The sequence below is a fragment of the Rhinichthys klamathensis genome, unplaced genomic scaffold, assembly GCF_029890125.1.
Source record: "Rhinichthys klamathensis goyatoka isolate OS25496 unplaced genomic scaffold, OSU_Roscu_1.1 h1tg000064l_1, whole genome shotgun sequence".
NCBI classification, from domain to species: Eukaryota; Metazoa; Chordata; class Actinopteri; order Cypriniformes; family Leuciscidae; genus Rhinichthys; species Rhinichthys klamathensis.
The window spans coordinates 287835-432013 of NW_026606607.1; the positions used below are offsets into that span (position 1 = coordinate 287835).

Sequence of the window (144179 nt, forward strand, 5' to 3'; positions counted from 1 at the left end):
ATGAAATTTAAGTTCATTTTCACTGAATGTCAGCAGTTCTCAAATCTTATTCTCCATTCTGCACATTCAAACTGGTCACATTTGTGTGGGTTCGATTTGAAAGTTTCAGTGGAAATGAAGCTTTTCACTTAATAACATCATAATTGTTGATCTGTTCCCAAAGGTATCAAATGGTTTCAGAAGACTCGACAAATTCTTGGATTCAAAAACACTATAATATGACAGTACAATAGGATGAAATAAAACACAGGTGTGTAGAGATGTTTTTTGAAAGTTTAAAACTATGAACTGTTGTATGCAAAAGAGCTATGGCAAGATTCTTCCAAATATCCACAGAATAAATGTGTTAAAAAAAGTGTTCCACAGAAACATTTATGTAATTCTCAATATTAGTCTTTTTTTTCATTCTTTGCATACTTTTTCGGTGCTAACTTAACATTAACTGTTTTAAGTGACTATGAGAAAACTGTGGAATTTTTTTTTAGTTTAGTTCAGAGAACTGGAGAGATTGTTTTACTTTACTGTTTTTTATCTCTCTCCCAAACACAACTCTTCCCCACCGTCTCTCTTTCTCACACCATGAGTCCCTGCTCAAGCTTTTATGGCCTGTGCAGCCTCACAGAGCCGCTGGATGAATTGTTTGATAGCCCAGGGCAAGACGAAGAGAGAGAGGCCATAAATAGGATTGAAGTTTAAATGGAATAATATGACCGGGGAAAACAGAGGGATATGGAGAGAGAGAGAGAGAGAGAGAGAGAGAGAGAGAGAGAGAGAGAGAGAGAGAGAGAGAGAGAGAGAGAGAGAGAGAGAGAGAGAGAGAGAGAGAGAGAGAGAGAGAGAGAGAGAGAGAGAGAGAGAGAGAGAGAGAGAGAGAGTCTAGGATGAAGAGGTAAGAATGAGGTGAGAAGTTCGTGCAGAAAGCTGCTCTCTCATTTACAATGAGTTTAGATCAGTATAACTATTATGAAATCTAGTTTGCTCTGGATGCAAAAGCTGAAAATGAGATTCAGTTCAGTCTGATTCCTATATGGTTAAACTGAAAACTTTAACATTAAGTTAGCCTGCGGTCACATTGTGAGTTAGCCTTTTGTCCAAATTCCTAAAGGAATGCTAATGGAAATTCTGTCATAAATCAGGATTCCCAATCCTAATGAGGAACAAGAATGGACCTATTAATTTTTTCTTTCCGAACTGCAGTTTATCCAGCAGGATCTTGTTTGATTATATATTGTCAAGGGTGAGTGGATGTGAATGTGATCTCACATTAAGAACAGTTCTGTCTCATTGATTTGTCTTGCACAGAGTGACACCTCACGCTGAAGATTAATCGACGGGACTGAGCACGTCACACCAGCAGCGCTGACTGTCCTTGTCACAGCACTGATCAACTGAAAGTCATTGAAACTAGAATATATGTAGATATCTGCATTTACTAAAAAAGATATGAAAATAAACATCTGGATTATTTTACCTCAAACTAATTCAATATAACTAAAATACACATTTGCAAGGTATATGGTGCTTATTTGCTGACTGCTTGAGATTATAATAGAGTCAGAAAAAAGGCACTCTTGCTTGAGTGATATTGTTTAAATGGCAGATTCCAACTTTTGCTATTACTTTTACTATTGTTTATTAATATAGATTTTTTTCTAAACACATCAATTAACTAATTTAAATCTTTTTTTTCTTTCTCTCCCACTCTTTGTTTCCAACTTCACTATATTATTAAATATGCAAAATCATCAATTATTGATACAGAGGTAGAGAGTAAAGACAACATGTTTTATTTCCATGTTATTTTATATTTAAGATTACTTTAAAATATCAACCCTGTAGCTATGATTTTGTATATTAAAGAGCTGTTAATTGAAAATTATCAGTGTAAAATTTGGCATAATATTCTCTTTATAAGAAGCACCTTACTGTAATTGGCTTGTGACATAAACTGTAAAACTGTCCTGTTACTGTAAACTCTATACTTTTCATATTTGTCTCGCAATAAAAAAAATGTATCTGATAAAAAATATTTATCTGGAAAAAAAATCAAACTGGAAAAGGCAGTTTAATAAATGTTGAGAAATTTATGTTTAAAGGCTTATTCACACAAATAACAATAACTATAAAGATAACTACAACGATAGCTACATTAGTCATCAACGCACGATATCGTTCTGTTTTTTCTGCCTGCTGCTTTAAATGCTCAAGCTCTTTAAAAGCAGGAAGGATTTTGATTGGCTGTCAATGTTTTTATCATTTATCTGCTGGGAAAAAAAAAAGTTAGTTGTGGTGTGGACGATTTTTAGAACTTGATCATCATCGTTATTACTATCATCCATGGTGTGCACGGGTCTTAAGACAAGTTTTTTCTGGAAAACCAGACAAAGATGCTCTGATCACACAGACCGTGTCCCATATTCCAGTTGCACCCAAATGAACCTCATTACACAGGGGCGCGTCCTTTGCTTTTTGGCCAATTAAGCTCATTCTTCTGAATAACCTTGTAGGTATGTGCTGGACCAAAGCACATTTTTAACATCACTGATCTCCCATCTTCCCTGCTATTAATAAAGCATTCCGTGGATCTTGTAAGCATCATTAGGGAAGTCCCCAAACATCTCCAACCTCAGATAAACTTCACAGTAAATTAGCCACAATTAGCAAACACGACATCAGTGCTACGGCCCTCTAATGCCATTACAAACCCACCCAATCATAACTTACAGTCTACTGGATCATTTCTCAAATCAATGATCTTAGTAAGTACTTGTAAGAGGGCCCTATTGCCAAATCAGCTGGATACGTCCAATTAAAAAGGAATGGAGGAGAGGGAGGCAGCCCAGCGTTGATTAGCACTTAGCTTCAGGGCACCAGTGTTATTATGCAGAGAATGCAGCTCCGCTAGAGTCAGGTTAAATGCTTTTAATTCACAAAACCTCCCACTGACTCTCAAAAAGGCTTGAGTGATAATGATCACCGTAGGTATAACAGCCACAAGACATCTAGTGTGTCAGTTTCTTCTGGTAATTCGCCCAAATGTCTTATGTATTTTTTACTAAGTTGTTATTACTGTGAATCAGATCGGGGGGCTCTTTCAAAAGCATCAATCTTTCACCAAAATACAGAGTGGAACCATTGTTCTTAGCATAATTGTGCATACTCTTACAAAGTATTACACAAATAATAATACTTTAAAAGAATATACTTAAGTGTGAACTAAATGTAATGTTTCTGATCATTGCATGTCATTTACAATTAAATGAAAAGGTATACTGTAGTTCAAATGTATAATTAAATCCACAATTAAATGCAATTAGTTCAACATAAGAGGGCTTTTTTGACCCACTTTAGTACATCTTGTTTAATTTAATAATTTTGTTGTCTTTGAAAGCATTTATATTCTAATGTCATCACTATTGGAGCCTGTATGTGTTTAAGTAGCCTATATTTGGCCTTTACATATTCGTAATGAAATTTAGAACATTTAAAATATATTAACTTGAAATGTAATATCAAATAGCACACTACAGTTAAAATTAATTAAAATGTGCTGTAGTATGTTAGTAAACACATAAAAATTAGCGAACTTCTTTAAAGCATGCAAAAGATTATTAAAACACAATGATTTAAAATGCACTTCATGGTAAAATGTTTAATTTGACATTATTACAAAGTGCACTTTTTAAAAGTGTGTTAAGAAACAGTTATGAAAGTGTTCTCTCTTTAAGTACACTTAAAGGTGCAGTGTGTAAAATTTATGAGTATCTATTTTCAGAAATCCATTATAATATACATATGTTTTGAGTGGTGTATAAAGACCTTACAAAATGAACCGTTAAGTTTTTATTACCTTACCTCGCCATTTTGCACCGCCATGTTTCTACAGTAGCCCTAAACGGACAAACTTCTTTACAGAGCACGTTTCGTCACTCTGTTGTTTTTGTTTCTTCTTCGTTGGTGTTTTTAGAGGCATTTTGCACCATCACTATGTTGAATACGCACAAAGAAGAAGTAGTAGTAATAACGAAGTACGATTGAAAGTAGTGAAATTTGAACAAATGGAGGATCACACATATCATTTTGCACAAGAGCCGACAGAGCGGCAATCTTCTTCGGCAAAGAAGAGAAAACACGATGCAGCCAGGTGAAGTCGGGACATTTCCCATGTTATCTGTCGGTGGCCAAAATCATACTTGCACTAGATGTGATAGTTTTTGAGATGTTCTTCATTTACTTTGGTATTTTAGTTCAAATGAGCCAACATTCATTACTCTCTGCTATCTCAGACTACGACATGTTTGTCCTGTTTTGGCCACCGTAGCTTTTTCGAAAGGGAGGGGTGTACCTTTAAGTTGCCTTTTATTTCAATAATATTGTCTTAGAGTTAATCAATTAAACACACTTCTTCTTTACAAGGGAATTTAAAAGGAAATATAGAAAATATTGTAAAACATCACTGCATTTAAACTGTCAAACTGTCATTTCCGATTCTTTCACAAATATTTGTATTGTTACATAATTCAGTTTGGGCAGTGTTCAAATATAGTTATAAATCTGACATATCTATGTGATTTTCAGCTTATAAAATTGGAAATGTCCTACTTCCCATTTCTGAAGTTGTGATTACGAACTTGTCGCATTCAAGTGCTTTATTGTCAGAATGAACAGGAATCATGGAGGACACCAGGTTTATTCCTGCCTATTTACTTGGAAAATTGTACTAAAGCCATAATCATATAGAATCCCATTCATTGACAACCATATTTTAACAATGTTAAAGGCTCAGGTAAGAGACGAAACCACAAAACAAAAGTAAAGCAGCAGCCCCTCACGGAGTACCACATGAATTAAAACAAAACAACACCATAAAATCCAGGCCTGGTCCTCTCTCGTCTTGCAATATTGTCGCTCCTCCTTTTATCCTTTCGGAGCTCCTCCGTGAGACTCGAGACTGGTGTGGCCCGCAGGTCAAGTCAAGTCACCTTCATTTATACAGCGCTTTTAACAATATCGATTGTTAAACAGGTTAAACACTCATTTGCACTCGCGGAACCAGCCTCGCTCCTTTCCCACAGCTCTCAGCCTCGACCAGCTTGCCACACTTACATTCACTTACATCGGCTTGCTGACAATTCTGGACTTTTGGTCAAATACAGGCTATTTTCGCTGTGTATAAAACATACAATACGCTTCAAATGATTAATCATATATGTAAATATGCACTACTTTAACTTTAAAGACAAGGCGATGTAGCTGTTGTGTAAAAAAAAACAAATTAAGAATACCAGTCACAGCAGCATTCGTTCTCCTTTCCGCCATGTTAAAAGTTTATGGCACGCCCAACTTGGGAAGTTGGGTATCGAAATTATCCCCAAACTCATGTCCAATTTTTATAATATGTATTTACGATAATTCCAAAAGCACGTGAAGGCAGCATCCAATGCTGTTACATCGTTGAAAAACAGCATCATCTGGAAACCTAATTGAGTTCAAACATAATAAACAACTGAAAAGTACAGATACATTATATATGTTGGAATCATCTGAGGAAACATGATATCTGTTTTTAACCTGTTTTGTTATTGTGTGGTGCTAATGAATTTTTTTATTTATCTGCATTCTAATTCAGTAAATTCCTCTTCCTGTCTATTCATCATCCTGTTGTGTGTGGCTATAGTTCATGAGTTGAAAGACAGACACTTTTTAAATAGCATACTGTTAGAAACTGAGAGTTTACTCCCACAACTCATGCTGTAGGGCATCTTTTATTCATTGTGGGTATTTTTTAAAGCCTATTGGTAATCTAAATATGAGAGCCCTTGAGTGTTTCATTGTTTAAAGTAGACCAAAGATCCGTGACGCCGCTCCGTACCTGCACTGCAGTACGATGCACTAACAGCGGTATCGTATAAACCTATAATGGAATCTCACTGTTATCACACACTCTCATTATGCATGTAGACAGAGCGTCTCAACGCACATGACTGGTTCTCCACAGGCCCACGGCCTCACGGGGGATTTAATACATGTCGTAGTCTCCGCTCCACCACCCCACCGCAGCACCAGGTAGCCGCTCTGCACCTCCATGAAATTAAGCAGAAAACACAGATTAGCTTTCAAAAAGCAAACTAATGTAGCATGAAATGCTGCAGCCATGCTCTAGCAATCAGATGTTCCTCTCCATGACCTATTTTTACATCGCTCTCCTCTCTCGTGTGCATGGCTTTTATCCCCAATCCATTCCCATCTCAACATCTGGATACTGGGAACATTTAGCTGGTAATTGGTTTGGGCTTTTTATTATTCTAGTAGTGCTGTGAATTGGAGGGGGGATTGGAGGGATGAGCGACACATCGATGATACTGGAGAATATCATGATTTAGAATGACAAAGAAATCATTCAGAGACAGACAAATAGAATGAATACAGTGTAGGGGTTGGCGGTCTGACCAGATTATCATTTTATATATCACAATAGTTCAAAGGAAAATGGTTTATGTTAGGGTTTTCAATCAATTAATGATATTCATCAAATTAATTACATGACATGCCAATTAATTAATCAAATTAATCACAACTGAGAAAAATTAGGATTTTTTTTAATGGCTGAATATGTCCATATGCAGACTAAAGTATATGGTGGTTGCATCAGGTCACTGTTTTTCAGCCTCTCGTGCTATGTGACGCAGTGTAAAATTATATTCCATTGCTCTTGAACGTAAGAACATGTCTTACATGAACAACTATTCATTCTCAATAACATTCTCAATAACATAAAGGTGTGGAAGGAAAATCCATCATCATGAAATGTCGGGTAATGTCTATTTTTGTATAATCCAGTAATTTCAATGAAAGATACTTCATCACATTTAATAATTTCTCTTGTTTTGGAACATGATGGATGAAAACTAAAAGAAAAGATTATTCATGAAAAAGTCTGGCATCAGTGGAAAAAAACTTCACATTATGCAACTCGAATAACTCAAAACAGTGAAACTAATATTAAAAAGACGGATACACACACACACCTGTGACTGCAGTTGAATTTGCATTAATCATGCTAAACTCCACTAAAGTTGTGATGTTGCTTAGCAACAGTAAACAACTAAATTCTGTTTCGCGTTAATGCTAACAACCTCTTAATGGCAAGTCCTTCCTCATTTTGACTTGTTTGGGAAACATATCCTGCTTTGTTTCACTCTCACATATATAATGTGAAGCAGCCCTGTCCACTGAACACCGAACACCTAACATGGTATAAATGATAAAGAAAAATGTCTAATTTTACCAATTTACACATTTCTACCACTGCACGATGAATACGGTAAAACCCATCCCTAATGTATAATGTGCACAGTAGGCTATGAAAATTTGATGGATGATTGGAATACCCAGATGATTTGCAGTTGCTAAAATGTGAAGCATTCAAACAGAACACATACTGCATGAGATATCGCATCTCATAATGCAACACACATGACTTGACCTTTCATTTCCAGTGTGGCCTGTGATGATTGGACAGCAAATAATTAAAATTGTAATTTAAGAATGTCTTTCTTGACTCATTATTTGATCAGACTACCAAGACATTTATGAAAAAATTATTTAAACTGGAAAAAGCATTCTACAGTTTGAAACATGAATGTCAGATGACGCAATGACGTAATCAATTCGGTAACACTTTACTTGAAGGGGTGTACATAAGACTGACATGACACCTTCATAACCATGACATGACATATGTCATGAATATGAAGTAGGGTTTATGCATGTTTATGACAACTGTCATTAAGTGTCTTTCGCTCAATAATGACATTTTGAATGCAAATATGACATTGTTTAAGATGTCTTTGTTATGACATCTTGACATAAAACATAACATCATAACCTGTCAGTGTCTTTGTCATGACAACTTGACATTAAATTAAGTTAAACTGTCATGTGGTTGGTTTTGACATTGGTCAAAACCAACCACATGACATGTGCGTTGAGACACCATGACACCACCTGACAGTTTAATGTAATGTTAACCAATAAAGCTAAGTGGTTCCTTAAGTTTGATAATTAATCTGCTATGTCATGTTTATGACATGTTGTGTTGTCTTAGTTATGTCAAGTTGTCATGACAAAGACACTGACAGGTTATGATGTATTGGTTTATGTCAAGGTGTCATAACAAAGACATCTCAAACAATGTCATATTTGCATTAAAAATGTCATAATTGAGCGAATGACACTTAATGACAGTTGTCATAAACATGCATAAAACTTCCTTCATATTCATAACATGTGTCATGTCATGATTATGAAGGTGTCATGTTAGTCTTATGCACACCCCTTCAAGTAAAGTGTTACCATCAATTCTATAAATGACACCTGCGCTAGAGCATCACCATCTTCTTGTCTTCAGAAGCTGCTTGGTATTCACTGCGTGTGCAAATCGGTCTGTCTGTCTTAGGACAAGAGGAAAAAAGAAAAGAAAAATCATGTCGAAGTTTAGGAGATGTGTATCGCTGTGCCCCCATTCAATTCCCACAAAAATGTCTTGGTAGTCTGATCAAATAATGAGATACATTACATTACCATTTAGCTGACGCTTTTATCCAAAGCGACTTACAATTGCTATATATGTCAAAGGTTGCACGCCTCTGGAGCAACTAGGGGTTAAGTGTCTTGCTCAGGGACACATTGGATTCGAACCCGGGTCTCTCACACCAAAGGCATGTGTCTTATACACTGCGCCATCACCACCCCATTCAGAATGTCCTTCTTAATGAGTCAATGACCCTTGTTAATCATTCTGAAAATCACAATTTTAATTACAGTTCATTCGCCACAGGTCACACTGGAAACTGGAGATGAAAGGTCAAGTCATGCGTGTTGCATTATGAGATACGGTATCTCGCGCAGTGTTGAACACTACACATTTTAGCAACTGCAGGAAGTCATTTGGGCAATCCCCTCCCACCTACTACAGGAGATCTCACCAATATTACTACCCGCTCTCACTCACATCATGAACACGTCCCTATCAACTGGAAAATTTCCCCCCACTTTCAAGCAGGCTCGGTTAACTACTCCTCAAAAAGCCAACACAACCCCAGAGCAGTTGAAAAGACAGACACAGCAGGGGAGAAAATTATGAAGAAGCCCAGCTAACATTACTAATATGAGATTAATTTATTTCACCTTTGCCCAAATCCACAACACTATAATTTATCTAATTGATAAGAACTGTCATAATACCCACATTAAGGCCACAGCTTACCTTATAACTTTATTTCCCGGTGGTCACCGCAGAAAAATGCTGTGAGAAAAGAGAGAACCCTGTTAGAGTAACTAAGAAAAGCATTGAGCAAAGCTAAAGTGAAATTTTCGACGATGTAGCTAACATGAAATCCCAGTTACTAACTTAATACGGTACAATTAACACTACAACCAATGTCTGTTCATTGAAATTGAGACACGAGTCTGCTCCAGCTAAGTTACAAAAACATGACACCAGTCAACAGAACCTACAACTAATGCTAATTTGGTTCATACTTTTAAATAACATGCACTATCATATAAAAAACAGTCATCAAAGTTTGACATTTAAACACTTACTGCTGAATCCATCGAATGAGACCACGGAGGAGATCAGAGAGCTCAGATGACGCAGTTGCAGCACGAAAAAGACGGAATTCACAGTAGTTTCTTGTAATAGCCCCGCCTGCATTATTTTCTCAGTAAAATTCTAAATACGGTATTATATTGTGAAATATCACAGTTAACGCCTGTGAAGTGGTAATAATGTAATTTACTGTGAAATATTACAGTTATATCTTGTGAAATCCTGGAAATATTTTACACTATAAGTTGTATGAAGAACTGCTAGAGGTTTTTACTCGTGCAGTGGCTACATTAAATATCGAGTCGCCACACAAACGTAACCACCCCTTCTTTACTGATCTTTATAATGAGATCTCGAAGTCATGGAAAGCCCAGTATTCCACCTGTGTTCATAACCCACTTTCGTCTGATTATTCGACTATCGTTGGGTTCACTAAGCATTTTGGTAGCACCATTCTGGCTGGCCCGAGTATGGTTTTCGGACCTGGTATCTCTCCTGTAAGGCTCTCTATGGGAGATTCTGACCAGGAGGGACCTTCTGTCCCAGGCTCAGGGAAAAGTCTTTCACCCCCGACCAGAGATTTGGAAACTGTTTGTCTGACCTCTGAGGGGTACCAGTTTATAAATTATTGTCTCTCAACTGACGTTATTGATACCATTCTTACCACTGGGGTTCCCTCTTCTGTAAAGCTGTATGCTCAATGCTATCTTTTCTCATCATTGTGTGAGCAACGCCATCTTAACCCAGCTGAATGTGCAGGTAAGTCTACTTCTAGTAGGATGGACCTGCTCTCTCAGGCAGGGTGCTCAATATTTCACCTCCGTCCAGAGCTGTGGAAACTTTGGGTCTGGCCCCTAAGGGGGTCCAGTACCTAAAAGCTGGCTTGTTGGCGGGAGAGGCCGAGACCTTACTTAGTTCCAGAGCTCCATCCACAAGAAAATGGTACGGCTTAAAATGGAACGTTTTCACCAGTTGGTGTAGAGAGCATGGTGTGGACCCAGTTAACTGCCCAGTGGCTTCAGTGCTGGAGTTCCTCCAAGATCGCTTTTCTGCTGGTCTTACCCCATTTACTCTTAAGGTGTATGTGGCTGCCATTGCGGCTTTCCACACTCCTCTATGTGATGGGCCTTTGGGAAGGCATCAGCTGGCTGTACGATTCCTCTGTGGCGCATGGAGGATGAGGCCTGCGACTCGCGTTAGAATCCCCACCTGGGATCTAGCTGTGGTTCTCGAAGGACTGTCCCTGGCCCCCTTCGAACCCCTGGACTCGGCCTCAGATAAAAATCTGATGCTCAAGATGGCTTTTCTCCTTTCTATCACTTCTCTCATGAGAGTGGGGGACCTCCAGGCCCTTTCTATATCTCCTTCATGCCTAGAGTTTGCCCCCAGGAGAGTTAAAGCCATCTTGCACCCTAGACCTGGCTATGTGCCCAAGGTGCCTTGGGCACATAGCCAGGGGACCTCCAGGGGACCTCCAGGCCCTTTCTATATCTCCTTCATGCCTAGAGTTTGCCCCCGGGAGAGTTAAAGCCATCTTGCACCCTAGACCTGGCTATGTGCCCAAGGTGCCTTCTGCTATGGCAAGGCATACAGCCTCATGTGTCGGCGGAAGAAGAGAGGCGTCATCTGCTCTGTCACCCAAGAGGGGGCTCCCCGCCTCTAAGCAAACGGTCAGCAATTGCGTGGCCGGCCTTCACCTGTGAACTTGAGGGCTCATTCTACGAGAAGCATGGCATCTTCTAGAGCCCTCCTACTCAGGGGCAACCATTCAGGAGATCTATGATGCGGCTGGTTGGGTTACCCCGCATACCTTCACTAGGTTCTACAGTTTACAGCTTCCTTCTACGCATAAATGCTCTTGTCCTAAGTTGTGCATGTTGCAGCTTCACACTTGGACATGGTTCAATGTGGCATAGTGGGTATTTGTTCCTCAAAGTGTCATTACCGACGCAGTGCGAGTTCCCTCGAAAGGGAATATCTCGGGTTACGACTTTGACCCTTGTTCCCTGAGAAGGGAACGAGACACTGCATCCCTTTGCCACACCTCCCTATACCTGGGAGCGACTTGCTTCATCGCAGAAGCGAACTCTATTGTGTGAACTCATCGCAGAAGCGAACTCATCGCAGAAGCGAAATCTGCTGTTGTGTCCCTTTGTAGCTTCCGGGTATGCCGTCACATGCTACATCATGACCCAGTGCCAATCAGGATTGGATTAGTTTCATTCATACTTCAGACGTGTTACGCTAAAGGGCATTCCCAAAGTGTCGTTACCGATGCAGTGTCTCGTTCCTTTGTCAGGGAACAAGGGTTACAGTTGTGACCCGAGACGTTTTCTATGGTTGGAAAATAATTAACGTGTAATTAAATGAGTTGCAGTCATATTCTGGGCTCATCTGCTTTTCTGTAGTATGGTTTATCAATAAGGTTTTTACTGAATTTGGTAAATCTTAATAGGCTACATTAAGCCACGTTAAGCATTTTCTTTATAAGGGTTTTCTATGCAAGGAAATGCTTAATGTGTAATTAAACGCGTTGCATTCATATTCTGGGCTCATCTGCTTTTCTGTAAGTATGCTTTAAGTATGTAAATAGGGAACGACGAACAATAAATATGTAGATGGACCTTGAGGATCTTCAACACTCCAGCCCCAGAGTCACAAACAACCAAACATTAGGGTTACAAAGATGGCATGTCTGCCTTTTATTTTTACGTTAAGCAGGGGTTCAAAAGTAACCAAGAAAATATTGAATAATTACGAGTAAACGTAAAATACAAAGAAAAACATTACCTCGGGAGGAGGACCCAAACAAAAGAAAATCAAAATATCTCTAACTTAAGGGGATAACATTAACTTACCTAAACATAACATAAAGAAAAATAAACAACATGTATCTTCCCTCACTCCCTAACTATCCATTAAACAGGTGAAAAGATATAGGTATCCTCCACCCTACGTTACCCAAAAGTTTTAACTTATCACTAATGTCATTAACTCAACTGAACGATATGACGCACACATTCGCTAACTCGTCTGGGACTGGAGAGCGGAACGACCTCAACGCTGTGTTTGTCTCGTTCCTTCCTCCACGCTATATTAGCTGCTTTATAGGGAAATCCTCAAAACACGCACCAATCAGCGCGTGGCCAGCGCTCAGATCGACGAATGAGCACAGGTGGTAGTAATTTACCTATCAAGAAAGCAAATACAGGAAGAGAGAAAGACAGAGAAAGAGAAAGAAATATACACTCCAACACTCCTTGTATAAACAACAATAACAGTTTGAATACGTCCTTGGACGTAACACTGAGTTTGGTATTTTAATAGCACTGTCTTTGTGCATTAAGCCAAATTAAGCTTTTTAGAATGTCCTCTTATTGCTGTTGGCTGAGTAGAAGTCAAATGTTAATTTCATTACCCTTTTTAAGAAATGTAACAGGTTAAAGGGTTAGTTCGCCCATTGAAGACATGAAGTTGTATGCAATCCTTACCAGCACTATAGTGCATACACACTGACCCACTCTGTTGTCACCTCCCTGGTCAGAGTTCTGGCCGCTGGAAGTTTTTCAATAAAGTACTCCCGGTTATTTTCCGGGGCCACAAAACTGTGCGTTTTTACGTGAAAAAATGATTTGCGTTTCAAAGCTTGATTAATTTACCACACAAAAAACACGCCGGTCAAAATTCATACCTCAGTTTTAATCGGCACTATTTTCTATCCATTTCTATCAATCCGCGCTGCTGCTGTCAACGTCAATCTGCTGTAGTGTTTACACAATCGATTGACAACGACGTAAAAAGTATTAAATTAACAATTTAAAGTGCGAACTTGTAAATTCCCAGGCTGTGAACACAAGGATGTGCCGGGATCAAAGTTCAGATTCCATCGTTTTCCTGTTTCGAATATAACTAGAGACAGCTTACCGAGCATAATCTCCATCTGCTGTTAGTCGATCTCACCAGCAGGGGGTGCAAGCGCTTGTTGTTGGCTGGTTGCCATCGGCTACTCTGCGGGAGCTAAAATATCCAGAATAAAGGATTTTCGTGTGCGTAGTGCTCACTTCAGCGAAGACGATTACATCCCCAACCGGGAGGAAAAGGAAAATTAAAGAGTTTTGCTGTACCAGTAACACGGGTAAGCTCTATTTACTAACTTTATTATCCCATGTCTAAACTGTACGGTAAACGTCTCGGTTACATATGGTAACCCTCGTTCCCTGAGGGAGGGAACGGAGACGTAGGTCAGACTGACCAATAGGAATCTCGCTAGAGAGGCCAATCTACTTCGAGTGAAACTAAAACAAGCCAATGCACATTGGCATGCAATCATTTGCATCAGCTGCGCGTCCTCGTCAGCGCGGGTATTTAACAGCAGCTGTTATGATTGCACGCTAGTTTTTTGCTGAGGAGCCAAACCTGAAAAAGCTGGCCGCCCCAGCGGGCGGCAGCAGATGTGGCGACGGGACCTACGTCTCCGTTCCCTCCCTCAGGGAACGAGGGTTACCATATGTAACCGAGACGTTCCCTATCGGTCAGTCACTACAACGTAGGTCAGACTGACCAATAGGAATCCCTACCAAAGCGCCACAGCTGCTGCACCCCATCCAGCGCCCCATGCAAGCCTCTACACCTTCTTGCCTAGAAGGACGATAGGAGGAGGCTACACACAGAGTGTATCTGTCACTGTTGTTCCGTAATAACCCATACAGTGAGATTATTGGATAACACTGGGAAAGCGTGCCCCTCAGTTAGGAAGGAGGACGCTGCGGAAGCCACTTACTTCAAGGAGTTATGTGGGGAATACATATGGACTAGCCCGAAGGCTGTACTACATATGAGATAGTGGGTGACTTAGCCCAAGGGAAAGACACGGGCTTCCGTTAGGAGCAGCCGTGGAAAATATACACATATGGGATCCCCGTAGGGTCACACATATGGAACCCAGCCCAGATCCGGTTCTCAAGGATTCAGCGGATAAAGGCCTGGCACCTGGACGCTCCGCCATGTCCGGGCCGAGGGGTTTTTGGAGGACTCAACAGGTTTTTCACTCTGGAGCAATAAGGGTGCACAGTAGGGTGCAGCAAGCCGACAGAGCCGGGCCTCTCGGTGCTTCTACCCGTTTAGGGTGAGAACACGGGAGGAGACCGGCTCTACACGTAGGCTATAATATCTAGCGAACGTGTTAGGTGTCGCCCAGCCCGCAGCTCTACAGATATCTGTTAGCGAGGAGCCACGTGCCAGCGCCCAGGAGGATGCAACGCCTCTCGTGGAGTGTGCATGCAACCTGAGCGGGCAGGGCACGCCTTGAGCTTGGTAAGCCAAGGCGATGGCATCCACTATCCAGTGGGCCATCCTCTGCTTGGAGACAGCCTTTCCCCTCTGCTGGCCTCCGTAACAGACAAAGAGCTGGTCTGAGGTCCTGATGCTTTGAGTTCTGTCCACGTACATACGCAGAGCGCGAACGGGACAGAGCAAAGCCAGGGCTGGGTCTGCCTCCTCCAAAGGCAGCGCTTGCAGGTTCACTACCTGGTCTTTGAAGGGAGTGGTAGGAACCTTGGGCACATAGCCAGGCCGGGGTCTTAGTACCACATGGTTGTCACCCGGCCCGAACTCTAGGCACGATTCGTCGACCGAAAATGCGTGCAGGTCTCCTACCCTCTTGACAGAGGCCAGTGCAACCAGTAGCAAAGTCTTCATGGAAAGAAGCTTTAAGTCTACTGACTGCAGAGGCTCAAAGGGAACATCCTGAAGTGCTCGAAGCACCAGGGAAAGATCCCAAGAGGGTATGGAGGGGGGTCGAGGAGGATTTAATCGTCTCGCCCCCCTAAGAAACCTGACGACCAGGTCGTGCTTCCCCACTGTTTTGCCATCTATGTGGTCGTGATAAGCTGAAATAGCGGCAGCATGTACTTTGAGGGTGGAGGGAGACAGCCTTCGCTCCAACCCTTGCTGCAAGAAGGAAAGCACAGACCCTATCGAACATCTCCGGGGGTCTTCTCGGCGAGAAGAACACCACTCGACGAACAGGTTCCACTTCAGGGCGTAAACACGTCTCGTGGACGGCGCCCGTGCTGAAGTGATGGTGTTAAGTACCTCAGGGGGTAAGTCACCTAGAACCTCCGCGTCCCGTCCAGGGACCAGACATGGAGTTTCCAGAGGTCTGGACGCGGGTGCCATAGGGTGCCCCGTCTCTGAGTCAGAAGATCCTTCCTCAGAGGAATGGGCCAGGGAGGGACTGTCCCAAGGAGCATGAGTTCTGGGAACCAAGTCCAGGTGGGCCAATAGGGAGCCACCAGAAGGACCTGCTCCTCGTCCTCCCTGACTTTGCACAGTGTCTGTGCAAGTAGGCTCACTGGGGGAAACGCATATTTGCGTAGGCCCCGGGGCCAGCTGTGTGCCAGTGCGTCCGTGCCGAGTGTTCCCTCGGTCAGGGAGTAAAACAGCTGGCAGTGGGAGGTCTCTGAAGAGGCAAACAGGTCTACCTGAGCCTCTCCGAACTCTCTCCAGATCAGCTGAACCACCTGGGGGTGGAGTCGCCATTCTCCCGGAAGCACAGCTCGTGATAGCTCGTCGGCCACACGGTTGAGCACGCCAGGGACATACATGGCTCGAAGCGACCTCAGACGCTTCTGACTCCAGAGGAGGAGATGGCGGGCGAGTTGCGACATGCGACGGGAGCGTAGACCACCTTGTCGGTTGATGTACGCCACGGTCGCAGTGTTGTCCGTACGGACCAGCACGTCCCTGCCCCGTAGCGGCCTTTTCAGGCGGCTCAGAGCGAGATGTACTGCTAGCAACTCGAGGCAATTGATGTGCCAATGCAGTTGGGGAGCCGTCCACACCCCTGACACTGCATGCCCGTTGTACGTGGCACCCCAGCCGGTGGCAGAGGCATCTGTGAAAACCACAGCATGCCTGGAGACCTGTTCCAAGGGGACTCCTGCCCGAAGGAACGAGAGGTCTGACCACGGGCTGAAGGTCTGGCGGCAGGCCGGTGTGATTGCCACCCGGTGAGTGCCATGATGCCACGCCCATCTCGGGACTCGGCCGTGAAGCCAGTGCTGAAGCGGTCTCATATGAAGCAAGCCGAGCGGAGTTACCGCTGCTGCCGCTGCCATATGCCCCAGGAGCCTCTGAAAAAATTTCAGTGGGACCGCTGTCCTGCCTTTGAACGTGTTCAAGCAGTTCAGCACCGACTGAGCGCGCTGCTCTGTGAGGCGCGCTGTCTGTGCGACCGAATCCAACTCCATACCGAGAAAAGAGATCCTCTGCACAGGGGCGAGTTTGCTCTTTTCCCAGTTGACCTGAAGGCCCAACTGGCTGAGGTGCGTGAGCACGAGGTCCCTGTGTTCGCATAACTGATCTCGAGAGTGTGCTAGTATAAGCCAGTCGTCGAGATAGTTGAGGAGGCGAACGCCCTGTTCTCTCATGGGAACAAGGGCCCCCTCCGTGACTTTCGTGAAGACACGGGGAGACAGGGACAGCCCGAAGGGCAGGACCTTGTACTGATATGCTCGACCCTCGAACGCAAAGCGCAGAAACGGCCTGTGTCGAGGAAGAATCGAGACATGAAAGTACGCGTCCTTCAGGTCGATCGCTGCAAACCAATCTTGGGGACGGATGCATCCGAAAATGCGTCTCTGCGTGAGCATTTTGAACGGTAGCTTGTGGAGGCTCCGATTCAAAACTCGCAGATCCAAGATCGGTCGTAACCCACCACCTTTCTTGGGTACAATGAAGTAGGGACTGTAGTGCCCTGACCTCATATCGGCTGGAGGGACCGGCTCTATCGCGTCCTTCGCCAGTAGGACTGCGATCTCCGCACGCAAGACATGGGCATCGGCTGCTCTCACTGTAGTGGAGTGGATGGCCCGAAACTTGGGGGGACGCCGGGCGAACTGAATCGCATAGCCGAGCCTGATGGTCCGAATGAGCCAGCGAGACGGACTGGGGAGCGCTAACCAGGCTCTCAGAGACCGTGCAAGCGGGACCAAAGGGACTGTAGGCGTACCCGGAGTGGGGCAGCGAGGTGGAACACAGGGACGTGGCTCGGGAGGCTCTCTCTGGGAGGCGGCCCGTAGCAGGGTCTGTGTGTGCTGTGCAGCACTTACCTGGTTCCACGGGGCAGGAGGTGCAGGAGGCGGCTCGGTGGCGTTCTCGAACTGCACACTGCTGCTCACTGGCGACAGAGGAGGCGGATGAGAGTGGTGAGGATTCTGTCCTCCCACTGCTCTCCGGGTCCTCTTCGGACCCAGAGATGGTAGAAACTGCTCTTTTATTGAAAATTTGGGTACCGCTGGTTTTGAGGCCAGCGGCGGAACACAAACAAAACGAAACACAGGATTTTCCACCCGGCCCTCTTCCGGGGGAGGGAGCGATGCAGTCATCGTCTCCTGGAGAGCAGTCCCTTCCATCTCCGGGTCGCCCGTCCTAGGGCCGCTTACCCCTGGCTTTGCCGCCCCTCTTGGCGGGGGCCTGGACGGGCGGGGCGCCCTGCCTGCGACTGGCTCCACGGCGCCGCTTAGGTGGAGGCTGCTGCTGTGGCACGGGAGCAGGGGCAGACGCAGGCGGACGCCCTCGGCGACGAGCAGACTGAGGTGCCGCGGGCGGCGGGGTGGAGGCAGCAGCTGGCCGCCGCGGCAGGATGTGTTTGATGGCCTCCGTCTGCTTTTGTACAGCCGAGAACTGCTGGGCGAAGTTCTCGACCGCGTCGCCGAAGAGGCCGGTCTGGGACACAGGGGAGTTGAGAAACCGGAGTTTGTCAGACTCCCTCATGTCAGCCAGACACAGCCAGAGATGGCGTTCCTGGACCACCATGGTGGACATCGCACGACCCACCGACCGCGCGGTCACCTTCGTCGCACGAAGCGCGAGGTCCGTCGCGATGCGAAGTTCCTGAAGAACTTGGGGATCATGACCACCCTCGTGCAGGTCCTTCAGTGCCTTGGCCTGATGGACCTGCAGCAACGCCATGGCGTGCATGGCAGAGGCAGCTTCCCCACAGGCCTTGTAAGCCTTGCCGGTTAAATCCGACGAGTACTTACAGGCCCGGGAAGGGAGACACGGTTCTCCACGCCAAGTGGAGTTAGGGCACAGTTGCATAGCAACGGCCCGTTCCACTGGCGGGATGCGCGTGTATCCCTTAGCTGCCCCGCCATCAAGGGTGGTGAGGGAGGAGGAGCCACCGGAACGGTTTCTGGCAGTAAAAGGTGCCGTCCACGTTCCCGTAAGCTCCTCATGCACTTCCGGGAAGAAAGGCACTGGGGTGGGTTGCTGAGAACCAGCGCGCGCCACCCCGAGATACCAATCATCCAACCTCGAGGGTTCGGGACACGGTGGAGGATTCCACACGAGCCCGACCCCGTTGGCGGCCCGGGAGAGCATGGCCATCATCTCCGGGTCCGTCTCAGGCACCGCTGGCACCCCCGAAGGAGGCAGCGGTGCCGAGTCGTCGTCCGCAGAGAAGTCTGACCCACCCTCCGATGCAGCGATCGACATCTGGTCACTGGGAGCCCCAAAGGAGACAACCGGTACACACCTCGAGGATGGTCCAGCTTTCTCCAATGGAAGCTCAACTGGCTGCGGAGCATGAGAGGGGTGAGGGCTCCTAGGGGGTTGGTTCCCCGAAGGAGACGCGCTCACCGTGATCCTCAGGTCACCCGCGCCCCCGCCCGAAGCAACCCTCTGAGGAGGATTGGAACGAGGCAGAGGCACGGGGACTCCGCCCCTTTGCAGGAACAGGAGTCTCGACCGTAGCTCCGCGATGGTCATCTTCCCACAATGGGTACATGACTCATCCACAAACGCTGCCTCAGCGTGTTCAATGCCCAGACACACGAGGCAGCGTTTGTGACCATCCTGTGAGCCCAGGTAACGACCGCATCCAGAAACACACAAATAGAAAGTCATCTTTTTCTTTTTAAAAGACGCTCTCTATTTGTGTAAGCTCTTTTAGGGACTGCTCTCACTGGTGCTGAAACACGCAGGGGAACAGTCACTGCGAACACAGACAGGAATGTGCACCTGTCTGTGCGCGATCTCTCTCTCTCTCTCTCGCTGTCTTACCAGCTGTGAAAACAGCTTTTGAGCGCTCGTACGGCGCACCTTACCAGCTGTTACAACAGCTTTTTGGTTTGCTCAATACCACAGACAGGAGAGAGAAAAAGACGACTGTTCGCGCTGCCGTGCTGTAACGCCCGCACCGGGAAGGAGAGGTCCAAAGAAGAGGCTCGCTTAGTAACACTCTGTAGGTTTAACATGAAGCGTTTGGCTCCGAAGCAAAAAGCTAGCGTGCAATCATAACAGCTGCTGTTAAATACCCGCGCTGACGAGGACGCGCAGCTGATGCAAATGATTGCATGCCAATGTGCATTGGCTTGTTTTAGTTTCACTCGAAGTAGATTGGCCTCTCTAGCGAGATTCCTATTGGTCAGTCTGACCTACGTTGTAGTGACTGACCGATAGGGAACAAGCTGATGTTTAGACTCCATTATAAAACACGTGAAAAGATGTCTAATATAAAAACAGTATATAGGGATATTGGTACAATTTGCTGAGAAAACTATTTGATTGAACACACACACAATTGAGGTTTTGTGTTGCAATCAATAACATTGTCGTTGTGGTAAAATTACTTTAATCATCTGATCCGTCTGACATTGTGCTAAAATTGGTTTCATCATCAGAAGTTTCCAAGTTTCGCAGTCAGACATGTTGTCAGCGAGTCGCACTATCAACAGCTGATCGGAACGTGCGCACTGTTGACGTTGACAGCCGCGCGGATTGATAGAAATGGATAGAAAATAGTGCAGATTAAAACTGAGGTATGAATTTTGACCGGCGTGTTTTTTGTGTGGTAAATTAATCAAGCTTTGAAACGCAAATCATTTTTTCACGTAAAAACGCACAGTTTTGTGGCCCCGGAAAATAACCGGGAGTACTTTATTGAAAAACTTCCAGCGGCCAGAACTCTGACCAGGGAGGTGACTACAGAGTGGGTCAGTGTGTATGCACTATAGTGCTGGTAAGGATTGCATACAACTTCATGTCTTAAATGGGCGAACTAACCCTTTAAATTAGAAAACATGTAATTATGTGAAAAGAGCATTACTATGTGGGAAATGCTGCTGCACATTGAAATATAGACACCGAATGATATTTATTTAATATGTCAAATGTTTTTTTAAAGTCATCTAGCCTACACCTATGAAACTTTTATGCTTAAAGCTTTACCTGATTGAATTATGTTTTAATTATGTTGGGTGCTGTTGCCATGATGAATCGTAATTTCGGAGATCCATTGATAAAAATTTTTTCATAGTCGTGGTGCACACGCTAACTAACTCAATTCAGCTGTTCTGAAACGGGAAACTTAGTTTTCGATCTCAGGGTAAGTCAGCTCAGAGTTCAGGTTTTAACTCAGAGTTGGTTGAACCTCCTTATTGAAAGGGCCCCAGTTCCCATCCATTCTCTCCCTGTTTGTCACTATGGTTTCTAATTGGTTGTTAGTTCTACCAGAAAGACTCGGGAGACAGAATAATGTACAAAGCATTAAGTTATTGACAGCCCAGCGAGCAATTATTTATAAAGTTCTTTGGCGTTGGCCCCGTCCGTAGTGCATAATCCGAGGGTAGCGGATCTGCATTTTTTGCCTGAAGACGAAGGCAGGGGCGCAGCCGACCCCCCGGGAGGTATGGACAGGACCATCCTGGTGGTGGTGGGGAGGATGGGGTTAATTGTTGTGTCAGCATCTGTGAACTCAAACATGTGAATGCCGATCTTTTATACAGCAAGTATTAGTACATGATTGGATAGATGTGAAGGTAATAAGTAACGTAGTAATTAAGTCTTCCTCGCAGAACTTATGCTAAAGCTTTAATTTCTGTTCAGGTATCTTGTTAATCAGCTCCTCAGTTCTCATTTAAGCCCTGTGTTTTGTCCTGTTCAGTTGTCTGTTGTTGTTGCGTATTTGCTTAGTTGTTCTGTTCTTGCAAAGAGTCTGTGCATAAGTGTTTTGTTTCTTCTATGTTCTTGAAAATAAAAGCTAAGCTGCTGTAACTAGATCCTCACCTCATCTCTGCAGCCCAGTTGTGACAAGTTTAATATACTTTGAAAAAAAAAAAGGATTTCTCCTTCCTTTGCTTATTGGTGCCTTTACATCAGACTTTTATAACACTTTTTCCAGTAGGACCATTTGCCGAACTGATCCCCCCTCTTTCTCATATAGAAGGCCTGGTTTTAAGTAGTCGGAATGATTATAAAGTATTTTTCACTTTATTAAAAAAAAAGTGTTATTAACTTTTTTGAATGTGCACTTGTAGTGTACTTCTGATACATACTTGCACATGATATAATTTAATAATACTATGGCAGGTAAGTGTACTTAGAGAGTACACTTTCATGACTGTTTCTTAACACACTTGAATACAAATTACAAGTTTTACTTTAACACATCTTAAAACGTGTTTTAAAATGCTTTAAAGAAGTACACCTATTTTGGATGAGTTCATTAACATACAAAAGCACATGTAAAGAACTTGATGAAAAAGTGGAATGTTGTCTGTTATTCAATAAATGTAACATATTTTAAAGCTACTAAATTGCAACTTCATCATTGCGAATGTGTAATTACAAATATATTTAACTACATTAAATACAAGTTTCAATAGAGATTGCGGTTGCACTTTATTTTAGGATGTTCACTTATGTGTACTTACAGTGTACTTACCTGAGAAAATACTGGGTAAAAAGGTAACAACATGGGTTAAGGTTAGGTTCAGGGTTAGTTATTACCTAGTTATTGCAATTACTATAATGAATACATAGTAAGAACATGGGCAACAGGACTGTAAAACAAAGTGCTAATGAAATTACAATAGAAAGTGTATTTTAGTTTACCAAAAATGCTTGTCAATACATTCGTCAGTACACTTCAATTATGAAATGACTTAAAGATAAGTACACAAGTCCTACTCAAGTGGGTCAAAAAGCCCTTCAAAGTTCAGCTAATTGAATTTAATATAAATTTGAACTATAACACATTTTCATTTAATTGCAATTGACGTGCACTTAAGCGTCCGAAAACATTACATTCAGTTCACACTTAAGTATCCATTCTTTAGAGTATATTATTTCCATAAAAAGCACTTTTAAAAAAAATAATGCTAATTCTTTTCCACAATCCAGTTAGCGACTGTATGCGACTACCTCAATGTTTAAAGGTGTTTTGGCGTTAGTAGACACCATGAAGTTTAGCTGTTATGACACTAAACGCCAGCGGCTGTCTCTGGTTAAAAAGGTCAAAGAGTAACGGGGCATCAGCCACAGGGATTCCTTGAAATCCTGGATAATTTACTACTTTAAAAGTGAATACACAAACCATGAAAGATGCTTGTTCTCTGTCTTGTATCACTGTTTTGCAAGGATTGTAATAAGAAGGCAAAATATGTGTGTGTGGCACTGCTTCTGTTTATTCCCATCTCGATCAGCAGACGGCCGTACACTGTCTCCCGTCACATGCGTAGAAAGGGACACAGCTCAGCGAGAGCAAACGATTTGAGGCATATGTCAAGATCTTACAGACTCTAAACAAAGGCGTGTCATGATGGCGGGCAGCAGAGAGCTCGGGAACAGAGAGCCATCCGCTCCAATCGCAGCCTGCAGAATGCGGCGCGTACTGCGCTCTGAAAGGCTCAGGGATGTTTGCCTGCGAGCGAAATAGGGTCCAGGAAGCTGCGAGACGCAGTCCACTTCTATTATGCAGACAGAGACAGAGCCCAGGAGAGAAATGCAGAGAGATAAAGGAAAATGATGAAAGATACACCTATATGTAACAAAGCATATCTAAATGTATGCTTATTTATACATGAAGGCAGGAACATCTGAAAGATGATAGCATTCAAAGCTTTTAAATTATATGTCTATATTATATGTATATGCCACTTACTGGTTAATTCACCACATATCTCATTAAAGTGAAAACAGTAAACATAAAAATAAACAAAATGCTGTAACGTGTACTTTCCAGGTGAAACATCTCAACAAACAACATGTTCATACATCTCTTAACTTCCCGGTTGAAAAAGAAGTGTGCTTAATTGTATTGAAGTATATCTTAAAAGTAAATTTCTTATTAAAATTCACTTACTGTAATATAATACTAATGAAATAAAAGGTCACTTACGTGGAGAGAGTAAAGTTTTATAACTATTACTTTTAAAGCGTGCACTTTGCAATACGTTTTTACTTAAAAATACATTTCAAAACATTGTTTTTCTCTTTTGTTGTGCTTTAAAGAATTACACTTATTTTGATGTGCTGACTAATGTGCTAAAGTACATGCAAATAACTTTATCATTTTAACTGTAGTCTGTTATTCAATATTACATTTAAGGTTATAAATGTACTAAATTGCCACTTCGTCATTACAAATGTGTAATTACAAATAAATGTAAATACTTGACAAACAGGCTTCAATAGAAAGTACATTAAAGTATATTTTAGTTTGCCATAAATGTTTGTCAGTACAGTTGTACACTTGAACTATATTTCAAAGACAATAGAAATAAATAATCATGAAATTAAATTAGTGCTGTCAAATAATAATAATATAATATATTATTTTTAATATAAGCATGTAGGCTAAGTGTCTGATAACAGTACTTTTAATTAGCATTTATGTTCTTTTAAACTGTATTATTATTATTAAGTATATTATTATTTAAATTAAACTTTAAATAAATAAATAAAATTCTAAATAAGATGTGTTCAATCACATGTATTTAAGGTTTATGACAAATTGTTAATTTGTACTTGATGGTTAAAGCATGACATTTCAGAGACATAAATTGAAACCTTTCTTGAACATTTATGAAGATATTTAAAAACATATAAACCAACACAACAGATGTTTTTTTTTTTTTTACATATAACAATAAACCAACACAACAGATGTTTTTTTTTAAATAATTTGGGTAACACTTTATTTCAAGTCCACTTTAGACAATCTACTAACTGTAAGTAACTTTGCAACTACATATCAACCTACTGTCATTTGAGTATTAACCCTCTGGGGTCCTTTGGCCCAAATGGACCGAAGCATTTAATTATTATTATTTTTTTAATCATAGCTTTATTGGAATGGTCCGAAATGTGGTGACTTTGTTGGTACTTGGTATATTAACACCCAAAAAAATTGGGGACAGGATTTGAATAGTATAAGTAGTTGTAAAAAAAATGGTCACACTCAGGACCTTCGGGTCCAAATGGACCCGCATAGGAAATGAATGGGAAATTGGCAAAAATGTGAAAATACAGAGTTTTTTTGTGCGTACAATCTACAAATCAGCCACGATCCAGAAAAAAAGCACACAACAGTGAAGGGGTGAATCTATAAAACATCAAGAGTGCAAAACAGACACATCCACACACACAGACACACAAAAACACACTTTTATACACATACACACTAATAAATTCAGATTACATATGGGTTTTGAATTTTTAAAATGCTCAGTTTGTCCACCAGATGGCATCCATCTCATTTCAAAAATTGCTTTCATGAGGCCTAGGCTTGACTCTAAAATGAAATACAGCTTTAAAAAAAAAAAAACTTCTATTATATTCAATGGGGAAAAAATGGGTCATAATTATTGCATTAATATTAATTATAAATCATTTTTATTTTTGAAATTATCTCAAAACACCAAAAAAGAAAAGAAAAAATATTATAAAAAACAAGTAAAAAACAAGTAAAAAAAAAAAAAGATGATTTTTTAAAAATAAATATTAGTCCCACCCTTCCGGCCCATTTGGACCCGAAGGTCCTGAGTGTGACTCTGAAATGAAGGACCCCAGAGGGTTAATAGACTGTCTGCTTGTTATCTGCTAACTCTTTATTTTGATGCTCCCCAACAGACATTCTACTGGCTATAAATAACTTGGCAGCTACAAGTCAACTTATTGTACTAACCCAAACCCTAACACCTAACCAAAACCTAACAGACTGCAATCTACTAATACTCTAATGCAGTTAGTTGACATGTAGTTGAAAAGTTACTTATAGTTAGTAGAATGTCTAAAATGGACTATCAAAATAAAGTGTAACCAGAATTTATAATAAACAAAATGTTCTGTTTAGGTTCACAGGGAAAATAATATGACAACATTTTCAATTTTCACAACTATTTAAACAATTCCTATAAACATTAACAAGTAATGTATTGTCTTCATGTGAATGCCAGTGAAATTAATTCCAGTGCTGTTTTATGGAAATAGCAGAATGGGGGTGTAGTACTGTCTAGTACATCTGTTATTAAGAGTCTGATACATGGCTAGTCTGTCTATGTGGCAAACAAAATAGTTAAATAAGATTTATATGTAGTTTGCTCCAGGGCAGTGTTAGACTCTGGGGTTTGCCCTCTATGTAGTTTTCTGGCCTCAATAATCATAATCCAATATTACAAATATTAGGACTCTGTAAAGTAAGCCAGGGATATTAGCCTTGTTTATTTCCCATCTGGATACATTTACTTCTTGCACAACAATATTGGCTAGATATTTACTAGACAGGAATTTGAAGCATCATCCCAACTGTAATTAAGTTTGTGTTCTTAATCCGTTAACTAATAGGAAATGATCTGCAGAGTTCTATTAAAGACAATGGAAATAATGTAACATGGCATTTTTTTTTTTTTTTTTTTTTTTTTTAGAAACCGCATTATTCTCAGAATCACTGACCCTTATTGTAGGCCAAATAATGCAATTAAATAAAACAACAACAACAATATTTGGTTCATTCCAGTTCTCCACTACATTTTGAACTTTTGCACTTTAACACAGAAAGTTAAAGTTAAACTTTAGTTATAACTTGATTATTACACAATGACAAGAAAACGATGTGATTCCAAATAGGATGTTCAGTTGTTACTCAGTGAGAGGCTGATAGTTAGCTTATGTAAGGATGTCAATTAAAGTTATTTTGTAAATATTTTTAAAGTGCCCCTATTATGCAATTTTAAAGGTTCTTAATTTTGTTTTGGAGGTCTCCTACAATAAGTTGACATGCATCCAAATCTGAAAACGTTTTTTTCAGTGAAAACAGCGTCTTATCGACATGTGGACAACACAAACTAAACTCTTCCAGGCTTCAGCTACAACTACAGTGTTTGAGGGCGGGATATATACATTGTTCGTGGGCAGCCAATGCCAATGCAGACCATAGGCTGCATTATGCAAATCTGTTGCATTGTTACATGCAGAAAGTAAGACTGGATTTGCTGACAACTCGTTTCAGCAGTTCAGAATCAATTATTTATTTTAGGAGACAATAACTTTATTTGTCATACACTTTGATCTTTAAAACTTTCCAGACCTTTACATTCACAAACAGCTATATTTCACTCTGAATGAAAGGTAATATTCGAAAAAGCATAAAAGGGGCACTTTGATAGAAAGAAAATCATTTTGGAACATATTGAGGGCAAGTAAATGCTGACAGAATGTGCATTTTTGGGTGAACTCTCCTTAAATAAATCTGATTTATTTCAATTTAAATTACTTTCAAATTTCAAATAACATTTCTTTTTTTATTGTTATTGTTATAATGCATTCAAAGTAGATATTTCTCATTAAAGTTGCATGCATTGGTTTACTATTAAGGGACGTTTTATTTTTATTTATATCTTTTTTTTTTTTTTACGTGGACTTCATAAGGTGCCGGATCTTCGACACAACTGCTTTAATCGCATTTCAATGCAAATGATGCTAAAGAGCGTAAACAGCCTCTAACGTTTCTCTCCGCAGGCTGTCGTAAACTTTCCCAAATGCTATTGCTTTCTCCTTTATAAACAGACCACACTAATGATGTTCTTCCACAAGCTACCAGTTTGTAGGTCCGATGATAAATGGGATGAGTTGGGCAGTACGCCGGGGTTTCTGATAGAGCACAGTCGAGTCACTTTAAGTCAGTCTGGGGCACTCAAATGACATCCACTGCAAATAATGATGATAAACACTTTATTTTTCTCGACCGGCGACTGCACATTACCTAATGATGTTCAATGGCTGGGCTAAGTGGTAAAGACAACAAATACATTACAGCCATGCATTGTAAATGGGAGTCCCCAAGGAAAGTGATCTGAATTTTAAATGTTGTCGCCATCCACATTTTTCATATGGAAAACCATGTGGCGAGGCTCACTTCAAACAACTGTGTTCTTAATGTGCAGTTTTCTAAATTCTTGATGCAGTCACTTAGGTGTATATGTATTTATTCTTATAAAATATGCAATCGAGCACACATGAGCCATGGTTAATATCAGTGTGGGGAAGCTACAAGCTACTTGTAATTTAAAGTATAGTTAAACAACTGTCAAGCTCCCCTTTTGAAAAAGTAGTTATGACACCAAAGATACTGGGGACACTATCTTTTAAATAATTCTTATCATTACATATAAATATATTTCTGAAAAGAAATCATCTTTCTGCTGCAAAACTAAAATAACAAGTAAAATAAATTATTACAGAATTTATGTACGGGTCAATGGAAGGATTAATTGAGGTCATTTTTTATTGCATTTTATATATATTTCTAGGTAGAAAATGTGGGTTTCAATTAAGCCTGACAACATTAAAATTGAACACATACTTAATGTATTTTCTTTAGACACAAACCAAAATGTTACTTAATGCAGGTCAGCATAACATTTTGGCTTTTTTTTTATCTTTTCTTCACCATAAGCTAAATATTAAAGTAGAATTTTCATATTTTGTCTGCCAATGTTTAATTAAATTTACTTAAAAAAAAGACAGGAATACTCTCTTTAAAAGACCTTCGTGTTTATTGTAATGTATTTTTTAAAATGTATTTTTTTTTCTATTATGTACTAACAAACAAACAACAATGTTTAATACTGGTATGTTTAAAACAGAGATGCATTTGGTTCTACTACTCCACTACACATTTGGAAAAGTAGGTTAGTGGAAATGCTATGTTATTTTGAAAACACCTGTCATGCTACAAATGTAGCAAAAAGTGACACGTTTTTTTTTAAACGGTAAAGACACCATGTAAAATTAAAAGTCACCCGACCTTGAAAACATGTCTAGATGTTGTTGTATTCTGTTGTGCTCCTTCTAGCTGTTTTGAAACAATTTGAGAATTTGAGAACTCATCCTTCATTTTCTGCTGTGAGCAAGTGTAATTTGTCGAGGCCTGTTGTAAAAGCTTGGGCTGACTGCAAACTCGAACTTCAAAAAAAAAAAAAAAAAAAAAATAGAACTTCGAGATGGACTTCAAGCTTGAATTGCTATTATATTAGGAAAATCCCTTATGGAATTTTTGTGTCGGGAGAGGATTACTTTCATTTTTATTATTTGTATATGCTTCATTACAAAAAATAACACATTCAATTGACAGCCCTAATTAAAACAAATGAATTTACAATGAAATGGTACTGAAATGTGCTATTTCATTTGGACTTGAAGGTAAACCTGTCTATTCAGAGGACAACAAGGGTTCTTTCATTATGCAGAGAGACGGCCATTAGGGTACAACGTTTGCGAACCCTGATCCTCTTTATGAAAGAATAGCTGGCACTGGCAAAGAGAAGCAGTGGAAAGAAATGAAGAACTATTTAAGGTCACGTTTATGTCCGCAGAGACACACGCTGAAGCCAGCAGTAGAACTGGAAATCCATTGTGTGATTGGAAATGAAACAGAGAGGCCTGGCAGGTGTATCAGATCCAACCGGAGAGCTCTGGATGTGCGGAGAAAGGCTGGATTGAGGTTGCGTCTCTGCATTTGTGTGGATATATGTGTGTGTGTGGAAAAGGACTTCCTCTGGAAGAGGGACTTTAAAGAGGAAAGCAGGATCTGCTGTCAGAGAATTACGGGCTTCATACAAAACTCCATTGTTGTAGCACCTCCATAGTGCTGTCATCACCCTCCATTTAAAGCAGCACATCCAAACCTCCCGACGGGACACGGATCTACTGAGAACCTGGAGCACACGGACAGGACAGATGTGGAAATACTTGCTTTCAAACATATTCACTATCGGCAGAAGCACATGTAATCAATAAAACAATATATTTGACTGCAGGGAAAGAGTACATCTGTAGATTTATTGAGAGTATTTTTTTTTTTTTTTTTAATGCATGAAACATGTTGTGTTTTAAAAACTATATATAAGAGTATAAAAAGAGTAGAGAAACGTAATGTAATGCTGGCTTTCTGTCTGCTATTGAGTACAATAAGAAGACATTTTATGATGCAACCTGACACGCTGATGATGTTTTTTCCTCAAGTTTAAATGCTGGATTTTTCACAGAGAAACTGGACCTTCCTTTCTTTTCTTTTTTTCGAGAAGGAAAGTAGACCAGCTATAAATAAACAGTCTCAAGATCCGTTCCTCAAAATCTTTCATTGGTGCTGGAAACAATCGGACACATGAAAGTCAAAATACACACGCACACTCGAAACAACATTTCTCCAGCTAATTAACTCAATTCTAATTTTCCAGAGGAATCATCAGCATGAAAATTTAATTTGAGCTCAAGTAAAAGTTTTTTGCTGTGGTTGGAGTGCTGTGGCCGGCTCTTTCCTCTGGGACGGTTTCAGATACAAACTCGCCGTGCAAGGGTTCGCTGTCTCCCTGAGGTACAGCAAAACATATTACATTCTATATTTTTGCTCCATTGCTCTTTGGATTGTCCTTGATGCTGAAAGTATGTCATAATGATATCGAGGGGATAGCTATTAATCTGTCACCGGGGAAGGAACGGCAAGTCTAAAAACAGTCATCTACCATCAACAAGGTGTTCACCAGAATGCCCTGTTCAGATCTAAAGTCTCTGTTTGCTTTCTTCTTTTGACAGCCGAAGTGAATGCAGGATGCATCTCTGTCAGCACGCAAACACGCATTTGGTCAATGATGCTCACATGACTGTTATAATAAATTTGACTGGCCTGTCAAATCAGTGCCACAGCATGAAATGTATAGCTTCAATTCTGAATGCTGATTAGTCACAACAGAGTTTCAATCATGTTAAATTGCCCTGTTAAGTAACAGCTTTGACATGAAACACTAAATCTAGTGTTGAGACCAAGCACCCATAGAGACCAAGTATTAACGTTAGCTAACAGGTCAGGAATTATATCTTAAAATACACAATCTTAAAATGCATTTCAATGTATTTTGCACAATATAAATATAATTATATATAATTATAATTATATATAATTGTGTGTGTGTGTTACAAACACAATGGACTTTGTCTCACTCCTCAATGCACACTCACTCTCACTCACACCCTGACGCTTACACGACACCGCTTTCAATGAAAAAATTAACACTTTTTTTGCGTTTTGACTGTTCATTAACTGACTGTTCGTTTTGATGGCCTGAAAACGAAAACATTTAGAAAACTGGTTTCAAAGTGCAAGTTTTTGAAAACGACGCCGTTATTTTTTCTGTGTAAACAACAAAAACATGAATTTGTGAAAACGGTGACGTCATATGCATGCGTATTGCGTTTCAGCCTATAGGCACCAACTACTGGCCTGGCATGCATAATACAGCATTTTTAATCATTTTCGTGAATCTGTGTGGACGGGGATCTTTTTGACAATGTTGTCGTCTGTAGTAAACTAGGGAGCTGATTGAGACGCACCCTTTGTCTGGTCTTTATTGTTAAGGACTTCTAGACTAACCTCTGTTGTTTTAAAGATTTCTAGGGATATTTCTGTGATCTATTGTGATTTTCTTTTCCTGTTTTCTCCTGTGTATTTTCCAAAGAAGTGACTTTGATTTAATCCTTTGTTTCTCCCCAAAACTCCTGTTGTATATCCTGTGGAAAGAGAAATTATCTGTTCTTACATGTACTATTAACCTGAGTTGGATATTGCAGTCTGTGTATGCTTCTGTTTATCCACTGTGAACAGACGGTGTCTGTTGGTTCATCACCCTACTCTACTTTATACGTACCTGTTAACCCATTTTCTTCAATAAACTCCCACGACTGGGTTTACTCCCTGCCTCTGTGTGTTATATGTAGCTGCCTGTACTATATACTGTAGTATGCAAGATTAGAATTTATGCATCTTAGATTATAGTTTGTTGAAGATAGTACCCCAAAGGTGCCTGCATGGTTTACTATTACTAGTGGATATTGTGTGTGCATTTTGACATGCATTTGTGCTTGTTACCCACAATCATTTGCAGAACACAAGATGAGGACATTACATTTGTAATGGTTCACTAATGACTAACAGAACAGGCCCACATTTAATTTGTAAGAATCAATGACATGTACTTTTATGATATGCAATGTGTCTCAATACTGCCATACTGCTACATACTCAAAATTATTTCCCAGTCGATACTTTTTGTGCATGGTAGAATTTGAAAATTGGTGTGATTTCCTGTGCAAATTTCAACTAGCAAAGGGCCTGCACCTACTGTTGTATCTTACCATGCCCACCATTCGACAAAAAAACGTAACCCCTGTTGTCTACTTCATGGTCACCATGACCTCTTCCACTGTTTTTCGTTCCTCTTTGTGTTCTCCAGCAGTTCTCATTGCCTGCATTTGCTCGTCTCTTCACCATCTGTCTGTTGTCTGTTCTCCACATCCCTCATTTGGGCTCTCAGTAGGACTGTGTTGAGTGTAGTACCAGTGGTGTACGGCTCATGTGGAGGTCGTAATTAGTGTATTAGCTCTTGGCACTGCCTGCAGAGTCCCTCTACACTACACACACTTTGATTTCCCTTTCATTCTGGTCACTTTCAGAGGTTTCTGGCTTCAGATAATGGCGGTTCCTTTCAATGGGCCCCTCATGATGTGCTACTGAGAGAAGAGCAGTGCTACTCTGGAGAATTCAAATTTAAAATTCAAAAGACAGCTTTGTTAGGGGCTGTTTACACCTGGCCACTTCATGCGTTTGCTGTGATCGGATAGCTATCCGATCGTGAAAAGACCAGGTGTAAATGCCCACCGAAACGCATTCGAGACGGATTTAAATCCGATCGCTCAAACCACTTCAGGAGGTGGTCTGGGCCGCATTCCAGACGAAACCGGACAAGTGTAAATGCATCTGGTTTTTGAAACCACATATGTAAATTTTACTCCTCCCAACAATGCTAAAAAATAAACACGTGAGAGCGTGTTAGGTTATATCTTGCATGTTACAGCCAGATATGACAGCGCTACTGCAACATCACCACAGATGAGCAGCTGAGCATCTATTCATCAAGCCAACGCGCAAACTACCACAAATCAAAGAAAAAGTAAGTCGCAGACGCTTAACACACAATAATCTTCATTAAAAGAAAAGAAACAAAAGGATCTTACCAGGGCTGTTGCCGCTCTCTCTTATTGGGGTCTTTGGTTTTGAAATTAGCTGAGGATCAATAAATTGCAGCTTATATCTGTTGCTATCGGTGATGTGAACTCTATTAAATCTGCAGCGGGAATTGAAGAACAGATTTATATCCGTTTTGTGAAAAGACATTAATGTGACCAGGTGTAAATGGAATCGTATTGATAAATCAGATAGCTATCCGATCTGAGAAAACGTGAAAAAAAAGTGACCAGGTGTAAACAGCCTTAGGACCGACAACAAACTTAGATGTTATATCCACTCTTGTTCAGCATAAGTATAGACCTAGAATAAATGATGAACGAAAATGATTATTTGCTCAATGAGGTCATTTACACCTCAATCTCTCATCTCATATATTAACCCGTTTTGGTGTGTTTATACTTCATGAGTTCACACTTACAAATGTTTAGTAAAAGAGTATGTGTATTTGGTGTGCTGTCCAGGGGAAGGCTCCGAGCTCGGAATGTGGCCCGAACCAGTATCTCTGGTTAGGATAGTAACCAGGCGAGTGTGAGGAGACGGGGTGGTGGAGGGATGCAGAAAAAAACTGTTGAGGAACATACGTGAGTCGCCTATACTTATAGGCCTCCTCTCATGCTGATTGGGTAGATCATTTGAACGTTGTTAATAAAACATAATTTACTGCAAAAATTGAACTGTGATTCGCACTCAATTCAGCATTTTTCCTTTATTTAATTTTACAATATTTTACACAAAAAAACAACTGAATTCTAAGCATGAATCACATTTAAATTGTTGAAGTAGTTATTTGCTCACCCATATGTTGTTTCAAAATGAAAAAGGGCATGCAACGTAATCAACGTTATACTTGTGCATTACATTTGAAAGTCTTCTGAAGCCAGATCAGCTTTGTAGATTTGTGTAAGGAACAGGCCCAAAGGTCTTTATTCCCTAAACATCTTCCCTTAAAAAAGCATTCACATACTCTGTAAAAAGCATTATTTCAAATTGTAAACTTTTGTAAAACTGATTTTCAGTGAGTTCCGGATTGCAACGCCGCAACTTCATGCAGAATTGGCAGCAGCTTCAACAGTAAAGTGTAGTTCGTGTATTTATCCTATAATATGTCTGTATATTAATTCCAATAATTTACTATTGGTAATGTATTAATAATGCAATAAGACTTTTTTCTTTTTTATTATTATACTACAGGGCAGTTGAATCTGATTTATTGAAGAATGTTCTAAGGTGTGCATTTATTTTCAGGTAAACGCACGGCTAAAGTAGTTCCAACGCATTCTCATCCTTTGGCGTCATATAGGTGACGCCATATGAAATTTCATCGAAATCTTACGCACATGGCATCCTTTAGCGTCAATATAACACGCACTGTTATGGGTAGGTTTAGGTCTGGGGTCGGGTTACGGTTATGACGCCTTGGGATCTGCGTCTCATATTGATGCTAAAGGATGCCATGTGCGTAAGATTTCAACGAAATGTACAAAGCGTCACATGTATGACGCCAAAGGATTGAGAACGGGCTGGTAGTTCCAGGCAGGTCTTGACAGCCCATTCTCATCCCAAGGCGTCATCTAACTGACGCTTTTGACCATGCGTCAACATGCCATCGCACATGGTACCCCTTAAGCGTCAATATGTGACGCGCCTCCTAGTGGTCTAACCCTAACCCTACCCCAGACCTAAACCTACCCATAACGGAAGCGTCATCTAACTGACGCTAAAGGGTGCCATGTGCGTCGGATTTAGACGCATGGTCAAAAGCGTCAGTTAGATGACGCCCAAGGATGAGCGTCTCATATTGACGCTTAAGGGGTACCATGTGCGTCGGCATGTTGACGCATGGTCAAAAGTGTCAGTTAGATGACGCCTTGGGATGAGAATGTGTTGGTCTTGACGGCATTACAGTTCCATATCACCTCGCCAAATGATTTTAGTTATTTTAAAAGTCAAAACCCACAATGACACAGACTAAGCAAATAAATATAGTAAACAATAGGATAAAAACAACAAATTATGTCCATGTTTTTGACCCAAAATACAATTATTCCTTACAAAATGCATACAATACAGTTTAATGTAGCACAGAGTTGGATAACTAATCTCTAATATCCTGGTATAAAATCAGGTATATATTGCATAACGACTGTTACTGAATATTCTTGTTCTTTTGTCTATTGATTATCCAAATTACACTGATTAATTTTGGCGTTAATAGTGTTGCCATAGAAGCACATAATCCAGAGAGTGTAAACAGCTCTGAGTAGAATGTTGTCTTCTAGTAATTTTGATAATTATGGCATGGCAAGAATGCACCATATAGCATTATGATCAAGTTTCTTAGAAATATTCTTATTAGAGTTTAAATATAATTACAATGCACCAACATACCTTATATGCTTATACTAAGTATAATTGGTAACAATTTATTTTGCAGTGTCCTTGTTAAAACAGTTAAATGTAGTTACTACAGTAATTAAATTGAGCATACATCTAAACCAGAACCACACCCTAATCTCTAAATACATAGTTAATTATTATTACTCAATACTTAAATGTACAATTACACTGTAACACAGACACATTCAAATAAAGTGTAACCTAACATTTCATAGTGACTATGGTTTTCAAGCTCAAAAAATTAAGTATAAAAACAGATATCATAAACTTGATCCATGTAACTTGGATCATTTAGAGTTTTTTGTAAAGTTAAAATATACTGATTGAATTAGGAACAGACCCAAATTTGTGAGAGTCTATGGGCCCTATTTTAACGATCTGAAACGCAAGTGTCAAAGCGCAAAGCTCAAGTAACTTTGTGGGCGGATCCCGGCGCTGTTGCTATTTTCCCGGCGGGATAAATGCCTCTTGCGCCTGGCGCAAATCTAAAAGGGGTTGGTCTGAAGTAGCTTCATTATTCATAGGTGTGGTTTGGGCGTAACGTGAAATAAACCAATCAGAGCGTCATCTCACATTCCCTTTAAGAGCAGGCGCGCTTGTTCTAAAGCGGATTCCTATTATAACGGCGGATTTGCCAGGCGCGCGCCAGGAGCGGTTCACAGCCGAGGAGAGCAACGTTCTCGTCAGGCCCGTAAAACACAGAGAAGTGACATTGGGGATGGAGAAACCCACCCAAATTAACTTCTGTTAAACAGGCGTATGATAATTTGGGTAAATGTGTAAGCTACATGTATGCTTTTATAATAATTTGTCTATCTATCTATCTATATATCTATCTATCTATCGTAATAATGTATGATTTGCAAAAATGAAAACTGCTGCTTAGATGAGAGAATCAAAGTGTATTCGCGTTGTGCACACGCTACATTGATTATGGCCAAGCATGCGCCCTTAAAATAGCATAATGAACAACGCGCAACGCGCCACTGACTTTAGACTAGTTTTTTTCTGGTAAGTGGCGCAATTGTTTTATAGAACAGCAAAATAGCATGAGGGAAAGTTTGCGCCAGAACACGCCTCCTCTTTGCGCTGAACCGCCCCGGGGAGCGCAAGTGTATTTCATAGTTAACCGACGTGTGTCTGTGGAGGGAAAAGTCCGCTTTGCGCGGGTGCAAAATAGGAATGATACATGCGTCAGTGTACAAAGTCATTTGCGCCGAGTGCAAGATAGGGCCCTATGACTGTCTGCATAACCTGAATGGAAATTCAAATGAGATATCAGAGCTTCAGCGAATGGGAAGATTTCAGTATTAAATATTTAACATCCCCACACAAAAGCTAACATAGGGTTTCAGAAAGCTTAGAATATAGCACTTTTGCCATATGGATTATTTTCATGCTGTTTGTGTTTATTCAACGCTATTGAGGTCCCCTCGAAAACGAGATGTCACATCTCAAGGGGTTTTCCTCTTAACAATAAACTTTCAAGAACTTTCAAGTACTATCTCATGGCCAATTCGTACGAATTCGTATGATTAAAAGGTTAAAAGGTGATTAAAAGGTGAATATTTCGTACGAATCCGTACAAGTAAGGTAGTCTATTTGTCTAAACAAACCTGATGGTTAGGTTTAGGGGCGGGGTCAGGGGTATTCATTCATACAAACTCGTAAAATATGTACGATTTAGCAAAAATTATGAATTCATATGAATTTGTACGAATTAGCCACCTCGTAAAATTCGTACGAATTGCCGTGAGATCGGGTTGGTTTATTTCTTTATATATTTACTTTATTTTATTAATATAAAATAAAATAGTCAGCCATGGTTACTAAGAAGAAGATTCTTCAAAATGTCTTCTTTTGTGTTCCACAGAAGGAAATGATAAGAATAATAAAATGATGTGGGTTTGGAACAACATGAGGTGACAGAATTCTCAATTTTTGGTGACCTATTCCTTTAGGGCTGGTCTAATCTAAATGGTCATCTCATGTGCTGGTGTTCAAGTGAGCCCTGTTAGTATAAGTAAATGAGCTGAAATTGAGCTCAAGATCAGAGGTCAGAGTAATCAGGGGATGAGGCTCGTCCCCTGCGAGTGGCCACTGGCCTCCAACTCTTTACTGAGTGGCCGGCCCCAGACGACAGGGTCAGACCTGTCACCGTGACAACCGTGAGGGCTGCCATGGAGACTGGAATTGGGGACCGCAATAGGAGCGTGAACCCTCACAATCAGGTCAGACTTGGCAAGTAGGAGTGGGTGATGGGTAATATGGGGGGGGGGTTGGAGATATGGGTTGGAGTTAACCTGGGAGAGTAGAGTGATGGAGAGATGGATGTGTGGAAGAAACGAGGGAGTGGACGGTCCGTCAAGCAGGCAGTGTTAATTGCAGAGGGACAAATGGAGTTAATGATGCATACTCACAGGTCAAGGATGAATTCACAGGGCTTTCTTTCCTTACTGTTCATTACAACGCCATCACAAAGCCACTCGCACAGTGTGTCACATCAACCTCACATTGGCATGAAATAACTACCTTTATTATCTCAGAGCGGAGAGTTTAAAGGTGACGTGTGTAATTTTTCTGATGTTAAAATAGATTCTCCTATCCAAGCTTAATATGCAAAGACAACTGCAAGTAAGCCATTTGTAGACACTGTGACTATCAAAACATTGCTCGCTTTTTTAAGCTTTTCAGTTAAACTGATGGCATTTTTCAGCTGTAATGATGACATTCAGTGACTGGCTGGTGTGAAAGGGCCTTTAGAGTATTAACAGACATGGTAGCTTTGCCATCACAGAAATAAATTACATTTTAAAATATATTAAAACAGAAAACTATGGAAGCTTGTTTCCGCCACAGAATAAAAAGTAACAAAGGTAATTGCGACTTTTTATCTCACAATTTTTTTTCCGACAATTGCGAGTTTACATCTCGCAACTCTGACTTGCAATTGCGAGTTATAAAGTCATAATTGCTTGATATAAAGTCGCAATTGCATAGTAAGGTCTGAATTGCAAGTCTGTCTTTTTTCCTCAGAATAGTTTTTTTTTCTGCTCGCAATTGCAAGTTTATATCTCACAATTGATTCTGAGAAAAGACGTCAGAATTACGAGATATAAACTCGTAGTTGTGAGATAAAAAATATGTAAATTGTTTTATTCAATGGCGGAAACAAGCTTCCAGAAAACAGTTATTTTAAATTCTAATATCACAATACTGTATTTACTTTTGAATTCAGCCTTGGCGAGCATAAGATACTTTTTTCAAAAACGTAAAAAATAAAATCTTACAGTATGGTGGTGTATTTTTGAGTCTATCTATCTATCTATCTATCTATCTATCTATCTATCTATCTATCTATCTATCTATCTATCTATCTATCTATCTATCTATCTATCTATCTATCTATCTATCTATATATCTATCTATCATGTGCATCAGCCCTGTGAGTTCAACATGTATTTGGGTATGGAATGTGCACTAGGTTCACTTTATTTACATTTGTCAAATATTTAAAGAAATTTACAGCATTTTACCAATATGGATGTCTCAGCAGTAGCAATGTGAATATAAATTTTTAAAAACAAATATAAAATATACATACATTTTAAAATTATCTATTTAATATTTATTATAAATAAATATTTGAATTCAGTCATATTCCTCTTCAGACCGCAGATGGAATTCATGTGGATTCCTATGCATGTCTATAGAGAGTATATTATTATCATGTGAATCAAACATCTCTAAACACAACAGGAGCCTGAGGGGTTTTCACTAGCAGCTATGCTAAGTGGTGCTCAGTCAATGTATTTGTCGTCTATGCCTTAAAGTCAAAAGTCTCAAAAACACACAAACACAAATGCCCTGCATTTACACACCACAGGGCAGAGAGCAGGTAAACTACTTCTGACCCAGACAAAGCCCTGGGTAAAATACATTCAGCAATGTGAAAATAAAATTAAAAAGATAAGCGCATATCATTTCAGCCCTTGGACTAGCGTCTATTTAGAGTGAGTTAGGTGTGCTGTTATATGTGAACGAGACCTCCAATTACAGCCGAGCGCAGGGCCACACGGGCCTGTGGGCAGGTGATTATCACCGCAGATATTCTGCATGATCTGAACGGGTTTACAAGGGATGACAGTGGCCGCTGGTGGCCCTTCATCTGAGAAAACACACAATGCTTGTTTACCGCTCCTGTAGCACTCTGCATTTGTTATGGACTGTTTTTTTTTTATTCCATTTCTTTTGCTGGATGGACATCGTGGACTCTGTGGTCTTCTGATATTCTTGGGGGCAAATATTAAATCACTCATCCGATGCCATCAGTAATTAGCTTTGTAGGTCTTACTATGTTGCTCCTTTTCCCTTGTTGGTCCCTAATTGCTCAAGGCCTTTTTTCTAAACTTTATTCCCTCTTTTCAAACTCCTCCATAGTTTTTTTTTATCATGCAAAGAGAGAACGGTCTGTATTAATTTTCTCTTTTGGTTCAAAGATAAAAGGACAAAAGCGGCAGGATGGATGTAGATACTATGGTCCCACTGTGTGTTATACCTAAGAAATAGAGCATTTTTTCACCTCAGAGAATCTGTGAAAGAGACTATTACTGCTTTGCTATTTAACATCTTTACTAGCGATGTGAAGTAGCCTACCACTTTTTTTTTTGTCTCAACACAATACTTAGTACTGTCAATGTTGTTGATATCGGTACAATATCACTTTTAAATTAAACTGTTTTATTTCTCAAGATAAGGCTTACATACTAAAGAGAAGGCTTCTCAGAGAAGGCTTACATACTAAGGCTATGTTTACACGGAAACGATCTGAAGAGAAAACGCAAAAGTGGCGTTGCGTTATCACTTTTTATTCTGCGTATAGACGAGCGTTATGGTTGGGAAATCCGCGTGCATTTGGTGACGCAAAAGTGTGTGAAATTCGATGTAGTATGCACTCCAGGCGACTAGGTGGCAATGTGAAGCACTGCCACACAACAACACCAATATCTTAGAATATTTTGTACAACTGCTGAAAAGACTCTGATACGTTTTTCAGAGCTGCTAGGGCAACTTGAAGGTCCGACGTATGGAAATAATGTGACATGTTGGTTGTTATTGTCCTGTACTGGCGCATCCATGTGAAGTAAACGCGTACGCGACGAGAGCCACCGTGAGCAGATTTGCGTTTTTACCGTTTAGACGGGAACGCAACGGTGGAGCGTTTTTAAGATTTCCACTCTGGAGGGTGGTTTCACTTTTTTGCGTTTTTAAGCCCCCAAAACGCTGTTGCCGTGTAAACGAAAGGCACATCCGATAAAATATTTTTACGTTTTCACCCGGAATCGTTCTCGTGTAAACGGGGCCTAAAATGCAAGTTTGAGCTGTTTTAACTGAAAACAATGTCAGTGCCATTGTTTTGTCTCAAGATGCACACCAGTAATGTTTTTGTTTGTTTGTTTGTTTGTTTTCTAAAGGACCATTTATAAAAGCTACTTAAATTGTCTAATCCTGGCTTAATCTAAGCCCTGTCTGTGAAACCAGGATAGGCTAGTAATTTAATAATTCAAGCCATTGTTATTATCATTAATGGGTTAACTATGTATAATTTTTTCCAAAAAGTTTAAAAAGATGTAAATGTCTTAAATTTGTCAAATATTCTATGAAACAATATCATAGTTGTATGTTAGTTTTTTTTTTTCACTCTGTTCCTATTTGCCTGAGTTCCTGGTTTAGTTTCCCTGTTTGTTAATTAGTTTCCATAGTCCCTAATTCAACACACCTGTTCTGTTTCTATTTGATTACGTACTTTGTGTCCTGTTTGTTCATTGTTCCGTATCGTCAGTTAAACATGTTTTGTCTGTTTATTTCTCCTGTGATCTCTTGTGTATTCCCGGTTGGATTCATTAAAGACTATTTTTGTTCCTTACTCCGTAGTGTGCTCTTTACAGCCACAGTCGGGACAATAGAAGGTCTGGACAAGGAGGGAGCTAAGGCGAGGGTCTATTTGCAGCTTTATTCGAAGAAATAAGATGACAATCCACAAGGAAAGTAATCAAAAGACGACGCAAACTTTGTAGCACAAAGGCAACAACTGTCAATGAATGGAAACTAAGAAGTATCAACACACTGGATAATGATCAACTAAACTAGACACAGGTGATAAACATAATCCTTAACAGTCACACTTCAGATTAGGATCAGATTCTCACTATTACCTAACTAGTGTCGCGCCCACTTTTTTGAACAATCCGAACTTAAATGGATGTAATTCAGGAATGCTTTGGAATATAGATGTCATATTGGTCTTGTTTTAAAGAAGACATTTGGGAGATTTTTGTAGAAGTTAAATAAGGTATAGAAGTTTGAGTTTATGAAAATGTAAAATGTAAAAATTTAATTATTCATATTTTATATAAAATATTTTTTTTCAAAACCTGGTGGACTCTAAAACTGCAAGAAAATTAAAGCCAAAACTCTGAACAAGTTGTGTTTCAAATTTTAGGTTGATATTTCAAAAAATGAGCTTTCAGTAAGATTTTCTTTGGGCGCAGTACCAAACTTTTTCAGACTCCATTACTGCCCATATAAGGGCGCCTTCATTTCCATATGTGTTTTGAGTGATCTGAACCATTATTTCCACAATTTTCATACAATTTATGAAGTAGGCATCCTATTCAGAAGTAGTAAGGGAAGTTTGGCTTATTTTGATATGAATTCAACCTCAATAATCACATAAAAAATAACATGCATGTGCGTTATAGCTCGCTGCCACATCACAAATGGTGAATCTATAATTTTTTTCTTTATATTTAAAACATTTTCAGACCTTTTTTTCTAAAAAAAAAAATGTAATGGATGTTATCTTTTGAACTATTGGCATGAAAACAAACTGAGGTTTCTACCACTCTTTCATGATTTTTCATGCTCATCACTATTTCAAAATAAAGGTATAACACGTAACACAAATAACACGTCTTAGGAGTATGAAAAAAATTATTGTTGCAAATTGATAGATTACGGCTCTTCTGTAATTTATTTTGAAAATCAATCACCAAATATGAAAACTACAGATGGTAAGCTTTCAAATGATATATAGTTTGTCAATATTAGTTCAGGTTTAGTATAGGGTATTACTGTTTTAAATATGTAATCGCTGCAACTTAAAGGAGTCATAATGTGCAATTTTCACTTTTCCATGAGAATCAATGTATGTTATGATTGACTAACGATTATACATTGGCCGGGATGCCGATATTCAAAAGTGAAGCGTTTGTTTACCCCAGGGTTCTTAAACTAGCCAACGTGCACGCGCACTCAAATACGAGATTTCAAAGGGTGTTTCTCAAAACCAAGAATGCAAAGAACGGACTTGTGTTCTTGGGGAGAACGCTCTTGCTAGTTGTTCTTGGAAGAATGAACTCACAAGGTGACGAGCACACAGAACGCTGCTGACAGTTTGAGACGATGTGTTCTTGCTGGTATTGCGCAATAATTCCCCCGCACAGACACCGTCTGCAGTACCCAAACATAACGAGAATTATTGACGATAACAGCCAGGCTGCAATGGTCTCTTGGCTGTGGGGAAAAACGAGTCTGTGAGCAAACTGGCCGGTTGGCTCGATAGCTAACGTTACACCCGCAGGCGCTTATGGAGATTCTCACTTCCGAAAACGTTTGAGCACATTTTCGATTAGCCATACATTTTCGTAAAATGCCAATATTTGAAATCTACACAGTTGATTTCTCGCATCAAATGTTCTCAGAAGTGAATTTAGTGATGAAATAGTGTACGTAATTGTAGAAAAACGAAATACTGTATTGACCTGCCTCTCCTTCCTCGAATGCCGAATTGAATGCTGGGATATTTCTGCCGTCAAGTTCACACAAGTTACCAGCCGATGCATCCTCGGTAAAATGGGCGTGTCAAGAACACATCCGGGATTTTTAACTGTTCTTGCCAAAATGCAAACTTGTGTATTGGGACAGTACTTGGGCCACAAAAGATGACGTTTCACAAGAACACAAGGACACAAGTACAGACAAGAACACAGATTGAGAAAGGCCCAATTTCTCCCCCGGCTTGACGTCAAGACGGGGCCGGATATACCATATATGGACACCGCAGAGGAGGCCCGCCCTGCCCCTCTCCCCATCATATTCAGCGATATTCAGTCAAGAAAGATGCAGAAACGTAGTGCACACGTGAGTTGCTCTGTGGTTGACTGTCATAATCCACATTCTAATGTTTTTTCTTTACCCAAAACTGACCAAACTACAAGGGACAAGTGGATGAAATTTATTTTTAATGACGCTGTTCCAACAACCATCTCAACTTGCTCAACGTTAGGTGCTGCGCTAAACATTTCACAAAAGAATCTTTTACAAATTTGGGGCAATATCAGGCGAAGTTGGCATCGAAGCTACGTTTGGAAAAAGGTGCCATTCCAACAATCAGGGACTTGCCTGAATTTGAAACGGTAAGACTGTGTTTTTATTACTATATTTTGTGTAACAAACAGCAGCTAACTACTAATGCGGTTAATGTATGTGATGTAAACACGGGGAATGGACTCTACGAATGCTAGCCACATCTTTCCACTTTGTTTTACACTACAGTAACGTTAGCTATTATTTAATATAATCGTATATAATATAACAATGACAACATATCATTGTATTGATTTTTTTATATAATAGATAAGGATAGATAAATTTAAAAAACAGTCAAGAATTAATAAACATAAAGAAAAACATAACGTTACATGTCTGCAGATGAAAATTATTAAATATCTAAAAAACCACAACGTCAAAAAAGGCAAAAACAACACATTATAGCAAACGTTAATCTCTATAACCACTGTAAGCTGAAAATAAAGTAGACTACATCTCCGTTAATGTAATCTACATTAAATAAAAGCTAAACTTATGTGGGAGAAAATAGCAAAAAAACGTTTTAGCTCGTTACTGATGTTAATGTATGTCTCAGTCAAAAAAATTGTCTTTACCATTCAGAGACATGTTGATGTAGACGACGTCCTTCAATTGACTGTTGTTCCTCTTCCGTTTCCAGCTCTGGTTCGGAGTCTGGCTCAAACATGTAGTACGGTTGAATCCCGTGGGTCGCGGCCAGGTCGGGTTCATTCACAACTTGCGCCATGATCTCTTTTTGGAATGATATGCTGAAGTTACCTGCGGTGTCAAGCCCCCTCCTTCCTGCCACCAATCAACGCGCCCCTCATTTGCATTATTAAAATGACCGTCCACGACAGCCAAAACCTCGCATCAGATCTCGCGAGACAATAATGCATTCAGAAATAAGGGTCAAACGAGCTCTGTGTTTATTTTTTTCCAATTTTTCTTTTTTAGAAGGGCATGAAATGACTATAATAGAGCGTGGGTATCAAAGTTAATACTACATTATGACTCATTTAAGGGGTTAACTACGTCTTTTAGGGTACACTTTCATCTATAATTCATCTATATTTAGAATCCATCCCTCTAAAAGAACAATCGACAGTCAAATAATATAATCTCTATTACATTGCTGTCTTCTCGGATGGGGGCTTGTTAGGCCATATTTCTACCCTTTTGCTTCTTCTCCGAATACACTCAATTCTCTCTCTTCAAATAAACGAGTGTATCTGTGACAAACACAGAGTGCTGTCCCTCTGCCCCTCAGCCCTTGGGACTGGACAGCTCACTGGTCTTCTGCACTAGTGGAATAAAGCAGAGAGATGCATTTGAGACACAACATATGTTATTCGCCTTTCCAATAGCCACGATGCCTCGCAGGGAGAACTCCACCATCGCATTATGACACGTAAAATAAAAGAGCCAAGACTGTGCCTCGAGACGCACTCACACTAGCCAGAAATAATATCTTCCATGCAGACATCTCCTTCTGGTGACAGTTAGACTGGGCACTTCACAAACAATACGACGAGCTTTCATTTCAGACCTAATATGTAGAATTGCGGCCCCTTTTCTTTTTCTTTTAGAAACTCTTTTCTAAAGTACTTCAATTATTCACTGCTTTAATCCAATTGTCATTTTCAATTTATAATTTAAAGATAAGAAAAACTACATATGAATGTAGCAGGAGGAGGCGGATGAGATGTTTTCTGATGGGATGGTAAAAGGCCCGGAGCTAAAGATCTGTGATCTCCGCTGTAGACTGTCATTCTATCCTATTTTTAGAGTTCATATTCAAGAGAGAAAAGCACAAATAAATAGACACTGTCCCATAATTTAAATTACAGTGCTGTTATATGACAAGCGCAAACAGCGTGTCAGACTGCATATCATTTGTAAATACACAGATGTGTTTACCAAAAAACATTATAATGCTACTTTAATGATTGTTTACCTCTCCTCTCTATGTGTGTAATTTCCTGCGGTTCAGTCATTGATGTGAATTCCACACAACCAAAATAAGTTAAATACTAACATACTTTAAAGCATGCAGTATGGGATGATCATTATAAGATATTTTCTTATTCCTTATTCTATTTTCAGGGAAAAATAGATATTTTGTGTAGTTGACACTGCAAGTAGTTTCCACACGCTGCTGAGGTTTTGGGGTCGGCAAAACTCTTATGTTATTTGAAGAGAGAACTATTAGCATCTTGAATATTATATAACGTAGAATTAAAAAAACATTAATGTTCATCAAATGTAATTATCTTGTAATGACCATTTTCATCCTTTCTACAGGATGTTGGGAAGACAAGTAAATAATCTCATTCCATTTTCAGATTTTTTGCACATATTTTAGAGTGGACTGCATTTGTCAAGTCATTCAACCCAACTATAAATCTTTTGTTTAAATGATATTATGAATATGCTCTTTAATTTTATGTGAAATATGTCAGTATACAAACTAACATTTGGCTAGGCCTTACTAGACGTTAAATGGATTTAAGCAATATGCAACCATTAACCGTTGTGTATATTTTACTTCATTAAAACACAATGGAATTCATAATTGTTTTTTGTTTTTTTTTATTGTTTTTTTATGATTTACAATTAGCCTGGATGCCAGCCCGAACCCCGCCCACAACATTTTTTGGTCGGGAAGTTCGGTCTGGACTCGATCCATTGAGGAGTAATTATGATCGGTTCAAAATTAGTCGGGCCAATCAAATTGCCAGGGCGGGCTTTATACGATGATGGACAGATGATCTGCAGTTACGTAATCATCACGTTATCAAAGAGCGCTTGGGTTGAACTGATTTCCCTCAAAGTTGACTGCAGCTGGAGAATTGAAATGTATAGATTCCGCTATTCCGTCTGTTGTAAAAGTAATCGACAGCGCATTAACTTTAAAAGATGAACAGAGAACTGCAATCAATGCATTTGCCGATCGGAAAGATGTGTTTGCCGTCCTTCCTACGGGATTCAGCAAAAGTTTATTTTATCAGCTGGCTCCTATATGGTCGCTAAGAAGATGGGACGCAATGAAAACCCTGTGGTCGTTGTGGTTTCTCCTTTGGTCGCACTCATGGAGGACCAAGTAAAAGAACCAACACATTATTTTACTACTTCTTCCAGCGTGTGTGCAGTTGAGATCTGTTGACAATTTGCGCAACTGCGTTGCTCTGATTGGTTGTAGGTCTATCCAATTGAGTGCAGAGTTTTTTTTTTTCCTGGTTCGGTTAAGACACGCCTCATATAATCAAAGCCCTATGGAGCAGTAGACTCACATTCTGACTAGAATATGAGTATGACAAAGTCAGGCTAATTTACAATGATAAAATCACACAAATCAGTGTTTAAAACCTAAGGAGCCCCTAGAAGGACATGGTGGTAAAAAAAAAAAAAAATGCATCTTTTGCATTCTTTCGCAAGTTTTGTTCATTTTTGTTGTTGTTTTGTTCAAAGGTTTATGTTCCCCAAGAACCTTTGCGTTCCCTCATAAAGAACTCACAAATGTTTTGTGAGTTAATGCAAGCTTTCTTGGGGAAACGCAAACATTTTGCCAGGGAACGCAGAGTTTCTTGGGGGAACGCAAAACATTTGCAAGAGAACACAAAAGCATTTCAATTTTTCCCATCTCATAGGTTTTCCCATCTCATGACCATTAGGACTCCGTAAACACCTTATTCAGATTATTAAACCTCGTTTACAATAAATGGACAAAAAAGGTTAAGTACCTCCTTTCACTGATATTTTATAAAAAAAAAAAAAAAAAAAAAAAAAAAAAAAAAAAAAAATCCGCGGTTCAAGCCTGTTTAAATGATCAATTGCATATTAATGCATTAGTCTTTTTATTTGGTCTTCTAGCCATACTGACATCAGCAGCAGTATATGAATTACTAAGGAAATAAGTACTTAAAGATGTCAAATGTGTTACTGACTGACACAGAGAGACAGACAAATGGAGAGAAATACACAAATGAAAAGCAGAGGGAGAGAGATGCAGATACAGTCAGACAGATACGGGGTGTATCCTTCTCCTGTCAGAGGTATATTCTACACGGAGGGGCATAACAACTCTAATCGCAGTAAATGAGGTGGAGTGGGCACACAGAGAGGAAGTGGTAGTGGGGTAGTGTTAGTGATGGATGAGACTGAAGGGGTGACACTAACAACGGCAGGATTCCCCGGTGCTTCAAGACCCCCCATGAAGACCCATCATTACTGGATAATGACCCTTCTTGAGAGACAAAGAGAGAGTAAACTACAGAACCAAGCAGACTTCTTGAGCATCCAGCATGTAACTGGTGGTCATAACTGCAAGACTAATGTGCTTGTTTGGTTAAATTTGTTACTGAATGCATGTGTATACATGCATGAATGCAAGTGCACTGGAAGAAAAAAAAGATACTTTGGACAAACTTGTAAAAAATACTAAAAATATTATTTGTTCTCCAATTATATTTATGGTTGGCTTCAACGATAAACCATTTGGTTAAATTTTGATTTAATAGTAATCAAATATAGTCATTGTCCCAAAGACAAAAACATTCATACAAAGTAACCAGTGAAAATAATGATTAAACAAAATGTGTTTCTTTTAATTTTGTTTCTAACTGAACTGGCTAAGTTAAAAAAAAAGTATCTGGTTAGCATAGCCCAGTTATCCCCTGCTGGTAGATGTTGTAACTGCAAGATTATGTCGGCCATGTTGCTGTCTATTGACAGAAGACATGTTTTTATTAGTGACATACATTTCATAAATTATAGACTGTTTTTTGAAGTGCTCGTAAAAACATGACAGTAGTCTTAAAGCTCAGAGTAGTCACTGGAGGATTGTTTTGTTGTGGTACCATCAGCCAATCAGCGTTGTCATTAAATTGTTTTCCTGTAGCTCCAGAGTGATTAGTCACATGACATTTTCAGCTCAGGTAATTGGCTCAAAAAATTATCTGGAGCAACACCCATGAGCAGTGAAATCAAACATCCCAATGGCATTAAAATGATGCTAACGGATAGTTCTCTCCAGATTTTTTGCATTGAATATATTAAACGCATGATCATGCATTAAGACAAAATTGTACATCAGTTTTGACACAAACACGTAGCCAGCCGAATGTACAGCCTTTTAAAGTACAGTATACTCCATTTGATATGGGCAAGTTATGACTGATCATTTTACTCGAGTTGCAGTACCTCTTCACCCCCTCACACAAGCACTCACCAACATCAAGTTCTCTTGTAGTTTGTTGTTGTTGTTCCATCTCTTGTTTCTTTGGCTACATCTACAATCCAGATAATCCAGATAGATTTAAAAACAATCTTTTTCTCTATGTTTTTGCCTTCCTTCCACACTTGAGACAGTGTTTTTGTCCTGCGAAAACTGAACTTTTTGCCTAGTGGATACATCTGAAAACAGCATTTTGTAATGTAGTGTGGACTGTGAAAATGGAGGTATTTCAAAATCTTGCACCGATAGATATGTTTATACCGGTGTGCCTGCTATTTTCTACTTTGTACGGTGTTCATATTACATGTCTGCAAAGATGACAGAAAGTATACTCACAATTCCTGTCCTGCCGCTAAACATGAGGGCAATTTTGTTTTAGACCATACAGTACATGGAATGGTGATTTAGTGCAACATGGACACACCAGTAAGTGGTGTGATATTTTGCTAATAAAGCAAAAATATTCGTGCCAGAAGAATAATATGAGAATTTGTTCTGGTCTCTCGGTATCTTAATGAGATTTTATGATGTTTTACGCATATGCAGTAACGATTTTAGCCTTTTTCTATGTTACAGTGTGGACAACAATCTTTTGGAAAACGCTTGTGTGAATAGAGAGCGTTTTGAAACGAAAATATTGGATTAATGTCAACGTAGCCCTTTTTTTACTTTGAAACAAAGGATTTGGTCAGTAGACCATTGTATTAGTAAAATGAAGGTGAAAAACTTAGAGTGTTTGTAGAGCTGAGCAGAGTAATATGTCATTATAATCTAGCCTGGTTAAAACCAGACCATTCTCAGTTGTAACTGAGTTATGGTCTGGCAAAGCTTCATAGACAAATCATTTCCAAAGGGGCGTCACCAACGGACGTAGCTCAAATGCCTCTGGGCGCAATTGGATAGACCTAAAACCAATCAGAGCGATGAAGGAGATGACTTATGCAGTTCGTCTGAACAACTTGATTTTTTTTCATTTTTGCGTCATTTTTGCCGCGCGCACCTTCGTGCTCGTGCGGACGGGTCGAGTATAAACAAGGCTTTACTCCGTGTCAGCGCGCGCTCTGATCAGTAAAGGGGCACAGACCTCTCCCGAATCATCTCCAGCACTCACCATCAGAAGCACCACTAACTCCGCCTCCGTTTCCCTCGTAAGCTGATATTAGTATTTAAACATTCTCTATGATAAAAAAAAAAATTGGGGAAAAAAACATTTTTATAACATGGTTTTGGCGGTAATAGAGTTCTAATGACGGTGTTTAACTATAACCCTCACACCCCTAGTTCCACGGTGGCATCGATCTTTGTAAATGTACAAAATTCCAAAATCTGCGTCACCGTCGCTGTGCTGTCGTCATCGTGTAAAGCCCGCCCCAACGTTTCTGATTGGTGCCGCGATTTCAACGGATTAGAAATGGGCTTGAATGAGCTCTTTGCCAGACTAACTTGCAGAGCAAATCTAAATTTGCCGGAAATTGTCTGGGTTTTCCCAGGCTAATTATAATCATCAGTTCCATGAAAAATTCTCTTCAAAGCTCTGCTATAGCAGTAAGTGACCTGAAGAGTTTAAGAAAATGTTTGGTATATTGAGATCGAAACATGTGCTTGTGTTGTGAATTGCGTTCTGACACGTTTCGGAGCACTGCAACACATACAGATTGCATAGCTGAACGAATTCATGTATCCATACTTCCATTGCATAGAGTATGTTTCAGGCCTAAGTCTCTGGGTTCACTTCCTGACTGGCAGAATATCTGTCAGATCTGATTGGCTGTGACAGAAGTTGGACGAGTAATTGTTCTAACCACGTTTTTTGGTCCACTCAGTCTCGGTATGGGTGGGCCAAGGTGCTTCACTGATTCCACCTTCTTTCTCGAACTGACATTTCTATAGCACACTACCCCTCCGCCCTCCCTCTTTCCTCTGTGTCTCGGACCAGGAGAGGCTCTCCCACGTGCATCTGCACCCTCATTAGCACAACAAGCATCCTGACGATGTGCGCAGGTTCAGCCGCAGCCGCTGCCATGTGCAGTTGGTGGAAAAAAAATGATCTGATCAGTGCGACAGACAGACAGAGAAAGCGGAGAATGCATTTTGCCACCCCCTCTGCCTTTGAAGGAACCAATAAAACAGGGTCAGTGTACAAGTGAGTGGAAAGAGAGACAGAGAGAAAGACAGGGATGGAGGTGCTTGTATCAGGGGATGTATAGGTATATTACGGTGTCAGCTCCACTCAGAGGTAGCGCAGGACTCAGACAGTATAATGATATGTGTGTTGTCAGGAGGTTCAGGCTGGGCAGGACTCAGGGAGTGTGTAGTTACAGAGATTGAGGCTCTGATCAGATAACTGTGACAGAAATAAAGACTAGCTGAGCCAATACTGGACACTCTGACATCCTGACAAAGAACTCTGGGAAATGGGCTGTTTCTTTTTGTGTGCTTTCAAATTTATAATTCAAACACCTAATGTCATCATGTCAACACAATAGTTTTGCTGTCTTTCACTGATTACTTTTTCTTGTTTATTATACATAATATATATTCAGGAAACCAAATATCATTTGTGTCAGAAAATTTCAAATTTTTTTCCCCCATAAATATTTTATTTTTAATAAAAAATAAAAAATAAAAAAAAAAGTAAATTCTGACCTTTCATGTTATCATATGTTTCAAATTACCAGACCCGTAACCACCATGGACATTGTGGGATAACCAAAGGCAAAATTATGATTTTTTTTATAAACACTTTTTGTTATTGAAGCTCTCTTCACATCCTGATATCAATCAATAATATAACTGGTCTAAATATTGAAAAATGTACATATGAAGACTTCAGATGCAAAAGCCTCTAACTGTACGTTCACACCGCCGCCGACTTGAGCTTCCAAAGCGGCCGGAAGTCATTCATTTTCAATGGAAGCTGGCTTTTCTCAGCTGCAAGGAGCGTAAAATCCATCGGCGTCGTGTTTTGGGTGTTTTGAGCGTCTTGAGCGTCAATCAGACAGTTGAAAGAAGCTCAACTTTATGATAATGAGCTGTGACGCGGTTCAGCGGCAAGCAGCGGCAAAACGCCAGCAATCAATCGGAATATAGACGTCCTTCGCGCTGGCTGATTCCGGAGAAACATACGATGTAAATTTTCGTTCCTACCAAAACATTAGTTCCGAGAAAATGGAAGAGAAGCTAATAAATGCCGTTGCTGGGATTCCTACAGGTTTCCTATCATTTATGACATGACGTTGTTTGCTTATAGGGACCGCATGAGCGCAACTTTTATTTGGAATATTTACGAACGCTCGTTTTAAAGTGGGAATGCAATTCATTTGCTCACGGTGACACCGATTTGACCGCAAATAATAATAATAGCTAACTATTCTTTTCTCTTTATTGCTTGTTTTTTCTGTTTATTACATTTCATGTTGTGACGCTTCTATTCTCCCTGCAACGTCAGAGCGTTCAAAGCGTCCAAAGCGTCAACAAGCTTCCCGTACTTTTTAAAAGCGTCCTTGACAGGGCGGCCAGAGCTTCTTTGACGCTCAAGTCGGCGGCGGTGTGAACGTACAGTAAGTCCGTCTAAAGCTTTTGTTTAATATTAACATTTTTATCAGGCTCCTGTGTATAGGTTTCTACCCAAGTACCGACATTTCTGAATGGGCTGTGAGTTTGAAGTGAAAGTATTTGATGAACGTATACTGTGTGCGGAGAGCATTCACTCAATATTATTATCTCATTTTTGACAGAGGTGGCTTTTAGAGGCTTTTACATCAGAGGTCTTCATATATCATCTGTGGAAGTCACAGGACCAAAAAATGTTCATCCAATCATTGCATTCGGTCTGATGTGGACCAAGTAGGAGCTCTGTAAGTTGTTTACATTCATTATTACTGTAATGTTATGTTCTTTGAGACATGAGGTAATTTCACGCCTTCTCTCGTGACGCTTTGCAGACTCTGTTGTGTTCGTTCATGTGTTTTGGAGGAGGGGTGGGTTTGGAGAGCACTCTGAAGGGAGGGATATCTCAAAAGAGATACATTTGCTTGCTCCAGTAAAAATTAAGTTAATCACTGAAATTAATGGTGTGCTTTAATATGGTGAACTAACTTAATAAGGTACACCTCTTTACCCAAAGAGTGTATATTATATTATAATATTGGTTCCAAACTTGTACATGTTACTTAAAAGGTACATATCAGAACCTTTTTAAAGGGTACCATCCCAGTGACAGCTTTTGTACTATTTGTTCTGAGAGTGATATTCACAATTATTATGGTCTTCCCTATAGTATTATGGGGAGCAGTCTATGTATTTGAATAAAACCGCCTTTTTATTTCTCTTGATGACTAATGGCTGGCCACAACATTATGTCATTAACAATTATTTCCAGGAAGTGGGGTCCATGCGATATGCATCAGAGTAGTTCCTTTAAGTGGATAATACCAATAGGAAATAAGTAGATAGGAACTACCTAAACGCATATGTCTGCTTTTAAAATTGATGGTCTCTGTGTGGCTTTAGGGTACAAGAGAGAGACAGAATATAAAGGCTTTGAACAGTGTCTCTGAATCTTGGTTATTCTTTTTTTCTAATTCTTTCACACAACAATGAACTTCCTGCCCGAACCTCTCAACCCTCTTGCTAACTGTGTGCTATGTTGGGGGTTTGTTTGTGGTATGCTGCGCCCTGTAAGAGGAAGCTTCGTGTAATTGAGTTAACTAAGAACACTAACTCACATCTGTAGCAGAGGAACAGATGTACGTCTCCAGCAGGAAGATGAAAAATTCAGGGCTGTGTTGCTTTTTATTTCCCTTTTCCCTTAAATACTTCACATTCTAACTGAATCATTTTACTCAACACTGGAGAACCACGAACAATGAGATTTTAACTCCATTACCACAATATCGTTCTACTGTGTCATAGCCAGAGCATATACACTGTATACATTTCAAGGAACAGTTCATCCTAAAATGAAAATCGACTTTCTTCCTTCCATGGAACACAAACAGATATATTTTGAAGGAAGTCTAAGCAATTTTTCCATACAATGAAAGTGGAATATGATTTATCCTAGGCCTGACTACACAAGATTCTATAAGGAAGACATTTTTTCTATCCACAATTAAAGGGAGTGTTGCACAACAGTCAGTCATAACAGCACGTGGATGAGTTCTCTCTGTTTGTGCACGTTCTTACACTCATAATGAACTGCACAGCTGAATAAAACTAGAAGATTTCACTTGAAATCAGATGGAATCTGTTGTATGGTTTTATTCTTGTAGGATTTGGCTCAAAACATCCAATGAATCTCAAATTTAAGGTTTTGGTATGGGCAGGGCTACTAGTATATTGAATCATTATTTTCTAACTATTTTGCCCTCCATTAAATGTTCCCACTATATGTACATGGCATATTGTGAGTTGGGTAACACTTTACAATAAGGTTCATTAGTTAATGTAATAACTAACATGATCTAACAATGAGCCATACATTTGTTACAATATGTATTAATCCAACTGTTCAGTGTTTGTTCATGTTAGTAATCCACTGTGAACTAGTGTTGTCACGTACAAGAATTTCTAACTTTGATACGATACCTTGAAAAATATCGATATTCTATACCATTTTCGATACCACAGAGAAAAAAACTGCCACAATGTTAAGGGGGTATTTATTTATTTATTTAAAGCTAAATATAACAAGTCTAGTACATGACAATGAGGTATATTTTACATGAACAAAAATGTCCTGAGTTCTATTTGTTAATATTTCTTCATTGAACCAGAGCTAACATGATCCGTTGTATTTTTATTACCTGCTGTTATCAAAGATTAAAATATACTGTAACAAAAAAGCACTTAACAGTATCAAATTGTAGGATAGAGTGAACTAATGTTAACAAATACAAACATGAATAGGTTATCAATTGAGAGTATACAATGGAGGGGAAGATTTTCAGTTAATAAGTTATATTTTGGCCTTTTTTCACACAAACATTCAGAATAGTAGGAAATATTAGCACATTGACTCATTTTGAGGTATTTTTTGGACCTGGACAGCACCTGGTCTCTTCATTCCTTCATTGTATGGAAAATAGCTGCTTGCACATGCTGCTAAATTTCCCCTTTTGTAATAAAAAGAAAAAAGAATGCCATACGTGGCATCAGAGTGAGAGAACTTCACTTCTGACTGTATTTATCTTGTACTAACTCTACGAAATATATAAGCCTCCCAATATATATTATATGATTCTACATAAAAAAATATGAACTAAACAATGACACAGATAAATAACTGCACAGATTATCAGAGGAGAAGTTCCTCACAGCACTTAAGTGAGGCTAGTCCTAACACTCTGCGCTATATAGCTGTTTACTAGCCAACCTCAGGTAATGTAATGGTGGGTAATGACTCTCATACGTACGTACAAACATACACATACATGGGGTAGATGTACGCGGTCTTGTGTGAGCCTGTGTGACGTTGACATTGATAGAGCTAAATGAATGGGGCGCCATTAGTTCTGGGTCATTACATCGCTAAACTGGGGTTTCGCAGGAGAGAGAGAGAGCAGAAACAGCACGGTGGTCGACCGCCCTTTTTTGTGGTTCAGGCCTGCCATCATTGTCATTGTGCTGTCATTTCACTTTATACAGTAAACGTTGTTATAAATGCAGCAAAAATGAAATTTCATTGGTCAAATTTGCAGTTCTTCTTCAACAAAAATGAATCTGTTCCAAGAGGATTCAGTTATTACAGACATAAATGTGGGGCAAAGATGTTCTGGCAAAGTGAGAAATAACAGTCTATTCCCAAGGCCAGAACATGAAGGGGTTCAAAAAACAAAAGGTGTCCAGACGGAGCCAAAATTCCCTCCTCTTTTCTACCTCTCTCCCTGACTCAATTATGACTGCCGTTTCCCTCCTGTCAGTATAACCCCTTCAGCACACCGCTCTTCAAAAGCGGCTCTGACTCAATCAGCTACACTCAACATTAACACACGCTAATTATTCATGAGGCTGAAGTCACTGCGACCACAGAGAAAACCTCACCGCATCTCCTCGTTAAAGTACACGTTTCTCTCCAACGTACCTCAATCCATGCCAAGACATCCAACGCAATCACAGCTGTGTTAAAACCGGGTTTACATCTGGTCAGGGGAAAGCAATTCTACTCTTTTATGTAATCAATGAAATATGTCTGTCGTTTACTGTTGGAAATGTGATTACTGGCCCGTCTGGCTGTGGCTACAGTAACAAGAGCGCTGTTAACATCGTCACAGTAACGCTCCGGGAAAGGTATTGCCTGTCAGTGCCCAGCGAGGACGGAGTTTATTCCTTCTTAATAGGCTTTGGGCTGAGTTCCCACCGGAGAGTTTGGTTGACAATCTGACAAAGTTATCTAGAGATAAATGGGTTATGGAGCGGAGAGAAAGGGCCAGAGAGAGAGTGAGTGAGTGAAAATGTCTCAGATTTGATGGAGGTTTGATGGAGGATGTAGCCAGGGGTCCAGAGGTCTAGGCAAGTACAGACGCACGCTGTACCATAAAAGCATACACAGAGTCTTACATTCTGGTCCGTTTGCTAAATGTGTGACCATGCACTATTAACACTGTTTTCAAACTCAACCACCAAAATGTTCAACACCTATAGAGCGGCCTACCTTGATGCCATTTGTTTAAGTCATCATAGGCACGCTTCAGACACAAAGGCAGTTCTGAAGCAATTTAGCATACTTTTAAAAAGCGTGCTTATTACAGAATTAAAATACTTTAAAAGAATATACATAAATGTAAACTGAATGTAGTTTCGGATACATACCCCCGGTTTCACAGACTAGGCTTAAATGCTTGTTTGAGCTGTTTTAACTGAAAGCAACTTGCACTGGCATATCTATGCCAGTGCCATTGTTTTGTCTCAAGATGTACACCAGTAATGTTGTTTTTTTCTAAGGCACATTTATAAAAGCTACTTAAATGACCTAATTGAACTAAGAACTAATCCTGGCTTAGTCTAAGCCCTGTCTGTGAAACCGGTTATAATTTATGTAATCATCTTTAGCGCCATTAGCCATACAGCATGCTAACAAGCACATTCAGAAACGCAATTCAGAAACATTCACAAAATATTAAATGCGATACTTCTGGATATGAAGATTGAGCACGAACAGTGTTGATTCGACCCATCTTTCAGAATCAACTTTTGTGCAAATCCAGCGTTGAACTGACCCTCGTTTGCGAAGCAGTACACCCTAAAACAGAACATTTGTAATGTTTATATGGCACAGACATTATATCAATATGCTATAGCAAGGATATAAGCATGGCGGACTGTCTGCACCTCACTCAGGGCGGGATCTATGCTAATAGGGCAGATCGTCACCAGTCATGGGTGGGTCTTGCCCCTACTGTGACATCACAGTAGGGGGAAATCTGGAACAGAGTATTTTTAGACACTGCTTCTGATTTATGGAGATTATAAAAAAGGAGAGGGTACCTCCATTATAGACTGGTTGTTTACACACACTGTGGACACATGAATTTTGCATAATAGGTCCCTTTTAAATGAATATCAATTCATGTCCGTCAAACACCTTTTTGTCCGTCTGGGAAGTTTCCACTTAACAGTTTGATGTGTGTCGAGTTGGTAAAAAATGAAATACAGCCTATGCACTGGACTTTATTTTTAATTTAATAACAAACACATAAAACCTTTAGAGCTACTGCAACAAAAAAAAAAAGAGCAGTGGATGTGTAATAGCTGTGTAACTGATGCTTTTCGTATATTATTATTCTTATGCTGCAACAGTGAATTATAGGAAATGTTTTGTCGCGCAAGCCTCTCAACTCGCAGCTAAATAAGTAATATTTTCTTGTGTGCTTATTACTTCTCATCAACACAAAATGTGTTCAAACTAAGCTGTATACAGTCACCATTCAAAATTATTTTTATTATTACAACTCACTAACATCATTCTGCTTTCGCCACTTTTCTTCTGTTGACATGCACCCAGCTCGGAATGTCAAGTCTTCGACAAGTGGTGTATTTATGTGCAATCATCTCATAAATAGGATAATTCAACATGACTGCAGACCAACAAAATTTACCCAATATGGCAGACACGTTCAGAGAAACGTCTAATATAGAAATATATATACATTCGTTTAATAATGTATTATTACTGTAACTCAATATTTGTCTGTGCTGTGCATTTTTGTGCTTATTAGAGTGTTTTTAGCATAGCAACATGCTAGCATGTTGTCAAGTTTCTTGTGTTTCACATGAGGAGCATCTGTATGGCATTGCAAATGTTGCCACGTTTGTAGAATGTTACAAATCTTGTAAAACCGCTTATGTTGATAAGAAACTGCTCGCTAGGTTTTGGAAAAAAATATTTTATTAGCAGTTGTACAGTGCAGTAGGCCTAGTTAATGTGAACTAATAACATGATATAAGTAAAAGTCTGAATTTCTATATGGTTCATCTGACGTGTGTGTCTGTCAGTTCGTTTTATATCAGCGGCCCTTATGACTGGAGAGAATGAGGCCTTTAAATGTCATGATAGCAACATCTGATCAGCCTAATTAGAGAGAGAGAGAGAGACCTCATCATGGACCTAAACATTGAGGGGACGTGACAATTACACACTTACAAAAAGGGCTCTGTTTCAAACCCAAGTAGTCTAAGCTGCCTTGCTGTCTACTGCCTACATTGGGAGCTGCCTTCTAAGATAGCAAATCCTAACCGAATGTGCACGGAAACACAATTGATTCCAATGGAGTTTGATGTTAGCATGTTGCTATGCTAATGAGATAATAATACATAAGAACTAAATAAACATTAGGTGCGTTGTCCACCAAGTTAAACTAATTTCATAAATACTTCTTGGTATTGAATGAATAGTAGCCTATTCATAATCAACATTTCTTTCAATTTGTCTGCCATCTCGGATGATTTTTTTTTTCTTGTCATCTGTGAAGGTGAAATCACCATGAAATCACTCAGTGCTGTAAACTGTTGACTGTTGATTAGTGCTGGGAAGGATAAAAAAGACAAAATGTTCACATTTGCAATACTGTTATCCAGTTCAGATGTGACAGTGTTGTAAACACAGAACATAAGTGTGTGTGTGTGTGTGTGTGTGTGAATTGATTTTGCCCAGCGAGACAGACTCTGCTAATGGCGTCTTGGCCTGACTGAAACATAAGTCAGGCCAAGACGCCATTAGCAGAGTCTGTCTCGCTGGGCAAAATCAATTCACACACAATCACACACACACACCACACTTCTGATCTGAGTTACAACACTGTCAAATCTGTGCGAGTGTGGCGGTCCTGCTAGCTCACTAAGACTTCCCCCAGCGTGCTTCACAGAAAGGGGCAAAAAAGAAGAATATGTTAAGGAGGGCCGCCTCATATGCGGTCAGACTTGAGAATAATGGCTTAAAAAAATGAGTTCATTAAGCTACAGTGGTGTTGTATGCTATGCTGTATGATTATGAATTTTATATGCAAATCTGTACATTAACCTTGTGTAAAACTAAAATGTATGTGTAGATTTGCTGTGCTTATTAATGTATGTGCTGTAAAACCTTTTTGCCGTTTTTGAGTCTGATTGACAGCTCCATAAATCTGCATGTTGTATGTATGTCTAATAGAAATGGACATGCTTTTATATATATATAAATAAAATGGAAATCTCTTAAATTTGTCAATTGTTTCTCCTAGACAACAATGAGAGTGAGATAGCAGATACCAAGCAAGTCTGACATTTCAATGTGAACTCAGTTTCTCATTATTCTCCCAAGATAAAATGATTTCAGTTGTTATTCATTGACTAGCCACATTAGCCTAACTAGATTTTATAACTCTATATGCCTACGTGCGGTCACATTTACCGTTGCTGCGAAATTTTGTGGGTAAAATCTTCTTTAAAACCTCTTCCACTCTGATCGCCCGTGGGCGGGCAAAAGAGCTACGTCATTATATTTAAACTTAATTTGTTTATGTTTCTGGAGATACTATAACCCCATATATAGTATCATTTTAAATCTTAAAATCTCATCTTTACACAGAATACAATTATATGTGTGTATATGGAACACAAATAATTAATATAAAGCTTTAAAAAACAATCGTCACAAAATCGCTCCTCCCCCAAAATGGCGATGCAGATATGTAAATATGAATATGTATTTTTTTATGTATCTCACAAAACAGAAAAATCATATCAAAAGAAAGCTCTCATTCTCAGAAATGTGACTATGTAGTTTGTGTTATTGTTTTAACATCATAGTTCACATTATCTCCACAAGAATCGGGCAGTAAAATATGATTTCTGTGAATAAACAAAGACAAACGTCTCATTTCTACTTCGATTACAGGCGCTCTAAGCTAAAATCAGCCACAAACTCTATATCATCTTTTACCTTAGGATGTTATCTTTCAAATGAGCCCATTTGTACTTTTCAGTGAGCTCCTCTTGGTAAATAATCCACTGTTATGTCGCGGATGTCCAGAACACAAAACGCGCTCGACAGGAGAAACACGCGATCTACACATCATCATCAAACCGTGCAAGCGTCCTCTAATCATGACGATGATATACAAATCAGGCACGTGTTCAAAGCTGAGGCTGTCAGCTTTCCAATCACATGTCAATCATTTATCTAGTCCAATCACATGCTGAATCAGCCAACGAATCAGTGGAGTAGGTGGGCGGGATCACGACCGGCTTTTATCATGGCTTTAGTACATCACGACGTGATGATAGGCGCGACTCGCGCGCGAGTAGATAGTAACAAGTGAATGACAAGCGACGAAGACGACTGACAGAAAATTATTGGATATATATTTGTATTTTTCGAGCGTTTTGATAAAAAAAATGGCATCTGGAGAGGGAAAAGCAGCTAAAAAGGTGTTCTCTTGCGTTGAAGCAATAGAAGAGCTTGAAAGAGAAAGTGACGGTGCATCGTGTAGCGTGCATCTTAGGGCTAACGTTATCTAGGTCTACTTTCATATTTCTATAGTCTCTCATTTTTATTTATGTTTCAATTTGTACAAGTGGTGTGTTTTAGACCACATAAATTCTACAAGACAGTTTTTTAAGTGATTAGTGTCTCCTGAAAGGAGAATAGCCTACATTTGTTGTGCTTTTATTTACAAAACACAAATGTTACTTGGTCTCATTCCTTTATACCATTTTGCATTAAACCTGAATGAAAATGAAGAAAATCAATCGATAATTAAGTAAAGTGCTTTAGTATGTATTAAAAGTAGGATTTTTGGGGTAGTATTAGTAAAAAAAAAAAAAAAAAAAATTGCATTTGAGTATTAGAAAAATCCAAAGGACACATATATGCACTAAAAATGATACTTTACCTCCCTTCGGTTATATTTGAATAACTCTTGCTCAGAATGTCATAGAGAAAAAATCTTTTTTTCTGGTGGATACTGCCACCTAGTATAGTCAAACAATATAATCAGCAGGTCCCCAGAGCAAACAGTACCTGAATCACAGATTTTCAAAGACAGGATTCTATAAAAAAATAAAATAAAAGTCCTATTTTTTTTATGTTTATCGTAATATTTTAAAAGCATACAATGCTATTTATGAAGTTTTGCAATCTAATTTAATAAATCTGAAGGGTTTTCTGTACAATGACACTAGCTTTTTAAATTTCCTACACTGTATGTGTCTAGGGTGAATATTTAAACTTGGGTGTGTTAAATTCAGGCGGAATTCCAAAATATGCCTTAGAGTGGAAGAGGTTAAAATAGAAATCCACTAGATCTGGAGTTTCACATGAAACAGATTTCACTCGGTTTCAAGTTGGTTATGCAAATTCGGCATGTTGACCGATAGAAAGCTGCTTGGTTTGAAAGTCACTTCTGAGCTGTGCTTCATGTATCGCTACACTATTACGTACGCCTGCAAAATAATTTTGCTAATGTGACTGCACCTTAAGGTTGCTGTATGGCAACAAATGTTTCTAATTGTATTTCTCCTTAGGAATTAGGAGTGGTATATGAGACACCATGGACATTTAAATGAACCATAAATGAGTGCTCCCTTAAGTCTCATGAGCTATGAAAGAGCAACCTCTGAGCCATAAAAGTTTCCTCTAGGTGCAGATGTGTTGAAATGTGTACACTCCCTTTTGTGGACATGCCTGTCTGCACCAACACTTTATTTCTCCTTTGTTGTGTGTGTGTGTGTGTGTGTGTGTGTGTGTGTGTGTGTGTGTGTGTGTGTGTGTGTGTGTGTGTGTGTGTGTGTGTGTGTGTGTGTGTGTGTGTGTGTGTGTGTGTGTGTGTGTTTATGATGGTCAGAGCCTCAGCTGTCCCAAAGCTGAAATTGGCAATAAAGTTGAGCTCATATAGATCAACTGAGTGGGCTAAGGGTGGACCTGTCACCTCGGCCATCTTTCCTCTCTCTCTCTCTCTCTCTCTCTCTCTCTCTCTCTCTCTCTCTCTCTCTCTCTCTCTCTCTCTCTCTCTCTCTCTCTCTCTCTCTCTCTCTAACACTTACACATAAACACAGTTTAAGAGCATACACCCTCTTTTTATCATGATATATATCATGGATTGCTAATATCAGGAGTAGGCCCATGATGGTTTTGCCATTAATATAGTTTTTTTTTTTTAAAGTACTAGACTTTTGCTGGTTGCTAAAATGATTAACAAATTAGGCAACATATTTAATAAACAAATTCACAAAGGTTGGCAGATGTGTTTAACGTTTATAAATGCGGGTTTTCCAATTGAACGGATATCTGCTGCTGGCTGCAAACCAAGAGAAGTTATGCACGTGCAGATTAAATATGTGCCTGGTCATGAGACAAGAACAGTCACTTCCTGTTATTGTACTAAAATAAATTAGTCTAAAAGTGAATAAATAAAAAAAATTATAAAAAGTGCTGATATTGCTAATTTCTTTTAATTCGAAAAAAAATTATAATTCTGCAGTAAAATGAATCATCGTCAAGAAATTATGATATTTAAAACTTAAGCAAATTAAATTGATGGAGGTCACAATACTGTATTTTTACATTTTCTTACAAGATTTGTTGTGTTTTAGTGCATTTGCTAGGGTGTTCTGTGTGGTAATTATTATATTATATGGATTGTTCGTCAGATGCCATGATGAGTTGCATGCCAATAAATAAGCATGTGTTTTCCTAATGGAAACAAAATGGTTTATTTGAAGGTTGTTGTTTTTTTTACAAAAAGGTCATAGTCTGTTTTATATCATGCTCTTATTAGGCAGGTAAAATCACATAACAGGCATTTTGCCTGTGAGTTGGTGATGTGTTTCTGTCATTAAGTGGGCTGTGAGCCACACGGCAGCTTGTCTTTGCCTTTCACCGAAGTTTTGCATGTTGAAAGGGCATGTGTTATATCACAAACACAGCCATGCAACCGAGAAGCTTTGAAAGAACCACAGTGCTCCCTGCTGGATGAGCTTTAAAATTCACTTGTTCGTTGGTTTAAGAATGACTGGTCAAAAATCCTGCTTTCTTAGGTGATGCAATTGTGTGTATGAGTGTTTTGCACAAAGTATGTTCACAATAATCTACAGTACTAACAGTATGCGTAATTACCCTTGCGGGCAATGCAAAAAAAAGCTCCTCCAAGAATTTGTCTCGTTCACAGACAACCTGCATGGCCAGTGGGAAACGGCAACAAAGATGAATTGACTTTTCAGAATATATAACAATCAACATCTTCCCTGTAGATGTTTTCCCTCATGGCTGGAGGAAACAGATTTCACAGCGTAATTAAAACTCATAAATGAGTGTCGCTGGGCGTGAGCGGCGGTCTGGGATCCACGGCCGGTAGCGTGACCCTCGGCCTTTGGCTGCTCTGCGTGTTGTGAAACAGAGGAACTGTGCTGTCACTTGCATTCATTTTCCAGCGTTCTCAGTGTCTCGAGGGTCTCCGACGGGTGGACATGTTAATATTGTGTCACAAAAGAGAAGGAAAGGATGAGAGATGCCAGCAAATTTTAAGCATCTTTCTGTCACCAGCTATTTTACTCCCTCCTCGCAGTGCATTTGCATGTATCATGTGTGATGCATGGGTGCATCTTTACCAAAGGTCCTCTGAGTTTATATTGGCTTGTCCCTTGCCTTTTAAAGCCAACATAAAAAAAAAAAAAAACTTACTAATGCACATTCCTGGTCTTGTTGATTCACTTGCCATAGTCCATGACGTGTATATAATTCAAACTGCGCTTACCTGGAGAGTCATACGCTAGCCGAGCAGTGAGAACGGCATGTTGTTGTATAGAGACCACTTTTTTTTCCCACGTTATCAAAAGGAATAAAATCAAGCACCATCCTATGATTTTTATTTTGTATTTATACATTTTAATTGCTCTTAACTTTAAATATTTGAGTAAGCTAATTTATATATTTAACTTAAAAAATGATCATGTAATCTCAGCTTAAATATTTTTAGTAGTGGAAACTTGTTAATTCAGTAAGTTTGGCCCCCACCAAAAAAAAAAATTTATATATATATATATATATATATATCTTCTAAATTAGCATAGCAAAACATTAAACACTACTAAATTAATATTGCACAATAAAACATTATATAACACTTAATTGTAGTATTTACTCTCCCTTTCAGTGTCATGGCAAAGCATGCTGGGAAATAGAAATCCCAGCCTAGTTTCAGTTAAATTTGTCTCTAAATTAAAATAAACAAATTCATAAAACTCAAAACAATGAAACAATTGAATTACTTTAATACTCATAAAAGTTATTTTGATTGATCTAATTCGTTGAATTCAAGTTTACCGTACTCAAACCAAGTAACTATTTTGAGCATTTGGGTTCACATGGAGGCAAAATGAGATTTCATGTTGACTTTTTATCAAAGTGAACTCGAATAAGAAATATCGGGAATGATAAAATGTCCACTCGGGAATTGATTGGATTGCTAATAAATTATTTTTAATTTATAACAAACACTCCAATATTTTTATCAAAATAAGGATGGTCAGTTCTGGTTTCAGGGTGACTTTAACAGGCCAGATGTCCTGATTTTATAAGAACATTTTTAAAGAAAAAATGATTTCACATAATAAAGTTCTAGGGGAAAATGTGCAATTTCCTGTCACATAAATAAAAAGAATATAAGAAACTGGCCAGCCCCCAAAAAACCTGACTATACTTGACCAAAAACATACATACTGTTATGTCCTTGGAAGGTCTCCTATAATAGGCCTACCTACTCTTCTCTCTCGATCCGTGCGGTGTGATGTGCCGTGTAAATCTACGGATTACCGGAGACAGACAGAGATACGAAGCAATCACAAACATGCGGCCGCCGCAACTGATATGTGCCTCTTGTGTCGTCAGGCCTGCGTTTCTCCAAACTGTCACACAGTCGTCCCGCGTCCTGTCCCGAGACACGATCTGCCCGATGCCTCCTGACAGGCAGCACGTCTGCTCCCGCTGCCCATCTGACTGCGCCCGATCCCCCTGTTCGTTTACATATACAGCAGCTGCACTTACAGGTTATGAGAGGTAGCAGTGCAGACAGTTACGCACGGGACACGCGGATAGACAAATCAGTATAACGGGAGGGAGAGAAAGAGAGAGTGGTAGTGGGAGATCGGTTCCCCCCACAATATATTTCTAACTAATGTGACCCCGTATTGTGTAGTATCACAATTGGCATGGGAAAACTCCCACAGGCTACGGATTGTTCCCGGGAGTGGGGATCGCTGTCCTGCGTGCTGGCTCATACATACAGGATGTGGCAGCTCCGGGCATTGCGCTGCCCTGGCGGCGTGCGTTCATGAGAACGCTACGGGCTAAAACTGTAGCGGAGGCAAACAAAAGCAGAGGCAGGGAAAACAACAGAATTAGTCTACCTTGCTCCTGTGCACTTAATAGTTTCTGATCGTTTGTATATGTGCTCATTATTATTTAGGCCAGCTGTTTTTATTATTTTTTATTCATTTGTTTGTTTCCATAAATGTATTTTTTTTACATAGTTAAAGAAATAACAAAAAAAATAAAACAACAATAACAAATATAAATAGCATATGTGAAGGACAGGATCTTATGGGCTGTTTTAAAAAAAAAAGATGCTTAGATTAAAGGACCTTTTCCAATTAGGACATTTAAGTGGCTTTTATAAACATGCCTTAGAAAAAAAAAACATTAGGCTACTGGTGTGCATCTTGAGACAAACCAATGGAACTGGCATAGGCTACAGTCAATCCAAAAATTATTCAGACACCATATAACTTTTTATATTTTTTTACTAGTGGGTGCAAGACAATATAGTTCATTTATGTAAGTGAGGATATAACAATAAAGTAAACTGAGACATTATACCCAACAATTTCTTATACAGTGAACTATACCAGTAAAATGTAACATTTGGGACCAAAATTTATTCAGACACTTTGACCTGACCATGTTTTGTTTTAGCTTTTTTTCTTTAATTGCTAATGCGACCTTTTTACACCACAGACTGAACAAAATTAAGCATTAATTGGTTGACCTAAATTGGTATTATCTACACTTAAATTTAACAGCTGACATCTATCCAACCTAATTCATTTGTGAGACAGTCTAACAGAAGGATGGCCAAAACAGTGAAATATCAACTGATTTCATAACTCTGAGTTCTTGTCATATTTTATTACCATTTTCTAAACTAATAAACTGTGATAATGTGCGAATAAATTTAGGTTTGACTGTATTTTAAGATATGCTAGTGCCAGTTGCTTGACAGCTCAAACATGCATTTTAGTCTAGGCTTAAGCCTTGTCTGTGAAACCGGTGGTAGGCCTATATGTCTGCAATTTAGGGCAAAGTAGCCTATAGGCTAATTATGATTGGACTGTGGATCGCGTCTTCCTGAAACGGGACACAACATCACAGAAGGGCTTTTTTTGTTCCTGGTCAGGGTTTGTGAGTTAGGACTAGATTCTTGCGCAATGTTTTAAACAGGAAGCCTTGTTTGCCTTCCCACTGTCTGTCCTCCTCAAAGGAAACATAAGAGATCTCGACCAAGTAATTCAGGCAGCGATTTGACTGATGGGAGCAAGAGAGAGAGAGGCACGCAAACACTTCCAAAAGCTGCAGTCGCTTTCCATGATGTCACCCACACCTGGACCTTATAGAGTTAATAAGGCCAGTTTGATTGATAGCTGACATTTCATTATGGAGGAGTCATACAGTGATTGTGTAAATCCAAACAGACACGCAGCACGGAGGACGAGCAGGAGGATGATGCTGGGAAACAGACAGCCAAGTGAAGCAGAGGGAAACTTGCTGCAGGACTCGGGAAACTCTAAACCCTCGCTGTCATTTTGATTTAAATTTCCAAGATTAAGATGAGAAACAATGAGTAAATACATATAGGATGCTATTATAAACTGTGCTGCAACCCTTTCATCTGCTGTACAGTTGTGTGTGAGCTGACCGATGCCAAGATCACAAGGATCCCCCCCCCCCCCCCTCAATTCTCCATCAAGAAGATACTTACAGTATGATTGCATGAAAACAAACATGGGGAAATTGTTTATACGATACATTCATGCAGAATCTAAAAATGAGTCTGAATTCTGTGTCGGTGGGCTACTCCAGGGAAGTTCAGCGTCTCTTTAATCTTATGATGGGTCTTGTTTCAGTGAATGCTCTCAAACAAGTTACAAATCCTCACTGTGGTTGGAGCAGTAAAAGAAGAAAGACTGACTCAATAATTTCCTGATTGAGTGGGTCCATTGCACATTAAAACAAAGCATCAACATATTCAACAAAAATATATTATAATCCTATCTCTGTTTTTTTAATTGTTGACGCTTTGTTTTAATGCCCAATATATATATATATATATATATATATATATATATATATATATATATATATATATATATATATATATATATGTTTTATATATTATACCGATCAAAAGTTTGGAAACATTATTATTTTTAATGTTTTTGAATAGAAGAAAATACAGAAGAAACAGTAATATTGTGAAATATTATTACAATTTAAAATAATGGTTTTCTATTTGAATATACTTTAAAATATAATTCATTTCTGTGATGCAGAACTGAATTTTCATCAGCCATTACTCCAGTCTTCAGTGTCACATGGTCCTTCAGAAATCATTTTAATATGCTGATTTGATACTCGGTTATTATCAATGTTGGTAACATTTGTCCTGCTTAAAGCTACAATATGTAATTTCTTTCGCCGCTAGGGGTCGCTAACCTCTTACAATAACAAAGGCGTGGGTTTGTGACGCATAAGCGGAATTATGGAACTTGTCGCCATGCCGATAGATCTAATAATGTTTATGGATGAGTGAAAACATTGATGTTTGTAACATATAGTATGGGCGCGATTGCTAACTATAGACAGCTATCAGCACCACACACGAGTCCCGCGGATATAAAGGAATAATGACATTTCATTCTACCGAACTATCCGCGAGTGCTGAATTACTCACACAGGTCAGTTTATTAGACGAATGAAACTTGTGAGGTAACGCAGCGCTGTTTCACTTGGTCTAACGTTACACTATCATACTAAACAGCATTTGAGTGAGTTGAAATATAATGTTATTCTATGTGTTAGTTAGCTTGTTGGCTGTATGAGACTAGCAGTAAGCTATCAACATTAGAATAACATACTGATCATATTCTAACATTTCATCATGTTGAGCTATATAACATTGATTTGTTTTATGTACATTTGCTCACCTGTCTAATAAAGTACATGCAAGAGCGGCGTCTCTGTCAAGTCGAAGTTCGCGGACCTGGAGCTCTCACGCCGATATTGATCCTCGTCTTATTTCTCTTTTTGTCCCAAAGTCTGCTTGCCATGGTCCATAATGTTTGAACGAAACAACAACAGCATAAGTGCCGCTAGACATAACGCAGTTGTCCACGTCTGTCGCCATGGTTACTATGTAGCCAGGGATAATGCGGATATTACGTCATTGACAGACAACAATGAACCGGGACGAGCCATTATTTAAAATTGGAATTTCTCTGAAATTAAAAATCTTTGGGAACTTTTGGGATATTGTAAGTACACAACTGCAGGAAATATATCACAAAAGTGATTTTTTGATAATTTATTACAAAAATCTTTCTATATTGTAGGCTACATTTAATATTTTTGGAACATGTGATACTTTTTTTTCAGGATTCTTTGATGAATACAATTTTAGGACAGAATTTATTCCTAATAGAAATATTTTCTAACAATATAAATCTTTATTACTTTTTATTAAAGTAACATACTTGCTGTAACAAAAATGTCTAAAAAAATAAAGAAGACGATTAATGAACGCAAATTTTTGAACGGTAGTGTATATTGTTACAAAATATTTCTATTTTAAATAAATGTTCTTTTTAAACTTTTTATTCATCAAAGAATCCTAAAAAATTTATTACAGCTTATAAAAAAAAATATTAAGCTGCTTAACTGTTTCCTTCATTGGTAATAAATCATCATATTAGAATGATTTCTGAAGGATCATGTGACACTGAAGACTGGAGTAATGGCTGATGAATATTCAGCATTGCATCACAGAAATAAATTATTTTTTTTGTATAAATAAAATATATTTTAAAGTATATTCAAATAGAAAACTATTATTTTAAATTGCAATATAATATTTGACAATATTACTGTTTTTAATCAAATAAATGCAGGCTTGAGGGGCATAAGAGACTTCTTTCAAAAACACTAAAAATAGTAATGTTTCCAAACGTTTGACTGTATTAGAAGTGATATATATATTAATGATTTAATTAACTTTTGTGTTAGAAATACAAATATTTTAAGGCATCAACTTCTTCCAATAGGTACTAAAGATAGGCCTATACTTTATTATCCTTTGTCTGTCATACAATTACAAAATGTTGCTGTGTATAAATTTTTTTTTTTTACAGTCTATGGTATAAATACACAAATGTGTTTGTTACCCAGGGTTAGGGTTAGTTTGGTAATTTTTTTGGACAATTATTGATGAGTTGAGTAATTATTGAGTTGGCTTTTCAAAACAACACTGAAACTAGGCTACATTCACTAAGTAGATTGTTTGCTAAAAATAAATGAGACCATACAAATAAATTAATCAAATCAACTAAAAAAAATAGTTTTTTGAATATATTAATTTGGAAAATAGATTTGTGAGCTTTATAATTGTTATTATCAGTATTAATAATAAATAATAATAATTATATTTGTTTTTGCTTGATCAAAATATTTAAAAGGGCCATAAAAGTACCAGGTTTTCTATTTTTATTTATATAGGCTACCATTATGAAATCAAGCATTAGAATCAGCACATGGTCTCATCTGTCCGTCATGACGTAAGAAGGGCGGGACTAGAGGATCTCCACCAATCAGCGAGCGTTTTATTTGTCAGATTGGTTTCCGGTGTAATCAAGATGGCGCTTCGGGAGCTGAGCTCGCTCGAGAGATTTCTAGGATTAAAAAAGCCAAATAAATACAGCACGCAGGGAGGCAAAAAGGTGAATCAAGCGATGAACGTGATATACTTAAGTTAAGAGCCTGTATTATATTTAAAGATAAGTTTGTGTTGGGTAATAATTATTAATAATTTGACATGGATCGATTGAATGAATGACTGGTGTAAATCAGAGGGAATATTACTAACGTTATACGATTTTAGTATAGTTACCATTTTCCATTTATCATGATTTAGCAGCATTTTGACATGAATATTTCATTGATTTCATAAGTTCATAAATAAATGTTAATGTTAGTAGCCCAACTGACAGATCTGTGTTGTTGTGTGACATCTGGAGCACCAAAGACAGACATACAAAATATTACTAATAACTTAACTTATGTATTTTAGATAACAATGTTAGAGAGTCGTTGGCACATAAAATATATTGGATGATTTACAAATTTACAAACAAAAAAAACACTCTAGGCTTCAAAAAGACCACATGGCCATTTTAGCTAACTTGTATTGCAGCATGTGGATCCCCAATAGTAACAATTATAAATACTTTAGACAATTTTAACAAAAGTCATGAGCACTTTTAGACCCACCAGGTGTATTTGAGGCTCATACATTTGCTATGTATTTCCAAAGAGAAAAGGTTCAGAGGTATCCCAGAAATTGTATTATATTGTCCCCAAACATTTGATTTGAACTTTACTACAGACACTGAACACTATTATTTGCATTCATACCATTAATAATGATGCTCATAATAATAACAATACAAACATATTGCAATACAAAACATAGTCCCATTTAAAAAAAAAATAATGGAGATAAGTTAAACAAAAAATACCTGGAATGCTGTCAGCATCAAAAGTATGTTCTAAAATAAAGATTTTTTAACATATGTCATATTGTTTCTTTGTAAGATTAGTTTATTTATTTTTATGTAAATCTGCAAACATGGCTGCAACACTTGACAGGTTGAATATTGGGATTGATAAATGTGTGTTCGGTCAACACTGTAAATGTCATATAAAGTAATGACTCTTCATCAGCCTCAAAACCATGTGCAAACATCATTATTAGTTCATAAGCATGAATTTTATGAAACTCAGCAAAACCCTTGATTTGGCAAATTTCTTGACAGCTGAAGTTACAGTTTTTCTCAGTCGCTTTGGTACATTTCTCAGATCAGAATTGAAATTCTCAAAACTACCTGTTCAATCTTCACATCATTGTGTCACTTGTGCACATCAAAAAAAGCAGTTTCTCATTTCTTTGAACAAGTTGCAAATGCTTTGGTACATCCATGCAAATGATTATGTAAATTCTCTGCTGTTTCCTACATTATCAATTGCTTATGTCATGTTGATCAAAATGTATTATAATGGGTCTATGTTGAATTGTCTCACCCCCCACAACATTATTCATAGCATTAGTTCATAGCATAAGTCCTTACATGCAAAATGGTTGAACAAGTTGTCATAATCAAGCATATTTATATACATTTTCATTAGACTTTTCTTCTAAATCTGTCCTGTTCACATTTCTACTTTTTTTTTCTTTTTTTTTATCTTTGTTCTTTGAAGTTCTGTCTTTTCCTTTCTGTATCGCAATGACATGGTTTGTCAACAAATTACAGTACAAACAGTAAAAGCGTAAATGTGAATTTTGTCCAGTCTCTTGCAATCAAACTCCCACATACACTAAGGTGTGTAACCTACAATTTACAATAATTGTCATCAAAACTTTAGTCAAGTCAAGTCATCTTCATTTATATAGCGCTTTTAACAATGGAGATTGTTTCAAAGCAGCTTTACAGAGATAAACATACAATTTACGGTAACAGAGATTGTTTTGGCTTTATAGCGATTTTTGAATAATGTTATTTCCAGCTAAAGTTAGTTTTGATTGATTCACTTCCAGCAAAATTATCATTTGTTATTACATTAGGGGCCACTAAGACGACGCCGTTCTCTCTAAACAGACTTTAAACGCGAACCTGTGACCTGATGGCGTTCACATGCGCAACTTTAGCCATAGTTTACATCATAACATCCCTCCAGAGTACACTGTTATATTGACAACATGACTAAGCACTTTGACTGTCTTATCCGTACACAAGGACTTGTCATTCTGATGGCACTGCCATGTTCATTGACACAGATATTTACTTTTGAGAGATGAACTAAGGATTTTGAGTAAGAGACTGGCTTTTGCAGGTAATTGTTTTGAGAAATGCACTTACTGTTTTACAAATGTTGAGGATGATTCGAGAAATGTACCAAAGCGACTGAGAAAAACTGTAACAGCTAGCCTAGTTAAAAAAGTTTATGTATTATATTTTAAAATGTAATTATGTAGCCTATTAAATTCCATATTGTTTTTTTCTCCTGTTTTTTCTGTTCCTCTTATTTGATGAATAGATCCATGCTTGTTGATTGCTTTCATCTGGATAGTAGGTTTTTAATATTTATTCATTTATGTGTCCAATTGTAGGTCCCTGTTCTCCAAAACAACAACGGACCGGCATTGATTGGTCTGGTCACTATAGCATCCCATCTGGTCCATGAGGCCAAGAGAGCTGAGCTGCTAGGAGACAGCGCTGAACAGAGAGCCGTGGTCCAGCAATGGATCGAACACAGAATAACACGACTAGACAACTGTTCTAAAGAAGAGGTCAAAGTTATATTGAAGGTAAGATGATGATGACTAAGGGTTAGGCTAAATGGTTCCTGTATTTATAATTTTAAAAAAGGGCCTGGTACACATTTTTTGCTGCACAGTGTTTTTTTGTTGTTGTTTTTTTGTCTAACAATGCTTCAGACAATATAAAGATTTAATGTGAAAGAACTGTGAGAGATATATTTTAAATAATATTTACACTTAAATGTTATTCCGCTAAATTTCCACACATACAAAGTGAGGAAAAACTTAAAGGAGTCATAATGTAGTATTAACTTTGATACCCACGCTCTATTATAGTCATTTCATGCCCTTCTAAAAAAGAAAAATTGGAAAAAAATAAACAGAGAGCTCGTTTGACCCTTATTTCTGAATGCATTATTGTCTCGCGAGATCTGATGCGAGGTTTTGGCTGTCGTGGACGGTCATTTTAATAATGCAAATGAGGGGCGCGTTGATTGGTGGCAGGAAGGAGGGGGCTTGACACCGCAGGTAACTTCAGCATATCATTCCAAAAAGAGATCATGGAGCAAGTTGTTAATGAACCCGACCTGGCCGCGACCTACGGGATTCAACCGTATATGTTTGAGCCAGACTCTGAACCAGAGCTGGAAACGGAAGAGGAACAACAGTCAATTGAAGGACGTCTACATCAACATGTCTCTGAATGGTAAAGACAATTTTTTTGACTGAGACATACATTAACATCAGTAACGAGCTAAAACGTTTTTTTGCTATTTTCTCCCACATAAGTTTAGCTTTAATTTAATGTAGATTACATTAACGGAGATGTAGTCTACTTTATTTTCAGCTTACAGTGGTTATAGAGATTAACATTTGCTATAATGTGTTGTTTTTGCCTTTTTTGACGTTGTGGTTTTTTAGATATTTAATAATTTTTATCTGCAGACATGTAACGTTATGTTTTTCTTTATGTTTATTAATTCTTGACTGTTTTTTAAATGTATCTATCCTTATCTATTATATAAAAAAATCAATACAATGATATGTTGTCATTGTTATATTGTATACGATTATATTAAATAATAGCTGTATCATTTTCTAGTCTGTTTAAAGTGGAAAGATGTGGCTAGCATTCGTAGAGTCCATTCCCCGTGTTTACATCACATACATTAACCGCATTAGTAGTAGCTGCTATTTACACAAAATATAGTAATAAAAAAACAGTCTTACCGTTTCAAATTCAGGCAAGTCCCTGATTGTTGGAATGGCACCTTTTTACAAACGTAGCTTCGATGCCAACTTCGCCTGATATTGCCCCAAATTTGTAAAAGATTATTTTGTGAAATGTTTAGCGCAGACACCTAACGTTGAGCAAGTTGAGATAGTTGTTGGAACAGCGTCATTGAAAATAAATTTCATCCACTTGTCCCTTGTAGTTTGGTCAGTTTTGGGTAAAGAAAAAACATTAGAATGTGGATTATGACAGTCAACCACAGAGCAACTCACGTGTGCACTACGTTTCTGCATCTTTCTTGACTGAATATGATGGGGAGAGGGGCAGGGCGGGCCTCCTCTGCGGTGTCCATATATGGTATATCCGGCCCCGTCTTGACGTCAAGTCGGGGGAGAAATTGAAATCTCGTATTTGAGTGCGCGTGCACGTTGGCTAGTTTAAGAACCCTGGGGTAAACAAACGCTTCACTTTTGAATATCGGCATCCCGGCCAATGTATAATCGTTAGTCAATCATAACATACATTGATTCTCATGGAAAAGTGAAAATTGCACATTATGACTCCTTTAATATAAGTAACAAATGCAATATTAAATGCAGTGACAAATGAAACAACCAACATTATTAGAATAGAAATCTGAGCATACTCGAAGTATGAAAACTCTTTTTATGAAAAACAAACAGACAAAAGTTCAGAGAAGAATTGGTTGTATCTCTCGTTTTTGAATGTGCCTCTGGTGTGTGTGTGTGTGATTCTGAACTCTCATGGTGTTAACGTGAGTGAGTAAACACTGTGAGTAAACAGTGTTTAATAGTTTACATGTTTTTAACAGTGAATTGTTCAGATCTGTTTTCTCTATATCAAATAAGTGTTAGAATTTCACAAAATGTAAATCATTTAATTTTACAGTTTGATGCATTTTGCTGCATTTGGCTTAATGTATATACACTCACCGGCCACTTTATTAGGTACACCTGTCCAACTGCTCGTTAACACTTAATTTCTAAGCAGCCAATCACATGGCGGCAACTCAGTGCATTTAGGCATGTAGACATGGTCAAGACAATCTCCTGCAGTTCAAACCGAGCATCAGTATGGGGAAGAAAGGTGATTTGAGTGACTTTGAACGTGGCATGATTGTTGGTGCCAGAAGGGCTGGTCTGAGTATTTCAGAAACTGCTAATCTACTGGGATTTTCACGCACAACTATCTCTAGGGTTTACAGAGAATGGTCCGAAAAAGAAAAAACATCCAGTGAGCGGCAGTTCTGTGGGCGGAAATGCCTTGTTGATGCCAGAGGTCAGAGGAGAATGGCCAGACTGGTTCGAGCTGATAGAAGGGCAACAGTGACTGAAATAACCACTCGTTACAACCGAGGTATGCAGCAAAGCATTTGTGAAGCCACAACACGCACAACCTTGAGGCGGATGGGCTACAACAGCAGAAGACTCCACCGGGTACCACTCATCTCCACGACAAATAGGAAAAAGAGGCTACAATTTGCAAGAGCTCACCAAAATTGAACAGTTGAAGACTGGAAAAATGTTGCCTGGTCTGATGAGTCTCGATTTCTGTTGAGACATTCAGATGTTAGAGTCAGAATTTGGCGTAAACAGAATGAGAACATGGAACCATCATGCCTTGTTACCACTGTGCAGGCTGGTGGTGGTGGTGTAATGGTGTGGGGGATGTTTTCCTGGCACACTTTAGGCCCCTTAGTGCCAATTGGGCATCGTTTAAATGCCACGGCCTACCTGAGCATTGTTTCTGACCATGTCCATCCCTTTATGGCCACCATGTACCCATCCTCTGATGGCTACTTCCACCATGTCACAAAGCTCTAATCATTTCAAATTGGTTTCTTGAACATGACAATGAGTTCACTGTACTAAAATGGCCTCCACAGTCACCAGATCTCAACCCAATAGAGCATCTTTGGGATGTGGTGGAACGGGAGATTCGCATCATGGATGTGCAGCCGACAAATCTGCGGCAACTGTGTGATGCCATCATGTCAATATGGACCAAACTCCCTGAGGAATGCTTCCAGCACCTTGTTGAATCTATGCCACGAAGAATTGAGGCAGTTCTGAAGGCAAAAGGGGGTCCAACCCGTTACTAGCATGGGGTACCTAATAAAGTGGCCGGTGAGTGTAAATGTGCAGTAGAAAAAGAAATATTTGATTTCAGTATTACTATTGGGAAGTCACAGTGTTAAAATATAATTTAACGTATTAGCCTAACAATTTCCTAATTTGCGCTAATATTGAAATATTTAATATTTCCTTTATTTTAGTGAATTAGACCAAAACTGTGAGCCATGACTAATCTAAAAGTGAGAAATTAGGTCTTATTGCAAGTTGTCTTTTCCTTTATTTTTTTTGTCTGTATTGATTTGTATAAGAGGTGTCCAGAATCCAGCATAGATTGCCATTATTATACATTCACCCAGTCCATTTTGGAAGACTTGCATCTAAGGGTGCTTTCACGCTGGCAGTTAAAGGGTTAGTTCACCCAAAAATGAAAATTCTGTCAGTATTTACTCACCCTCATGTTGTTCCAACCCCGTAAGACCTTCGTTCATCTTCGGAACACGAATTAAGATATTTTTGATGAAATCTGAGAGCTGGATCACTCCTCCATACTAGTCCATAGGCTTCTTCAGGGATTGAACTTGCCGGCCTCGAAAAGTTATTAAAGACATCGTTAAAATAGTCCAAGTGACTACAGTGGCTCAATCTTAAGTTTATCAAGCGACGAGAATACTTTTTGTGCGCAAAAAAAACGACTTTATTTCAACTATTCATTTCCTTCTCTGTGGGCCTCGAGTCAGTTCACTAGTGTAATAGCGTAAGCTTCTGTTGTTGTACGTCACACGCATCACACACATGACCAGCGTCGGCCAATAGTGAGCCTACGTGTGACGTAGCTCTACGGAATCACACTACGTTAACTGACTAGAGGCCCAAAGAGAAGGAAATGAATAGTTGAAATAAAGTCGTTATTTTTGTTTGTTTTTGATCCAGAGTGATCCAGCTCTCAGATTTCATCAAAAATATCTTAATTCGTGTTCCGAAGATGAACGAAGGTCTTACGGGGTTGGAACAACATGAGGGTGAGTAATTACTGACAGAATTTTCATTTTTGGGTGAACTAACCCTTTAATGTGAAAGCAACTTGGACGTCAATAGTTCAACAAAACGCATGTAAGGGATGACATTGGTGATGATTTACCTTGGATACGAACCAGAGTGAGCATGCAGTGTAACCGCACATAGTGAGTGCAATCAGAACGGCAAATGAAGAGGGTTGGGAATCGTGAGAAATTTTCTCCAGTTCCACCTAACGATTGTGGTTCCGATTCCATTAAAATGGTTATACAAGTTAAGAAAATAGTAGTAAGGAAAAAATGCACAATACTCGACTCAAAAACCTCTTTTGTGTTTATTTCTTATACTTGTCAAATGAGTTTAACAGACTGGTAATGTCAACAAATTCAACATATTATTTAGTAATTTTTGCACAAATAGCCTAGTTATAGGAAAAATCAACATTTCTGCATTCTCTGGTAGAATTTGGGACTCTCATGGCTTATTGTATCTCCAGCAGTGGAGAATACCCTCTCAGACGTGTATAATATGCTTAAATGCACATCTAAGATCCAGACAGGTGAAACAGATTATATTTTTTTAAATCAGTTTGAATGATTGATTCATAAAGACTTCACTTGTTTCATTACTGGATGAATCAGCGTTTTTGAACGAGTCTCTTGAATGAATGATTCAATGACAAAATACATTTTTGAAAGCTGCAGTCTGTAACTTTTCTCTCTCTAGTGGTTAATAAACAGAGCTGCATGCGTCTTGCGAAAGAACGTTGTAGTTGGTGCTACTTCTCTCTGTTTGTCTATGACCAGTCACACAGGCACTGGGGTACTCCGCAGCGGTGCCGACCCAACTGGTCTAAAGTAGTCTGAATATAAACGCTTATTATATAGGCTTACCCATAGTGATTCAGGATAAGATAAAAACACGGTTTGGAAAATGCATTCATGATGTACTCGCTCAAAACATTTTGAACAAACAAAGTTACCGACTGCAGCTTTAACAGTCACACGATATAGGCCTACTTGTTATTTGAAGCAGATACTTTCAAAAGGTGATTTAGGTGACTATTTTGGTTGCTACCGTAGTCATCAGTGTTTATACTCTAACAATAAACTTTTATCTTAGTACTTCTGTGATCACTTGAATATTTGTAAAACAGAAATATTGATATTGTGTGGTTGAAAAGACTGTGAAAGTAAAGCTGTCTCGTACATTCATTGACAACTAGAGATGCTCCAATCAGCATTTTTGGGGCCGATCACAGATTACCGATCACCAAAATCATGATCTGCCGATTGCCGATCACAGAATGGCAGGGGAATGGGAATCTTTTATCTATAATCTAGCAGAGTTAGCACCATTTGAAGAAATGAAACTAACTATGAATTAACTGTATTAGGGGGGGGGAAAACTGTATAAATAGGCTACAGTCAAGATCTTGAAGAACCACCAAGTGTTTATTTAATTGTATTTAGAAAATGAGATATCTTAAGGCTACTGTTAGCCATCTTTCCCAAATAAGGCAGAGTAACATAAAATTATTCCAAACAAAGAGGGGTCAGGCAGACCAATACACATTAGATCAGCTTAATGGGATGGGATCAAGTTACACTTAGGCATACTTGGAAATTGTAGCCTTAATACACACTGACTATATTTAATAATTTGCAGTAAAATGTAAAACTTGTTACACCAAAACTGGCTTCTGCCACAATGGACAAAAGGACAAAACATGGCCAGTTTTCTTTCTGTTATTATTATGAACATCTGATGTAGATGAGGAACCAACTACATCAGATCCAAAACATAAAATAATGTAAGCTACTGTAAGCCAATGCAATCCTTCATAAATAACAAGGCAGAGAAAGATGAAGGCCAGACTATCTGGAGGCCAAGCAGATAGTTACCAACCCACGTTAGATGAACTTGGGATGGTATGAGGTCACATTTAGGCCCAGGCTACTTGTAAAATGTAGCCTTTTTTAATATATTAAAATTAAACAATTGGCCACAAAATGTTTCAAACCCAAACTTGCTAGGCCTCGCAGAGGACAAAATCCTTCAGGTCTCAATCATAAAAGGCAAGTTTCTCTTGATGACTATGAGAATCTCATCAATAGATAACGTTTGCAGCCGTGCTAAATAGTCGCTCACTATCCACACTTGTGCACGGTGAACAAAGATATGCTCTTGCTGCCTGTGCAAGTGTGTGAAGGGGCCTTTATTCGCCTGCCAATGAGCAAGTGGCTGTCCACTGCGTGGCATTACGGGCTCTGCTAGATATTGGTTGATCTGCCTGGGGGGTCGTATCGTGGATCAAGGCAGGTTAGCAGGCGACGGAACCCTTTATCCTCCACAACGGATAGAGGTTGTTCGTCGAGGCAAATGAATTCCATTATTCTGAACGTGATGTCTTTCCACCTCTTACTATCCCTGCTGTATGGTTCGTGTCGTTTAAAGGTATCACTCACAGTCGGCTGATTGAGGGATGGGGTTTTTGGCGTCGGCTGGTTTAGTTTCTCATACTCGGCATATTCAGTTGTTGTATGGCGTGTTCGAAGATGCCTAATCATGTTAGTGGTGTTAAAATGCCGTTGGTGGCTTCCACCTCGAGGGATTTCAGCACGACATACATTGCAAATGGCTAATTTTACCTCTTTGTCGGACACTTTGAAAAACTTCCAGACAGGAGAAGGAGAACTCATGTTGCCACTGGCAAGCTCTGCTCTGCTGTCGTGTGCCCGTGCCCGTGCCCCGCGCATGCAGGTGGAAAAAAGTTGCGCGAGTAATTTACGTCTTTGGTTTTTTTGATCGGCGCTTTTGGGGTTCGCCGATCAAGCTATTTTTAGCCAATATCGGCCGATCAATCGGAGCATCACTATTGACAACTGCTCTCTCTGGGTTAGCGGCAGCAGAAACAGATTTAAAAAGATTTGGTTTAAAAAAAAAAGTTTTTGTCATTTAGAAATAAGATTGCGTGGGTGTTTGAATCGTGATTGAGATTTTTTTAAAGATTAATTATGCTGCTCTATCTTATACTCTCTCTTTCTCTGCATTGATATCTGACACCAGAACCAGTTTCAGAACCGAAACTTAGGAATTTCGCACGGTTCCGGTATTTAAAAAAAAAACACTACCGGTTCTGGATAAGAACCGATTCTCTGTTCCCAACCCTACAAATGAATGGTTTGCAATCCGCTGTCCTCAAAAGAGTCTGTTTGCAGATAGCAGGATAATATGACACCGCATTCATGTGGCACCAATTCAGTAAACCCAAGTGTCATTTACTCTTCTGTGCATAATATCACCAAATGAATAAAAAAACACTACAGGTGAAACTCGAAAAATTAGAATATCGTGCAAAAGTTCATTTATTTCAGTAATTCAACTTAAAAGGTGAAACTAATATATTATATAGACTCATTGCATGCAACTTGAGATATTTCAAGCCTTTATTTGTTATAATGTTGATGATTATGGCTTACAGCTTATGAAAACCTTTTCACAATATTCTAATTTTGAATTAGGGTTTTCATAAGCTGTAAGCCATAATCATCTAAATCATAACAAATAAAGGCTTGAAGTATCACAATATTAGTAATGAATAATATATTAGTTTCACCTTTTAAGTTGAATTACTGAAATAAATTAACTTTTGCAGATATTCTAATTTTTCGAGTTTCACCTGTATATTGACATGCGTTCTGTTTTCTATCATCTGCTGTGCACGTTTGTGATGACGCAAGATGAATGCAAATGCACCAGGGTTCGACAGAATCAAGTTGTGTGAGAAACCAGACCAACACTGCGGGGGGAACCGGGAACAATCACACTCTGACTCGGACAGCAGCAAACAAGCAAAGCAGTGTAAATGCCCCCTTAAACATATTAGAAATATTAAAGCACCGTCCTCTAATTTATTCCGAAGTGTGAGACCGAAGAAAATGCCACTCCAAACTCAGCATATATGTGGTCACAATGGTTTCTCGATAACATCTGCACTGCAGTCTGTCAGATGGGCTTTAATTGACACGCTGAGGGTAGCAGGGGTCACACGCTGTCCTGCGATCAGTTCAGAAGGGATTAAAGGTATAAAACGTCTGTCTGTGGACAGTGAGAGGCAGTCTCGTTAACACAGGCACTCAGCGGGATGGACGCCTCTCGGCGGTAGCTGTCAGTGTGTCCGAGCATGGGTCTAGAGCAGAGCGCTGCTGATCGCTGGTTAATAGTAGCAGTTTAAACAGTAATGAAGGGCTGATGTAATGCCCACGGCACGCCACTGTCTGACCAACTCACAGCACTCTGTAAGGCAGGATCACAACATTTAAAGCAGGAGAAACAGGAGTCCTGCAGCCTACAGGAATAGACACTACAGTAACAACAATACTCAAGGGAGAATTTACAATGACCAGGATAAAGCTCATCCTTGATGGTGGATTTGAAGATAAGAAAAGACGAATCGACTGTAAGAGAGAGCTTTGTTTTAGAGTAAAACTGTAAGTTGGGTAACATCAAAGCCCCAGTCTTCTAAACTCTGCAAAAAAAAAGAAGCATTCCCTTTTCAGTATACTGTATTTTAAAAATAATTATGTAAAATCCAAATAAGATTTGCATATCTTAAGGAATTGAACAATGTTTTTAATGCTTGTTCAATGAACCTAAAACAATTATTCCCACATGCACCTGTGGAACAGTCCTTTAAGGGGTCATCAGATGCAAAATTCACTTTTATATGGTGTTTGCATATACATGTGTATTTGCAGTGTGTGGACACAACCACCATACAATGAAAAAAAATCCATTCACTCCTTTCTTTTTAATCCTCAAAAAGCCTAAACACTCTCAATAATCAAGCCGTTTGGATTTTCTGAGTAATAGGATGTCATATTGCTTATGCTCCGCCCACGACCGCTTACGGACTGTCCTGTATTAGCATATTTCTGCCCTCAGCCATTTGTATACTGTCCGCCAAGGCAGCACTTTACGTGTCTTGTGTCGACACCCCCCACGGAAGAGAGGGGTGGGGTGAGCAGTTGCTTATTATCATTTAAAGAGACATGCACCGAAACGGGTCGCTGTGAACAGAGCTGTTTTTGAGGAGGTAAAAAGGGTGTTGTTTTACACAACTATTGAGGAATTTTAACCAAAGTATGTTACAAACTTTATATGAAGACCCTAAAGAATCATACCAACTTGTGGAAAATGTGCATCCGATGACCCCTTTAAGACACTAACAGTTTACAGGCGGTAGACAATTAAAGTCACAGTTCCAATAACTTAGGACATTAGAGACCCTTCTACTGACACTGAAAAACAGATGCCATGGGTCCCTGATAGAGTTGGGAACCTAGAACCATTTCTTATCCAGCACAGGTATTGTTTTTTGAAAAATACTGGAACGATGCAAAATTCTAAAATTCCAAATTACGCTTCTGAAAAAGGTTCTGGTGCGGTTTGGGCAAAGCAGTGGGAGCGTATCCTTTAATAGCGATCTCTCACCTCATGAATATTCATTTTATTGCACACCGCTTCCAGGAGTGCAACCACTTAACGCAGTTCAGCACTGAAAAGCCCTCGTGCTACTCGTATACGCTTTGCAGGGGCGTAGTTTAACTGAATAACTGAATTTTTAGCTCCAGAGGCTTCCTAAAGCTCAGCGGTTGTATGCACTGTAAAGGTAACAAAGGTAATGATAGCGTTTTAACGTAAACGATTTTACCATATCAATTCGAGTGTGAGTCCGATGAAAAATTTAAAGAACTAGTTATTCAACCCGAGCCTCCATCGCAAGGACGACTTGAGCAGGACGTTTCTCAGTGATCCGCTACTCAGTTGGACGTTCATCTTGATGTTGCAAGTGTAATTCCTCACCATCAGTATTACCAAGTGTATGTCTATCAACAAACCGATATCATGATATTGGTAGTGTGTTGGTATTACCAATGGTCATTTTTTGTAATATTATAAACAAATCTTGCGCTATCCTTTATCATTTCTCAAAATAGTAAGCTGATTAGCAGAAGTATTTCAGTAAGACATTAATAACATGAGTTAGCCGGAGACATAAACAGTATTTTGAACTGAGCAAGTCGGTCTAAATAAAGTGGGTACTGACCCATCTTTAATGGATAAGCTTTTTGTAAAAGAGATTTGAGAAGCAATCATCAGAAGGATAGACTGCTGTTGTATCGTTGTGATAATTTTAAATAAAAATTAAAAAATGTTATTGTGTTTACACAAATAAAAGTAGTTGCGAATGATGTATTGTTATTTTCTGTATGACCAGAAATGCAGTATTTTAAGTTGTTTCCACTGTTGAAAGGAAAATGCAAGTGTTCACGCCCGCACCTCCATGCCATGCAGTGCGCGCGCACTCCGCACAAACCCTTGCTTGGATATGTATGGAAGTAAAATAATGTCAAATGTTTTTGAAATAAAAAGCCTGTTGAATTACACTACTTGAAAAAATAGGCATTGCATTAACCATGCTTGCATTTTAATTAGTGCTGGGCAACGATTAAAAAATTTAATCGCGATTAATCGCATGATTTTCTTGCGATTAATCACGATTAATCGCATTGTTACGCGCAAAATTGAATAATGAATTCTAAAGTAGTGTATTGCGCACTTTTGATTTAAATGTACTGCTACAAAAGTGCAATAACATGTGGTTGGCAAAAACTTAAAACAAATAAGGTGCTTTTATACCAGCAGTATTCCCTTTACACAGTATCAATAAAATATTTCTGGTAAATCTCAACTTAAACATTAATGTAATCAAATCAAATATTTAAACAAAGCTATTTGCCACTGCCAGGGCATTACCTTTTATCTAGCTTGTTAAAAGAGTCCAGTTTTCTTTTTTTCTTTTTTTCTGAACAGGTATCTTGTATCAGGGAGCAGCAGAAACAGTCTGTAGTCAAAAGGTCATGATCACTACAGATATAAGTCGACCAATGTTACTTCTCTGATAGCAGCTTAGGTTTGGTCATGGCATGCCATGGTTTCCCACGTAAGATTACATTAAACAGAGGTAAAGCCCAATTTATACTTCTGCGTCGAACTCATGCCGTAGCTGTGTAGCGCGTGTACCCTGACGTGCATCTCTCCAAATATGTAACGTCAATTCTACGCGTACCGCAAGCGCTGTGATTGCTAGAACCGCTCCCCGGGTTTCACACTCTCCCTCTGCATGTGTAATTGCGCGTCAACGCGGACAACGACGCAGAAGTATAAATGAAAACCAACGCGTAGTCTATAGCGTAGAGGCTCCGGCGTAGGTCCGACGCAGAAGTTTAAATCGGCCTAGAGTGAGGTGAAGTGGTCGAGCACAGGTGCAGCGACAAGCGGGTGCGTTCCTGTGAAACTGTTGCGATCATGCTCGCCTCACGCACGCGCCCGCGCGTTGCCGAAGTGGAATTATCTAACTTTTTGTACACGACGCGCAGCACAAATCATTGGAAGAGAGACTGATCCTCGGCTCGCTGTTTGTGAGTTTCCAGAATCTAAATAGATATCCGGACATCAATAGGAGGGAATTCACATGGCAGAGCATCCCCGCTAAACTAAACGCAGGCCTATCAGGTAAAGTTATGTATAATTTTTATGTAAGTTAAAAAGGCTACAGCTGCGTAGCGCACAGAAGCCGTTGCCATGGTTACTATCCATAGAGCGCCTGTCATTCACTCGCGGAGCGCTGTCTCCCTTTCTGTTCACCTGAGAGAACCTGCCAAAGCCTCTCCACTGCTTGTTTGGGTGGGTTATTTGCTGGCTGACCAACATCCCACCCCTCCTGTGATCATGGTTTGACTGTAGGCCTATGTGTATTCAGAGCCAGTGAGCAACGGACTTTCAAAATAGAAAAAAAAAAAACTGCGTTAACGCGCGATAAAGAAATTGTCGGCATTAATTAATAAATGCGTTAACGCGATAATAACGCGTTAACTTGCCCAGCACTAATTTTAATGCATTGTATTTTTAGGGCTTGCATTTTTATGGGCTGAAATTCAACATGGTTGAATATTTAAGCTGTGAATATTTCAATTAAAAACATTTCAAACACATTTTCATTATTAAAAATTCAATAATCCATATTCACCATTCATATTTCATTTCCAAAATATTCAAACTGTTTAAAAATACAACCAATAATATTCAACAGGCAATTTTCGGTCCATTTTATTTCGCTTTGCAAATTCGCTTCCACAAATTCAGTGGTTCAAATTCGACAGTAAATTCAACATTGATGTCCAGGAACTGCAGGAAAAGCAGAAGATTGCCGAGCATACTCTTCATCTGCTGTTAGTCGACCTCACCAGCAGGGGGTGCAAAAGCGCGTGTTGTTGACGAAGACCAGCAAAATTAGAGCAAGTCATTCATTCATAAAACTCATTTACAGCAATGTAAGTTTATTTGTGATTATTATGACGGCTGTTTTTGTTAAATTCGGTGCCTTCACGGTTACTTTTCCTGTGTAGCCTACATGCATATTTCTCTACCGTGAACGAGATCATAATTTTATTCCCCGATGCGGATATACAGATCCAATGTTAAATTTTTGAGGTTGACATATATTTCTCTTGGTTGTTAAGTTGCCTTAACTTTATATTGTGGCGATGTGCTGCATGCAGGCTATTAGGGTTTCCCTCAATACTTCAGGATTCCCATGCTGGACATATACGCTTAACGAAGCTTAATGGACTAGTGATGTAAAAGTCCAAACTCACAGGCAAGCAGAAGGACTCAGAATAACGCGCACAGCTAAGCGTTTCCCAGTGATAGAATGGCATTAAGTTGGCTTGATGTTGGACATTCGCACATTTAGGGACCGTCTCTAAAGTGTATACGACTTTGGTATACACGTTTCTAACTTCAATAGCATTTGAATAGAACGACTTACAGTCATAAAACCAACTGTAACTGTTCATGTAGTGTCAGGCATAATGCGCACCCTTTGGATTTTTTATATTTATTCAAATAAATTTAAGTTTGCTATTGAAGTTAGAAACGTACATGCCAATGTTGTATGCAACTTTAGAGACGGTCCCTAAATGTGCGAATGTCCAATGTCAAGCCAATTTTACATTTAGTCATTTAGCAGACGCTTTTATCCAAAGCGATTTACAGTTAAACTAACAATAGGAGGACAACAATATGCAAGTGCTATGATCCCAGTTTAAGCTAATGCAATACACGTAGGCATTTTAGGACTTTATTCATATATATATATATATATAGAGAGAGAGAGAGAGAGAGAGAGAGAGAGAGAGAGAGAGAGAGAGAGAGAGAGAGAGAGAGAGAGAGAGAGAGAGAGAGAGAGAGAATAGAAAGTGTTAGTATTAATTGATCAAGTGTTGATTTTATGCCAGTATATCACGAAACGCTCAACATGAAACTTTGCGCGTAAAGTTTATTATCTGAGTCCATCTTCTTGCCTGTAGTAGCCTATATAGTAGCCTACAGCCTACATCTCCAACAAGGTGCAAGATTGGTCTTTCATATCACTGTATGTGTTAAGCGTTTTGTCCCAACGGAAAGGGTATCCTTGAGTATGAGGTATTGAGGGAAACCGATTATAATCCCGTTCATGGTAGAGAAAGCTGATGACATGTAGAATACACAGGGAAAGTAACAATGAAGTTATTGAATGAAACATAAACACAGCTTTTATGTGTTTATCATCTTTTCCGCATATACTGTCAGATAATCATTTCCATTTTATGAATGAATGTCTTCGTCAACAACAAGCGCTTTTGCACCATCTGATGGTGAGGTCGACTAACAGCAGATGGAGAGTATGCTCGGCAATCTTCTGCTTTTCCTGCAGTTCCTGGACGTCAATGTTGAATTTACTGTCGAATTTGAACCACTGAATTTGTGGAAGCGAATTTGCAAAGCGAAATAAAATGGACCGAAAATTGCCTGTTGAATATTATTGGTTGTATTTTTAAACAGTTTGAATGTTTTGGAAATGAAATATGAATGGTGAATATGGATTATTGAATTTTTAATAATGAAAATGTGTTTGAAATGTTTTTAATTGAAATATTCACAGCTTAAATATTCAACCATGCTCAATTTCAGCCCATAAAAATGCAAGCCCTAAAAATACAATGCATTAAAATGCAAGCATGGTTAATGCAATGCCTATTTTTTTTCAAGTAGTGCAATTCAACAGGCTTTTTATTTCAAAAACATTTGACATTATTTTACTTCCATATATATGCGTCAATATCTTGTGTCTACAGTTTACAGCCTACGGTTTATAAACTGAGGAGACTGATTGCAAAACCGTGTTTTTAGTACACCGAAGGTAGTGGGAGGGAGTGTCTGTTGTGAGTTTAGGGGGCACGAGAGAGAGAGAGAGACTTAGAGAGAGAGACTGAGCTACAAAAACCCGCCGAACTGATCCGAAACCAGCCCAATTTTTTATCCACACACCTAAACTCATTTTTGCCCGCAAAATAGATTGCAAAACCGCCCAATCTGCAGGCTGCGCCGCTTAACTGGATGTCGCAGCAAGGGATTTGCTAATATTCAAGGATTGTTGGATATGGTATCGGATCATATTTTTTTTTATGATCTAGAGTTCTAGAGTTCTAAAGTTCTGGGCCAGTATCGGCACGATACCGATGCTCTGGATCGGATCGGGACATCCCTCTAGTGATTTCACACTTTAGACCCCTTAAACTGGACCAGAAGGTAAACCAAGGGGAAAATAACCCAGTTATCATGTCCTTTTTTGGTCCTCTTAAGAAGTAATGGGGTCTCCTCTGTGTTCATATTGTTACTCTTTGGATCTAGTCCAATTCAGTGGTTGATGGCTGAAAGCGAACCATACTCAGACCACCTCCTAAGATCAGGGCCGTTGCTATTAAATTCTGGGCCCCCTGAAAAAGCATTGATGTGGGCTTCTACTCATATTATATATGGTATAAGATATGGGCATGGAGGCCCACATCTGGTGCCATGTAACCTAATAGGGATTTCTTACAAAATAACAATATAAATGTTGTTTATGTATATATATAATATTATATATAAATATTAGATAATATAAAAATGCAACCATGAACTGCGCTCTCCATGATGACGAGGAAATATCAGCAAAGGATTAATTGATTTCTAGCCCTTGCATTATCTTTACTACTAGATATATTTATGGAGATGATATATAAAAACCCGCCCTGTACAGCTATGAACAGCTGTTCGGCCGAGCTTTCGATGTTGTTATGGAAAGGCCGAAGCTGATTGATTTTTTTTTTTTTTTTTTTTTCACATGACCTGGCGCGCCTGGAAAATAACATACCTACATTTCCTACATTTGAAATAAAGAACGTGATCGGCCCCTAAAGGGTTGGGTCACCAAAAATGATAATTATGTCATGATTTACTCACCATCATGTCATTTCAAAGGTAAACTCAACCATACTTGCTTTTTATTAAAAAATATATTCATGAAAGTATGTCCTACGAGTTTGTAATGACACGAATGTGAGTAAATGATGAAAGAAGTATCCAAAAATCCAAAAGTGGATTTTTTTGTTGTTGCGCCAGACAATCTAAACCGTAGTAGACACTAGTTTTAATACAATCATATCACTTTGTACAGTTGTGTGCAGAACTGTGTTCAATGTTAAGCTTCATTTCAGAGAGAATATATAAACCCCTAGGCCAACGTCTCATAACTCAACACGGTGCAGCGTAACACAGAAGTGTCTGTAGGCTGTCCATCCACTCTTTCTCGAACAGAGCAACTGTGAGTTTGATGTGAAACTTTCCAAAGCCTGGATACTACAGCGGGGGTGGTGTGTGTGTGTGTGTGTGTATAGGTCTCAGGGGACAGGAGGAGCATCTTCAGCACTTGTGCACAATACAGCACATCGTCTTGAGGGCTAATGGAGGCAGTGAACAGTGTTCAGATGAGCCACTCTTTTACACACACTCAGACAAGCACACGCACTTGTCTGCCTAAACTCCGTCAATCAGAGACCCTTAAAACTACAATATATATTACAATTAATTTTACCTTCACTGAAGTGTTTGAATGCCTCTAGCCTTTAGATGGTCATCCATTCTCAATTGGCTTTTTTAATGCAGATGGATCCAGTTTTAAAGTAGATCAGATGAGTCACTTTTAAAGCCCTCAAAGCAATAAGCCACAAACAGGTTGTGCAGTGGTTTTACTACAGAAATTGGTGTTCTTAAGCACGACATACAGTGGACCTTTACTTAACTAGCGGAAAACAGAAAGATGCCATATAGCAGGGAAAGAGACAATGGCATGCAATTTAAATATGCAATTAACTAACATCTCCTCAAAGGGGTCAATCTGATAAAACCACATGTTGATGCAAATAAACCAGTAGTGGTTAGATTTTAAATTGTTGCAAAGTCTAGTTTGTGCTTATTTTATTCGCAATCTGGAGCCCTGTTAAACTGTAAAATCTCTTAAGACACAGTAATGCAATCTGAAATGCACTTTCTGTAAAGCTGCTTTGAAACAATATGTATTGTGAAAAGCGCTATACAAATAAATTTGAATTGAATTGAACATTAACTGGAACAATGGTGTTTTAATATTACCATTGCTTTTATATGTTGGTGATCGTAATATACTATTCGTGAACCAATTGTCATGCGCTAGTGTATCGTATAATGTGCTTTGTTTAAAGCAAGCTGTGAGACTGTCAGTGTTAAATGCATCTCAAGTTTTATTCCTGTTCTTTTGCATGATGGTCAGAAGCGCTCCAATCATTTTTGGCAGCACAGCAGGCCCAGAGTCACCTCATTTTATACTTCCCTTGCAGGAACTTAACCAATACCTGGAGGATAAAGTTTACCTGGCTGGGAACATCTTCACCCTGGCAGACATCCTCATGTATTACGGCATTCACCACATTGTTGTAAGTCCCTCAGCGGTGAACTTCAGTCGTTTGAGAGAAGTGATGCAGAGTTCCAATTAAAACAGTAAGACGCTTCAAGCACAGGAGAAACCTGACACAGCAGAAAGATGAGACGCATAGTGCTGTCATTTCCCAGGACAGCAGCCAAGGAAGTTTAAGGAGCCTGAAGGAGCCCATTGAGACCGGAAGAGAGGGATGAAATGAGAATTAGAGAGAAAGAGAGTAGAATATCACATCTTCACATGTCAGTGCTTATAATTGACTGACTAATGACTGACAGAAGGCAATGACACTAAGTTTAAGTGTGTCACTAAGTTTAAACTGCCTGGAGATAAAGTCAGTTAGACATAGTGTCTAAAAAATGTATTCACCACTCTGTAGATTTCATGCTTTACTGTTGTAAAACATTGAACAACAAAGGAACTTGTTTGGCATTTGTCATGTCAAATTGAATACTAATGCCTGCAAAAAAAATAGAATTTTTTATTTCAGGATTCTTTGATGAATAGAAAGTTCAAAAGAACAGCTTTTATCTGAAATAGAAAGGTTTTATAACATTAAACACTATCCTTCAAAAGTTTGGGGTCAGTAAGAATTATTATTATTATTTAATAATAAAAAAAGCAATACTAGGATGAATTAAATTGATCAAAAGTGACAGTTAAGACACTTATAATGTTACAAAAGATTATATTTCAAATAAATGCTGTTCTTTTGAACTTTCTATTCATCAAAGAATCGTGAACAAAAATTGTACATAACTGTTTTCAACATTGATACTAATAATGAATGTTTTTTGAGCATCAAATCATCATATTAGAATTATTTCTGAAGGATCATGTGACACTGAAATTTAACATTTAATTTAATATTCAACAATAATATTGATCTGCCTGTATTGACACTATAATACAAGAACTGAACTGAGCTGGACGATGATGACATTACAGTTTACTCCAGAGCGGTTATATATTTATAAATGAACTAAATTAATAACTTTTTTTCAACCAAAAAAAAAAGAAACATCACTGAACTTACTTAAGCTGGACTGTGACGTTTTTTTCTTCTGGAAACAAACTTTTTTGCATTTATATTCCTGTTATCTCTGTAAAGCTGCTTTGAAACCATCTGTATTGTAAAAAGCACTATATAAATTAAAGTGACTGAAGACTGGAGTAATGATGCTGTAAATTCAGATTTGATCACAGGAATACATTTTAAAATATATTCACATAGAAAACAGTTATTTTAAATTGTCATAATATTCAATAATATTATTTGTATTTTTAATCAAATGAGTAGACATAAAAACATTAAAAATCTTAACGTTCCCAAAACTTTTGATCGGTAGTGTAATTGACACATTCTGCCATATTAAAGAGAGTGAATACTTATGGAAGGTTTTTGTTTGACATTTTATAGTTGTATAAAAGGCTGTATATAATATAGTATATATAATGTTGCAATTATTTTAGATAAACTCTTAAACAACAAAGCCTAATGGGGTAAAAGCTTTTTGTAGGCACTATATTGGATGTCTCTGTAGTGTTATACACATTGGTTTTACCTTTAATGTTCACCATCTCATGTTTGTCCTCACTTCTTCTTAGGTGGAATTGTCTATACTGGAGAAAGAGCATTATCTGAATGTCACCAGGTGGTTTGATCACATCCAGCACTATCCAGGCATACGACACCATTTGCCTCCTGTGGTGGTTCTGAGGAACAGAGTTTACCCGAGTGGTCACCACTGAAAGTTTTGATAACTGGGATGTCAAATAAGCAAGACCTTAAGGTCACCGTATCAAAGCTCAACTAACACACAGAGCTGTCCCTTTGCGTTTTACTCCACAATCCCGACGATAACCCAAACAGCCAGGACAAGTAAAGCTGGTCTTTTTTGTTTTGTGTTTTTTGCAAGCTGGTTCATGGCCACTAGTCATGTTTTTTTATATGTTAATTTTGCATGAGTGAAGTTAAATTCATGTGGATTAGAGTGACTCAATGAGAATAGTGACTGTGGTGTTAATGGTACAGCATTTAATTTTAATAATAACATGAATATTTAAAATAAATACATTTATTAATTGCTTTTTCAGATAAGGTTGTCATTAATTCGACTAAGATAATATTGAAAGAAATGTCCAACTTGTCCCTAATGCTGCTTTTGAACCCACACAAATCTTCCCTCATTTGTCATTTTCTTCCGCTGTTCATCTCTTTCTCGTAGTGTCAGCGCTGGTGTGGGCAGTAGTCTGGGGTTTGACAGGATGGCATGTTGTTGCTCTGGGGCAGCGGGCAGACTACCAGCTGTAGCCACACAGACAGCACTGGTGTAATCGGATTTTCATGCGCTTTTCACTCCATCCACAACCAGTGTGTCATTTTCCCCAAAATCCCCTTCTGCGGTGTCCATAGCTTCTTTAGACATGTCAAGTGTTCAACTGCTTAATCCACTTCTGTGTTATATCACTGGCTGCATCAAAGGTTTTCTATGTTCAAAATGTTTTTGAGTGTCACTGTGGAGCATAGAAGGGTCTGCTTGTGCTTTCAAGGCACAAAATGAACAAAAATGTTTTTTTCCAGTTCCAGGAGACTTGTTTCTGAGAACATAGCAGCTTCATTGATCATTAAACCGGTGACTCAAAACATCTTTTGGGAAACCAAGTGCTTCATACAATGTACAACATGTGGCCAATCTGATTTAGAGCTGCTCTCTCCGTAGCCTTTATGGTTGAAAATCCTCTTCTTATGAAAGGGAGATGTGTTTTTGCACGTTTACTTATCTGCTGTGCATATGCTGACAAAAAGATCTCTCTGTTCTTTTTATTATACTTCCTTTCCTGTAAGCCTTCTTTATGAAACGTCTGCTGTTCTCAAGCTCAAGTTTGTGTTCTTTAATGTCAACAGAATGTTGTCCTGTGCCAATAAATGAAAAAGGAAAAACAGAACTATGTGTCCTTTTATTTATTTTTTTATAAGTCCTCCTTCTGGTTATATGACACAATCCATTTTTTGCAGAATTCAAAGAATTTCCATCTGACATTCAGTGTGTCCATAGAAGAACTGTAGCGGAACAAAGCAATGTGTGTTTGTGGAAGTGCAAACTGAAGAAGCGACAGAAATCTTGCAGTCATCAGAACAGGCCTTGTGACCAGATAATGGAGATATCCACAGTGGAGTCTCTGTTTGCCTGTTTATTTCTGTCTCCAGATTTAATTGGGCGGCTAATCTAAAAGAGTCTTCCCTCATCAAGATGAAATTTATCGCCTCTTTCACGTCTACAAAAGATGACCAAACCACATGTAGCAGATGTTCCTGAATGGAGGTCTTTAAAGAGATTTCAACTGAAGACTTCCACGTTTTTCAAACATTGGTTCAGGTGGCAAGAGGTTGTGTTAGCTTTAGCTCTAAGTTGAAGTCACAAAGATCCACAGCAGGAGGTATAGGACACTCCAATTAATTTGGACCTTTGTCCTCTATGCAAAGTTAGAAGGGAATCCACTCTTCATGGGCAGACTTCTTTTATTTCAGTTGCGCGTCTGCTCTTTCATTGAATTCTGGCAATTCATTCGCCTTGCATTTCTAATGAAGACAAAGTTCAAGAGGTTTGGGGCATTAGCTTTCCAATTGCGGTTTGTCTCACAGCATGCCACAAGGTCAACAAACCACCTATTGCTTTCCCAAAAGGCTCCAGGGACTTCAGGAAGAGCAAAGAGTAGCAACCCTAGGTGCACTAGGACACTTTGATTATGCCTTTCTTTTGATGCAGAAGGATCTTAGCGAAGAGACTTTAAGTAGCACATCAAGACAACTGTGTAGTACTTCTCAAAAGTTGAGTGCTGTAACAAGAATTCTACTTGAATGATCATTGACACAGCTACAGACCACAATGAATAGATAGATACACATTGACTTTGCAAGGCTGCTCTCGCATTTTGTTTGCATCATGTCCCCTGAAGTGCCTGAAGTTTTCACCAACTGTTCATTATGTCTTGTTAACAAGATAAAGAGCTGCATGCCAAGAGAGATGTGAAGCTGGGAAAACAGAAGACCCTGATTGATTCAATGAAACTATCAGCTCTGCGTGGGGCGCATTAGCGCAGAGTAAGTGGTTGTGACAGCTCCCGTGTTATCTGCACCCAACAGGAAGTGACAGTTCTACCATGCACCCATAAAGTAGGCATCTGATTGTCTACTGCAATTACATGACTGAAGCAAAACAGGAAGAGGAAAAAGTTACATGGTGGTATAACGCATCCACACAAAATTAATAGCTTTACTTTAGAATGGCGAGAAGCAAATTTAGGTAGAAATGCTCCACTTGAGGCAATGTAATTGTCAAAAACATTTGTGAGTCTGCGAATTAATATGTCTAAGAGGCAAAAGCATTTTACATATGCAGCTATGCATATTATCGTGGAATGAGGTATTCTGAGCTAAACACTGGGATCAAAGCCCTGTCACTCTTACTTAATGTGCAATGGCTCAGTAAAGAGCAGTCTTTTATCTCGTGCTTTGCCTTTGTATTACACTCTTACCTATGTTCTGCAATAAGTCGGAAGGATCGCAGGTGTGAGTCTATGTACAGAGTCTTTAAAATGCTCCTTGTTCACTTCATCAATCACAGAAGGCGTCTGATTTAAAAGGTGCTAAAGTACATGTGTGTGACCCCAGGCACCGTGATGGCACCTTAACACTGATACGGATGACAGACTTTTCCAGAAATAGACTGATGCACGGAACCCTGTCCCAGCTGTATGAAACACACTCCTGAGAGGGATATGTGTTCCTTGTGCACCATGTGTGCATTGAGACTCTCATTTAAGGGGTTATGGATTTGGCTTGAGGGTACCAGAGGGGGGGGTTAAAGACATTAAATTGTCCTCGTGGATCTTGAGAGATTAGGGGCCAAGCATAGAAAGTGCATTGGTATTCATTATATCTGTAGGAGTCTGCATTATTGTTCTTTAATAAGGGAGACATATAACAGCCCCTAGAACTGTATAACACCTTCTGCGAGATCAGGCACAAGCCTTGAGGAGAGACTAAGATTGCAAATTTGGAACCCTACTAGGCATAAGGCAGTGGTTCTGGACCCTGGTCCTGGAATAGCCTACACCCAGCACTGCACAGTTTAGATGTATCCCTAATCAAACACACCTGATTCAACTCATCAGCTCATTAGTAAAGACTCCAAGTCCCTGTCCACACGGACACGGGTATTTTTATAACTGTGACTTTTTTTACGCGGTTCGGCCGTTCCTGAAACCGAACATTTTTGAAAACCCCTGCCAGGGTGAGGATTTTCAGAAACGCCGGTTACAGTGTTGTCGTGTAGACAGTGAAACCAGGGTTTTTGCCTTGCGACGTCAGAGTGTGTGCCGTTATCCGCTGTGTTTGACGTCAGATTTGCGCTTCTGATTGGCCAATGTGGCTTTACGGTTAAGGTTTATATCGCCGCCTGCTGGCGTGGCATGCTCTTGATCGCGCTTGATAGCGTGTTTTTGCGTTTTCATGTAGACGGAGACCGAGCATGTGTGGACGGGATTTTTTTTTTAAACGCTGTAGGAAAAACTCCGGTTATAAAAATACCCGTGTCCGTGTGGACAAGGCCCAAGACCTCAGTTGGGTATGTCTAAAGAGAGACATCAAAAATGTGCAGTATTAGTTGTACTCCAGGACCAGGGTTGGAAACCACTGCTCCAAGGCACTAATGTCCTCTATACAGTATTGCATGCTCATGAACGCAAATTTGACAGCAATAATGGCATATGAGTCTATATAATATATCTATATATTTTTATATAAACTTGATCATTGTCATTTTGACCAAGTCTTGAGATTTTTTCCTTTTCAGTGCAAATTAGGAACAACGCCAACTACAGGTAAAGAAAATGGTCTGTTGGTGTAAATCAGATCTGCTCATAACCTTTGAATCTATACATTTTTACTTAAGCTGTTTGTTTGTGGGGGGTTTTGTATTGTACATTCATTTGTATTGTATTGTATTTTATATTATAATTTATGTTGCTTCCGTGCATAGTTGTTGCTTGCAATTATTATTTTTTTTAATCAAAATATTTCCTCTATCTTTAGGGGGCTTTCACACTGGGGATGTTTGCTGTGGTCCGAGTCCCTGGTGTCCCTTATGTCATCACAAATGTGCACGGCACATGATAGAAAACAGGCAGTGGGTCAATATAATTTTTTTTTTTTTTTTTTTTTGTGATTTACGCAGCAGAGTGAATGACACTTGGGTTGACTGTCTATGGGTTTCATGAAGGGGGCTTTCTGCTGTTTGCAAACAGACTCTTGAGCAGACAGCGGGTTGCAAGCCTTTGATTTGCCACTCTGATTGCACTCCCTCTGCACGATTACACTATTGGGATTACATATTTAAGATTCTGTTTAAGATCTGCTGATCCTACATCCTGACATAAAATCACATAAACGACGAAGATGAAATACATTGTATTTTAGATTTAAGGGAAAGGTGATGACATCAGATGAATTATTCTGTTAAAGGGGTCATATAATGGTGCATGCACTTTTACAAGTTGATTGTACTGAAATGTACACAACCATCATATAATGATAAAAATCCATCCAGTGGTTTTGTTTTAATCTCCTTATATGTTTTCCCCTGCCTCAAATCGAGCCGTTCGACCGTGTGACGTCACACGCTCGGAAGCCCCTCCCACGATTGTTGATTGACAGGAGCGTCTCAACACAGACCCGCCCTCGCGGGTGAGATCAGCTCCATGAGAGAGCTGTCAATCATAGTCTGCGCGGACCGGCTAGTAGTGGCAAGTTCGGATCATTTTACTGACTCGGATCTTTGAGTCTCGTTCAGCAAAATGAACGAATCTTTTTTCGAGTCATTTCGTTCATTTCGTTCATTTCAGCATAATATAATTAAAATGGCATGTTAAATATCCCAACACATCTAGAACTTACGAAAATGTTGATTACATTTGTAAAAAGAATAAAAATAAATTATAGGGTAATGCAGCCAAAGCCAAATTAGATTAGTTGTTGTAATTTTGATTAGTTGTTGGGTTTTAAGTTCAGGCTATTGCAGTCTGATTCTGTTAGTTCACCTCACCTCCTCATCCGAGACGTTCTTTCCTTTGCAACTTCATATTTATCAGGTTTGTTCTCCTCCTCTTGTGTCTCGAGACGTTAGTTGTCGACTCGTCAGTGTCTGACTCTGATCTGTCTGCTGGGCCGTGCCGTGTGTGATACAGCAGGGCCGGAAAGAGTAATGATTAGTTCATCTTTCGAGTCTCGAGTTCGGGTTCGGCCGGGTCCGAGTCTTTCGTTCTTCCTGTCAGTCCCATAGAGGCCATGCTGTCAGTACCGGAAAGAGATATGATTAGTTCATTTTCTTCGAGTCTTCGGGTTTGAGTCCTTCGTTCTTTTGTCACGTGACCGCTGGTATCTCGCATCAAATACAATATTACATTCGTATTATTGACTGCGTCTGAATGTATATTGTTTTATATTTAGGAATTAAAATACAAAATATGTGAAATAAACATTATCTGAAAAATAAAAGTTCCATCTTATTATTGTCCCTGTCCGTTTCTTTAAATGTTTCTTGTCCATCTGTGGTGTGTTTTATTATATATTATACATTAATTAACTACTATTATATTATACATTAACTACGTGCTTGTTTGTAAAAAGGTTGTGAATTAGTAGGCTATTCAATACGGTGACAAGTCACGTGACAAAAGAACGAAGGACTCAAACCCGAAGACTCAGAAGATGAACTAATCATTACTCTTTCCGGTACTGACAGCATAGCCTCTATGGGACTGACAGGAAGAACGAAAGACTCGGACCCGGCCGAACCCGAACTCGAGACTCGAAAGATGAACTAATCATTACTCTTTCCGGTACTGACAGCATAGCCTCTATGGGACTGACAGGAAGAACGAAAGACTCGGACCCGTCCCGAACCCGAACTCGAGAGAGATGAACTAATCATTTCCAGTACAGATTCAGAAACCATATGTTGCGCAATGCGCATGCGCGATCAACACAAAATGAACGAATCACTCTCTGAGACAAGTAACTCGGTAGTCCCGAGTCATATTAAAGATTCGTTCAAAATGAACGAATCGTTCATGAACGACACATCACTAGGACCGGCGCGGTCATTGTTGATATGCTGGAGCACTGTCTATGAGCAGAATGGCGTCTAAGCGATTGTGGTGTTCTGTTCTTGGGTGTAATAACGAACACAGCAGTCATTTTAATGTTCCTAAATCCGAACCGCTGAAGACGCAGTGGCTGTGTTTGTTTTCGAAGGGAATATTCCCCACGAGCAACGTCAATGCGTTCATGTTTGCGCGAATCATTTCTCACCAGACTGCTTTATAGACGAGGATCAGTATAAAGCTGGATTTGCTAAGCTGCTGCTCATGAAAAATGGATCGGTACCAGATATTCGTGTTCCTGCTGAATAGGGCTGGGCGGTATGACGGTATATATCGTTACCGCGGTAGAGAATGTCAACCGTGACAGATTCTTTTATTCCGTGTATACCGCGACATGCAAATAAGTGGGCGTGGTTAACTCGCGTGCAACGTGCGTGAGACTGAAACACAGCGAATTGTAAAAAGAAACACGGAGAAAGCAGATCAAGATGATCCACAAAGGAATTACATTTTCTAAAGGGTTGTTGTTGTTAACGTGATATTTTCGGGGGGAAAGGAGCAGAGCAGTTAACTAGAGCAGTGCAGCACCCATAGCCTACAGATTAGAGTGCACACTCGCAACGAGGAAAGCTGGACAACAACAGTTCATCAATATCGTAACGAATATAAATAACCTTAAATAATGTGTAGTTATCTGCATCTTTCCGTCTCTTATGTTTAGTTTTTAAACACGCAAACAGTTTGCCGCCCGTGGTAATGAACAACCTGCTTGTTAAAGTGAATGTATAATCCTGTAGCCTATCTGGGGCAACATTACTAAATATGCATCGCGAGTTATATCTAACTCCAAACAATTGGCCACCGAACCAGCTGATAAAATCTTCATTTGATTCGATACGTGATTACAACTTGAATCTCAAATTAACCGATCGCATTTACTGATGCAGAAGACACGCGCGTGCGCACGCACTGAGAGGGAGCGCGGTGTTCACCGGGCTATGGTCAAATAATGACGCAGTTACAAGGTGTGTATAATTTAAACTAGGCTACTTTGTCAACACTAACAGTAGCTGCTGTTCGGTTTTCAAACTGCTGCTCTCCTTCTAGTCACTTCTGAACTTCTATTGATTAAAGCGCAGGGTGACGGGTTGCCAGATATCACAAAAAGAGCTAAACAAGCCCCTTCAAAACGCAGTGTAGCCTATAAGCAGACATGACAAAAATGTACCGGGGAACACATTTAAACATAACTATCCTACAAAATTAAAAGGAAATAATTAATAGAATAGTTCAATATAAAATATTCAGATATTATAAAGTGATTGATGAAGTAAAGCATAACATGAGATTGAAAAATTATTCAGAAACACTTTATTTAAAGTTTAATTGCACCTATGAGTTGTATTTAATATCAATCAGTTGGGGGTAGTTCATCTAAAAGTTGATGAGTGTGTTTTGTTTATATTTAGCTATCTAAATAGTTTACCAAATAAATAATTTACCAAATGAGAAACAGAAAACAATGTAAAGTACTTTTCATTTCTAAACTATTTGGGTTTATTTATTATACAAAGCCCTTTTTGTTGATTTTTCGAGAATAACTACATAAATAACTATATCGTGAAATATATCGTTACCGTGAAATAAAATTAGTCATACCGTGAAATAGAATTTTGGTCATACCGCCCACCCCTACTGCTGAATCTCCAGAAGAACGGAAGTGAGTGTAACGTTTTATTTAACTTTATATTAATATATTAATCTTTGCAAATCGCTAGCTGCACGCTTCACAATGAATGCGTCTAAGGTTTACACTCAGGGTACATTACGGCATGTTTTCTATGTAGTATGACATTCTCAATATAATTCATAATCCCACGTTTATACTGAACAACGCGTTATGGTTATTGAGTTACAAATGGTGTACGCCAGAGCTCTGGTGTACACACAGAACAGAGAGGCGGAGTCAGCAAAGCTCATGATCATTTAAAGTCATATGCACTGAAACGGCGTGCTGAAAACAGAGCTGTTTTTGACCAGGTAAAATAAGTGTTTTCTTACAATACTAATGAGAATTTTTAATTAAAGTATATTACAAACTTTTAATTTAGACCCCAAAGAATCATATTAGCTTGTACAAAAATGGCATTATATGACCCCTTTAAGCAAAGTTTCTAGTATGAGGTTTCTTCCAGTTCCTGTTCTCAAATGAGCCTGGTAACTGAGGCTATCACCTTTTGTATTTAATGGCTCACAGTGCCCTTGTCCCATTGTTTGAAGTAGTGACTGTTATCTCTACGATAATGAAGTTGAATATGTATGATGAATATGTACCACAGTGGTCTCAGCTTCGCATGACAATTTTCACATTACCAATTTTTCATGTGAACTGTGCCCCGTTTCGGACTAAACTGCCAGTGTGAAAGCACCCTTAGAGTCTTTCTGGTTTGGAGGAAAGTTGTAAAACCTTCAGTTGTCTCCCAGTCAAACCCTTTAGCGCCACCATCAGCTCAGAATGAATTCACAGTCATGCTAGACTTTGAGCATGCAAAATTTCTATTTTGTGTGCGGCGATAGCGGCAACATAGACTTTCAGGGTGGAGGGAGACAGCCTTCGCTCCAACCCCTCTTGCAGGAAGGAAAGCACGACACTGATCGGGCATTTTCTGGGGTCTTCTCGGTGAGAAGAGCACCAGGAGACAAAGAGGTTCCACTTCAACGCGTAGGCATGTCTGGTGGACGATGCTCTAGCGGAAGTGATGGTAGCCACCACCGCTGGTGGTAGGGTACTCAAAACTGCCTCGTCGTGTGGCTCCTCGTGTGGCCTCGTGTGGCCTCGTCCAGGAGCCACACGTGGAGGTTCCAGAGATCGGGATGAGGGTGCCATAGGGTGCCCTGTCCCTGAGAAAGGAGGCCCTTTCTCAGAGGAATTGGCCAGGGAGGTTCTGTCGCGAGGAGTACAAGTTCAGAAAACCAGGTCCGGGTGGGCCAATGAGGTGCGACCAAGATGACCTGCTCCTCGTCCTCCCTGATCTTGCACAGGGTCTGTGCAAGAAGGCTCACTGGGGGAAAAGTGAGCCTTGCGGAGGCCCCACGGCCAGCTGTTCGACAGTGCATCCGTGCCGAGCGTTCCCTCGGTCAGGGAATAAAACAGGACGCAATGGGACGAGTCGTGGGAGGCAAACAGGTCTACCTGTGCGTCCCCGAACTGATCCCAAATCAGCTAGACCGACTGGGGATGGAGTCTCCATTCTCCAGGAAGAGGCTGAAGCCGTGAGAGCTCGTTGGCTGCACAGTTCAGGTCTCCCGGTATATAAATGGCTCGAAGCGACCTCAAATGTTTCTGACTCCATAATAGGAGGTGGCGGGCGAGTTGCGACATACGGCGGGAGCGTAGACCACCTTGTCGGTTGATGTACGCTACTGTCGCGGTATTGTCTGATCGGACTAGTACGTGCTGGTTCTTGAGCAACGCATGGAAGCGGTGCAGAGCGAGACGTACTGCCAGCAACTCGAGGCAATTGACATGCCATAGGCGCCGGGGTCCTGTCCAGGAGCCCGTGGCAGCATGTCCATTGCACATGGCACCCCAGCCCGTGGTGGAGGCATCTGTTGAGACAACAACATGCCTGGAAACTCAGTCTAAGGGCACTCCTGCCCGTAGAATGCTGAGGTTCGTCCACGGGGTGAAGGATTGACGGCAGGTCAGAGTAACTGGTACTCGGAGCGTGCCTTGTTGCACCTCGGGACTCGATCGCGAAGCCAGTGCTGAAGTGGTCTCATATGAAGCAAACCGAGCGGCGTTGCCGCGGCTGCGGATGCCATATTCTCCCCCGGCCCTCCACCGGGGGAAGTAGTGGCCCTGCTACTATCTTCTGGGAAGAACTGTTGGTCATCTCTGAGCAGCCCGTCTCAGGAGCGCCGCTTGGCCTGGAGTTTAGCGGGACGCGGGGCTGGAGAGGGCTGTGGCGCCTTCCTGCGGCTACCTCCACGATGCAGCCCGGGTGAAGGCTGCAGCTGGGGCCGTGCGGGAGGGGCGGGAGCGGCAGGAGGGTGCCCTCGGCGGCGAGCAGGCTGAGGATTCTGTGCCGGCGGCTGGGTGGAGGCAGCAGCGGGCCGCCGGGGCAGAATATACTTGATAGCCTCAGTCTGCTTCTGGCAGTCCTCAACCGTGCCGCCGAAGAGGCCAGCCTGGGATATGGAAGCGTCGAGCAAACGAGTTCGCTCGGCGTCCCGCATATCAGCCAGGTTGAGCCACAGGTGTCTCTCCTGGACCACGTTAGTGGACATCACCTGGCCCAGGGAGTGTGCGGTCACTTTCGTCGCCCGGAGAGTGAGGTCAGTGGCGGCACGCAGCTCATCAAAGAGCCCTGGGTCAGTCCTCCCCTCGTGCATGTCCCTGAGCATCTGGGCCTGGTAGACCTGCAGAGTGGCCATGGCATGAAGAGAGGCGGCTGCCTGCCCCGCGGCTCTATAGGACTTCGCCACCAGGGTAGACGAAAACCTACAGGCTTTGGAGGGGTGCTTTGGGTCACCACGGGAAGAAGCACTCTGCGGACATAGTTGCATCGCAACAGAATGTTCCACCATGGGGACCCCAGTGTACCCTTTGGCAGCGGCCTGATCGAGGGGAGGAAAGGCGGAGGAGGTCGCCGAGCGATCATGGGAAGACAAGGGTGTCTTCCAGGACCTTGTGACCTCCTCATGCACATCCGGGAAGAAAGGTATTGGGGTTAGCCGCCGACGGGTGCTGCAATCGACATCGCGTCCTCCTCTGGAGTGCCGAATGACACCCGCGGCCCGCGGACGGCTCGCGGGTTGCAACACTGGAGTGGGGGATGTGGCCCGAGGACGAATCGTCGGTTGGTTGTGCCACACCGTCACCCTCAGGTCACCCTGGCCACCAGCCAAAGTACCAGCTCCTGTGGGAACGGTAGATCGGGGTGTGGATGAGGGGACTCTCCCTTTTGCAAGATCATTGAGTCTCGACCGAAGTGTTGCGATGGCCATGTTTCCGCAATGAATACTTGAGTCATCCACAAGCGCTGCTTTAGCGTGCTCTAAGCCCAAACACACAAAGCAACGATTGTGCCCATCAGAGTCGGATAGAAGTCGACCGCAACCAGAAGTGCACGGGCGATGCATCTTTAAAAAGATGTGCCACGCGCTGCTCTTTTAGAGAGGATTAAATCTCCGCAGAGTGTTGAAGCGACCAGGGAGAAACACACACACTGGCAGATCACTGCACAGATCGCTGAGAATGTGCACTTGTGAGAATCGCCGTCACACCAACACCTGGAGAGAAGCTCGTCTCGAAGAGGAAGAGAAGATCTCAGGATGGCTTTGGGAGTGAAGCATACACTTGGCTCCGAAGCGAAAAAATATCTGCATATTGCCGGCGTTCTCCTTTTATACCCATTAGGTGGGGCTCGTTTTCTAAGACTCTAAGTTGATAGGCTTTCTAAGCGAAACCCCATTCGTCGTCATCCGACGTAACTCGGAGTGACAACGAAAGGGAACTAGGATGTTTTGGGTGGTTGCAGTTGCGTAGCAGACGGGCACGAAGGGCGATACAACTCTGCGATATAACAAAAGAACACAAATTCACGAATATCTAAGGGAAACGCAAACTCTACCGAGGGGAGCGAGCCACGGACTTGCAGTTGCTTTGTTGTTGCAAAGGTGTTCTGCGTAGTTTGTACAAAACTATATGATTGCGAGGAGTTGCTCTGCTAAATCAGATAAATCCTACTACCAAATCTCTGAAATTTCTGATCTCTAGATATTAATCTTCTTCAAAATAAGCAATTTTGATTGCACTTTATTTTACAGTATGTGCACTTAGAGAGTACTACTAACAGTTTAGTTAAGAAAGTACTGAGAACATATAGGCTTAGGGTCAGTTGCGTTAAGCCCCACACACCGGGACGAATATCGGCGCGCGTTATTCGTCAGCGTTTTTCAACGCGTTTTTTGTGTTCACACCCAAGCGATTTTCGCCGGCGATGAGCCGAGTGAACATGCAAATTCATTCCCTGACATTAGATGCCGCTTAATGTAAAACAAAAATAGTCCTATTTTGTAGTCGCTGTCGCGTTTGTCATAGTTCTTTATGTTCCGACACCAACGAGACCAGCAGCTCTACATTCATCTTGCCTCGCATCTTCCTCGTCTTATTTCTTCCCGGCAGTGTAGACCATAGATATCCATAATAAAGGCCATATTTGGCCAGCAGCGCGGACGAGACATCTAGCCATTATTATGGATATCTATGGTGTGGACGCTACTTGGCGCATCTTCTTCGCCGTTACGTATGTGTGCTCAGCAAGACCGTTATGTGTTTGAGCGCCCCCAAGTTGTGTTTTACTGTAACTTCAGAAGCTCCAGACACGTGAGCAAAAGCGCCAATCTCAAACCAAAAAAACGAACCCGAGGCGTTTTTAAAAAAATGACGCTTTTACGCGTGGCGTTTTTCGCGTCGGTGTGCACACTCACATTGGCGCCCTTTGTTTAGTCACGAGGCGTTAAACATCAGTGAATATCGCGCGCGAAATTCGTCCCGGTGTGAACAGGCCTTTAGGCTTAGGGTTAATAGGCTTATTACCTAATTAGCCAGTTATTGTAAGAATTATAGTTAAGTACATAATACATACAGAACAAGACTGTAAAATAAAGTGCTGCCAATTTTTTTGTGTGCCAATTATATTGTCCAACAGAGAGAAAAAAAAATTGTAGTCACTCGAAAGAAACTCTCCTCATCAAGCAGCACAATACTTAATGCTGTTCCTTTTTTTCAATATATTTATATTAAATCATATATAATACTGTAACGAGGGTAGATGTTGTGGGAAGAAAGAGGCGGGAACCGGCAAACATTTAAAGACTTTTTATAAAATAAATAAACAAATACAAAAACGAAAGTAAAGACGGCAGCCCCTCACGGGCGACTGCCACCACACATAATAAAACAAAACATCAAATAAAATAGTCCAGGCCTGGTCCTCTCTTGTCTTTCACGATCTTCGCTCCACCTTTTATGCTTTCGGTCCTCCGTGAGTGATACGTTCTCTCACAGCCCTCTGTCTCATCCTGCTCACCACAAATACATTTACGTGAAGTTATTTAGCAGACGCTTTTATCCAAAGCAACTTGCAAAAGAAGCAATAAAATAAAGCAAAAAATTCTTATAGACCTACAAATAAATATACTGTATAACTCACAGAGATCTGAGGTACTGATAACCCAGTCTGGGGTGCGTTTCCCGAAAGCATCGTTAGCCAACTATGGTCGCAAGTTCCGTCGTTATCAGCATAGTTCAACAAGTCGATGTTTCCCGAAACCATCGTTCCAACGAACATTCGCAAACAGCATCGCAAAGTTGGTTGGAAAGGTGGTTGGAACGACAGCTCTCGAGCTGTGGTTAGAAGCATAGTTTCTCGATTGCATGCCATGTGGACTTAATAAATCCTTATCTTGAGCAAAATAAGCAAGCTGACATTCAGTACAATCTGTATCTTTTATTTAGAAAACATACAAATGTAATTTACGTCTTTGAGTTTGTCAAGAGATTTACAGCACCGTTTTTGAAGACTGCGCTTGTGCGAACATGCTCTACTATGTAAGAACCGAGCCTATGATTGAATCTGTAAATAAAGCGAAATAACTGAGAAAAATTTGAAATAGTCCTCAGATGCCATGTCTGTAATTTATATCATAACATCTAGCATTAATTTGATCTCAACAGTTTCATTAAAATAAGTTATTACTCCACCACTTGTGTGACGTCATAAACCAACTTGGGCGACCACTTTGCAACAATATGGTTTCGGGAAACAGACAGTCGTGACTAGCTGATTTCTTCATAGATGCATCGTACTATGGTAGTGAAGCATCAAGTTACGTTGTTGTACGGGAAACGAGCTAGTTCTTGAGCTAGTCTTGTTATTGAAGACCATTGGTCAGAGCGTGTGTTTGGCATACCGGTATGTATGTTTAGAGAGCAGTCAGTGCCTGGGCCACAGCCTCATGCCTGCAGACATGCACGTAGCCAGTGAACAGTGAAGTCCGTGCAGCAGGGACACAGTCATGCAGGAGTAAAAGGTAAATTTCTGGTTCAAAAGCATGTCCTGTCAAGGTTAATCCATTAGAGACGGCCGTCTGACTGCCAGCCGCTGATGTGGCTGCTGTATGCCCACAGAAAGCACCTTAAACATAGATGGGAAGATGTTCTGGGCAGCTCATTCTCTGTTCTGTAGACTTGCATGACCCATATCTCTATCCCATTTCACTGATCTGAAGTCAGTATCAACAATTTGCTGAAATTAAATAACTATTTAAAATAAAAACTCTATTGGCCTTGCACCACATTGGTCTGTCAATAATATAGTGTTTAATTCCTTTTTCATTCTATATAAGATAAAATGTATTTAGATTAATAAAGCATTTCATATTTAAAAATATAATAAAACAATTTAATGAAAATATAATTTCATATTTGTGGACATTTGTATCTATATGTAAAAAGAGATATAAATTGCCAGATAAATATTATGTATGTGTAATTAAATATTAAATATGTGTAAGTGAAATAAATTAAGTCTTATTATGTACACATTAACGTTATACTAATTACAGTAGTTATATTAAGATCTACTTGAAAATAGACACATTAGAAACATGATTCATATTATGGTAACAGGAAGGTAAAACTGCTGGTAAATCAGTTTCACCACATTTAATAATTTCAACTCATGTTTATTTGTTTTTTTATGTTGTTTTATTTACTTAGTTTATTTTGCCAAATCTACATGATTTCTGCATTTCTGTGTTCATTACAGAAATATGATGAGAAAAAAGTAAATCATGTCTTTGAGAAAAACTCTTAATTTCACTCCAGGTTTAAATAAATTAGTCAGGGTTAATTAAAACCAGCATTATAATGAAGCACAAATTAAAAATTCACAACCGGTTGACAAATATGCAGATTCAAACAGAAGATATGCTAATGAGATGTTATTTGAGTGTTTTCTGACCAGTGGCCATTAGGAGGGTAGCTGAGGGCAATGCACTGCCCCTGACACATGAACCCAGATAAACAACTGCAGGCTGGACTCCAGTCTATCAGCCTTATGCCTCTGGAGCTCTGAAGAGCTCATAAAAAGTATTCACTTTGTCATGCCGTTTCAGTTGGAATTACTTTTAGTATCACTTCTCACAGCAGCCCCGAGATATCCTATCAGAAGATATTAACACAGGAGGTCTTGCTAAAGTTCCCTGGCAAGACCTGTGGGGCAAAGGGGGCAACCAGAGGAGGTGGTGTGGAGATACTCTCTTGTTTGTGAAGATAGCGGAAGAAAGGTGCAATTAAATTGTAAATCGAGCTCTGATGTCAGGTCATCCTCTTTGATTTGATTTGTTCAGTTGCATTGAAATGATGCAAAATACCTGACAAGAAGGCAACAGGTTATTTGTGGCCACATTTTATTAAAGGGGTCCTATTATGCCCTTTTACAAAGTCTTGATTTTGTTTTTGGGGTGTACTAGAATATGCTTTCATGCTTGATTGTTTAAATATGTATATATATATATATATATATATTTATATATATATATATATATATATATATATATACTTACATTATTTACTTTAAAATACATATTTTACATTATTACAGCACCTCTCTCTCTAGTCCAGCTCGAACGCGCCAATTGTTCCTGTTTCGATGAAGCCCATCCTTCCGAAATACGAAATGTCCTGTGATTGGATAGCTGGCCCAGTGTGTTCTGATTGGCACCGGTTAGCGCGTGTTCGGCAAATGTCACATCCCTTACCATAACTGCGACTTTCATCTGCTCAAGTGTAAATATTAAGGATTTTGTCAATTTCAAACCAATTCAAGCCAGATTCAGACTTAAGAATGTTAAGAGGATCATGCAGAACAGATTTCATGCACAGACTTTGCAAACACAGATTTCACAGGATGTTTCAGAGTGGTATGTTTTTTTTGGGGGGGGGGGGGGGGTAATTTTCTTAGATACGAAGTTATACACCATAATCATGATACTTGTCGGAAAACTATGGTAATACAAACAGTAATCAATCACAAAACCATTGTTAATTTTCCTAAGTGGCGGCGAACAGTCTTACAAAAGCGAGAGCTTACAGTAAACACTTTATCAACACTAATGTTGGTTTGCAGGCGAGCGGAGGCAAAGCTTTGCCCTTTGTCTACATTGTAGCAACAACATAAAACTTATAATTGGACAGCCCAGTCTCACACCCAAGGCGTCAACTAACTGACGCTTTAGACCATGTTTGGCCATGCGTCAATATGCCGACGCACAGGGTACCCCTTGAGCGTCAATATGAGACGCGCCTCCTAGTGGTCTAATCCTAACCCTACCCCAGACCTAAACCTACCCATAACAGAAGCGTACATTTACATTTACATTTATTCATTTAGCAGACGCTTTTATCCAAAGCGACTTACAAATGAGAACAATAGAAGCAGTTAAACTAACAGTAGGACAACAATACGTAAGTGCTATAACCCCTCTCAGTTCAAATTTAGTGCAGTTTTTTTTTTTTTTTTTTTTTTTTTTTTTATAATAGAAGAGAAGAGAAAGTGTTAATTCTACTGAATCAAGTGCTGCCGAAAAAGATATGTCTTCAGCAGTTTCTTGAAAGTGGCTACTGACTCAGAAGCTCTTGTTGAGTTAGGCAGATCATTCCACCAACAGGGAACAGCCATGGTAAAGGTCCGAGAAAGAGATTTTGTGCCTCTTTGAGATGGTACCACAAGACGACATTCGCTAGCGTCATCTAACTGACGCTAAAGGGTGCGCGGCATTTGATGACGCCCGAGGATGAGCGTCTCATGTTGACGTTTGGGGGGTGGTGTGTGCGTCGGCATGTTGACGCATGGTCAGAAGCGTCAGTTAGATGACGCCTTGGGATGAGACTGTGTTGAATTGGAACTGTTAATAGAAAACACAACTACAAATAATAAGACATACCTACAAATTCTGATCCACAAACAAACAAATTGTCCTGACAAAGTGGGAACAGCTCTGTTTCAGGAGACACTTTTGTGCGCATTTTGATATAATTGTGTCTGTACTTCCATTCAAGCACAAAAGAAGCAAAAAATATGTGTGCGCACAGAAAACTGCTCATACCACGCCCGAATACTGAAGTATTTTCTCTTGTGAATCCTTAAAGTGGCAAGGCTTAAAACACGTGTAACTGATAAAGTTTCGTGACAATTCAGAGCTGGGATTGGGATCAGTAACAGTAGCATCTTTAATGCTGGCCGCAGGCCATAGGGCAGTCCTTATTGTCGGGCCCTGACAGGTGACTTTAAACAAGAATGCACGCATTGCCGTCGGTAATGCATAAATGGACATTGTGTGAAGATGTGGAGAGTGTAGAAAATAAATGTATCTCTTGAAAAAATATATAGGTATCGTTTTTTAAACGTTGCTCAGTTGTATAATGCAGTGATATTCAAACAATTTAAGCGTGACATTAGTGTCCAAATGCTTCTTGGGGCGACTGTATGTTGCTCTTTACAATATAGAGAAAAAAAAATATGTGAGAGAAATTAAAAAGATAACTCCTTACTCCTTGCTAATTGCCGTACTATGACATTAGTTACATCTGATTTTAAAAACCCTAACAGTGCTTTGAGAAATGTGCAGCGCTGTAGGGTTCAGCAGAGGAAGTGTTCACTTTCCACTCAGAGGAAGACCTGTGGGCCGTCTGGATCCATGACTGAGGATGCTTCATCCTGCTCAGCCCTTCAGTCATTCAGCTCAAGGGAATCATATTGTACGATGAGCCATCATCCGCTTGTTAGAGACTCCTTGTAGAGCTTCATTTTGTGGGCTATATTTAAGCGCACATGACAAACTGCTGATTCTTGGCCCTTTGAAAAACACATACGCTCGAGGCTGGCGTGAAATCGACATTTGCACCCGTCTGGAGGGTGTGAGGACGCGGGACAAAGCGGCTGTTATTGCGCTGCGGCGTAATCTCTTGTTCTCCTCATCACTCTCCTTAACTCCCCTCATCATCGCCACAGTTATTATTGGGCTGCTCTCCTCAACGCTTCCCTTTCTGAGCCCAAAGTGTTTGAACTGGAAGCCCTGTGGCCCCTGAGGGCCTGTACTGCTCCATAATCAAAGATATTTGGGATGAGTTTGCTGTGGGTGGAAAGGTTATAGCTGTATTTTATGCCGCTAACTTGACACCCACAACAATGAAGCTACTGTCACCCACATTCAGCTTTGAGAAACAGCCAAGATGTACATAACTGCAATATTTCTGTTAACTGATTGATTTCACTTTGTGATTTTTATTTCTTTCATCTTGTGACTGACCTACCAGGACTCTTTTGCCATTGTCAAACACTCACACATAAACATGTGACATTCTCTTTGGTGCTTGATGACACGACCCTAGACTTAATGTGGTATGGTATTATCTATAATATAATTATATATAATATAATTTCATGGAGTGTTTCTTGTTAAATAAACAGATGATTTGGATCTGAGATGTATGAAAGGACAAAGAGAGGTGTGATAACTTACCCAAACTAGATCTAAAACCAGTTTCACTCTTGTTTTTGTGAACAAAGGCCAAGAGTTTTGGTGGCAAAGAGTCTCGGCTTTTACTTTGCCATCCATTTCAACACACGTTTAAAAAAAGTTTTGTTAAAGCTGCAGTCCGTAGCTTTTTTAAGTTAAAAATAATCCAAAATAATTATATTAAAAAAAACTTATTCTGCCAGTGGTCAAAACTATCTGCTTGCCATAGCTAGATTCAAAACGGTTAGCTTGTAATAATGATTTTAATTCCAGTGGTACTGGTGGGTTTCCGCGGGAAATTCGAGCATGTCTTTGCGTCATTACGTCACACCCGTACACATAAAGAAGGAGTTTCGGCTAGCCGGCTATACTGCGCGTGACGAGATGTTTAGATGTATAGGCTTTTCTCGCAGCACTTTACATAATTAAACGTCTCAGGTTACGTATGTAACCATGGTTCCCTGAGAGGGAACGAGACGCTGCGTATAGCGCTGCGGGAACGCCCCTGCGTGATTGCGTCATGAAGCACTCGTGAAATCAGTCCAATGGCGTGACGAGACGTCCTAGGCGGGTGACGTCATTGACCAGGAACCTATAAAGCACCCCTGGACCGAACAAACACTAGCTTCTGATAGGTCGAACAAGTTGGTCACAGGCATGCTGGGAGTATGGCAAAGCGACGCAGCGTCTCGTTCCCTCTCAGGGAACCATGGTTACATACGTAACCTGAGACGTTCCCTTTCAAGGGAACTCAACGCTGCGTATAGCGCTGCGGGAACTGAATACCCACGTCGCCATAATCCTCAAGTGCCTGTATATGTGAAATCGTCGTGCACATTATACTAAAAACACCCGAGAACCCGGAGTAGAAGCCACATCCAGGTTATAAAATTTGACAAAGGTGTGCGGAGAGGACCACCCTGCCGCATCACATACCTCCTGAAGTGAAACCCCTGACAATAGGGCCATAGAAGCAGCCATACTCCTAGTTGAGTGGGCTCGGATCTTTAGTGGTGATGGATGACCGGCCGACTCATATGCAAGTGATATAGCCTCAACTATCCACTTACTCAAAGTCTGCTTGGATGCAGGCTTCCCTTTACTCGGGGACCCAAAACACACAAACAGTTGATCAGATTTGCGCCACAGGGCAGCTCTGTGGACATATGCATCTAAAGCCCTAACTGGGCAAAGTAAGTTCAATTTCTCCTGGTCCTGGTCTTGGAACGGAGGCGGAGAAAAGGCCTGCAACATTATTGGACCCGCCACATTAGTGGGGACCTTCGGCACATAACCTTCCTTCGGAAACAGGAACGCTTTCACCATACCAGGCGCAAACTCAAGACACGAGGGAGCAACTGACATTGCTTGTAAATCCCCGATTCTTTTAAGAGAAGAGATAGAAAGAAGAAACAAAGTTTTTAATGTGAGAAACTTCTCTGGAACCTCTTCAATGGGCTCAAAGGGGGCCAGGGCTAGACCTTCCAATACAATGGCCAAATCCCAAGTCGGCACCCTCGAGCGTGCCGCAGGCCTTAACCTCAAAGTACCACGGAGGAAGCGAGTTACCCACGGGTGTCTTCCCACTGACGCACCCTCTATAGGAACGTGATAGACGGATATAGCTGACACGTATACTTTCAAGGTGGAGGGAGACAACCCCGAAGAAAACTTTTCTTGGAGAAAATCTAGTACTGAACCAACTGGGCAGTCAACTGGATTCACAGACTGGCCTGTACACCAGGCAACAAAAACTCTCCATTTTAGGGCATAGAGCCTCCTCGTGGAAGGAGCTCTAGAGTGTAACATGGTCTCCACTACCTCAGTAGAAAGACCTGAGTCTATGAGCTGATCCCCCTCAGAGGCCAGGCCCACAGTTTCCATAGCTCCGGACGCGGGTGTAACACCGACCCTGCCGCCTGGGAGAGAAGGTCCCTCCTGACCGGAATTTCCCATGGAGGACCTTCGAGGAGAGACACAATGTCTGAGAGCCACACTCGGCCCGGCCAGAACGGGGCTATCAATAAGAGCCGAACCCCGTCCCGGCGTACTCTCTCCAGAACTCCTGGTAGTAATGCCAGGGGGGGAAAGGCACACAGACGTTACCTCGGCCACGTCTGTACCATGGCATCCAACCCCAAAGGGGCTGGATGCGTTAGGGAATAATATAGGGGACAGTGCGTTGTCTCTCGAGACGCAAACAGATCCACCTGAGCTTGCCCGAATCGACTCCAAAGGAGCTCCACCACCTCGGGGTGGAGTCTCCATTCTCCCGGCACCACTCCCTGCCTCGACAGAAAGTCTGCCGTCTTGTTCATGTAACCCGGAATATACAGTGCTCGAACTGATAGCAACTTCCCCTGGGCCCAAACCAGAACTCGATGTGCCAATTTCCAAAGTCGGCGAGATCGCAAACCCCCCTGACGATTTATGTAGGAGACCACCGCTGTGTTGTCCGTGCGAACCAACACATGGTGGCCCCTGAGGTCTGGGAGAAAGTGTCTGAGTGCCAGAAACACGGCCATCATCTCCAACTGGTTTATGTGCCAGGAAAGATGATGGTCGCTCCACAGACCCCGAGCTGAGTGACCACTCATGGTCGCCCCCCAACCGATGAGGGAAGCATCCGTCGTTAGCGTTAAGCGACGACAGGGAGCTCCCAGCACCGGACCCTGGGACAAGAACCAAGGATCTTTCCACATAACTAAGGCACGTAGGCATCGCCGCGTGACCTTGATCATGCGAAAAGGATTTCCCCTCGGGGAGAACCCCCTGGTCCTGAGCCACCACTGTAAGGGTCTCATGTACAGCAGGCCAAAAGGAATCACGTTGGACGCTGCTGCCATCAAACCCAAAATTCTTTGAAACTGTACTACAGTGAGTGACTGGCCTAGTCTTATCCTGCGCACGGCTTCCAGGATCGATTTTATCCTGGCGGGCGCCAAACATGCTCTCATGGTCTTTGTGTCCCATATTACGCCCAGAAAAGTGGTGTTCTGTTGTGGAACTAACACGCTTTTCTTTACATTTAGCCTTAACCCCAACTTTTTCATATGAGCTAGCACAGCATCTCGATGCTGGACCGCCTGATGTTCTGACTGTGCCAGAATGAGCCAGTCGTCTATATAGTTCAGCACGCGGATGCCCTGGAGTCTCAAAGGAGCCAGAGCTGCATCCACGCACTTTGTGAACGTGCGGGGTGACAGTGCTAGGCCAAACGGAAGAACCCGATACTGGTACGCTTCGCCCCCGAAAGCGAACCTGAGGAACTTCCTGTGTTGCGGAAGGATGGAGATGTGAAAATATGCATCTTTTAGGTCTATTGTGACACACCAGTCCTCGGACCTGATCTGACACACAATCTGTTTCAACGTGAGCATTTTGAATTTTAACTTCTTGACTGCTCGATTTAGTCGACGCAGATCTAAGATGGGCCGCAGCCCCCCACCCTTCTTTGGAACTATGAAGTATGGGCTGTAAAACCCTGACTCTCTGCTGTGGGGAGGAACCCTTTCTATAGCTTCTTTTTGCAGAAGTGTCCGTACTTCTCCTTCCATCACCAAAGCCTGCTCGGAGTTTACTACCGTGTGTACTACCCCGTTGAACCTGGGCGGGCATGACCCGAACTGAATTCTGTACCCTTTTTTTACTGTATGCAGGACCCAATCTGAGACATTTGGCAGAAGTTTCCACGCTGCCAGATACTCTACTAAGGGAACCAGCCTCTCGAGGCTGGTCTCTGGTGTTATTTGAGCGGCCAGCTCGGTGACCTGAGACGGCGCACCGGCAGGAAGCAACCGAACTGACCCACTTCGAACTCTCCTCGGAGGGTGCGAGCTTCCCCACGCCGCTACGTTTCCGGGCGGACATGGAGATAAGAACTCGCTGGGGACCGCTGCGTCCTGAAACACCAGAGGTGGCAGGGTTGGCAGCACGGCCCCCTGATGGCACCGAGAGGAAGCGGGTGCCTCGACACACCGATTCCCCTCGGAGGGGGCTACCATCAGAATCCTGGCGCCTTTGGCGTCAGGACTTCTTCGCCGAGGCCTTCCTGGAGATAATCACAGTCCTCAGATCTGCTCTACCTCGGGAAGACCTTGGCTGAGCGCGCTGTCCCGACCCCCAGTCTCTCTGTGGGGGGGCACGGACAGCCACGCTCACCTTTTGCTGGGCTCTATGAGAGGAGGACATACTCGGCTGGGGCTGCTCCCGCCCAGCAGCCCCAGAGACATAGACCTTACGGGGAAGAAACTTTTGAAATGCAGCTGCCTGCTTTTTCGCTTCTTGAAATCTTTCAACGACCGAATTTACTGAATCGCCAAAAAGACCAGTAGAGGAGACAGGAGCATCTAACAAAAATCTTTTATCCCTCTCTTTAATGTCAGAGAGATTTAGCCAGAGATGCCTCTCCGTGGCCACCAGAGCTGCCATAGAGCGGCCGATAGATTTTGCCGCTTCCCTGGTGGCCCGAAGAGATAGATCAGCTGCCTTCCTGACCTCCGCTATTGTATCTCTCCCCACTTCCTCACATTCATCATCTATGTCTTTTAACAAGTCAGCCTGATATGCCTGTAGGACCGCCATAGTATGTAAACTGGCAGCCGCCTGACCTGCTGCCGAATATGCCCTACCCACTAAAACCGATGTTGTTCTTACTGGTTTAGTGGGCAGCTGCGGGGCTTTCAGCGACGATGCAGACTCGGGGGAGAGATAGCTCGCAAGCGTCTCTTCCACCTGAGGCATCGCCGCATAACCATGTTTCTTTAACCCTACTATATTCGAATATTCAGATGTCGCTGGGTTAAAAACTCTGAATGATGCCGGTCTAATCCATGACCTCGATACCTCAGTATGGAGATCAGGAAAGAACGGTAAGCCCCGCTTTGGAGGTTGCGATCTAGATGGCAAAAATCGTTCATCTAATTTACTCTTTGATCGACATGACTCCTGTTCACTGGCTGGCCAGTCAATATTTAATCTAGCAACAGCACGAGTGACAACCTCCAAAAGCTCCTCTTGTGTGTGTGTGACTGTGTGTGATGCAAAATCCTCATCTCCCAAGCTCACAACATCCAGTTCCTCGGAACTGGAGTGCTGCTGCACTTGCGCTTCAGCGCGAGCAGAAGAAACCGCAGCGCGTGCTTCTGACTCGTGAACTGAAGCGTCGGATTCAACGGTTAAGGGAAGAGATAGGGGATCACCCGTCTCTAACCCCGCCGTTAAATCCATTTGCGAACCCCAGGACGAGCGTCTTCGCCGTGCCTCAGCAGCAGCGGGACCCGAGCCCTGGGGAACGCGAGCCGAAGCACCCTCCTCGAAGAGTGCTCGGCGGGACCGGAGAGTTTTCATTGTCAGTTTCTCACAATGCTCACAGCCAACTCCCTCGAGAGCTGACTGGGCATGTTCCAATCCCAAACACATCACACAAAGCTCGTGTGTATCCCCACCCGTGATGAAACGAGGACAGGGAGTAACACACTGCTTAAATTGCTGCTTTTCCATAATATATAGAAAGACAAACACACATCAAATAGACAGATACGATTTCACATAGAGCGCTTGTGAAGACACAGAAGCTAGTGTTTGTTCGGTCCAGGGGTGCTTTATAGGTTCCTGGTCAATGACGTCACCCGCCTAGGACGTCTCGTCACGCCATTGGACTGATTTCACGAGTGCTTCATGACGCAATCACGCAGGGGCGTTCCCGCAGCGCTATACGCAGCGTTGAGTTCCCTTGAAAGGGAACTTATGGCATCCAGAAAGATCCAAACAACAATCATCAGTGTCAACTGGAGATTCAGCAGTTATAAAACCCAAAAGACTTCGTACTTCGGATTTAAGGTGGCTAGAGAAAGAGAAAGAAACCGTCTCATGCGAACACAAGGATTTAAACATCGGCGGGGCTTTTGAAAAGTGCGTGAACTCCGTGTTTTGAAGGGGTTCAAAACGGAAGAAGAGACGGCTTTTTTCTGCTGAACAAGTAAGTTAAGACATTTCAATAGTTCAATCGTGTAACAGTACGTTTTCTTAATTCACACAGTTATGGAGTTTCCTTTGTTGTGCCTTTCTCGTTTTGCGATTATGGAGAATATGAATTCTGAACTACACAGGTAACCATAAAACACATTAAATTTAACATTAGTCACGCAATGCTGATGTGATGTTGTTAACATGAACAATTTGAGAACAAAGTAGGCTATAATTTGCACGGTTGCTGTAAATCGCGCTGATTAAATCTAACGATCGCTTGTCGAATGCTTTTTCCCCCTTAGTTGGTCAGAACAAAAATGGATGTTACTTACTTGTTCAGAAGACATTTTCTTATGAAAATTCTTATGCTGGTCAAACTTTCAAAAAGTGAATCTGTGATTCTGTATGACAGTATCCACACAGCGCGGTGACTGACAGCACCACTCGCCTCAAAACACTGTGTTCATCTGCGCTGTTTCATGCCGATTTACAACCCATGTAAAGATGATAATTCCGCGAATCACTGCAGTTACAGATTTCGAACAGAGAGATGGCGACAAAGAGGAAAAGCTACGGACTGCAGCTTTAAGAAATTCATACAAAATTTAAATATACAGTGCACTCCACAATTCACAAGTTCACACTTCCTTTAGATATCCTTTAGTAATTCATTCAAAAAGTTCATAAAATTTTTAAATAGATATAAAATAACATTAACATTTCTCAAAAACGTGCCCAAATTAATGGCTCTCCTATAGACATTCTTATAAGTAAAAATCTTCAAACAACTTAAGTATATTCCCATTATGATACATTTTAAAATTCACATGAGCAATTAGGAACACCTAAGGGGAAACCCATGACTTTCTGTTTCCTATAGACTTTCCAAATTCCTACAGTCATCCATCACTATGGGAAATACCCTAGAATACACAAATGATGTGTGACAAAATGTTGTTGAGGTGCACAAATCAGGAATTGGTTATAATAAAACCACTTAACAACTGTGAAATGTTAATTTCCACAAAGAATTTGCCAAACAACTATAAATGTGACCACACCTTTAAGCCTGTTTTGACTCCCTGCAGAGTGATAACACTTTATTTTGATGGTCCCCTTTGAACACTCTGTTGACTATATAAGTTACTTTGCAACTATGTCAAATACATGTCCCAGTAGAGTATTAGTAGACTGTCTGCTTAATATCTGCTAACCCTTTTTGTGATGGCCCATCAACAGACATTCTAGACTATAAGTAACTGCAACAACGTCAACTTATTCTAACCCGAACCCTACCAGTCTTTACTCTACTAACACTCTAATGAGTAGACATGAAGGTGCAACGTTACTTATAGTCAACAGAACGTTAGTTATAGTTAGTTTGATCTGTGTGGTTAAGAATGACGTCTAAAGCAATGCTTTTTTAATAGATTTTAAATAACGTTACACCTAAGATCTCTCACATGTGGTAAAATCATGGCAACACACGGCCACAAGTGTCTTTTTTTTAATCATTCTGTTTAAAGTAGTCACGAAACGGATGTTGCGAATGTTTTTTCTTCCCTATAGTGACGTATATTTAAGTAAAACAACTTATATAACGGGACGGGACTTGATTGGATCGTTGTCGTGTGCTATTATGTGATCTCATGTGAGTGACAGAATGTCCGAAACATTGTCCGAATGTCCGATTTTTTCAGAATGACAGAAAAAATGATGTGCACATAATTCCATATAAAATAGGAATTGTCCATTTTGATTTCATGGTGACTTTAAAGTCTTTCAAGACATGCGGTATGGAAATGAGGTCACTAGCTATGTGTGTTTCTCTATAAACACAATTCCCAGGTGACTGCAGAGCAATGGGCAATGATTGTGAACCACCACAGGCTTTACATTTCAGCAGCGTGTACATGTCTGTGCGTGCTCGCTCAAGCTGGTGTGAACGCTTGCCTTTCCGTCTACTGAACGCGTATGTTGTGTTTTTCTACTGTTTCATTATGTCCTATATTTGAAATTTATAAGCAGAGGAGGCAACGACGAATTAAAGCACTTTATAGTGGCCCCTGTTGAGTATGTGGGGACACATCGCTCCCGTCCTTCCAGATCTGTGAGTTAATTTGACAGCTCATGGGGTGTTGTGGAGTCTCCTCTGTGAGACAGGTACCCTAGGGCGAGCCAGCTGGATTGTGGATGCTTACAGATTTGGCTTCAGCTTCCTGCTGGGTGTCATCTGTCTGTGCGCTCTGCCGCTGCATGGCTAGATTTTTTTTTTTTTTTACATCCTCCTGACATCATGTGGCTGAGCAGTTTGTGCCTGGCAGGGTTTGTCTTTCCAGGTCTGCCATCAAACTCAGCCAGCGAGGGCCTAATCCGGCACGGCACCGCTCCCAACGCGAGCAACCCTGGGCACCCCCGGCATCCAGTCCGTGAAACCGCGGGCCGCTAAAACTTCCACAAGCGTCAGAGGAGATCGCTGCACTCCTACACACGGCCGCTGAGGGGACGAGAGAGGTGGCGGGGGGAGCCGCTGCCAGAGGACTTGTTTTGCTCACACACGGAGAATGTCCCCACTTCCACCGTCGGCCTGTCACTTTGATTGTGCGCTCCTCACGGGATACGCGCATCCACAGGTTCGGGCATCTCTCCGCCTGTTGCCGGCAGTTTGACTCGGACACCGTCGCAAATCCGCGGGGGGAAGTGACAGTGACAAGTCCGCGCACACTCGCGCGCACATCCGCATTCCCTTGCTCTCAAATCTGCCGTGAACAGTAATTGTGAAAGACACGGCGATTCCACCCAAAGAGCTTTACAGTTTAGCATTGCCAGACGGGCCTGACAGGGTTGCTGGGGTTTCCAGAAAAGCACATGATGATAAGTGCATATGTTGATTCTCAGACTACAGGAGGGGTCCAGTGGACTCCGTTCAGCCCCCGAGAGAACGCGCAGACTAACTCCCGACACCGGCCGTGACGGGCTGTTTTCCTCTCTGTGCTGCTGGACTCTCAGGGGGTAAAACGGTACCAGGATTGGTGACCTGCTCTTTTGCCCAGGGTTGGATCTGACTGATGGAGAGGGAGCCAGAGCAAGAGAGTAGGGCAGGTTGGTCAGCCCCAGGATGAGAGCTCTCGCCAGGGCCGCGGGTCACGAGAGGTCCTCCACCTGTTTCACGCCACCACCCGCCTCCCGAGTCCCCGCGGCCGCCTCTCCGGCAAGAAAAGGAAGATAAAAGAGAGTGAGAGCGAGTAAACAAGAGAACGAGGGAGAGAGAGAAAGCCATTCACTGTAAAATAATGATACCCATTGGGTAATGTGAGCTCCGTGGCCAGAGATGGCGAGGAGGGGGAAACGCGTGTGTGTGTGTGTGTGCGTGCGTGTGTGTGCGTGCGTGTTTGAGCCGGCCCTGGTGGGTATGTTTTGTAAAGCTTGTCTCAGACCTCCTACTAAATACTTTCTGTTCTCTAACCGCTCCAGGAGTCAGAAGCTCTACAGCAACACACAAGACCTGCACACTATTAAATTCCATTCTTTTGAATCCCAATCATATCATTTTTAAAAATTTTATATAATATTAAAGTCCGAATTAATTAAACATAAGGGTCAGTTTCTGGATAAACACAAAACTTAAGGCAAGGCCAATGATTGTTTTTTTTTTTCAGAACCTGTTAAATTTTTTCAGACTAGTGGAAGGAAAACATCCAAAATACACATTTAAGTGTTTATTTTATTACACTTTACATATTTGAGTCTAAAGATTTCAATTACAACACATCTTTTAAGGCCATTTTTCTCCTGCACCGAGTCAGAAATCTCCAGTACTTACACAGAACTTTCCAGTTTTATCTGGGTTTTTTATTATCTAGTTTTATTTATTTTCTGAAGGCTTTTAAAGCAGGGTTTGTTAATATATCAGTCACCTAATATTGGCTGACAGTATTTCCATGTTTCTGGAGTGATTAGAAAAAATGAAACAAGATTCTTTAAACTTGGCTTAATCCAATGATCAGAGGATACATTTCATTTGCAGTTTTTCTCAACTGAAAACTAAAGCCAGTGTTGTCAAAACCTACAGCCATATTTTTTTCAATCCACATTTTTCATAATTAAATACAAATTACAGACATCATTTTGTCATAACACTACACACTAATTTCTCCGATCCAAGGTTCAAGCTTTCAAACATTAGCACAGACATCTAAAGTAAAGCTGGGTTCTCAAATGCTCATGGCATGTTGTCAGATGGCGTCATTTTGAGCTCTGCTGGGTTTGTAATACACACAGCATAGGAAATACAATTTACATTGTTCACACAAGTATCATGACTTTGCTATGTGTAAAAAGGGTCCTAAGTAAAAAAACATAATAATAAACAGAGCAAACAAATAATGAGGACCCTGATGGAGATAGGGTTGAAGAAAGATCAAGAGGAGATGATGTAAGAAGGGGAAAGCAGAGAGGAGGAGGAGGAGGAGGAGGAGGAGGAGGAGGAGGAGGAGAATAGAGCCATGCACTCAAATTGACCATGTTACGATCTCTCGCTGAAAGACGCTGGACAGTGAGTAACTATATGTGAAGTACAGTGGTTTGGATGTCAGCACTAAAGGTGACGAGGTGGGTATGTCAAATGTACACTGGCTGAATAAATGCAATCTGGATTAAGTAATAATTAGATTATTATGTTTTAAAATATTCATATTCAGACTATTTACATTTTTATTGATTACATGATTACTTTACATTCACAAAAATGGCAGTAGTAGCATTTTTTATTTACTCTTTGTAATTTTATGTTGCTATAGTACAAGATTGTTCTATTCCAATGTTAAAAACAAGTTCAAGTTAAAAGTAAGGTCAACAGTAATTTAAAAGTAGTCAGATTATACCTAAAATGTATGCAATGGATTATGTTACTACAGTTTGCATCATGTAATTTGTATTCAGTAATGAACCTCAGTTTGTAAGTAATCTACCCAGCACTGTATGTCAGTGTGTTACAGTCAAAGTCCTTGCAATGAAGAGCCAATATCACCACATCTGTGTTGCAATGTGCTGGGTCATATTTTTACCACACGCAAATCACTATTACACAGTAACTGTTATCCAAGCAATGGAAAAGGCCTGCACTGAGGCACATGGGTGTGTTACCGGAAAATAATGCAGTATTCAGACCGTTATTTGGATAAAAATTGAGTTAATCAAGAACACACGTTGACCCCATGTAATATATCGGGCAAGCTGGCACTATGGAACTTGCAATTAAACAGCCTATCATACCAAAATAAAAAGTAAAATAATAATGAAGCATGACACAATGAATGTTAGATGGAGTTACATTTACATTCGTCTATCTAAAGTTTCATTGCATTTCCTAACCTATGACGTTGCTTCTGCCATGCTCTACTGTTTGAGCTACAGGAATGATGTGAAACCCGCACAAAACCACTGCTGGTACATTTACATTTGTGTAATTGGACTTGTGACTCAAAACCACATCACTATATCCATGTGACAACTAGCCCCAGGGCCACTAAGTTTGGGGTCATTTTTTATACTTTTATTTAGCACTTTTGGAAAAGAGACAAAATATTTCTTTATTAAATACTGTAAATGCTGTGTTTTTAATCTTCCTATTTATCAAAGAATCCTGGGGGGGGGGGAAGTATCACAGTATACACATGCTGTTCAAAAGTTTGGGATCGGCAGCTTTTGTAACATTAAAAATGTATTTACTGTCTCTTTTGCTCAATTTAATGCATCCTTGCTGAATAAAAGTATTTATTTATTTCCAAAGGAAAACTATTTAAACGGTATTGTACAATGTTACAAAAGCTTTCTGTTTCAGATAAATGCGGTTCTTTTGAACTGTCTATTCATCAAAAAATCTTGAAAAAAAAGTGTACACAACTGTTTTCAACATTGATAATATTAAATGTTATTAAGCAGCAAATCAGCATATTAGAATTATTTCTGAAGGATCATGTGACTCTGAAGACTGGAGTAAAGATGATGAAAATTCAGCTTTGATCACAGGAATAAATTACATTTGAACATATATTCAAATATAAATCAGTTATTTTAAATTATAGAATATTTCACAATATTACCACTTTTACTGTATTTTGGAGGCTTCTTTCAAAAGACCTACTGTATAAAATGTTATTTTAATTCTAAAGAATAATTTTAAATGAAAGACAGTTTTAAATGAACAAAGAACAAAAATATCATTCATTAGTTACTTATATAAGTCCAAGTTATGGAATAAGTCTTGGTATAAGTCCAAGTTATGGAAGCATTGGTATAGTTGTCTCCTCTGAAGGTGTATTTGTTTTTTATTATATTGTATTGTATTGTGTGTACTGTCTTGTTTGTTTTATCTGGACCGGTGAGTCTGTAATAAAGTTTTATTATTATTATTATTATTATAAAGCTTATCATTAAACCATATTTTGTTTGTAGTCTGTGAGACGCCCAACCAAACATTGATGACGAAATATAATTGTGATGACTTTTCCTAATCCTAATCAGGATTGATGATAAACAAGATTTTAAACTTGTCTATCCATCTAACCCCCAACAATGAAAAATGTTAACAATAGGGTCTATGGGACCCAAAACATTAAGATTTGAATGTCAGTCCCTGCATTGTAAAAACACAGATCCCCGTTGTGTATGTGCGCTGATGCTGGTTTCATGAAGCTCAGCATTGCCTGCAATAGAGATGATGATGCTGAGAGACACATTCTCATTATAGCAATAATCTCTCACTCTCAACATACGGAATGCAAAATATACTATTTATAGTAAAAAACAAGAAAAAAATGCAGATGTCCAATGATCTTGTTTCTGTCAACTCTTTTCTTTTTTGCTCCTAAAGATGTAAATGTTCTTCTTCTTTTTTTAAGAAAACCCAATATTATTAAAATTGTGCTAAATAAGTTAATGCCTTGCTAAAAGGAAATCGAATTATAAATATGTTAATATGTATTGAAATAATTGTAAATAAATGGCAGTAAAGAGTGTAATGAGAGTGTATTATAGCAGGGACTGAATCAGTATAGGCTATGCATTTGATGAAATACATATTATTCGAAGATTGTGTGAATCTTCAGATGTACACTGTACATAAATACACCTTTAATGTATCATTCTTAATAAATATCTGCCCATTCATGTGGCTTCATAATTTCATTTAAATAGAAATATGTTAAACCAGATCTACCTAATAAATGTTTATTATAATTATACAATAACCTGGATGAAGAAAAATGTTCATATGAACTTAAATATGTGTTGTATTGGAGTGTTCATTTATTTTTCCTCATTGTCATCACTGTTCAGTCATTTAACTAAAGTATGCCAGAAAATCGTAGCTAAGTAATACTTTGTCTCCATCTAGTGCCAATGTAAATTGTGTGTGTTTTTTTTAAGAAAAGCTCAAAAATAAATAATAAATATAAATAAACAAATGTGTTGCAAAATTTTGAATAGGTGGATACAATGTTGAGTGTGACGTGAGGTTATTAATACAGGAACTTACTTGAATAGTTTTTCTGATTCCAATCGCATAAATATTAAAAGATAATTTCTGTGAGATTTAATTATGGTGATACAGTGGTGTGAAAAAGTGTTTGCCCCCTTTGTAAATATGATCAGAGATGGCTGTAAAAAATAAATCTGCATTGTTAATCCTTTTGATATTTGATTTAAAAAAATTGAAAAAATCTAACCTTTCATTGAAGTAAAAGAATTGAAAGTTGGCGGAAAATCACATTATGAAATAAATGTTTTTCTCCAAAACACGTTGGGAACAATTATTTGCCCCCTTTTATTAAATACTTTTTGCAACCTCCTTTTTCCAAGATACCAGCTCTGAGTCTTCTCCTATAAAGCCTGATGAGTATAGAGAACACCTGACAAGAGATCAGAGACCATTCCTCCATACAGAATCTCTCCAGATCCTTCAGATTCCCAGATCCATGTTGATGCTTCTTCTCTTCAGTTCAGCCCACTCATTTTCTATAGGGTTCAGGTCAGGGACTGGGATGGCCATTGCAGATGCTTGGTTTTGTGCTCAGTGACACATTTTTGTTTTGATTTTGATGCTTGTTTTTGGATCACTGTCCTGTTGGAAGATCCAACCACGGCCCATTATAAGATTTCTAGCAGAGGCTGTCAGGTTTCGATTTTTTATCTATTGGTATTTGAACGAATCCATGATGCCATATATCTGAACAAGATGTCCAGGACCTCTGGCAGAAAATTAGGCCCACAACATTAAAGATACAGCAGAGTATTTCATTCTACACATGGGGTACTTTTTATATCTGTATGAACCTAACCCATCTTAAGTGTTTGCTGCCAAAAAAGCTAATTTTTTTGTTTCATCTGACCATAGAACCCATCCCATTTGAAGTTCCTGTAGTGTCAGTTACTTTTCAAACGTTCTATGGTCAGATGAAACAAAAAAAATAGCTTTTTGGCAGCAAACACTTAAGATGGGTTTGGTGCACACAGGGATAAAAAGTACCCCATGTGTAGAATGAAATATTTTGCTGTATCTTTAATGTTGTGGGCCTAATTTTCTGCCAGAAGTCCTGGACATCTTGTTCAGATATATGGCATCATGGATTCGTTCAAATACCAATAGATAAAAAATCAAAACCTGACAGCCTCTGCTAGAAATCTTATAATGGGCCGTGGTTGGATCTTCCAACAGGACAGTAATCCAAAAACAAGCATCAAAATCAAAACAAAAATGTGTCACTGAGCACAAAACCAAGCATCTGCAATGGCCATCCCAGTCCCTGACCTGAACCCTATAGAAAATGAGTGGGCTGAACTGAAGAGAAGAAGCATCAACATGGATCTGGGAATCTGAAGGATCTGGAGAGATTCTGTATGGAGGAATGGTCTCTGATCTCTTGTCAGGTGTTCTCTAAACTCATCAGGCATTATAGGAGAAGACTCAGAGCTGGTATCTTGGAAAAAGGAGGTTGCAAAAAGTATTTAATAAAAGGGGGCAAATAATTGTTCCCAACGTGCTTTGGAGAAAAACATTTATTTCATAATGTGATTTTCCCCCAACTTTCAATTCTTTTACTTCAATGAAAGGTTAGATTTTTTCACATTTTTTAAATAAAATATCAAAAGGATTAACAATGCAGATTTATTTTTTACAGCCATCTCTGATCATATTTACAAAGGGGGCAAACTCTTTTTCACACCACTGTATATAACAGGCATTCAGTGGGTATAACTCATTATATGTAATCTGTGGATTGCATAACCATATTCCAAAATATAAATACTTGTTAGATTAGATTATATTTTAAAATACTCATAATCAGATTACAGTTACTTTTTTATTGATTACATGATTACTTAATAAAATGGCAGTCAATTATTTAGAATTCATAGATCCCCCCTATATTCTCCCTAAACATTCTTAAAAAAACGTTGTCTTCCACACTGTAAAAAAAATATTGTTGGTTTAACTTAAAAAAGTAAGTTAAAATTGTTTGTCTTAAAATTTTAAGTTCATTGAAATAAAAAAAATGGTTTAGTTACAGCTGTTTAATCAATAGAAACTCAAAATATTATGTTATTTGAACCACATAAATCATCTAAGTTGATTTGACAAAATAAAAAATTATGTGATAACAAATCATGAAAATATTTTTTACAGTGCAATTTTTGTGAAATTGCACACACAGACCGGCCACTAGTCAGGTGACTATAATTACTTAGATAATCGGGAGGCCCACTACATAAACAAATAAAATATAAACATTTTGTTGGTTACTGTTTTATTTTGATTGCTTTAATTTTAAAATGACACTTTTTTTTTATTTAACATTTTTAAGATTTATTAGCTTTTCATCAATTTACGAACCCCCTGCAGTTCTTTAACAAACCCTAGTTTGGTAAACCCCGACATAATGCAATGTTTAATGAACTTCATGTTTATAACAAAAAAAAATAGATCATTTGTTGAAGATTGTAACATTCAAATCAATGTTATAAAGAAGTTGGGTCAAAAGTCATCCAAAAGTAATCAAAAAGAAGTCAGATTACATTCAAATGTGTAATGTAATAGATTACGTTACTAACTACAATTTTAATAATGTCATTTGCAGTAGTAAATATGTTGCAGTGATAATATTCTTTACTGTTTCTGAGTTACCTCTGCAAGCACACAAAGAACTGTATCACGTTGAACATTTGATTTGCAGATTGAGTGAATAACAGTCAGTGAGTATATTCAGCGCTCACTTATATGGACACACAGCTGCTGAATTTCACAAACTACAGTCTCTAAAACAACTGAATAACACCAGCACCCAGGTGATCCATAAAAAAAATGATACTGGGCTTGACCAGGATGGAATTTACGGCCGGGGTGCTGCTGCAAAATCACTTGTATCCGAGGCAGTAGCACAGAGACACAAGGATACCTGGAAAAAGTAATATGTTCTGATGAATTATCCCACACCCTGTTTTGTAAGGAAGAAAGCAGTCCAGACTGATTGATCACAGGCCAGTCCTGCGGGGAGAAATCAGATTCTTCATCAGGGAACTGGAGGAGGAAGGCCTGCTTTTATTATATTATAACCTTTTATTCTGACACTTGCTATTAAAATGAATAAATAAAATGCTGTTGTAAAGTTTATGGCTGCATCAGAATTCCCATACTTTCGGAGTAGGCCTATGTATTAAATTCATTGAACTTCTCAACTTTTGTGCTTTCTGTCAAACCGTGTCTGTTGGCAACTGTTACGTAGGCCTACATTAACAAATCTTTAAAGGACATTCGGTCTCAGGTGTTTAAAATCTGTCAGGTCGAGTTTTATCTCTTCAAACCGAAAGGCATTGCTCTATAAGACAAAAAAGCTAATCTGAATGAAATGATGCAGTTACAAATAACTGAATGTCAATTATTCTTTACATTTTTAGACTTTATTTGAGAATACTTAGCATGAGAATAAAGCTAGCTTAATTTTTTTTTTTAAGTTATTGATAATAAACAAGCATCACTGCAGACGCGCTGCATGGGGGCAGCAGAGAGAATGAATCTTGGTCATATTGGGAACCTCAGTGGTAGAAATGTAGGAATATACAGAATAGTCTAATTTAATTGCACAGCTACTACTAGTAATACTGGAATTAATTTATATTAGATTTTATTTTTTTACTAATATTGTATGTTTAAGAATAATAAAAAAAAAATTATTTACTCACTCTCATGTTGTTCCTGCTGCTGCTGTTGTTGTTGTTTTCCATACAAGTCAATAAGGTTCAGTGTTGTTTTTCCTCGGTTTTGCAGGAGTCTAAAGTTCATATAACTTCAAACAGGGCTGTGGCTGGGCTAACTTTGTCCTGTAAGGACTTTTGTCTTATAAAGCCACTTTTATTTTGGAGTTCACTTCAGGGCTTTTAGTTTGCAGTTATTTCCTGTTATTATTTGCACGTGATTTTTTGAAGTATGTAAACATTCTCTGGTAAAGCCCACTTTTGTCTGTATCAATCTGTAAAGAAACATTTTAGTCATTTACATTCCCCAGTCATCAGAGTTTGTGGATCGAAAACAATTTGACAGAATATTAAATATCATCGTGTAAGGCTGTCAGATTAACTTGCATCTCTTGACGATGGAAAAGATAGTTAAGGGTGAGTTATGTTGTTGATAATGTGCAGTATTACGCATTTTAAACATTTATATTTGCAGCCAATATAGATAAAGCGATCTGAGATTCAAATTTGTATTGATATTTACACTTGCAGATATCAGCACTTGTCCATAATGCTGTGTGTGACTCAAAGTATAGTGAGCTTCCTAAAATAGACCTCTAACGTTAGCTCGTTCGAATGAAGTCACTAAACAATTACACTGAATTGAGCTAAATAATGACACTAGTATACATTTATATAAATATGATGGGCAAAAATGCTGCTGACAGCACATCAAAATGCACAAAAACGTGTACGAACATTTTTTCCTAGGTTTTTTTATTTATTATATTAAAAATATTTATCCTTAATTATAATAATACATTTTTAGATTCAATAGTTATACTATAATTCAAAAAATAATCTTAATGGATAATTATATTGAACACACGTTTAATCATTATGAAATCCAGTGATGTCTATTAATGCTATTAACTAGAAGTATTGTCATTAAAGCATTAAAGACACATTTGTCATAGTAAAAACTATTACATATGTTAGATAAACTATCAACTAACATAAAAAAATTAATTCAATGAATGTAGTTTAAAACACATTAGATGTCTTGTTTAATTTGCTACTCCTTTTTAAAATTGTGATATTTTTTTAATGTCACAGTATTTCTTTCGTCACAGATGTTGGTGATATTCAGTCCAGACTGATTGATCACAGGCCGGTCCTGCAAGGTGAAATCAGATACTTCATCAGGGAGTTTGAGGCAGGCCTGCTTTTATTACATTACATTTTTAACACCTTTTATTTTGATACTTGCTTTTAAAATGAATTAATGAAACATAATGGTTGCAACCAAATGATCTGTGACGTACTGACAGCAACCGAATTTACACTACAAATGTTTGTGTTCCCTCAGGAGAAGCGTGCTTTCAGAGAATGCCGTCTACTTGAAAAGCTGAATAAGATGACGTCAGACACTAATGAGCATGATCTGCCGCAGTGCACTGAGAATATGCATGAGAAACTGTGTGACGCTCTCACACGACGTAAGTTTCGTTAGGTATAATAAAGAGTGTGATGAAGTGTCAGACAGAACAGGAAGAGAAAAGGGCCACTGTGTTTGTGTAATAATCTACAGTGGTTGGACATTGCAACTAAAACACCTGTGGCCTGTTGCACGAAGCTAGCTGAACAAAACCTGAGTTTATAAATCCAACCTGGTTTAGATCAGGTTCAGCGGTCTCACAAAGCTCGGTATAAACGTTCTCTGTCAATTTAGGTTTGAGATTAACTTTGAAGCACGTGCACCTGAAAGTGTGACAAGTGTGGCAAACAGCTAGCCTGGGAAAACCCAGACAACTTCCGGCAAATTTAGATTTGCTCTGAAAGTTAGTCTGGCAAAGAGCTCATTCAAGCCCATTTCCAATCCGTCGAAATCGAGGCACCAATCAGAAACGTTGGGGCGGGCTTTACACGATGACGACAGCGCTGGGATTTTGAAGCAGATTTTGTAGCCTACATTACAAAGATGGATGCCGCCGTCGAACATCACTCGTTCGAATCAGCTATCGCGTCTGTTTTAAGCGATTTGAACGTTTCCTTTTTGTTAAAAACCGAGCAAAGAACAACAGTCGGAGATGTTTCTCCGCCGCTCTGCATACGTCATCTCCTTCATCGCTCTGATTGGTTTTAGGTCTATCCGCGACGTCCGTTGGTGACGCCCCTCTGGAAATGATTTGTCTATGACGCTTTGCCAGACCATAACTCAGTTACAACTGAGAATGGTCTGGTTTTAACCAGGCTAGCAAACAGCCAATCACACCGAACATTCTAGAACTTCTCGCTAGAGAGAGACAGTGTAATTCACTTCTCTGCTGAAGATTAAGTGACCATTTAGAAAATTATCATGAAATTAAATGCGTTTACAAGGCAGGAATAAACACTGCTGCTGCAGCGAAAGTTTGAGACTGCAGCTGAAAGGAAATATCTGACTATATCAATGCATGATGTGAATCAAAGAAATAGGCCTAATAATTATAGGTTCACAAATAGCTCAAATTAATACATGTTGTTTAAAAGCATTATATATGAATGCATGTATTATATTTATATTAATTTAAAAGCAAAGTTTAATATTACTTGTCCGACTTCTTCCCACTCCGTTTCGAGCAATTGTTTAATTTATGTTGTTAAAAATCAAATGCTTCTTATTGCCTTTGTTATATGTCACTATATTGCTCGAAATAAAAATTATAATTCTAATTCAAAAACTTGTCAATTAATAGGCTATATTATAAGTAATTATAATTAATATAATACACAAATAAAAATAATTAGCAGCAAAAGATGAGAAATGTTGTCTTTTATCACTATAAACTGCTTTAATTTGGAGCGAGAGATACAGGGGAGTGGCTTTATTGCATCAGATTCATGTCACTGTACTGATTGGTCCAGTTTGGGTCTGCGATCTCTAACCCAGAATAAAACCTGGTCTGGAGCAGGTTAGCCATGTAGCGTAAGTTTCCATGGTGATGAAACCCGCTAAAAACCAATCCACCTTCTTGAGCCCGAAAAAACAGAGTTTGCTCAAACAAATGTTGAACTTCCCTGGGTAGCAACTGAAACCAGCTCTGTGCAACAGGCCACTGGTCTTAGACCACAATAATGTATTAGTATGGTGTAGGGCCTCCTTTTGCAGCCAATACAGCATCACTTCATCTTAGGAACGACAAATACAAGACAGATACACTGGCCAGAGGGATTTTGAGCTATTTCTCTTAGAACAGTCACAATGTGATGATGGTGGAGGAAAACGTTTTTTTGACTTGCTCCTCCAAAATTACCCAAAGTAGCTCAAAAATATGTAGATCCGGTGACTGTGCCGGCCATAGGAGATGTTGAACTTCACTTTCATGTTCATCATGTTCATGTTCATGTTCATCAAACCATTCTGTCTCCAGTCTTGTATTGGTGTATTGTCATCCTCACCTTCAGGCCAGGGTAGAATGTTTGATCCATTAGGTGCACATGGACCTCCAGAATGGTTTGTTAGTCCTTGGTAGTGACGCTCACATAGAGAATGCCATGAAATTGCAGCCCAATTTTAAACAGACATCTCTTTCAGACGGCTTCCACTTGCATCCACAGTTACTCTTGTTGGATGTGGTTTGTCCTTCGTGGAGGTATGCCGACATTATCCTGGATATCGTGGCTTTCGATACACCACAAAGACTCGCTGTCCTAGTCACAGATGAGCCAGCGAGACACGCACCAGCAATTTGTCCTCTTTTGAAGTCTGATATGTATCCCATTATGTTGTGTGGATTGCAATATTTTATGTACAGCTGTGCTATTGCTCTGCTAATTCAACATTCACCCTCTGCACTTACTGATGGAATGTTGAATCGGTGAAGATTGAAACCTCAAACACTATATTGGCCAGTGTTTCAGTTTTATTGTCAACCCCTTTATCTGGCTGTCTGGCTGTCTGAGTGAAATCGTTTTTGTTAAAATAATTAGTGTATTTATGGGAATAATTAACATTGTGTTGACAAGTGCTTTTCTATTTGCAGTTGAAGCAGCGAATCATATGGCGCAGAGGATCCAGCAGAGGGAGCTAGAGGCTGAAGAGGTACATGAGGAAGATAGAAATGCATCATTATATAGGGCGCAACCTAAACTTTGCATAAAGGTAGATCTCCTAATTAGCTTTAGTATTAATTGTTCCTTGAGTAAAGCAGCGTAAACATCCTCTTTATGTATCCGTCCTCGGCGTAAGCAAAACCCTAACCCTAAACTCCTATAACCAACTTTATTTATCAGAAAAAAATCTATTGCCTAAATTGTTTTATTGGACAACATGTATAAAGAATCAAAATGCATGTGCCATGGATAAATAAAAAAAATAGCCTTTGCACGGACAATAATGAAATGATTGTAATTAAACCATATTGTTGATGAAAAATAAAACTGCTAGTTATTATCAATAATGCACTAATGTTTTTGAAAATGAAACATCTTAAATTAATATTACTGTTTCAAATAACAGCATTGTTTGAGCTGCGTGCGCTGAAGCTGAAGAGCTCAATAAACACTGGTTAATTGAAGTACTTTGTTAGCAAGTTAATTAACTCAACGTAACATATCCTATATCAGATTAACCAGATATTTATGCAACATAAACACAATATTACAACTTATACCTGCACATAAAGACGCAAATGCACAAGAAGTTACGTGCTTGTCAGAATGCGTAACTCCTGTTGAGGATGCGCTCTTTCCGTAACAACGTGCTGAAACACGGCAACTAAACCAAAATAATTAAAAACTTTTTATTACAATAGTGTTCTCCTTCAGTCCAAATCATAGTTATTAATGTTGTACATTGCGTGAGCTGAAGTTAAATATGATCACTGGTAAACTGAAGCGCTTTACTACCGCATAGTCTAAGTCTTCTCATTATAATCTATATGACAGACTTACGCTGCACATGTTGGACTTAACTATATTTTCATTTTCGTGATTACAAATATATATAAATATTTCAAGCAATTCATAATGGCGAAAAGTGCACATCTGAAGTGTCCCAGCTGGAGGAAATAATCATGTATTTATCGGCTTTAATATATATGCCTAATTTTCTTATTGAGCAAATAACAATAACTTTAAAAATGAACATATATCGGCCGATACTGATATGGTGGTCGATATATCGTGCATCCCTAGTAATTATGAATTACAAAGGGCGCAGGTACAGAAACACAGGGAAACAATGAAAAAATAACTAAAAGTCCAAAAACAGAACATAAACCGAATTAAACATTTGGGAGAGGTGATATGACAGCAGTGTAGCAGTCTACCGATTTAAATATTTATCTTTGTCTGAAGTATACTGTTTCACTAACTATCTTTAAACATGGAAGGCATTGTACACTGTGTAGTATGCAGTAGCTATATTGCAAACAAAGCGACTATATTTGTTATGGTCAATTGCAAACACATTCTTGTGACAGCTGATTATAAGTAACTGGCATAAGTAACTTGTGTTGATGTGTGTGTGTGATCAGAGCACACATCTTCAGTTGTGTTTGGAGAGGCGGAAGCAGGACTGGGAGGAGTTCCTTAAGGAGCAGTCTCGTCTAAAGGAAGAGGTGGATGAGGAGCACGCTAAAGCTGTGGGCCGACTCAGTGCTCAATATGATGAAATGAAGAAAGACCTGACCAAGTACAGCAGCTTCTGAACCTCAACCTGTGTGTGACTGTTAATGTACTCATGTGTTTTTACTAATGGCATGCCAGTGTAGTCCAATTATTTCCATTTTGTTGATGATGACATTAAATAAATATTTTATACAAAAATGAAAACTCTGTCATCTACTCACTCTCATGAGAGTACTCTTCAACTTACTTTTAAAAAGAGTTCGTATGACAGATGTACTTTAAAATAATATACTTATTAAGTAAATCTTTCATAATTACTTCTACTGTCTTTGAAATATGCTTGCACTGCAGAATGTACTGAAGCATTTATGCTAAACTAAATTTGACTTGAATATAATTTCTGTTGAAACTTGTATAATGTATTTAAATGTATTTGTAATTACACATTTGTAATGAAGTTGCAATTTAATACATTTAAATATATATTAACTTTACATGTAATATCAAATATAATAATACAAATTTAAAATCATAATCATGTACTTTACATGTGTTGCAGTATTTTAGTCAACACATCAAAATAAGTGTCTTTTTTAAACATAGAGATGTAAATACTTTTACGTGTATATCTTTTAATTTTACATTATTACAAAGTTAACTTTTTTAAAAGTGTATGTGTGTAAAGAAATGGTCATGAAAGTACTCTCTTTAAATAAGCGGCCTTTTATATGTTTTTTTTTTAAGTACTGTAGTACTGTACACACACTATTAAGATTTGAAGTACACTACAAGTTCTGGAAAAAGGTGTACACTGAAGTACATCTCTTTTTCACAAGGGAAACCCCTGTGCTGTTATTTTCTTCTGTAAAAAACAAAATGACAATGTGTGAAGAACATACAACTCAACAATATCTGCTAAGCTGAATATGCAGGATGGAGAATGGGATGGGATTTGAGAGTTGCTGGGCAGAGGAAGCTTTCTACTGAAAAATATCTTAAAATTCTCCTTGTATTCAATAGGAAAAAGAAAATCGCATTGGCTTGGAATGACATAAAAGTATATTAACATTCCTTTTGGGCTGAATTTTTCCTTTACAGCCTTGTTGATTTTACAGAAGGTTTTCATCTTGTATTAGGCTATATTTACTTATATTTAATATGTGTCTCCATTAAAGCTTGTGAAATCATATTCAGGTTCAAATTAAACTGCAAATTTGAGTTGTTCAATATGTCTTACTTTCATGAGATCATTCAGTCCGTATAAAAATCTCCATCATGGGACACATGTGCCTCTCAAATCCTTTAAGTTTACATCTAATCATAGGCATTTTCACATCAGTCAGGAACTGTAAGAACCCTCTCATATGACAGTTTTTTTCAGACAGATGTGTTTGTATAAATCTCCTGCATTAAACATGTCGGAATGTGTTTAAGCCATCCGTGCACCTGCTTTAGATTGAGCCCTTGGCCAGAAATCTGTCCTTTCTCCTCACATGTCCCTGTGTTTTCCACACAATAGTAAAGGTCAGACTGCACATTTAATTAATCGGAGCTGCCTTTGACATGGGTGGAGCATTTGGACTGTCAGTTCTTCACAAGCTATAGCTACAGTATGTCCCGAGCATTTACAGACTGCTAATGTTAGCGCAACAAATCTGTTTACTGATCGTCCAGATGTTTTTGTGTGGACGTACCTGTGGAAGATATATTTCAGAGATGAATGAAACAATATTTTGGACATCAACATAAAGCAATGATCAGGAAATTAAATTTAAACATAAACCTGTTTTAGCTTCTTTGAGATGTTTTTGGGTCATGGTGTGGCTTTTCCAGCTTTTAGTACTTTTAGTTATATAAACCAAAATACAATTTAGTTTGCTTCCAATCTCCCATCATTTAAGGAATAAATAAAAACATTCGGTAACACTTTAGAATACTGTTCAGTCATTAATGATTAACTGCAGGAACAAATATGCAATATTAACAATATAGTAACTACTATTAACTAACAAGAAACTCTGATTAAATAATTAGTAAGTAATAGTCGAATGTGGTAGGTCACTATTAGCTAAACAGGAACTACTATTTTTTTTTTTCATACCTCCCAGAGGACTACTTAGAACTACTATATACAGGTTCATAATTAACCTGAATAATGCATAACGTATAATAAATTCTAAAGTGAAGGTAATGGTAATTCAATAGCTAGAAAAACATAATTCATCCAATCACAGTACAACAGCCTCCAGATATGTCTCTACCAGTAGCGCGGGAAGGGGGGTGCTGCGGGGGCTGCAGCCCCCTCGTCATAGCCACAGCCCCTTTGGTGGGGGCTGTGGACTAACATAATATTGTACTAAAAAACGTGGGGGGAAAAATGAAAATAGACATGCTGTGTTTGAGTGTTCAAGCTACGGAGAAAATGAAATAAAGTTTGAATTTGTCATGCTTAGTTTGTTCCGATCAGAGCATGTGAGCGGAGAGCGCATTTCTGAATCCCTCCGCTCGCTCATTCCGCTCAGGGTCGCGCGCTCAACCCAGAATGGCCTGCTGGTTCGAAAATATGTGGAATAAGGGCTGCCTCCGACTAAAGTTTTCTTCTAGTCGATTAGTAGTTGTTCATTTTAGCCACTGTGGACACATCGCCCCTTTATATTGATGTAATTACTTAAATAGGCTACACGCCCGCACTCATAAACCTTGCCACAAAGAACCGGCGAAAGTAATGATTATTAATGTGTCAAAAATAGCAAGGAGACATTTAATTGTTTATTAATTAACAGGTGTTTTCTGTGTCGCTGCAAAGATGAAGTTATGCGGACTCGCCATGAACGCCAGAGAGAAATGCACATTTGATTACATAATCAGAGAGTAGGCCTAGTCTATTTCTTTTCGTTTTGAATAGTTTCGTTTAAAAGAAGACATTTCAAGCTAATAGATATCCTATATTTATAAAATCTGTGAGGCACAAGCTGAGTTTCGGCGCCCTCCAGTTTACCTGCAATGCAAGTGATCACCGGCGCCTTACATTGTCTGCTATATTTGCTTCTTATTTAGCTATTAAATACAGGCAATTGTTTGATAAAACATATCAAAATTAAGATACAATTTATACTAAACGAAAATATTTTTAAAAGAGTCTTTCTACAACAACAACAATAAAAAAACTTAGTGAAGGTAAAAATCATGTCTTACCCACTCCTCGTGACATGTCTCCAGACATTTTGGGTATTTCATGATCTCATGTATCATGTCTTTCTCACGCTGCGCGCTCACTTTCATAATCAACATTGATTAAATAAAAAATAACATTAGCCTATAATATTTAAACATAAATATGAAACTAAATATGTTTTCTTTAATGGCTACAACATATACAGAGAAATGTCATGTCTTGTCGTCAGCCATAACACAATGACGTCACATATTTTCCAACCCAGCCCTCAGCCCCCCTCGCATGAAACAGCTTCCAGCACGCCTGGTCTCTAGTGCTGTCATGTCTATTAACTAAATATGAAATGCTGTGTAATTGACAGACCACTGGTTAGTAGTGTTTGCTATATTACTCATAATTAGGGTTAATGATTTTCAAAGTAATATCTATGGCGTTAGAACAATGACAACATGTTTTTAATTGTAATTTTGTAAATGTTAATTCTGGATTTGACATTTAACAAAAACTAAATTGTTTTCTTGTGGTGTATAAAAAAAAAAAGTATTTCAAAATGGCAGATTTTTCCCTAGGTTTTTAGAGGTGAAATGAGCTGCACTATTAATTATTAGCGGTCACATTAGCAAGCAACTGAACTGGGCTTGGAATATGTCAGTCTTTGGCTTTGTCATTCTTCATATCCGAGGTTTCTCTCAGACCAGGGCTATAGAGTTCCCATTGGCATTTACACATCGAGTGTGAGATATTTGCAGAGGCAGATATTTTGAGGTTGTCTCCTCCATGGCAAATCAGAGTCAGTCATTGGCAGCTAATGAGGAGTGACACCGCAGAAACATGGACCTGCCTCGCCAACAAGGCACCTTTCATCTGCGCCTGTTTGCTATTGCAGCTCCGCTTGAGAAAAGAAAATAGACAGAAAATACTGGAAAGGTAAAAAATAAAATATAACAAAAACACTGTGGATGTACAAATCCCAAGAGTGTGATTATGGCTCTTTAGCTATTTCTGTAGGCCAATTTAAACGTCTCTATGGAAATTATGCTATTGTGAAGCAGCTGCACCATCACTTTGCAGCTATATATGTGTCACGGTGTGCGGCTGTAAGCGCACAGTGCAGGAGATTCAGAGAAATTAAGTCATAAATTAAGGAAACAACGCCTTTGTGTGTTATCGGAAATTTTCTCCTTCCCACTTTTGAAGTTGTGATTACGAGCTTGTCGCATTCAAGTGCTTTGTTGTCGGAAAGAACAGGAATCATGGAGGACACCAGGTTTATTCAATTTATTATGAAAATCTTATTAAAGCCAAAATTACATTTAGCGTCCCATTCATTTACAACCATATAAACATTCACCACACTAGATAGTCCGCTTGCAGGTGATTCTGGAATTTTGGTCAAATATAGGCTATTTTCACTGTGTATAAAACATACAATATGCTTCAAATGATTATTCATATTTGTAAATATGCACCACTTTAACGACAAGACAAGGTGATGTAGCTGTTCTGGAAAAAAGTAATGAAGAAGCAATCATTCACCCCTCCGCCATGTTTAAAGTTTATTGCCTGCCCAACTCGGGAACTTGGAAATCAAAATTATCCCAGAGCTTCCCAGTGCTAAAAACAACTTGGGAGGGCGTTCATGTCCATTTTTAGGAAACTCATAATTCCGATAGCACGTAAAGGCAGCATTAAGAACAAAATTAACTGGAACAGAAACAGGTGCGTGTTTAATCAGAAACCATGGAAACTAATAATGAACAGGAACACTGATAAAAGGGACAATTAAACCAAAACACAATTAAACTAAACAGATTTAAACATACCCCTGACAATGTGATGGAATATGCATTATTGACGCATCATAAATTCCTACTTTGCATGTTTTTTCTCAGTCCACCAGGAAACAAAGTTGTCTTTGACAATATATGTGCTTGACTAAAGAACTAAACCATTAAGTTAGACGATGTGTTGCATTGTAGTTCCTTGTAAAAAGACACTCATTTGGTGCTGTTTTGGGGTGAGTAAATAGGGGCTTTTGCACCAAGTATTTATAGGAACTTAGGAACTAGCCATCAGGGTGGTTCTCCAAGAAGTAAATATTCCCTTAGGGCCATTTTCCTGGTTGCATTCGCACCGTCAGTAGGAACTCTGAAATGACGTAAGTCGTGCTTGTTGTTGTGACATTTATTTTGGCGACGCGGCGGACATCTATTTTGATGCTGCTGAGAACACCAGAGCCTGAGCACACAGTGCTTCCATTCTCCGTCTTCATTAGTTTACAATCTGTTTAACAGTCCTAATATGTTATTATATAGAACTGTTATACAAAGAAAGTAAACAGTATATGAAGTATTATTTCATATACCACACGTTTGCTGTGTGGTTGATGCCCAATGTCGCTAGCTGAGCAGAAATACATTATCATGTTTCGCTTGGTCCCCTCAAATTTGCGTTGGATTTTCTCCTTAGCCGAATGATTAAGAGAGAAATCCATCTATCACCGTTTTCCTTGTTTGTAGAGTTAGTTTGTGGAGTAAATATATAGGCTAATCTGTGTATCTACACAGCTTTTTAAAAAATGATAGGAGTTAGCATTTTAGCACTTCCGGTTTCATTATCCCAAAGTCAATGGGTGAAATACATCAGTTTTACCCCACTCGTGATTTTTTTTAAGATATTATGTGTCTTGAAAAAGGTGGTTGCTGACAAGTGGCTAAATGGGACCACAGAGGCTCTCGAGGAGATTAAACGTCATCACAGCGAACAGGTGACTCAGTCCACATTTACAACATAGTTATGCTTATAATTGTGCATTTATAAACTATTCTAACTCAAACTTTCTGGGAAAATGTTTTTAGATAAAAACTGAAAGAGTTTTCGGAAGCAGACGTTTAAGCCGTGGGACTGTGATGTACTTCGTTATCGGGTACTTCAGCCATTAGCTCTAGAAACTATGAAAAGGTTCCTCCGGTGCGAAAGCCCCTTATCATGTCAGAATTTTAAGTGAACAATTCCTTTAATTTTGAGTTCCCCAAAGAACATTTCAGGAAAAGTTCTTAAAAGAAGAACATTTAAACAATCTGAAGAACTTTTTTCTACCATAAAGAACCTTTTGTGTAATGGAAAGGTTCTATGGATGTTTAAGGTTCTTCATGGAACCACTGATGCCAATAAAGAACCTTTATGTTTTGGAGTGCAGGCTATTGGAGGGCCAAAATAACAGGGGTCAACATACATCAGCATTGTGCGTCAATGTGTTAGATTGATGTTGTTTGGAACAAAGACTCTATCCCCTCTGCCTGTTCACCCCAGAGGAAACCTCCCTCCTTTTTCAGTGGCTTGCACAGGAAGCAGCATTTGAAGCAATCATTTCCTCTCTGCAGCGCTCAAGATAGACCCTCTATCCGAAAAGATGAGCATGAAGTATAGAGCACGACCGCTGGAGTTTATCAGAGCAAGTCCCTCCGCACCAGCAGCACAGGAACACAAGCTTGTTTTTCGTCTACTCTCTATCAGTTTCTCTGAGTCCTTCCTGTTTTTGAGGGAGCGTGGTGATCCCGGCCGGGGAGCTTAGCACCCTGCCAACATAAATTATGTGGGGAAAGGCATTGAGAACCAGAGAACACAGTGGAGACAAGGTCAAGAAAATGTCTGATCACAGGAAGATGGACATTCGTCCAAACAAAGGAACATCCATATAGCTACTTGGTAGAAGGGTACATGTTGACCGGTCATTCACTTACGAAACCTGTAACCCCTTAACCGCACTGACCCACCATCATACCCAGTATGGCCTCAAAGGGCTGCAAGATATAGATCAGTGTTGGTAAGCAATTACATTAAAATTCTCTCTCTCTCTCTCTTATATGAAGCATTGGTTAGTTTGAACCTGTTAAAAAAATGATTCATTTCAATTGAGTCCACAGACAAATGTCTGCAATTTAAGTCTTATTTTATTGCAGTGATACACAAAAAATAATATTAGAATATTTCAGAAAATAATGTAATACAGTATATAGTTAAATGTTGAGAATTGTAGAGTCTTTGTTCCAAACAACATCAATCTAACACATTGACGCACAATGCTGATGTATGTTGACCCCTGTTATTTTGGCCCTCCAATAGCCTGCACTCCAAAACATAAAGGTTCTTTATTGGCATCAGTGGTTCCATGAAGAACCTTAAACATCCATAGAACCTTTCCATTACACAAAAGGTTCTTTATGGTAGAAAAAAGTTCTTCAGATTGTTTAAATGTCAGTTGTAGAGCGTTCCAATGCTCTACAACATTTTCTGGTGTGGTCATCCAGACGACCATCATCCGATGCATGGAGTCGGCTTTGCTGTGCGGAACACCCTGCTGTCCACCGTCTCTCAACCAACTGCTTTCTCTCCACGCCTAATGTCCATGCGGATGTCACACTCAGCTGGCTTTCTCACTCTCCTCTCTGCCTATGCACCCACTCTTGGCACGACCCCTGAGGACAAGGACGCCTTTTATGCCCAAGTTAGCGAGGTCATTCGTTCCGTCCCGGCCGGGGAGGATTTAGCTCTGCTTGGGGATTTCAACGCCAGAGTTGGAGGGGATGTCACTGCCTGGAGGCCGATCTTGGGTCATTTTGGGATTGGTAGCATCAATGACAACGGCCAACGTCTCCTTGAGTTGTGCGCTGCTTATGGCCTATGCTTACCGGGTTCCTTCTCATCTGGAACTATCAGATCCAAAGTTACCTGGATGCATCCCCGGTCCAAACACTGGCATCAACTTGATCACATTATTGTCAGGAGGCGCCAACTCAACGCTGTCAAGAGGTACAGGAGTATGCACTCTGCAGACTGTGACACCGACCACGCTCTTGTCCGTTGCACTCTAAAACTCACCCCAAAGAAGATTCACAGTGCCACTCCAAAGCCCACTCCAAAGCTAAACATTGAGCTGATGCAGAAACATGAATACGTGGCAAGTTTCCGTGCGCGTATGGAGGGCCTTCCCTTCAGAGTTGACGGCACTCCTGAAAACATCTGGGCTGAGCTAAGAGGTTCCATGACGGAGGCTGCATCTGAGCTCTTCGGCCTTTGTAGAAGGAAACAGCCGGATTGGTTCCTTGCAAGCTCTGCTATTCTGCTCCCGGCCCTAGCTGTCAAGCGTGCTGCCCGTCTCAGTGTTCTCCAAGACAGAAATGACTCCACCATTGCTCACTATCGCAAGGCCAGGAATGACGTCAAGCGTCTCACACGCCAGGCCTGCGCGCAGTACTGGCAGGACCTCAGTGAGAAGGTAGAACGGTGTGCAAGAACTGGGGACATGCGAGGCATGTACAGTGGCATCAATGAGGCACTGGGTCCTACAGCGAAAAAAACAGCACCTCTGCTAGCCACTGATGGCGCCATTGTCAACGACCTTCCAGGCCAGCTTGGTAGATGGGTAGAGCATTACAGTTTGCTGTATGGCACTCCTGTGGACGCCGACTTGAACGCTGTCTCTGCTGCTGTACCACAACTACCTGTCCTCAAAGAGCTGGATACGGAGATCTCAACAATGGAAATAGAGCGCGCGATTGCAGCACTAAAGAATAACAAGTCACCAGGCAGTGATGGAATTCCAGCGGAGCTGCTGAAGTGTGGCGGGGCAGTGCTGGTCAGGCGGCTTTACTGCCTGTTTCAATGCTGTTGGCAGAACAAATGCATCCCTAGCGAACTCAAGAATGCCAACATCGTCACTCTTTATAAAAATAAGGGTGACAGGCAGGACTGCAACAACTACAGAGGCATCTCGCTCCTTAGCCTTCCGGGAAAATGCCTTGCCCGCGTAATTCTTCCAAGACTGCAGCGCGTTGCTGACCAGGTGCTGCCGGAGAGTCAGTGCGGCTTCCGTGCTGGTCGTTCGACCTTGGACACGATTTTCTCGGTACGCCAGCTTCAGGAAAAGTGTGCGGAACAGCAACGCCCATTGTACATGGTGTTTGTCGATCTGACTAAGGCTTCCGATTCTGTGAGTCGCTCTGGTCTCTTCCACGTTCTGCAGCGACTCGGTTGTCCAGCAACTCTTTTGGCAATACTCCAAGGCTTCCATGATGGGATGCGGGCAACCATACAGTTCAACGGTGCCCGCTCAAATGAGTTTGATGTCTGCTGCGGAGTAAAGCAAGGGTGTGTCCTCGCACCCACCTTGTTTGGCATCTATTTCTCGGCTGTGCTGCGACGGGCGTTTCCTGATCCGGTTGGGGTTATGCTGCACACCAGGTATGATGGCAACTTCTTCAGCTTGGCTCGTCTGAGGGCCAGAACCAGGGTGAAGTGTGTCCTTGTGCGTGAGCTGCTTTACGCAGACGACGCTGCATTCGTTGCTCACACTGAACAAGAAATTCAGGAGATGTGCAATTCTTTTGCTGCTGCCTGCAAAGAGTTCGGCCTTACCATAAGCCTCAAGAAGACAGTGGTGATGGCTCAGAACGTTCCTGCTCCCCCTCACGTCACCATCAATGGCACAGTGCTGTCGGTTGTCGAGAAATTCATCTACCTCGGCTCAACCTTGACAGCAAACAACAGCCTCGATGCTGAACTGAATACCAGGATCGGTCGTGCCTCAACAACCTTTGGGCGGCTTCAGTCTCGTGTCTGGAACAACAGCCACCTTTCTCTCAAAGTAAAGGTGCGCGTATATGAGTCCTGTGTGCTCTCCGTTCTGCTATATGGAAGCGAAACGTGGCCTACATACCGGCGGCAGGAGCACAAGCTTAATGCTTTTCACTTCCGTTGCCTACGACAGATCCTTGGCCTGTCATGGCAGGATCGGGTCCCGAACACCACCGTGCTGAAGCTCACTAACAGCAGTGACATGTACACCGCGTTCCGGAGGAGGCGTCTCAGATGGATCGGCCATGTACGTCGTATGCCAGATGAACGTCTCCCAAAGTCCATCTTCCATGGGGAGTTAGCTGTGGGACACCGCCCTCGTGGCCGACCCAAGCTCCGCTTTAAGGATGTCGTCAAGCGGGACATGAATGTCTTTAACATCAACCCTGCCCAATGGCATCACCTTGCGGAAGAC

The 144179-nt window shown here is 39.9% G+C and overlaps 2 protein-coding genes across 2 annotated transcripts; both read left to right on the plus strand.

The window, feature by feature from the left end:
- Positions 1–70431: 70431 nt before the first annotated feature.
- On the plus strand, positions 70432–92338 carry eef1e1 (eukaryotic translation elongation factor 1 epsilon 1). Its single transcript, XM_056249806.1, has 4 exons — positions 70432–70539; positions 72987–73184; positions 90287–90382; positions 91993–92338. The coding sequence occupies exons 1-4, from the start codon at positions 70456–70458 to the stop codon at positions 92134–92136; spliced, it is 522 nt and encodes a 173-aa protein (XP_056105781.1). The 5' UTR covers positions 70432–70455; the 3' UTR covers positions 92137–92338.
- Positions 92339–128615: 36277 nt separating this feature from the next.
- Positions 128616–134164, plus strand: bloc1s5 (biogenesis of lysosomal organelles complex-1, subunit 5, muted). The gene is made up of 5 exons (XM_056249798.1): positions 128616–128778; positions 129474–129556; positions 129710–129839; positions 132366–132424; positions 133860–134164. The coding sequence occupies exons 1-5, from the start codon at positions 128760–128762 to the stop codon at positions 134031–134033; spliced, it is 465 nt and encodes a 154-aa protein (XP_056105773.1). The 5' UTR covers positions 128616–128759; the 3' UTR covers positions 134034–134164.
- The last annotated feature ends 10015 nt before the right edge of the window (positions 134165–144179 follow it).

Bases quoted from the DNA above. Each gene is read 5' to 3' on its own strand.
- eef1e1 (XM_056249806.1), top strand. From the start codon at position 70,456: ATGGCGCTTCGGGAGCTGAGCTCGCTCGAGAGATTTCTAGGATTAAAA. The intron at 70,540-72,986 runs GTGAATCAAGCG...GTCCAATTGTAG, and splicing joins GCACGCAGGGAGGCAAAAAG to GTCCCTGTTCTCCAAAACAA. The intron at 90,383-91,992 runs GTAAGTCCCTCA...ACTTCTTCTTAG, and splicing joins ACGGCATTCACCACATTGTT to GTGGAATTGTCTATACTGGA.
- bloc1s5 (XM_056249798.1), top strand. The intron at 129,840-132,365 runs GTAAGTTTCGTT...TTCTATTTGCAG, and splicing joins GTGTGACGCTCTCACACGAC to TTGAAGCAGCGAATCATATG. The intron at 132,425-133,859 runs GTACATGAGGAA...GTGTGTGATCAG, and splicing joins GGGAGCTAGAGGCTGAAGAG to AGCACACATCTTCAGTTGTG.